Source organism: Helianthus annuus, chromosome 15 (assembly GCF_002127325.2).
Source record: "Helianthus annuus cultivar XRQ/B chromosome 15, HanXRQr2.0-SUNRISE, whole genome shotgun sequence".
Lineage (NCBI taxonomy): Eukaryota > Viridiplantae > Streptophyta > Magnoliopsida > Asterales > Asteraceae > Helianthus > Helianthus annuus.
In genome coordinates, this window is record NC_035447.2 from 110,979,884 (window position 1) to 111,104,482 (window position 124,599).

General features: G+C 38.2%; 8 protein-coding genes, 1 long non-coding RNA gene and 1 pseudogene across 11 annotated transcripts; 7 read left to right on the forward strand and 3 right to left on the reverse strand.

The window, feature by feature from the left end:
* The first annotated feature begins 39,365 nt into the window (after positions 1 to 39,365).
* Positions 39,366 to 40,697, forward strand: LOC110912201 (nudix hydrolase 18, mitochondrial). The gene is made up of 4 exons (XM_022156875.2): positions 39,366 to 39,580; positions 39,726 to 39,834; positions 40,027 to 40,110; positions 40,311 to 40,697. The coding sequence occupies exons 1-4, from the start codon at positions 39,510 to 39,512 to the stop codon at positions 40,542 to 40,544; spliced, it is 498 nt and encodes a 165-aa protein (XP_022012567.1). The 5' UTR covers positions 39,366 to 39,509; the 3' UTR covers positions 40,545 to 40,697.
* Positions 40,698 to 41,967: 1,270 nt separating this feature from the next.
* On the forward strand, positions 41,968 to 44,926 carry LOC110912200. The gene is made up of 3 exons (XR_002577769.2): positions 41,968 to 42,257; positions 42,495 to 42,718; positions 44,584 to 44,926. It is a non-coding gene; the product is annotated as an uncharacterized LOC110912200 (long non-coding RNA).
* A 23,378-nt stretch (positions 44,927 to 68,304) lies between these two features.
* LOC110914052 lies at positions 68,305 to 69,213 on the forward strand. The gene has a single exon (XM_022158867.1). It carries the CDS (start codon positions 68,305 to 68,307, stop codon positions 69,211 to 69,213), a length of 909 nt encoding a protein of 302 aa, XP_022014559.1.
* Positions 69,214 to 71,399: 2,186 nt separating this feature from the next.
* Positions 71,400 to 72,827, forward strand: LOC110912199 (nudix hydrolase 18, mitochondrial). The gene is made up of 4 exons (XM_022156874.2): positions 71,400 to 71,542; positions 71,758 to 71,866; positions 72,056 to 72,139; positions 72,343 to 72,827. The coding sequence occupies exons 1-4, from the start codon at positions 71,472 to 71,474 to the stop codon at positions 72,574 to 72,576; spliced, it is 498 nt and encodes a 165-aa protein (XP_022012566.1). The 5' UTR covers positions 71,400 to 71,471; the 3' UTR covers positions 72,577 to 72,827.
* A 6,182-nt stretch (positions 72,828 to 79,009) lies between these two features.
* LOC110914051 lies at positions 79,010 to 79,938 on the reverse strand (annotated as a pseudogene).
* Positions 79,939 to 81,099: 1,161 nt separating this feature from the next.
* LOC110914050 (MATH and LRR domain-containing protein PFE0570w-like) lies at positions 81,100 to 95,418 on the forward strand. The gene is made up of 3 exons (XM_022158866.1): positions 81,100 to 81,254; positions 84,495 to 84,969; positions 95,092 to 95,418. The coding sequence occupies exons 1-3, from the start codon at positions 81,100 to 81,102 to the stop codon at positions 95,416 to 95,418; spliced, it is 957 nt and encodes a 318-aa protein (XP_022014558.1).
* A 7,357-nt stretch (positions 95,419 to 102,775) lies between these two features.
* On the forward strand, positions 102,776 to 109,831 carry LOC110912198 (translation initiation factor eIF-2B subunit delta). 3 transcript variants are annotated; one of them, XM_022156873.2, is made up of 7 exons: positions 102,776 to 103,418; positions 105,556 to 105,693; positions 106,244 to 106,575; positions 108,043 to 108,787; positions 109,194 to 109,290; positions 109,377 to 109,431; positions 109,503 to 109,831. In XM_022156873.2, the coding sequence occupies exons 3-7, from the start codon at positions 106,264 to 106,266 to the stop codon at positions 109,566 to 109,568; spliced, it is 1,275 nt and encodes a 424-aa protein (XP_022012565.1). In that variant the 5' UTR covers positions 102,776 to 103,418; positions 105,556 to 105,693; positions 106,244 to 106,263; the 3' UTR covers positions 109,569 to 109,831. The 3 variants fall into 3 exon arrangements, with proteins under 3 accessions (XP_022012565.1, XP_022012563.1, XP_022012564.2); XM_022156871.2 differs by having other exon boundaries at positions 102,793 to 103,405; XM_022156872.2 differs by lacking the exon at positions 102,776 to 103,418 and adding an exon at positions 103,600 to 105,221.
* A 614-nt stretch (positions 109,832 to 110,445) lies between these two features.
* Positions 110,446 to 110,886, reverse strand: LOC110914049 (egg cell-secreted protein 1.3). The gene has a single exon (XM_022158864.1). The coding sequence runs from the start codon at positions 110,884 to 110,886 to the stop codon at positions 110,446 to 110,448; it is 441 nt and encodes a 146-aa protein (XP_022014556.1).
* Positions 110,887 to 112,755: 1,869 nt separating this feature from the next.
* Positions 112,756 to 115,039, forward strand: LOC110912197 (coatomer subunit beta'-2). Its single transcript, XM_022156870.2, has 9 exons — positions 112,756 to 112,827; positions 113,265 to 113,285; positions 113,387 to 113,448; positions 113,535 to 113,589; positions 113,736 to 113,772; positions 113,853 to 114,178; positions 114,283 to 114,412; positions 114,530 to 114,750; positions 114,830 to 115,039. The coding sequence occupies exons 1-7, from the start codon at positions 112,825 to 112,827 to the stop codon at positions 114,397 to 114,399; spliced, it is 621 nt and encodes a 206-aa protein (XP_022012562.1). The 5' UTR covers positions 112,756 to 112,824; the 3' UTR covers positions 114,400 to 114,412; positions 114,530 to 114,750; positions 114,830 to 115,039.
* A 500-nt stretch (positions 115,040 to 115,539) lies between these two features.
* LOC110912196 (light-inducible protein CPRF2) lies at positions 115,540 to 120,779 on the reverse strand. Its single transcript, XM_022156869.2, has 6 exons — positions 120,377 to 120,779; positions 119,517 to 119,604; positions 117,729 to 117,927; positions 117,514 to 117,589; positions 117,296 to 117,421; positions 115,540 to 116,015 (listed from the first exon to the last, which is right to left on the reverse strand). The coding sequence occupies exons 1-6, from the start codon at positions 120,725 to 120,727 to the stop codon at positions 115,701 to 115,703; spliced, it is 1,155 nt and encodes a 384-aa protein (XP_022012561.1). The 5' UTR covers positions 120,728 to 120,779; the 3' UTR covers positions 115,540 to 115,700.
* Between the last annotated feature and the right edge of the window lie 3,820 nt (positions 120,780 to 124,599).

Consider the following 124,599-nt stretch of genomic DNA (forward strand, 5'->3'; position numbering starts at 1 on the left):
ATGACCAAAATGCCCTTATGAGGCGTAAATTGAGTTTAAATACATTCGGGGCATAATAGGACATAACTTTCTGATATTATATCATATTTAAAGCATATTATCTCAGGGAACTTGCATATGACTCTTTTGGTTACCCGTAACGCCCTTTTGCGTTCGGTTCGGTTTACGTAACTAGTTTGCGTAAATTGACCGAAACGGGTCAAACGTTATCATTTTTATCTCAAAATCCAGAATGTATTTAGTATACCCATATTATACAAGTATTCAAACTTGTCGGGTCTAAATCACATTCTATCCGGTCTTTCGCTTAATCGTGCGCTTGTACCGTATCGTCCTTAAAACTAACCGGTCTAAGCTAAAGCTTAAATAAAGACCCGTTAGGAATCTAATAGGTTATTATAAACCTTTGTTCCGGAATAGGAGGCCCAGTAAAAGCTATCTACACTTACCAATTGTGATTCATACTTACTCAGGTAAATACATTTTGACTTATTTTCCCTATACGGGCTTGGGGTACGGTATATAGAATACCGCTTGATCGAGCGTTCAAATCTTGCACCCTTGGGTATGCAATTGGAATAGTTTGTCCGGCTCGTTTAAACAGTTTTGTTTTACTTTAAGCATTTGGGGGGTTATTGACCGTGTCCCGGATATCCTTGGTATTATCTTACGAGATGGCCACGACCAGAGCACGGGGTGTAGGCGTACACCCGTCGTGTATAACTCTTTAATGTGGTGTGTCATTTAATCTTTAACCCGGACAAGATCCCGGGCTACCGAACGTACGAGTAGCATGTAATTCGTTCACAAGTTTATATTGCATAATTATCCCAAGTTAATAAAAATATTTATGCCATGTGCATTTAAATCAATTTTCAATCTTTTTCAAAATGAGTCAGTTAATTTGTATTTACCAGTGTAAACTGACGTATTTTCCCAAAAGGTTAAGTGCAGGTACTATACGTACTAGGCTGGATGTTTCCTAAAGAGCGTCCACAATAGTCTCGCAAGCTCGGACGACAATAAACTGTTGAACAATATATCTTATTTTATTTGATCCGCCTGTGGATCCGTTTCAACTACTTGTGATATTTATTATTACATTTTAATTAAGGTTGAAATGAATCTATTTCTACTTCCGCTGTGCATTATTATATTGTGTTGTTTGTCTATGACGATGCCAACCACGTCACTGTACCCCACACCGGGCCCACCGGTGACACGTGGAGATCGGGGTGTGACAGGTTGGTATCAGAGCCAACGCTGAGTGAATTAAACACCAGTCTTTTGTGTTTAATCTCAGTTACACAATTGCACATTCCTCGATTTTCGAGTCTAGACAAAGAATTTAGGAAATGTTCAAATTCCTTTTATTTCTTTTTTTTCTAACTTTGTCTCATATATATTTTTGTTGCGCAACTTGTTTGATTTTTGACAGGTTCAAGATGCCGCCACGTGTACGAGGAAGGGGACGAGGAGCATTCGCCACCTCACATGACCATGAGGCAGGGCCTTCGCATAGGCGAACCCCATCAGCATCCCATAACGCGAATGCCCGTAACCTTTGGAGATCGTTCGCTGAACCCGCCAGGCACTCACTGAGTACCTCACCTTCCCTACCACACTCTTTTGGGCCTCATTCTGAAAATGAGCCCCACAACTCCCATGGATCCTTCATTCCTCTACACCAGTCACCAGTTGATTACCCAGCACCCGTCTATCAGGGCCTGTACAACCCTGATGCCTATGTGGAAGAACCAGTGGGTTATAACCCACTCGGACCTGAAGACCACTTCTCGGGTGGCAATGAGATGGAGGTCGATGAGGATACCGATCCTTCCATGCCACCGTCCGGCACACCTAACCACCCCATTGAGATATCTGATGGGTCACCGTTCAGGGGATCACCTTACAATGGTCCCGATAGTTTCGAGGAGAGATTCAAGCAGCACAACTGGGTTTTTACCCCTAGCTACCATAACTCTCCCATGCACCAGTCCTACCACAGCTCTCCTGTGCACTCACAGCATCACTCCCAGCAGTAGCTTCAGCAGCAGCCGCAGCAGCAGGATCCTTCTGAGGGATTCTGGCGCGACGTGGTCACTCCGCCGCCGCCACTACCGCCGGTTTTGCCTCCTCCGCCTCAGAGGCCAAGGAGGAACGCCCGTATGTCTACGCGAGGAGGGATACGCATTGGCACCCCTCGACATTCAGGTAGCAGCCGCTACTCGCCGCTTCACGAGGAGTCAGAGATGGGAGAATCTCAGCATCCCGTCTCAGAGGTTACTTCTGCGCCTATTGCGCCACTGCCGCCGCAGAAATTTGGAGAGCCAATCCCTGCATATGCTAGCGCAGCACAGTTCAACCCTTTCGAGCCGGCTTTTCCCCCAGGGTATGACTATACAGGGGATCCCTATTGGTTAGCTTCAGGCTACAACCCTCTCAATCAGGAGAGTGCTTTTGGAGGTCCCTGGGCTACGGGACAATCAGCTTTTGGATACCCACCGCATGGATACCAGCAGCCGCAGCCTCCTCAACCACCGCAGTATCAGCCACCGCCGCCGGCGCCAATGATGTCGCCACCGCAAGTCCAGGAAATCCTGCAAGGGATAAACGATGTGCGGCGTGAGTTGCGACAGGAAATGCGGGAAGATCGCCGTCATAACCGCGGAATGTTTAAGAAGATGGTTGACTTGATCAAGGGTAAGGGTAAGAAGGATTATTAAATCCTTTGTTTGTTAGCTCATTTACTCATGTCCCTGCGAGGACATTTATTCCTGTACTCTACCCCTGCGTGGGTATATTTCTCTTGTTCTACCCCTGCGTGGGTATGTTGTTTCTGTTTAACCCCTGCGTGGGTTTGTTTTGTTTGTTTGTTTTGTTTTGTCTGTTTGTTGTTTTGTTGTGTTGTTATTTGGTTTAGCCCCTGCATGGGCATGTTATTTGAGTTAAAAGTCCCGATTAGGGCAAAGTTGTACTAGTTTACTTTATTTAAAATGGTTAATTTAAGCTTTTCATTTTATCTATATGCATGAACATAATATACAATAAATGAAAAATATCAATCATTATCTTAATTTACCATTTTAATAAGAATCTTAAAAAGGTAAAACCTAGCTTGAATGTCTTATTAAAAGGCCTGGCCAATATGGTAAAACCTGGTTAAAAAGATTCAAATCCCTGTTAACATCTGTAAACATGTTAACATTCTTGGCTAAGCGTGATCCGTAAAATCACACAAGCCACCTTTTTAATAAATTATCTACAGATTGTATCTGTATACAAGTCTGATTATGACTTGATGCCTACGGGTTATGACTATGTCATATAAAACAAAAAGGCAGTTGTGGTTTATAACTCCCTGCCAAGCAAAGGATTACTTGTTTAATTATACAATTCTAATCCTATAAAGTTCTAAATTTAAAATTTAGAAGTTGTCCGAAGTGACTAGGCCTATGGTGCCAATATATATATATATTTCATTCTATGATATAGTTGCTAATAAAAGTACCGAATGAAATTAAATAAATTAACTATTATGGTTATTAATACCATGGTTAATAAATCGTCAAGAACGATAATACTGTTAGGTTTCTAAATAGACCTTGTCTTTACTTTATTGTAGCTCTTAAAGCTACATGGCAAAATCGGAAGAAACAAACAGTCGTTCTGAGGGACACCCAGATAATGCTAAGATTCATGTAACTGGTGCGGAACTGCAAGCACTAGTTGAAAACGCTGTTGCCAAAGCTATGGATAGGCAATTCAGAGAATCGAGCGGGACCCGAAGTAGGACCCGGACCGCATCGCACGCCAAGCCTAAGACTCATTCAGAGGCTCAGAGCAAGCCGCCTTCTAAGAAAAGTGAGTCGAGGAAAGATGAGGAGGATAATCACTCCTCCAACCACAGCAGTGTACCGAAACAAGAAATCAAGCAGAAGCATGATACGCACAGCAAGTCCTGTACGTACAAATATTTCGTTTCATGCAAACCCAGAGATTTTACTGGGGAAAAAGGAGCAGTCGATTGCATGACGTGGTTAGATGAGATGGATACGGTCGTTGATATCAGCGGGTGTGCTGATAGGGATGTTGTGAAGTACGTGTCCCAGTCGTTCAAAGGAGATGCGCTAGCATGGTGGAAATCACTCCTACAAGCTGCCGGTAAGGCCACCCTCTACAATATGACATGGGATCAGTTTGTAGCCCTGATCAAAGAAAATTTCTGCCCACAACACGAAGTCGAGAGGATCGAATCAGATTTCGTATCTCTAGTGATGAAGAACCTCGACTGTCAGGCATATCTCACCACCTTTAACACTTTATCTCGATTAGTGCCATATTTGGTGACCCCAGAGCCGCGAAGGATCGCCCGTTTTATTGGGGGTTTGGCACCAGAGATCAAGGCGAGCGTTAAGGCATCAAGGCCTACGACATTCAGATCAGTAGCTGATCTATCCCTCTCCCTCACTCAAGATGTAGTCAGATTGAGAGCCCTTAAGAGCTCGGAGGAAAACAAGAGGAAACGTGAGGACGACACCTCACGAAGATCGGAGAAAAGACACCGAGGGAACAACGACCATAGGAAAGGGTCGGGATTCAAGAAGGGAGATCATCAGTCGGGTGAGAAACCCAGGTGCAAGGTTTGTAGGAAGCATCATTTTGGGAGATGCAGACAGGAGTCTAGATCTCAATCTCAGCAGAAATTATGTGGGATTTGTAAGTCCCCGGATCATAAGGCATTAGATTGCAAGAGGCTTAAGGACGCAACTTGTTTTGGTTGCAATGAGAAGGGGCACATCCGACCTAATTGCCCAAAGAATGCTAAAAAAGCCGATGATGGAAAGAAGACCAATGCGAGAGTCTTCAAAATGGACGCTAAGGAAGCAGTTCAGGACGACAACGTCATTACAGGTACTTTTCTTGTAAATGATGTTTTTGCTAGAGTTATATTTGATTCAGGAGCAGATAGGTCATTTGTAGATGATAAGTTCTGTAAATTGTTAAACCTACCTGTTAAAACCTTAAGAGTGAAGTATGAGGTGGAATTAGCCGATGGAACCATAGAAACCGCCTCGACTGTTCTAGATGGATGTGTTATATCCATTAGGAATCATTCCTTCCCATTATCCTTGCTTCCCTTTAAGCTAGCTGGATTCGATATAGTGATAGGCATGGATTGGTTATCGCATAACCAAGCCCAGATTCTGTGCAACAGAAAGCAAGTGGTAGTTAAGACTCCGTCTGGTGAGTCACTTACTATCCAAGGGGATACCCAGCATGGATTGCCTGAGCAGGTGTCCACGCTCAAAGCATCCAGATGCCTGCAGAAGGGTTATGTCATTTATATGGCACAAGTTACTATTGATGAGCCAAAGCCGAAGATTGAAGATATCCCTGTTATCTCAGAATACCCTGAAGTATTTCCTGAAGAACTCCCCGGTTTGCCACCGGATAGGCAAGTGGAGTTTCGAATAGACATCATTCCGGGTGCAGCGCCTGTAGCGAGAGCACCATATAGGTTGGCACCAACGGAGATGAAGGAGTTGAGAACACAGTTAGATGATCTGTTAGCTAAAGGTTTCATTAGACCTAGCTCGTCTCCTTGGGGAGCGCCAATCTTGTTCGTTAAGAAGAAGGATGGATCGATGCGTATGTGCATCGATTACCGTGAACTTAATAAGGTCACTGTCAAGAATAGATATCCGTTACCCAGGATCGACGATCTGTTCGATCAGTTGCAAGGAGCAAGCTATTTTTCAAAGATCGACCTAAGGTCAGGTTATCATCAGTTGAAGGTCAAGGATGAAGACGTGCACAAGACAGCGTTTAGGACTCGTTACGGACATTACGAGTTCCTAGTGATGCCTTTTGGGCTCACTAACGCACCGGCCGCATTCATGGATCTCATGAATCGTGTCTACAAGCCTTATCTAGATAAATTCGTCATCGTCTTTATTGACGACATCCTTATCTACTCGAAGAACCAAGCTGACCATGAGAAACACCTTCGTTGTATTCTCAAACTTCTGCATCAGGAGAAACTTTATGCCAAATTTTCGAAGTGTGAATTTTGGCTTCGGGAAGTCCAATTCCTTGGACATGTAGTAAGCGAGCGTGGTATCCAAGTAGATCCCGCAAAGGTGGAAGCAGTCATGAATTGGCAGGAGCCAAAGACTCCTACCGAGATTCGCAGTTTCCTAGGATTAGCAGGATACTATAGGCGATTCATCGAGAACTTTTCGAGGATTGCTGCGCCCCTAACTTCGTTGACTCGTAAGAAGATTAAGTTCGATTGGGGCCCTAAGCAGCAGGAATCCTTTGACATTCTGAAGAAGAAGTTGAGCAATGCACCAGTGCTGACATTGCCTGATGGTATAGAAGATTTTGTGGTGTACTGTGATGCGTCACATACTGGTATGGGCTGTGTACTCATGCAGAGAGGTAAAGTCATTGCCTACGATTCTCGACAGTTAAAGGTGCACGAGAAGAACTACACCACCCACGACTTGGAACTGGGTGCCGCTGTATTTGCATTGAAGTTATGGAGACATTACTTGTATGGAACCAAGTGTATAATTTATTCGGATCACAAGAGTCTTCAACACTTGTTCAATCAGAAGGAATTGAACATGCGACAAAGGCGATGGATGGAAACTCTAAATGATTACGACTGTGAGATAAGATACCATCCAGGCAAGGCCAATGTAGTTGCCGACGCCTTAAGCAGAAAGGAAAGGGTGAAACCGATCAGAATCAATGCCAAGCGCATTGAGATAAGGAATAATTCGAATGAAAGGGTGTTAGCTGCACAGAAGGAAGCTGTGTTGGAAGCTAACTATCCTGAAGAGAAATTAGGAGTAACTGAGGAGCAGTTATCCTACGACAAAGATGGAATGCTAAGACTAAACGGACGAATATGGGTTCCAGTTTATGGAGGACTTCGGGATGTTATCCTTCAGGAAGCCCACAGCTCCAAATATTCCGTTCATCCTGGAGCTGATAAGATGTACCATGATCTAAAAGCAAACTACTGGTGGATTGGTTTGAAGAAGTCCGTAGCAGAGCATGTAGCTAAATGTTTGACTTGTGCTCAAGTCAAGGCCGAGCATCAGAAGCCGTCAGGTTTGCTTCAACAACCTGAAATTCCCAAATGGAAATGGGAAATGGTGACAATGGATTTTATCACCAAGTTGCCCAAGATGAGAAAAGGAAATGATACCATATGGGTTACAGTAGATAGACTGACGAAGTCAGCTCATTTTCTACCCATCAAGGAGACGTATAGCTCCGATATGTTAGCTCAATTATACGTTGATAAGATTGTAGCGCTACATGGTATACCTGTATCTATTACCTCGGATAGAGATACTAGATATACGTCACATTTTTGGAAGAGCTTCCAACAATCATTGGGCACTCGTTTGAATTTTAGTACGGCTTATCACCCTCAGACCGATGGTCAGAGTGAGCGTACTATTCAAACTTAGGAAGACATGCTGCGTGCATGTGCGATCGACTTGGGTGGTAGTTGGGATAAGAACCTACCACTGATTGAATTCTCCTACAACAATAGCTACCATTCCAGCATAAAAGCTGCGCCTTTTGAGGCCTTATACGGTAGAAAGTGTAGATCGCCCATCTGTTGGGCAGAAGTTGGAGATGTCCAATTGTCAGGACCAGATATCGTTTTCGAGACGACGGACAAGATCGTGCAGATTCGCGATCGTTTGAAAGCTGCCAGGGATAGGCAGAAAAGTTATGCGGATCCTAAGCGCAAAGACTTTCACTTCGATGTAGGTGATAAAGTGTTGCTTAAAGTATCGCCCTGGAAAGGGGTGAGGCGATTTGGTAAGTAAGGCAAGCTAAGCCCAAGATACATGATGGGTTGATAAAATTCCTTAGCTTAATGGTTTTAATTTCGGTTAATTACACGAAGTTACTTTCTAGAATACACTACTTTGATATGGTTTGTGTTTTGCAGGCATTGACGGGTTTAAGGTGTATTTTGGAGAATTACCGAAGCTTTGGGTGGATGCTAGAGAGAACATAATTGAAGAAAATGCAAAAAGAGGCAAAACTGAGCTGAACTCTGCGCCAGAAACAGTCCAAACTTCATTTTGGCTTATCCCGAGCTAGAAAATGAGTTTCGGGGCTTATAATATATGCATTTGGGGTAGCTCGACGAGACGAATCAAAATATAAGGTTTTTAAAGGCCAGAAATTATCGCATTATCTGCTGCACACTGGCTGATTGGTAAAAACGGGATTTTTTAGAGAAATAGTCAAAATTGGAAAAGGGGGAGTTACACTTTGTTATTCCTTCAACTCCCATTCATTGAAAAAAAAACCACTTCATCTTCATCCATTCTCCACCATCCAAACCCTAACCCCTAACCCTCAACTCTCCTTCAAGACTCAAGATTGTGGTTCGGTGCTCGTATTCATCCTCCGGTGATCGTGCCTCTTCGACCATGAACGGCTAGCCTCTTCGGTTTCACCCCGGTGTAGATTATTGTAAGAATTCTAGGGTTTATGCATTCGTATTTGATTTGATTTTGTGACAAATTGTTTAGTATTTGAAACCTTCGATAATTGTCTTGCATTTGTTTCGAATTCGTGAATTGTCGAACGATGTTAAAAGTTATGACTTTGCGAAATGGTTATGTGCACTTATGCCTTATCGTAGGTTAGGATTTACATGTCCGAGGTAACGAAGTGCATTACGGTCCGTTGTCTATGACGTCGATAGCAATTGGCACCTAAGCTTCGTGATAGTAATCCGTTAATCACTATATGCAATTGAATCAAGTTAAAACATGTAGGAACCCTAGGTCTTGAAATAATCGAACCGGGTGTGGAACTTGTCTCTAATTTCTTGTTTTGGTCATTTAGTAATTTAGTTGCAATTTTAGTTAATCACAAGTGTTTTAGATAATACCAATTGTCGGGTCACTCTGATTTATTTTCCAACCAAATAAACTTATAAAAAAAATAGCAATCTTCATAATCACTTTGTACATTATTTGTAAATAGTCTAACTAATCGAACAGGTCGTGCGATACTGACCACATGCTCTTCGTGGATACGATACCCGACTTACCCTAGCTACCTAGGTTAATTGGGTTTTTGACTGATCGGGACGACACGGTCACGTCAAAATGGCGCCGCTGCCGGGGAGCTAGTGCGCTTAGTATTTCATTGCTTGTTCGATTTTAGTTTAGTTTTTTTTTCTCTTGTATTTTTTTTTGTGATTTTACTTTGGGTGGTCGAGCTTGTTTGTGCAGGTACATGTTTTGCAGGTAACATCTTTCAATATGAATTGGGTAGATGATGATCCATGTGAGTGTTGTGGAAGCGGAGAGCACTATTTAGAGGATTGCTCTGTTTTCTACGAAAAAGTTCAAGCTAACAAGGAACGGGAAGACTACCTCAGCGGATTGTTTGATTATAGAAGGGCGGATCATAAAGATTTCAATGGTCCATCCTCACATTATCCATACACTAGACCACCTCTACCACCAAAGCAAGAAAGCGGATGTCCTTGTTGTGGAAAAATTCATATACATGAAGATTGTCCAGTGTTTTGGAAAGATCCGGTGTTTTGGAAAGGAAAAATAAAGTCTGGTTACAAGCCACCACCACATTATCAAGAATACTACTATGAACCCAAATCACCATATTTCTCAAGTTACCGGGAGGAGGAGTATGATGATTATTATAATGAATACCCTCAACCGGTATACGAGAACCCACAAGATTCGATGCATTCTAAGCTTGATGCTCTCATGGACATGATGAAAGAATATCACCAGGATATCAAAGATATGAAGAAAGCGAATGAAGTGAGAGATAAAGCCCATGAAGCATTGGTGGTGCAAGTGGGTCAATTAGCGGAGGAATTAGCCCAACTTAAACGAGACCAAGAGGTTTGGGCCAATGGTACAATAGTAGATGGTGATGTGGTGGAAGAGGTTATCGATCTTCCCGAGCAAGAAAATGAATGTTTGAACCGAGCGGAAGACATCCCACCACGAGACGAGTCGGATCCCAAAGATGCCCACGTTCATATCCATCCTTATCCCATATTTATCACTCCAACCAACAAAGTTGGGGATGCGGGTTCGGGTATAAGGATTCGAAGGGTGGCGTTGCAAGACATAGGCCAGTTTAGTAAGAAGCGACCCCAAAGTTGTACAATATGCATGCCGAGCAAAATAAAAAGAGAATGGATCCGGCATGCCAAATACCGAGCGTATGTTGGAAACTCGGTAGGCAAATGTGCACTTCGACCACCATGAGAGGTAAATCAGGTATAATTGTTGTAGAGTTTGTATTATTATTTGTTTTATTTTTTTTAGTAGTTAAATGAACGTTGTGGGTGTGTTCCCTATATAACCCTCACGAGACCTCTCGTCCTCCCAAGCTATTGGGGGGTTTAAAAGGGCTTGTTGCATAAGCTAAATGCAACCGTGATTCCTACGAAAGTGAGTTAGGCTTGTTATTGTTGTAAATTATTTTTCCACATAAATCAAAGTAAATTAATGTATGACTTGGTAATATTTTCATAAAAGTGGTAGAACTAGGTAGCTAATAAATTTTAATGGTTGTGAGAAGCATGCTTCTACACAAGGGTTAAGATTTGTAGGTACATTATGTTTGTGAGACGACCGCTTTGTTGAAGAGATGAAGAGCACACGAGGAATGAGCTCTAAAAATCAGGTGCATACGTTCCCTTTTTACTTTTGATTTTTTAGTTAGCAAATAAGTGGATTGTAAATTGTATATTATTTTTCCAGGGTGAAATTTTGGGGAAGTTAGTCGTGTCACATCCCTTGTGCGTTTTTAAAAAACTCTAGTTCTTACACATTGAGGACAATGTTTACCTCAAGTGTGGGGATGTGGGAGTAGTAAAAGTTTTTCGATTTTTGACCCGTTCATCTAAACACTACACATTGAGGACAATGTTTACCTCAAGTGTGGGGATGGGGGAAAAATTTCAAAAATTTTTCAAAATGTCTTTGTTTGAAGCAATCTAAAAAGCACAAGTAACTAAGTTAACGAGGGATGTCACAACTCATTTGGTCTTTTGTCATGGTCAAGTTCAAGTTAATAGCATGACGGGTATTTAGCGGGTGGTTATTTGGGAATAATTCGCCTAAGAAACTAGCACATCATGCACGTCACATACCATACCCTTTATATATGTGAGGTTTTGAGCCACTTATACATAATAGAATTACATATATATGTTTCTTTGTTTGAGTGGACCATTAGTCATGTATTGTAGAACTTGCATCTTTTGATACGTTTGAGACCATAGACCGAATACAAGCACGAGAATGATTAAGGCATTAGGTAAACCTTTTTCTTTTACACCATTTGCTTACCTTTACCCAAATAAATCCCCTAGTCGCCCACTTTGAGCCTAAACCTTTCGTTTGACCACCCTATAGCCTATAACCGTAAACCTTTTCTTTTAAACCCGTGTGATGTAAATTCGATTTTAGGATTATTTGTTTGTATAGTTGTGGTTTATATTTGCAAAAAAAAAAAAAAAAAAAAAAAGCAGAAAAATTGTGAAAAAGAAGAAAAAAAATTGTTAAGAAAAACACAAAAATATGTGTTTATAGTTTGATTTAATAAAAGGCGAAAAATTGTTGCCTTCTAGTCGATGTTTGTAGATAATTGTGTTTAGCATAGTTATTTTGTAATAAAAAGTTGAGTTTTCATCACCTTAGCCACTTAAAAAAAAAATATATCCTATTCCATACCCTTAACCTAGCCTTGTTACAACCCTCCAAAGACCTTTTGACTTGTGCTTAGTATTCATGTTCGGTGGTGGAGAATGATTGAGTTGCAAGCCTATGCGGGTACGTGTTCTAATCGGTTTTGAGTGATTACCTAGAAAGTGCTAATTCATTAACTAATTAGCCAAATTTTATAAACCGAGTGGAGAGAACATTGTGAGGGATGTGCATGACTTGTTAGTTTTACGGGCGGGTTAATCTTGGATAACCATATTATACGTGATTATTCACTTTACCGTTAGATATTTTGTAAATTGTAAAAAGTTTTGAACCGGGCATGACAATAGACCTTAACCTTAGTCTCAGGAATGGGGAGTGTGTTTTTCGTTCGACCCACGTGAAAGTGAAAAACAGATTTGCTTGAGGGCAAGCAAAAGACAAGTGTGGGGATGTGATGGGTTGATAAAATTCCTTAGCTTAATGGTTTTAATTTCGGTTAATTACACGAAGTTACTTTCTAGAATACACTACTTTGATATGGTTTGTGTTTTGCAGGCATTGACGGGTTTAAGGTGTATTTTGGAGAATTACCGAAGCTTTGGGTGGATGCTAGAGAGAACATAATTGAAGAAAATGCAAAAAGAGGCAAAACTGAGCTGAACTCTGCGCCAGAAACAGTCCAAACTTCATTTTGGCTTATCCTGAGCTAGAAAATGAGTTTCGGGGCTTACAATATATGCATTTGGGGTAGCTCGACGAGACGAATCAAAATATAAGGTTTTTAAAGGCCAGAAATTATCGCATTATCTGCTGCACACTGGCTGATTGGTAAAAACGGGATTTTTTAGAGAAATAGTCAAAATTGGAAAAGGGGGAGTTACACTTTGTTATTCCTTCAACTCCCATTCATTGAAAAAAAAAACCACTTCATCTTCATCCATTCTCCACCATCCAAACCCTAACCCCTAACCCTCAACTCTCCTTCAAGACTCAAGATTGTGGTTCGGTGCTCGTATTCATCCTCCGGTGATCGTGCCTCTTCGACCATGAACGGCTAGCCTCTTCGGTTTCACCCCGGTGTAGATTATTGTAAGAATTCTAGGGTTTATGCATTCGTATTTGATTTGATTTTGTGACAAATTGTTTAGTATTTGAAACCTTCGATAATTGTCTTGCATTTGTTTCGAATTCGTAAATTGTCGAACGATGTTAAAAGTTATGACTTTGCGAAATGGTTATGTGCACTTATGCCTTATCGTAGGTTAGGATTTACATGTCCGAGGTAACGAAGTGCATTACGGTCCGTTGTCTATGACGTCGATAGCAATTGGCACCTAAGCTTCGTGATAGTAATCCGTTAATCACTATATGCAATTGAATCAAGTTAAAACATGTAGGAACCATAGGTCTTGAAATAATCGAACCGGGTGTGGAACTTGTCTCTAATTTCTTGTTTTGGTCATTTAGTAATTTAGTTGCAATTTTAGTTAATCACAAGTGTTTTAGATAATACCAATTGTCGGGTCACTCTGATTTATTTTCCAACCAAATAAACTTATAAAAAAAAATAGCAATCTTCATAATCACTTTGTACATTATTTGTAAATAGTCTAACTAATCGAACAGGTCGTGCGATACTGACCACATGCTCTTCGTGGATACGATACCCGACTTACCCTAGCTACCTAGGTTAATTGGGTTTTTGACTGATCGGGACGACACGGTCACGTCAATACATAGGACCTTTCGAGATTGTCGAACGTGTCGGGTCAGTTGCTTACAAGTTAAACTTGCCGGAAGAACTTAGCGCTATTCATAATGTGTTTCACATCTGTAATTTGAAGAAGTGTCTCGCTGACGAAACACTGGTCATACCGCATACGGATATACACATAGATGAGAGTTTGAAGTTCGTGGAAAAACCATTGTCGATCGAGGATCGACAGGTGAAGAAGCTTCGAAGGAAGTATATACCTATTGTAAAGGTCAAATGGGATGCCCGTAGAGGTCCCGAATATACGTGGGAAGTGGAATCCACGATGAAAGAGAAATACCCTCATTTGTTTCAGTAAATCTCGAGGTCGAGATTTCTTTTAAGGGGGTGAGGATGTAACACCTCGAAAAATTACGTCCAATAATGTATTGACACGTGTCATAAGGTTCCGGTATGTGAAAACAAACTTTAGAGGGACTAAAGTTGACAAACAGTGAAAACTATGGAATGTAAGGGTCCAAAGTGTCAACAATGGATAAATAGACTCTATAATAACCCTACATAATGTTTATGACCTTAAACGGATGGATCATGGATCATACGAAGCGGAAATTGCACAAAAGTGAGGAATTTCAAACTATAGGGGCTAAAAGTGTCAACATGTTGAATTTATACCTCTGAGTGAACTTTTGGTAGACCCGAAGCTTTGTAATGCTAAAATATACTCACTAGAATATGTGGTAAAAATTTCACGAAGTTTCGTTATCGTATGAGAAAGTTATGGCCAAAACCGTACTTGAGGGGTTAAAAGCGTCAACGTCAAATTTCATGGCTTTTCGGGTGAGCGCAAAGTTATCCGAGGACATTACCATGTTGGTAAATGTCCCAAGGTTCTCAAAAACAAAGTTTGGGGGTTTACGAGTCAAAATAATTAGCCGAAACATCGCGTGCAAGGACAGGGACCAAAGCTGCCATTTTTAATCAAAGTTTGGCAGCCCCAGGTGCAGCTTTTTGCGATCAGGGGCTGTTTGGTCCGAATTTTTTAGTGCAAAACAGCTGGGATCACCTCCATTTCTCACCAATAGATGAGCATGCATGTCTTGGTCACTTGTGAGGCTCCTACAACATCTGATTTCTCCATAAATTCTGATCAAAGCTCCATTTTATTGAGTTCTTGAATTGTAAACAAGAACACCAAACTATCAAAACTTCACAAGGCTTTTCCAGGAGCAATCTGATCGGCAAGGCAGCCTCCAAGTGCTTTCTAGGCTTCATTAGGACCTATGTAAGCATTCATATCATCCTCTAATTCGTTATAGCTTTGATTATTAGCAAAAAGTCAAACCGTTGTTCATATAGTTTGACTTTTCGATTAAACGAAATTGGCTCTGTCATTTCTCAAATTGAAACCACTTATAAGTTGGTATTTATGTGGGAAACAAACCCTCAAAAGGGTATTCTCTGATTCCCATTCTAAGCATGCTACTTGTCGAGTCAAAGATGTTCTTAAAAAGTCAACAGAAATCGTTTTTGCGAAATATAGCATAAATGGTAATGTAGATGACATGCAATCAGTTTGATCATCAAAAATAAATTATAATGAATATAAGAATGTGTTTTATCATGATTAGCTCGACAATCTTTAGTATAAACTCGGATCGGAACCGAAAGTCTTATAAAACGACTTTTTCGTTGAATCTCGATTCGGATCCGTGCATGCATGTTTGAGATCTGTATTAGAGTTTATTTTTGACCATTTTTATTTATGTATAACTTTCTAGAATTTTTGCAACTTGAGTCTATGCTTAACCGATTTATATGCATGTTTCCGATTATGCTTAAAAGTTGACTATTTTGCCCTTTTTGATATAAAACGTGATTTTTGGAAAAGTGAAAGAGTAGAAATCTTTATTATTAATTTATAAACTTGCACCGAAAATTTGAGGTCAATTGGTGGTCCAGATTTTGAGTTATGGCCGATAGCGTAAAACTAGAGCTTTATGTTACATAAACGGCGCATTTAGCGTATAACCTATTTAAGACCACTTTTCGATATAAAACTTTTTACCCACTGATGTTATATAATATTCTGGGATTTTTGAAGATTTTTATTTAATTTTTGGCTGATCGGATCATACGTCGCTAAGTCGATTCGGTTAATGCCGGTTTTGACCGTTTAAGCCATAAAATGAGTTTTATACATCCTTTTGACCCCAAACCTTTTTCTACTGATTTTATTTGTTAAATAAATTATTTTAAGCATTCTGGAAATATAAAAATCTCATCTTTCTTATAAAAACCCGGAAACGGCTCTAAATCGCATTTTTAGCGTTTTTAGCGCATAGTGAGCGTTATACTCATATTAAACATATAGGATTCATACCTACTGATGTATTTAGCATATTTTCATATAATAACAGTAAGTATAAATGTTTGAACTCAGATTTCCAGTTTTGGCATTTTTAGCCCTTGTGAAATTACTAAAATACCCCTACGGTGCATAGTTTGATTTTAAATGATAAGTTTTGTATACGGGTCATACCCCACTGTTATAACATGTCAAACTAAGTATATTTACTGTATAAATCAGACCTGTAACTCAGATTTCTAATTTAACTCTTTTATAATCTTTTAAATGACCAAAATGCCCTTATGAGGCGTAAATTGAGTTTAAATACATTCGGGGCATAATAGGACATAACTTGCTGATATTATATCATATTTAAAGCATATTATCTCAGGGAACTTGCATATGACTCTTTTGGTTACCCGTAACGCCCTTTTGCGTTCGGTTCGGTTTACGTAACTAGTTTACGTAAATTGACCGAAACGGGTCAAACGTTATCATTTTTATCTCAAAATCCAGAATGTATTTAGTATACCCATATTATACAAGTATTCAAACTTGTCGGGTCTAAATCACATTCTATCCGGTCTTTCGCTTAATCGTGCGCTTGTACCGTATCGTCCTTAAAACTAACCGGTCTAAGCTAAAGCTTAAATAAAGACCCGTTAGGAATCTAATAGGTTATTATAAACCTTTGTTCTAGAATAGGAGGCCCAGTAAAATCTATCTACACTTACAAATTGTGATTCATACTTACTCAGGTAAATACATTTTGACTTATTTTCCCTATACGGGCTTGGGGTACGGTATATAGAATACCGCTTGATCGAGCGTTCAAATCTTGCACCCTTGGGTATGCAATTGGAATAGTTTGTCTGGCTTGTTTAAACAGTTTTGTTTTACTTTAAGCATTTGGGGGGTTATTGACCGTGTCCCGGATATCCTTGACATTATCTTACGAGATGGCCACGACCAGAGCACGGGGTGTAGGCGTACACCCGTCGTGTATAACTCTTTAATGTGGTGTGTCATTTAATCTTTAACCCGGACAAGATCCCGGGCTACCGAACGTACGAGTAGCATGTAATTCGTTCACAAGTTTATATTGCATAATTATCCCAAGTTAATAAAAATATTTATGCCATGTGCATTTAAATCAATTTTCAATCTTTTTCAAAATGAGTCAGTTAATTTGTATTTACCAGTGTAAACTGACGTATTTTCCCAAAAGGTTAAGTGCAGGTACTATACGTACTAGGCTGGCTGTTTCCTAAAGAGCGTCCACAATAGTCTCGCAAGCTCGGACGACAATAAACTGTTGAACAATATATCTTATTTTATTTGATCCGCCTGTGGATCCGTTTCAACTACTTGTGATATTTATTATTACATTTTAATTAAGGTTGAAATGAATCTATTTCTGCTTCCGCTGTGCATTATTATATTGTGTTGTTTGTCTATGACGATGCCAACCACGTCACTGTACCCCACACCGGGCCCACCGGTGACACGTGGAGATCGGGGCATGACAGATGTCTATATGGTTCAGCCTGAAGGTTTTGTCGATCCAAAACATCCTGACAAAGTATGCAAGTTAAAGAAATCAATCTATGGATTGAAACAAGCATCTAGAAGTTGGAATCACCGTTTTGATGAAGAAATTAAGAATTTTGGATTCATCAAGAACGGCGATGAAGCTTGTGTGTATAAGAAGGCTAGTGGGAGCATCATCACTTTCTTAGTATTGTATGTCGATGATATTCTACTATTTGGGAATGACATTCCAACCATGGAAGGTGTAAAAGCTTGGCTTGGAAGTTGTTTTTCCATTAAGGATCTTGGTGAAGTAGCCTACATTCTGGGAATAAAGGTCTATAGGGATAGATCAAGGCGCTTGATAGGTTTAAACCAAAGTGCATACATTGACAAAGTCTTGAATAGGTTCCAAATGGAGAACTCTAAGAGAGGTTTTGTACCTATTCAAAAGGGGACAATTTTGAATACATCTCAATGTCCAAGCTCAAAGGATGAGCAAGAGAAAATGAAAAGAATCCCATATGCGTCAGCTATAGGATCCATCATGTATGCAATGATATGCACCAGACCGGACGTCTCATACGCCTTGAGCATGACGAGTAGATACCAACAAAATCCAGGTAACAGTCATTGGATGGCTGTTAAAAGCATATTGAAATATCTTAGGAGGACTAAGGATATGTTCTTAATATATGGATCTGGTGAGGAGGAACTCGTTGTAAAGGGTTACACGGACGCAAGTTTCCAAACCGATCGAAGTGATTCTCGATCGCAATCGGGGTATGTCTTCATTTTAAATGGAGGAGCAGTCTCCTGGAAGAGCTCAAAACAAGACGTGGTAGCATTGTCCACTACAGAATCAGAATACATCGCCGCTTCATTGGCAGCCCAGGAAGCTGCATGGCTGAAGAAATTTATAGCCGACCTAGGGGTGGTCCCTACCATTCAAGATCCCCTAGAGATGTTTTGTGATAACGAGGGTGCGATTGCTCAAATCAAGGAACCTCGTGCGCACCAAAAGACTAGACATATCGAGCGGAGATTCAACTACATAAGGGATGAAGTTGAAAAAGGAAAGATATGTATCCGCCAAGTTCACACCGATCAAAACATTGCGGATCCACTCACGAAGCTCCTTGACAGAGGAAAACATGAGGGTCACACATGTTCCTTAGGACTTCGATATTCTAGTGATTGGATTTGATCAAATTTTGTATTTGGGTATTGAAACAATTGTTATTTTAACTCATTTATGGTATTTTGAGTTACGTTTCATATTAGCATGTTTAAATCCGTGAATAACTTAATTATTCTAAATGTCCGTAGTCAATCATAATTGTGGGAACAAATATGAATGTAAGACTATTATGAACTTGGATTGGTGGATATTCATTTAGAATGAATATAGAGCAAAGTGTTGCTGCCAAAGTTCATAGATATTTGTGGGATACAAATATTGGACTGACTCGCTCTCAAATATTACTGCATGGAATCATTTGTGATTGATCATAAGTAAATTTTGAGTTAAGGCGAATATCATAGTATCCTCTGACCTGAGATACATATTGCGTCTTGATATTCACCAAATATTATGCCTTGACTTATTTCTTCGCTGTCAGTAATATGACAGTACATAAGGCTGAGGTCAGGTGTGGTACAAGGTGGTTGTGAGAGACGTATGTAGTCAAGAAGGGATTTGTTCCTCTTATTCGTTGAGAGTAAGATGTCTAAGGCCTGATAAAGTTAAATCAACAGAGAGTGATCACTCTATGTCTCTGGATTTAACATGACATCTGTAACGAAAGGATAAATGATAGATTCACCTAAATCATGTTCAAGTAAGGGACTTGAAAGGGATGATGTTATTGAATGGCAAATATAGTCATACGTATTGGGGGTAGTAAACCGTAGTTAGGCGTCATTTACTGCTTGCATCAATCTTCTATGTATCTTGTGCAAGTGGGAGATTGTTGGACTCTGTATGCCCAAGACGCATATTAAATTGATGTGGCTAATGCGTTATGATCCAAGTCGAGTCATACCCAATAACAAGCTAGACAAACACTTATATTATTTATTTGTGATATGATCAAACAAATAAATATTAACACTTACAATATTTAGAAATTGGTTTTCTAAATAATTACACTTGAGAAACCAATAAATTATGTGGATAATTTATTATGAGAGAATATTTTATTTTGTTATTTAACAAGTTAAATAACAATTTTAAAAGAGGTGCATAAAGTCTTGAAAACATATAGTGTTTATTTTATAAAAGTTATAAAAATAAACAAGACTTTATTTAACAAAATAAATTTGATTTTTTTTTTTAAAAAACACCCACCTAGGGCCGGCCCCCCTTTCTCTCTATCCAAAGAATTTGGTCCAATATCTTTTCATGCTTTTGCATGTGGAAGAAGCCTCTTGATTGGGCAAAAAGGAGGTGGCTCTTCTCTCAACATTTATATATTTTTTATGACAAAATATATAGAGATTATTAGAGATAATCAAAGGTGGTAGAGCTGAATTTTTGCTCTCTAATTTTCGGCCATAAGAGGGTTCTTTCAAGTGTTCCAACTTTGATCTTTAAGTGTTAAATCCTAGCTAAACTTGTGGTGTTTGTTGGAAGCTTGGGGTATACAAGCTTGAGGTCTTCTACTCTTGAAGACAACCATTTTAAGAAGCATCATCCGTTTCATAATCCTTGTACTTCAAGAAGGTAGTTTTCTAAACATCCTATGGTTGTGTTTGATAGTATACATCTCATATATGGATCCGGGTTTTGGGATTTTGCATATAAATGGTTTTATGTCTTATAAAAGTAACATGTTTTAAACATTATTACCGCTGCGTTTTTATTTCATATGGATGAAATTGCTTTGATAAACATGTTAAAATCCCATCAGTACCAACCCTTATACATATAAACTAGTTTTGATATATACTATGTCGTAAAAATGCCTAAAAAGGCGATTTGGAGCCATTTCCGGGTTTTGTATAGAAAGCTGATATTTTTATAATTCCAGAAGGCTCAAAATAATTTATTTAACATAAAAAATCAGTAGAAAAAGGTTTGAGGTCAAAAGGATTTATAGAACTCATTTTATAGCCTAAAAGGGCAAAACCGGCAATAACCGAAATAAGCTTAAAACTCTAAGTTATGCTCAGCCTAAAAATAAATAAAAATCTTTAAAATCCCAAAATATTATTATATATCAGTGGGTATAAAGTTTGATATAAAATTTTGGGTTTAGGTAGGCTATATGCTAATTAATTACTAAGAATGCTTCTAATTACGCTAATGAGCATAACTCTAAATCTAGACCTCAAACTGATGTCAAATTTTGGGTACAAGTTTATAATTCAGAAACTAAGATGTCTACTCTTTTACATTTTCAAAAAATCACATTTTAAGGTCATTTGGGCATAATGGTCAACATATGAGCATTTAACGGAAACTTGCATAATAATTAGACAACTAGTGAACCAAGTCGTATAATCACAAAGGGTTATACTAACATGTACCTAGGTCCAAAAGAAGCTCTAAGGAAATCCTAAAATTGGCTTAAACGGGTCAGAACTGAAAGTCAAAGCGAAAGTCAAACTATGCGACTTTCGGTTCCAAACCGAGCCTAAACTGAAAATTGTCGAGTTAAACATGTTTAGACATGTTCTTACATTAATTACCAAGTTATATTAATGATCAAACAGATTGCATATATCCTACATTGCTAATTATGCATTAATATTGAATAAAGCGTTCTGTTGACTTTTTAAAGTAAGCTTTGACTCGACAATTAACATAGTTAGTGTGGGAATATGGAAATACCCTTTTAAGGGCTTATTACCCACATAATTACCTACTTATAGGTCTTTTTAATTCGAGATTTGACTGAGTAATTATTGTTTAATCTCGAAGTCGAACCTTAAATACGATGGTTTGACTTTTAGCTAATTAACTAAGCTAAACTGAATTAAGGGAGGTCAAGGATACTTACAAGAGTCCTAAGTATGCTTAGGGACCTAAGGGAAGATGGTTGCTAATCAGAGGAGCTCCAGAGAAGTGTCTTGAGTGAAAGTGAAATGAGTAAGTCCAATGTCCACAACTTCAACTCCTTATATAGTGAACTAAATGTCACAAGATCTTACCAAGGTAGTCTACATGTGTTGTGTGAGATGATCCCAGGTGCCCCTATGTGGCTAAATACTGCCTATCAAGTTCCTGGATTCGAATACCACCTTAATAAGGTGGTGGAACCGGCTGAACAGGCAGCTGTCCAAAACTTGCTGCCAGCGACAGGCTTACGGACCGTAAGCCAAGTCCCTTGAGGTCCGTGTGCTTATCTTGCGGACCGTATGCTTATACGGTTACGGTCCGTAACCGACCCTGGTCAGATACGCCCAGATATGCTCCTTGCGGACCATAAGCCTAGGGCCATACGGTCCGTATCCGCTGACCAGAAACCAAAAATTTTACAAACTTCCAAATTTTGACCATGCAACTTTGAAACTCCGAATTTCATGCCATCGTTTTCAGTTGAGGGTCCCTTTGCTCAGCCTTTGAATGCTTTTCATGCCCTTACATGTTTTGGATCTTGTGGGAGGTTTGAAATGACGGAAGTATCAAGAATTCACCATGGACTTGAATAATTTTAATTCTTTTAAATCAAGAATCTAACTTCCTGGTTATTGTAGTAACATTCTAAACAATCAAATTTTCATATAAAAATGGAATTTTATTTATTTAGAAACAATCCGGCTAATATATCAGATGTTTATCAGAACGATTTAAGGATCTTGGGATTTATGATTTGGGTCGCTCAGAGGTGTTTGAATAACATGTCGCCCTTGGGTCGTTCAGAGGTATTTTAATAATATGACGCCCTTTTTAAATCCTACCATACATCTTTATTTGATCCGGGTTCCTGACACGTTTTTCTCACATGACACGTGTCTTTATTTTATTGGACATGAATTTTCGAGGTGTTACATCCTCACCCCCTTAAAAGAAATCTCGACCTCGAGATTTACTGAAACAATTGAGGGTATTTTTCTTTCATCGTGGACTCTAACTCCCACGTATATTCGGGACCTCTACGGGCATCCCACGTATATTCGGGACCTCTGTGCAGCTAACAACCTTTCATTCAGACTGTTCTTGATCTCAATGCTCTTGGCATTAATCCTTATCGGCTTTACTCTTTCCTTTCTGCTCAAGGCGTCTGCGACTACGTTGGCCTTCCCTGGATGGGTATCTTATCTCACAATCATAATCATTCAAAGTTTCCATCCAACGTCGCTGCCTCATATTTAGATCCTTCTGATTGAACAGATGTTGAAGGCTTTTGTGATCAGAATAGATCACACACTTGGTTCCATACAAGTAGTGCCTTCATAGTTATAGCGTGAATACAGCGGCACCCAACTCCAAATCATGGGTGGTGTAATTCTTTTCATGCACTTTTAACTGGCGTGATGCGTAGGCAATGACTTTGCCTTTCTGCATAAGCACACATCCCATACCGGTGTGTGATGCATCATAATAAACCACAAACTCATCAATTCCTTCAGGTAACGTCAACACTGGTGCGTTACTTAGCTTCTGCTTCAAAATATCAAATGACTCTTGCTACTTAGGCCCCCAATTGAACTTACTATTCTTGCGAGTCAGCAAAGTCAGGGGTGCTGCAATTCTTGAGAAGTTTTCGGTAAATCGTCTGTAGTATCTTGCCAGTCCTAGGAAACTACGAATCTCCGTAGGCGTCTTAGGCTCTTTCCAGTTCATGATAGCTTCAATCTTCGCGGGATCTACTTGGATACCACACTCACTGACTACATGTCCAAGGAATTGGACTTCTCGAAGCCAAAATTCACACTTAGAAAATTTGGCATAGAGCTTTTCTTGATGAAGCAGCTTAAGAATACATCGAAGATGCTTCTCGTGGTCAGCTTAACTTTTCGAGTAGATGAGAATGTCATCGATGAAGACAATGACAAATTTATCCAAATAAGGCTTGCAGACGCGATTCATGAGATCCATGAATGCGGCAGGTGCATTAGTGAGCCCAAAAGGCATCACTAGGAACTCGTAATGACCATAGCGAGTCCTAAATGCAGTCTTGTGCACATCTTCGTCTTTGACCTTTAACTGATGATAACCTGACCTCAGGTCAATCTTGGACAAGTAGCTTGCTCCTTGTAGTTGATCGAACAGGTCGTCGATCCTGGGCAAAGGATACCTATTCTTGATAGTGACCTTATTAAGCTCTCGGTAATCGATACATAAACGCATCAACCCATCTTTCTTGTTGACAAACAAGATCGGTGCTCCCCATGGAGACGAACTAGGTCTAATAAAACCTTTGGCTAACAATTCATCTAGCTGCGTCCTTAATTCCTTCATCTCTGTTGGTGCCAATCTATATGGTGCTCTTGCAATAGGCGCCGCTCCTGGAATGATGTCGATTCTGAACTCTACTTGTCTATCTGGTGGCAAACCAGGTAGTTCTTCGGGAAAAACTTCAGGATATTCAGAAATAACGGGGATATCTTCAATCTTGGGCTTCTGCTCATCAATGGTTACCTGTGCCATATAAATGACACAACCCTTCTTTAAACATCTGGATGCCTTTAGCATAGCCACTTGCTCAGGCAATCCATGATGAGTATCTCCCTAAATGGTAAGTGGTTCACCAGACGGAGTCTTGATCACCACTTGCTTCTTGTTGCACACAATCTGGGCTTGGTTATGCGATAACCAATCCATGCCTATCACTATATCGAAACCGGCTAGCTTAAAGGGTAATAAGGACAAAGGAAAAGAGTGGTTCCTAATGGATATGACACATCCATCTAACACAGTCGAAGCGGTTTCTATAGTTCCATCAGCTAATTCCACTTCATACTTCACACTTAAGGCTTTAACAGGCATTTTCAACAACTCACAAAACTTACTATCTACGAACGATTTATCTGCTCCAGAATCAAAAAGCACTCTTGCGTAAACATTGTCGTTCTGGATAGCCTCCTGTGCATTCATTTGAAAGACCCTGGCGTTGGTCTTTTTCCCTTCCTCAGCTTTCTTTGCCAGTTTTGGGCAGTTGGTCTTGATATGCCCTTTTCCATTGCAACTGTAACAAGTTGCAACCTTCATCTTTTTGCAATCAAGGGTCCTGTGCTCAGAGGACTTGCAAATCCCACATGCCTTCGGCTGGGATTGGGATTTCTGTTCATACCTGCACCTCCCAAAATGGTGCTTCTTGCAAATCTTGCACTTGGGTCTATCACCCGATTGTTGATCTCTTTTCTTAGATCCCGACCCCTTCTTGTGATCATGATTTCCCTGGTGCTTCTTGTTTGATTGGCGTGAATTGTCATCATTACGCTTTCTCTTCTCAGCGTCCGCGTTCCTCAGCGATCTTTGCCTGACCGCATCCAACGTAAGGGACAGGGAAATATCAGTTGCGGACCTGAAAGTAGCGGGCCGAGAGGCCTTCACGCTTGCCTTTATTTCTGGGGCCAAACCCCCAATGAAACGTGCGATTCTTTTGGGTTTCGGGGTCACAAGGTATGGAACCAACCTTGACATGGTATTAAAGCTTGTGAGATAAGCCTGGCAATCCAGGTTCTTCATGACCAGAGATAGAAAATCAGATTCTATCTTTTCAACCTCATGCTGAGGGCAGTAATTTTCTTTGATAAGAGCAACAAACTGTTCCCAAGACATGTTGTACAATGGAATTTTTCCAGTGGCTTGAATCAGTGATCTCCACCGTGCTAGGGCTTCACCTTTAAATGACTGGGATACAAACTTTACAACGTCCCTTTCAGCACAACCACTAATGTCCACTACAGTGTCCATTTCATCCAGCCAAGTCATGCAATCAACAGCGCCTTTCTCCCCAGTGAAATCTCGGGGCTTGCATGAAACAAAGTACTTGTATGTGCAACCCTTGGCACGCGGTGCATTATCGAACACTATCTTCTTGAAGGGAACACTGTTCTCATTTGAAGAATGTCGATCATCATCTTTCTTAGGTTTAGGTTGGACAGAGGGTGGTTTGCTATGAGCTTCAGAATAGGTCTTAGGCTCGGTATGCGGTGTAGATAGGGTTCTACTTCGGGTCTCAGAAGGCTCACTGTTTTACCGATCCAAAGCCCTTGTAACAGCATTATCGACTAGTGCTTGCAGCTCCACGCCAGTTAACTGTATTCTAGCGTTATCGTGGTTTTCCACCGGATGGCTATTTACTTCATCCGACCCAGCCATGTAGCTTCAATTGCTACATATAGATAATATGGGAAAGGTTTTAGTTAGAGGCCTTTACAGTACTTTATATTCTATTAACCATGGTTTTAAATTGCCATTTTAGGTTAATTTGCTATAATTATAGGATCTTTATTATTACCCTAAATTATAAATTGATAATAGCACATAAGGCCTAGTCACGTAGACAATTTAATTTAATTATAAACCAGGATTTTACAGTATTCAGGTATTTAGGTTGGAACCATGGTTCATCACCTTTTATTAACAGGGAGTCGTAAGCTACCACTGTCTTTAGTCCCAGAGGACATTTAATTATTGCCCGTAGGCACCTCGTCCTTAAGGGGCGGTTATATAATTAAGGGAATTTAAATCAACCCTTTTTAAAGGATGGCCTGTGTGACTTTAACGATTCACAGTTTGCCAAGAATGTTAACATACTTACAGATGGTAACATGGATTGGAATCCTTTAGGTAGGTTTTACCGTCTTGGCCATGTTTGCGGGGACATATAGGCTAGGTTTTACCTTTAGGATTCTTCTAATAATTAACGCAAAACAACCCTAATTTGAGAGGTTAAATTGGATCTGAATCAATTTATGGAACTACCATCTTGGCCTTGTCTCGAGATGACATATGGCTAGGTCTTGTCCTTTTTAAATTTTTACTATTTTAATATAATTGTAGATCTTTTAATTATTTTTATTTTATGTCTTATGCACATAATTAATAATAAATAAAATGAAATTTTAAATTAAACATCTCATAAATAATTTTCAAACAATTACAACTTTTGCCTTAAACGGGACTTCTACAAAATAACATGCCCATGCAGGGGCGAAATAAACAACAAACCCACGCAGGGGTTAACAAAAGACATGCCCACGCAGGGGCATAGTACAAAAGACAAGCCCACGCAGGGGCTGAGTACTGCAACAAAAAGTCCACGCAGGGACTTGATTACAACTAAATAAATAACAAAAGGTCTTCAATGACCCCTTCTCTTGGACTTCCCTTTGATCAGGTCTGACAACCCCTTGAAGAAGCCTCGATTGTTACTACGCTCTGTTTGAATTTTCTGTTCACATCGGTCCAATCTTTCAAGGACCTCTTGTTGGCGCTCCGACGGAATCAGTTGCGGCTGCGGCGGCTGATACAAAGGTTGAGGAGGTGGCGGACGCTGGTACCCATAAGTTGGGTAACCAGTGGTCCAAAGCCCACCATATGGTCCCTTTGGGTGGCGAGCATTGCAGTCCCATACCTCCTGGTATGGGTCCATATTGGCATAATCGTAATGGGTATGAGCCGGCTGCTCAAAAGGGTTATACGCCGCTGAACCGGCGTATGCAGGGATTGGGTTGTCAAAACCCAGTGGTGGCGCCATAGGCGCAGAGTTGATCTCTGGGACGGGGTTTGATGCCCCCTCCCATCTGAGGTTCTTCTTCTTGGAGTGACGGATAGTGGCTGTCACTCGAGGGCTGAGGAGTGCTGATGCGGACTCCTCCTCGCACGGACATCCGCGCGTTTGACCTTCTCCGCCTCGGTGGCTCCGGAGGCGGTTGCTGTTCCATTGGTGGTGGTGGTGGCGGAGTAACTGCCACAAATCGGGGATCCTCGGAAGGATCCTGTTGTTGTTGCTGTTGCTGCTGCTGGTAGGGAGATGAGTGTTCAGAGGGTGTAAAGTACCACTCGTATTGGGCGAACCTCGCCTGGTTGCTGTCAGGACCACGGTAAGGTGATCCATGAAATGATGACCCATCGGAGATTTCGATGGGATGGTTCGGGGTCCCGGTTGCAGGATCCATGGGATCCGTGTCTTCGTCCATGTCATCATTACCAGAAATGTGATCCTCTGGTCCAAGTGGGTTAACACCCACGGGTTCTTGGATGAAATTAGCCGGGTTGAACCGACTCTGGAAAGCAGGGGTTGGGTCACCAAAAGAATGGTGCGAGTTTGACCGCTGCAAGGGTATGAAAGAAGGCGGATAGTTATTGGGCTCGTTCTCGGATTGGGGCCCAAAAGAATTTAGATAGGAAGGTGAGGAACTTAGGGAGACTGACCGCCTCCCGGGTTCAACGTAAACCCTCCATGGCTCCTAAGGGCTAGTGCTCATTGTGATCGAAGGCGTTCGCCGGTGTGAAGGCCCGACTTCATGATCATTGCCCATAACTTGGCCCTTGCCTCTTCCTCTCCAAAACCTTGGTGGCATTTTTGACCTGCAAACATGATTAAGATAACAACAAGAAATATAAAATAAAAGACAACGCAAAATAAAACAAAAACAGAATTTGTCCTATGTTCTTTGTCTAGACTCAGAACTCGAGGAATGTGCAATATGTGCACTAAGATTAAACACAAAGGCAAGTGTTTAATTCACTCAGTGTTGGCTCTGATACCAACCTGTCACACCCCTATTTTCCACGTGTCACCGGTGGGGGAGTATCGTGACGTAGTGATATCATCATAGTCAAACAACACAAATTATAAATGCACAGCGGAAGAAAAAGATAGATTTATTTCAACCAAACAAATTGTAATATCCAATTATCACAAGTAGTTGAAACAGATCCACAGGCGGATCAAAATAAAATGGAGAATTGTTCAACAGATTTATTGCAACCAAGCTTGCGAGACTCTAAACGATGCTAAGGAGAGGCCAACCTATTACGTGTAGTACCTGCACTTAATCTTTTTGGGGAAAATATGTCAGTTTACATTGGTAAATATAATTTAACTGACTTATTTTGAAAATGTTTTAAAAATTGATTTGAATGTACATGGCACAAAACTTTTTATAACTTGGGATAATTAATCAAGTTTAAACTTGTAAAAGAATTACATGTTTGTTATGCGTTTAGTCACCCGGTTCGTGTCGGGTTTAAGGTTAATAGACACGCCACATAGTATAGTTCCGCGATGGGAAACCAACGGGTATACCTTAATAAATATGGACACACTGTCGGATGTACGCCTACACCCGCGTGTCAAGGTCGTGGCCATTTCATGAATGATGCCAAGGATATCCGGGACATGGTCATTAAACTCCCAAAGGCATAAAACAAACAAAACAATTTTCAAACAGGTTATCTTGATAATACTTAACCACTAATCGATTAAGGTCAAATGCCCGACCAAGCGGTATTTTATATACCGTACCCCAAGCCCGTATAAGGGAAAATAAGTTAAAAGTATTTACCTTTGCAAATATAATTCACAATAAGCAAGTGCACGTATCTTTTACTGCATCTCCTATTCTGGAACGAAGGTTTATAATAACCTATTAGAATCCTAACGGGCCTTTAATTTAGCCTAAGCTTAGACCGGTTAGTTTTAAAGAACGAATATGGTTTAATCGCACAACTTAGCGAAGACCGGTTTAGAATGTCTTTTGACCCGAAAAGCTTGCATGCTTGTTTAATATGGGTAACTTAAACACATTCTGGATTTTGAGACAACAATGATATGGTTTGACCCGTTTCGGCTAAAATGTGTAAACTAGTTACATAAGCCGATCCGAACGCGAAGGGTGCATAACAAGTAACCATAAAGTCATATACAAGTTCCCTGAGTTAATATGCACTAAATATGTTGTGATATCAGTAAGATATGTTCTATTATGCCCAAAGTGATTTTTAACTCAAACTATGCCCCGAAAGGCATTTTAGTCATTTTAAAGGGTATAAAAGAGTTTAATTTGAAACCTGAGTTACAGGTCTGATTCATTTAGTAAATATACCTAATTCATATAAGTTATAACAGTAGGGTATCATATCTATGTGAATTTTATTAGTTATAACCATCCTATGCACCGAAGGGGCATTTTGGTAATTTCACATAAGCCTAAAAGGTCAAAACTGAAAACCTGAGTTTAAAACTTTTGCTTACTGTTATAATATACAATTTACTGAATATATCAGTAGGTACCAACCCTTATACATATAAACTAGTTTTGATATATACTATGTCGTAAAAATGCCTAAAAAGGCGATTTGGAGCCATTTCCGGGTTTTGTATAGAAAGCTGATACTTTTATAATTCCAGAAGGCTCAAAATAATTTATTTAACATAATAAATCAGTAGAAAAAGGTTTGAGGTCAAAAGGATTTATAAAACTCATTTTATAGCCTAAAAGGGCAAAACCGGCAATAACCGAAATAAGCTTAAAACTCTAAGTTATGCTCAGCCTAAAAATAAATAAAAATCTTTAAAATCCCAAAATATTATTATATATCAGTGGGTATAAAGTTTGATATAAAATTTTGGGTTTAGGTAGGCTATATGCTAATTAATTACTAAGAATGCTTCTAATTACGCTAATGAGCATAACTCTAAATCTAGACCTCAAACTGATGTCAAATTTTGGGTACAAGTTTATAATTCAGAAACTAAGATTTCTACTCTTTTACATTTTCAAAAAATCACATTTTAAGGTCATTTGGGCATAATGGTCAACATATGAGCATTTAACGGAAACTTGCATAATAATTAGACAACTAATGAACCAAGTCGTATAATCACAAAGGGTTATACTAACATGTACCTAGGTCCAAAAGAAGCTCTAAGGAAATCCTAAACTTGGCTTAAACGGGTCAGAACTGAAAGTCAAAGCGAAAGTCAAACTATGCGACTTTCGGTTCCAAACCAAGCCTAAACTGAAAATTGTCGAGTTAAACATGTTTAGACATGTTCTTACATTAATTACCAAGTTATATTAATGATCAAACAGATTGCATATATCCTACATTGCTAATTATGCATTAATATTGAATAAAGCGTTCTGTTGACTTTTTAAAGTAAGCTTTGACTCGACAATTAACATAGTTAGTGTGGGAATATAGAAATACCCTTTTAAGGGCTTATTACCCACATAATTACCTACTTATAGGTATTTTTAATTCAAGATTTGACTGAGTAATTATTGTTTAATCTCGAAGTCGAACCTTAATTACGATGGTTTGACTTTTAGCTAATTAACTAAGCTAAACTGAATTAAGGGAGGTTAAGGATACTTACAAGAGTCCTAAGTATGCTTAGGGACCTAAGGGAAGATGGTTGCTGATCAGAGGAGCTCCAGAGAAGTGTCTTGAGTGAAAGTGAAATGAGCAAGTCCAATGTCCACAACTTCAACTCCTTATATAGTGAACTAAATGTCACAAGATCTTGCCAAGGTAGTCTACATGTGTTGTGAGATGATCCCAGGTGCCCCTATGTGGCTAAATACTGCCTATCAAGTCCCTGGATTCGAATACCACCTTAATAAGGCGGTGGAACCGGCTGAATAGGCAGCTGTCCAAAACTTGTTGCCAGCGACAGGCTTACGGACCGTAAGCCAAGTCCCTTGCGGTCCGTATGCTTCTCTTGCGGACCGTATGCTTATACGGTTACGGTCCGTAACCGACCCTGGTCAGATACGCTCAAATATGCTCCTTGCGGACCGTAAGCCTAGGGCCATACGGTCCGTATCCGCTGACCAGAAACCAAAAATTTTACAAACTTCCAAATTTTGACCATGCAACTTTGAAACTCTGAATTTCATGCCATCGTTTTCAGTTGAGGGTCCCTTTGCTCAGCCTTTGCATGCTTTGCATGCCCTTACAAGTTTTGGATCTTGTGGGAGGTTTGAAATGACGGAAGTATCAAGAATTCACCATGGACTTGAATAATTTTAATTCTTTTAAATCAAGAATCTAACTTCCTGGTTATTGTAGTAACATTCTAAAGAATCAAATTTTCATATAAGGATATTGGGATTTATGATTTGGGTCGCTCAGAGGTGTTTTAATAACATGTCGCCCTTAGGTCGTTTAGAGGTATTTTAATAATATGACGCCCTTTTTAAATCCTACCATACATCTTTATTTGATCCGGGTTCCTGACACGTTTGTCTCACATGACACGTGTCTTTATTTTATTGGACATGAATTTTCGAGGTGTTACACTCTCAATTTTTCTGCAATTTTCTTTTGAACTTTAGATCAAATAGGACTGCCCTGTTTTTGTGTTACCAGTCTTTCTTTGTCCTTATCTCCCCCTAAGACTGGGAACATTGTTTCATCAAAATGTAGCATTTTTGGAAAGAATCCAAGGGGATATTTGTGGGCCTATCCATCCTCCGTGTGGACCATTCCGCTATTTCTTGGTCTTAATAGACGCATCCTCTAGGTGGTCACATGTGAGCCTTTTAGCTACTCGAAATGTAGCATTTGCCCGACTTTTAGCTCAAATCATACAATTGAGAGCAAATTTCCCCGATAATCAAATTAGAAACATCCGGATGGATAATGCGGGAGAGTTCACATCTCAAGCTTTTAATGACTATTGTATGTCAATCGGGATCAATGTTGAACATTCAGTACCTCATGTTCACACACAAAACGGTTTAGCTGAATCTCTGATCAAACGATTACAAATAATCGCTAGACCACTCTTAATGAGATGTAAACTACCATCTTCTGCATGGGGTCATGCTATTTTGCATGCCGCTGCACTGATTAGATTGAGACCAACTGCTGATCACGAATACTCCCCATTGCAACTGGTCTCCGGACGAGAACCAAGTTTATCCCACCTTAGAATTTTTGGTTGTGCGGTATATGTACCAATACCGCCACCACAACGTACTACAATGGGACCCCAAAAAAGACTGGGTATCTATATTGTTTTTAACTCCCCGTCCATAATTAAATATTTAGAACCAATGACGGGAGACATGTTTACAGCACGGTATGCTGACTGTCATTTTGATGAAACAATGTTCCCATTCTTAGGGGGAGATAAGGACAAAGAAAGACTGGTAACACAAGAAATAATGTGGAATGCATCATCGCTATCAAATCTCGACCCCCGAAGTGATCAATGTGAATATGAAGTCCAAAAGATCATACATTTGCAAAGGATAGCGAATGAATTACCAGATGCATTCACAGACACGAATAGAGTGACAAAGTCACATGTACCAGCATCAAATGCACCTGCTCGAATTGAAGTAATCTCAGAAGCGATTACTATACAACGAAAGCGTGGGAGACCAATCGGTTCCAAAGACAAAAACCCACGGAAACGAAAAGAGCAAAGTAACGCAGTTGGTGAAAACTCACAAAAGATTATAAGTGAAACCCCGGTAGAGGTAAAGGTCCCAGAAGAGACAACTATGAATCCAGAGGAAAATGAAGTTTCAAAAGAAACACCGGTACCGAACGAAAATGAGATCTCTATTAATTATGTACAAGATAGTACAATGTGGAACCAGAATAAAACACGTGTTGATGATATATTCGCATATGCTATAGCAACGGATGTAATCAATGAAAATGATTACGTACCTAAAACTTTAGAAGAGTGCATGCACAGAAATGATTGGCCAAGATGGCAAGAAGCCATAAATGCCGAATTAAATTCGCTAGAAAAGCGACATGTTTTCGGACCTGTAGTCCGAACGCCCATAGACGTCAAACCAGTAGGTTATAAATGGGTGTTTGCAATAAAAAGAAATGAAAAGAATGAGATTGTACGATATAAGGCTCGACTTGTAGCACAAGGGTTTTCCCAAATCCCAGGAGTTGATTATGAGGAAACGTATTCCCCTGTAGTGGATGCGATAACCATTAGGTTCCTAATCAGCCTCACAATCTCTGAAGGACTTCATATGAGACTAATGGATGTCGTCATCGCATACTTATACGGGACACTTGAAAATGAAATCTACATGAAAATCCCTAAAGGATTAAAATATCCTGAAGCATTAAAATCAACACCTCGAGATATGTGTTCTATAAAGCTCCAGAGATCTTTATATGGTCTCAAACAATCTGGTCGTATGTGGTACAATCGACTTAGTGAATATCTCGAAAAAGAAGGATACAACTCTGATGTAATCAGTCCATGTGTTTTTATAAAAAGAACACTCTCAAATTTCACTATAATAGCAGTCTATGTTGATGATATCAACATCATCGGATCTCCTAAAGAGATAGAGAAAGCTGCTCAATTGTTAAGGAAGGAATTTGAAATGAAAGATCTTGGTATGACAAAATTATGCATCAGACTACAATTTGGGTATCTGTGTAATGGCACATTTGTCCATCAATCAAACTACATCCAGAAGATGTTAATACGTTTCAATATGGATAAAGCACATCCGTTTAGCGTACCTATGGTTGTCCGACCGCTAGATCCACACAAGGATCCTTATCGCCCCCAAGAAGAAGGCGAAGATGTACTTGGTCCAGAAGTACCGTACTTAAGTGCGATCGGTGCCCTTATGTATCTCGCAAATAACACAATACCTGACATTGCATTTGCAGTACATGTACTAGCGAGATACAGTTCGAATCTAACACATAGACACTGTAATGGTGTAAAACATATATTCTGGTATATTTGCGGGACACAAGATTTAGGTCTTTTCTATCAGAAAGATCAAAAGTCCCAGCTTGTTGGGTATGCTGATGCCGGATATCTATCAGATCCTCACAAAGAAAAATCTCAGACAGGTTATGTATTCACATACGGTGGCACAGCAATTTCTTGGAAGTCAACTAAGCAAACACTTACAGCAACGTCATCAAATCATGTCAAATTGATAGCACTATATGATGTTGGTCGAGAATGCGTGTGGTTGAGATCAATGATTAATCACATACAAGAAGCATACAGATTAGAACAAATCAAGAAGGAGCCAACAATTATTTATGAAGACAATGCTGCTTGCATAGCTCAGATCAGAGAAGGTTACATCAAGGGTGATCGAACAAAGCACATCTCACCAAAGTTCTTCTCAACATATGACTTGCAGAAAGAAGGGGAAATCGATGTTCGTCAGATCAAGTCAAGTGAAAATTTAGCTGACCTGTTCACAAAATCTTTACCAAGAAGCAGTTTCGAGCAACTATCACACAAGATCGGTCTGCGCAGATTGAAAGATGTTTGTTGAATTCAGGGGGAGAATTATACACACTGTACTCTTTTTCCCTTAACTAAGTTTTGTCTCAATGGGTTTTCTTAGTAAGGTTTTTAATGAGGCAGTACAACTGATCCAGTAGTATCAGTTTATTTATTCAGGTCCTGAAGTACCTATTTAACATCATCCTGAAGTATGTTGTTAAACTATGTATAATTCTAAATGTCTGAGGGGGAGTGTTATAAACCAGACATTTTAGGCCCAACCCATTACCTATGGGCTTTAGGGTTTATAGTTAGGTTTATCTATATATTGTAATGTTGAATAGAATAAAGGGTATGAATTCAGTTTATCTTTATTTCTCTTTGGTTTTTAACAATATTAATATAAAACTAATTATATGCACAATTCCGTTCTAAAAAATTAAATACACAGTTGAAAAGTTTACTCGATACATGTTAGTTGAATCCAAAATTGAAAACGAGTAAGGTTTATATTATTTAAAACTAACAACTTTATACATGTCTATTTTTTAATTTACATGAAAGATATTTATTATTATCTATCATATCTATCCAAAATTGAAACGAGTAAGGTTTACATTATTTAAAATGAGTAAGATATTTAATTTACATAAAACTATATACCTAGTAGATTTTATTTAAAAAAATACTGGTGTAACTAGTAGATTTTATGTTAAATAAGAAATTTAATAAAAAGATGAAAATAAAAAAAAAATAAATAGATTTTATGTTAATTAAGAGATATAATAAAAAGATGAAAATAAAAAAATAAATAGATTTTGTAAAACTGATTTAAATTTAAATAAAATTAGGTGTTAGTAACCAAATGTGTTACATTGATAAAACTAAAAAAACAGAAGAGTATTTTAGCCATTATATTGATAAAATTAACTAATTTTGATGTTAGTACCCAAAGGTGTTATAAAAGTTAGTACCTAAATGTGAAACTAGCTATAAACCATAGGATCCATCTGTGTAATTAACTCTAAACATAAATAAAACAATACAATACAATTTTATGCAAGTCAACACGCATCTATAATAATATCTGCAATGGTGCAATAATATATAAAATATGTTCATACAACAACAATCTATCTATCTAGCTACAAAGAGGGAATGATGCAGGGATATCAGATATTATTTTATATTTATTTGAATTTTAATTTCCTAATATTTTGTTATTTAGTTTCCTATTTGAATTGTAATGCCCAACTATAAAATGGGATATAGGGTTTATTGTTTACTCAGTTTTTGATTGAATTTAATAGAAAAGAACGTTGTTCTTGAACCTTACGGTTCGCTTATCGTCTTTGATTAATCGATTGTTCTTTGAGCCATTTGAGTACGCTTCCGATCCGTATCATTTGGTATCAGAGCTTTTGGTTTTCAAATGGCTCTACGTGGAAAAGAAGAAACTTTCGTTCGTAGATTCGCCGCCGGAGGCAACGACGGAGTTCCTTTTAATCCGCGAGGATATGGTGATCATTCTCGTAGATTCGCCGCCCGAGGCAACGAGATTGTGGACCATGAAAACTTTCGTGAATCATGTGATGGTGATTATCCCCGTAGATTCGCCGCCCGAGGCAACGAGGATCCTGACCTTATCTATGATTCTTCTCCCGTATTTGATGAGTATGAGGATGATGTGTGGTATGCTTGGGCAACCGGTGGTTTATATCGTTGTGGTTTCGATGAAGCCGTGAGATTGAATGAGAATTCCTTGAGTCTGAAGATCGCAGCGGTAGAAAACGGTGGTGTTGCTGTGACTCCCGTTGGCGAGGTGATGGCTAATGATGGTGTTAATAAGATCGATGGCGGTGGTCGTGCGATTTCCTTGGCTGACCCACAAATTTCGAAGGTTAGCTTGGTTAATTTAAATATTACTAATTCAAATAAGTTATCTCGTAATAATGTGAATGCTTTGGATCATTCCTATGGTGATGAATTTGCGGAGGGTTCTCATGCAAAGTCTTCGGAATATACCAAATATTATGGAGACTTGAAATTTTTGAAACACCAATCCAAGGAAAATATTGTTGTTGAGAGTTACCATAATTAGGATGAGTTTTCGTGTGAAGCAAACATATTAGAAATTCTAAATGAAAGTGATATTAGTCAAGTACCAAACATCGAGGTTGAAAATAGTGGGAAAAAGGTTGTTAAACTCATTGGCCATGTTATGAAAGAATTCAACGAGTTCTATGGTTTACAACCATATGAGTTTCTAGTTCGGGTTGAGATAATTGAGCAAGTCAAGCCTACCGTAAACAAGAGACGGTTGAATGACCCAGGTGGTACAAATTTAAACTCGAGCGAGATGGTTCGTGAGGTTGAAATTTTTATGTGGGTCGTGATAATAAAAAAATGGAATCGGGTTGATGTTCCTTTTGACCCAGGTGGGTTTGGTTCGAAGGCAAAACTCGAGGACGAGTTTTTTTCGAAGAGGGGGAGTATGATGCAGGGATATCAGATATTATTTTATATTTATTTGAATTTTAATTTCCTAATATTTTGTTATTTAGTTTCCTATTTGAATTGTAATGCCCAACTATAAAATGGGATATAGGGTTTATTGTTTACTCAGTTTTTGATTGAATTTAATAGAAAAGAACGTTGTTCTTGAACCTTACGGTTCGCTTATCGTCTTTGATTAATCGATTGTTCTTTGAGCCATTTGAGTACGCTTCCGATCCGTATCAGGGAAATATGGGGTGGTATCTAGACTAGGGGTAGGGGAGAAGAAACCCCAACCATAACTGAACTAAACTGAAAACTGATAACTGGCTGCTATGGATAAGGTTTGGGATTAACCAATAAAACGATTTTGTGTTGGTTAAGGGTAAAACCGAACCGAATCGCTATTTGCACATCCCTACTCTAGACTTGTAATGATGTTGTGTTCCATTGTTTTGCAGATACGAGACGTGAAGGTGAAGATGAGGTGTGGTCATGTTCATCTTCATCATCGCTGGAGTGCATACCCGTTCTGTATTTGCTTCTTTAGTCATCATCAGCGACAAATGAAGCATCTAAGCCTCATGACTGAACTGGCTTCCTACATCCAAGGACCGACTTGAATATTAATTCCACGAGTTGAATCCTTTGCTTCTTCGTTGCTCGGACTCCCAAGAAACCGAGCGGAGTGCTAGAAATCTCTACTAAATTGCTAACTATATCTTTTTTTATCGTCTCATGTTTTATTAAAGTTGTGACCCTACGAGGGGCTGCTCCCCCTTCTTGGAAAAAGACTCTCAAAACTATCGACACCAAGCTTTGATACCGGTTATTGGAAAATAAAGCCCTTGATAGAACACACAAACATAACAAACTCCGCTAACTCTTTTTAAAATAAAACTAAAGCACACCGATTACAACAATTATAAACATATATTTATACTATGCCTGCAATATTCCTTATCCAAGTCAAACTTTATTTCAATAATCAAAACCCAACTAGATAAACATATCTGTTAAACCGGTAACTCAAAACGGTACAGCTCGATACGGCACGGTTCGATACGGCACGGTTCGCGTCAAAACGGTACAGCTCGAAACGGTTCGGTTCGAAACGGTTCAGCTCGAAACGGTTCGGTTCGAAACGGCACTGTTCGGTTCGAAACGGTACGGCTTGAAACGGTACGGGTCGAAACGGTTCGGTTCGAAACGGTTCAGCTCGAAACGGTTCGGCTTCGAAACGGTACGGGTCAAAACGGTTCGGCTCGAAACGGTACGGGTCGAAACGGTTCGCGTTGAAAAGGTTCAGCTCGAAACGGTTCGGGTCGAAACGGTTCGGTCGAAACGGTACGGACGGTTCAGCTCGAAACGGTTCGGGTCGAAACAGTTCGCGCCGAAACGGATTTTTTGGATTTTTTAGAATTTTTATGATTTTTTAGAATTTTTATTATTTTTTAGAATTTTTTGGAATTTGTTTGGTTTTTTGGAATTTTTTTGATTTTTTGGAATTTACTATTTTTTTGTTTTAATGTTTTAGAGTTTACACTTAAGTCCCTGTGTTTCTAAAACTGACGCAAACCGTCCCTGAATTAGTTAGTTAACTCAAAGTTAACAAAATAAATGGATGGAGTTAAGTTAGTGGACTGAAATGGTTACGAAAATGAAACTAATGGACTGAAATCGCAATTTTTAAACTAATGGACTGAAACCGTTATTTTTGACAAACCTCAGGGACGAAAACAGTAATTAACTCAACAAATAAACTAAACCATTTTTATCTTGAACTCACTTGATTTATCAATGATTCATTTAACCGTTCTAGATTATTCTTCAAATCAAAATTATCCTTTCTTGTAGAGACCAAGATACCTTTGGAGAATGACCTCAGCTTTATTTATACTAGAAATTGTTAGAAGTTGGTAGTTTTTTCTTTACTTTGAGGAATCCAACCGATGTCGTTCGACGCCGTGACGAACCGAACCAATCCTGACCCAATGACATCATTATTATCCTAATCGGTATTATTTTTATGACTTTCAATTGATGTAAAACACGTGTCGATATCCAGTTGGGCACAACTCTTTTGGTAGCTATACCAAATGCCAGTATTGAGTATTGTACGTGACTATAATTAACTGAACCGATACCGATCTAAAACGCGATGAATCCCACTGGACAAATTGAACTTTTCATATACTTTTATTTTATTATTTATAAGTTGAATACATGATGAAATCATGTTGGGATAGGTGGGTTGACTTAAAACAGTTGACCTTTTGTATTTATCAACAAGTAGCCACAGAAGAGTTGATCGTTGAAAATACAGCGTGGACTTAAAAGTTGGAACACATCCGCGCAATTCCCCCGTGCGCATCCGCGCTTTTTTTCTTCTTCATTCTTCAGCACCCCCTATTTTAACCCTTCATAAATCAGACAATCACCATCTTCTTCATATCATCACTCACATAACATCACTTGCTTCTTCTTCTTCTTCTTCCATCTATCCTAACAATATGGTATCCATGGTTTCTCGCAGCGGCCGCCAATTGCAGCGTTACAATCAGAACCAACGCCAACTCGTCGGGTCAGTCTCTCTTTTATCTATATCTTTTATACGTTTTCGACTTAAAGAAAACAGGTTATTAGTTTTGTATAATCTATGATGTTTGCTGAGAACTGTATGATGTGGGTGAAATTTGTTTATTGATAGGGTTTTGAATTTGATGCAGATGTATACCTTACAGAATTAAAGATGGATCTGACAGGAAGTCAGAGGATGCATTAGAAGTACTTGTCATTAGTGCACAAAGGAAAGGCAAAGGAATGTTGTTCCCTAAGGTATATATATAGTATATACATTTCGCATTTTTACTTCTCAACCTGTGAACACGACCTGTTTGCAGTTTGCGCCTATGTGTTAGAAAACTTTATTAATAGAAAATATTGTAGGTTGTATGGTTCTGCCATTGTATCCACTCTCGTCTTAAAAAAAGTTATGGTAAACTGACGCATGGTTTTTAACGTTTACAGGGTGGATGGGAATCCGATGAATCTATCAAAGAGGCCGCGCTAAGAGAGTCGATGGAGGAAGCCGGAGTGCTTGGAATAGTTGAGGTTGGTTCCTCATTCTATGAAAGCTAGTGTTAGGGACATCAACAAGTTGAGCCCGGGCCTGACTGAGCTTGGGCTCAGCTTGTTTGACCTAAAAGTGCTCAAGCTCGTTTATTTAAGAAGTGTCACCATCAAAATGGGCAAATGTCGCTCTTTTTATTATTCTAACAATGGATTAACATATGTTTCTTCAACTTTTGTAGCGGGTGTTGGGTAAATGGTGCTTTAAAAGCAAAGGCAATGATGCATACTATGAGGGGTGCATGTTTCCGTTACTTGTTAAGGAGGAACTCGACGTATGGCCCGAGAAAGACATTCGTCAACGAGTTTGGATGAGCGTATCAAAGGCTAAAGAAGTTTGTCAATATACTTGGATGAAGGAAGCGTTGGACTTATTAGCAAAGAGACTCGAGTCTGCTCCTAAAAGTAGTTTATGAACAAACGTTTTTTATTTTGTAAATACGACGTGTTATTGCAAGGTTACGAGCGACCAAGAAGATCAACAACAACATCTTGAAAGGTTACATGACAAGATCAAAAGCAAGATCTTTGTTTTTGAAATCTTGAATATAAACAATGGTTCATGTTCATGTTGCATTGGTTATTTCTACCCATTGATGATTGATCGATCATAAACCTTAATCCTAAAGGGTTGTGATTAGTTCAGGTCGCCAATAATTACGAGAATGACAATTATTTTACTGTTGTTGTAATGATCAAGATTCGAAAATATCTTGAAGTGAAATGAAATAATAAGTATAATAATAATGAGAAGTTTAGAAATTGTATATTATAGTGTGATAAACAACTTTTGTGACTATGTGATATAAATTTCGATTACAGCTTTATAATAAATTTATATAAATAGATGTAGAATATCTGTATCTGTACCTTATAATAAAGCAAAACCATCTTAGGCCACATGGCATGTACTTAGGCTGCTTGATGCCACGTGGCATGTAATGGTCTCCTCTTTTTTTCCTTTGAGCGCCAATACCATTCCTCCTTTCTACGCTTTTTTTGTTTTTGAAACCGCCTAAATTTTGGAAACCTAATCAATTGAAATCATTCTCCACTTAAACCCTAAATCATTCTTTTAGCCGTTTCTCTTCTCTCTGGCTTCACTCTACATTCTCTTCAAATCAACCTTGGATCAATGGATTATTTTCAATGAAGAATCTAACTGATGTTGGTAATCATATTCAAAGATTTTCTTTTTCTTCTTCATCTAATTGTCGCAAGCCCTAATTGCGATCTTTTGATTCGTACATCAACAATGTATATATTGAGTAGATTGGTTGCGACCGAAGCGCGATACTGGTAGTGAATAATGATTTTGTTTGGTTAGGTGAGATTTTTGTTCAGATTTAGTGGCTGATTGTGTCTATTGGTGATGTTGGCTGTTCTATTTAGGGCCATTCACTATGATGCGGGCCCAAGCGTAGAAGAGCGGGCCATCCGGTACTTGGAGGCCCAAGATCGCGTCACAAAAGGGGCTTCGCTGAAATGGCTCTAACTTGGGCTACGGAGGTCCGTTTGGGGCGTGTGACCAGTCAAAACGAACGGGAGAACGAGCTCTATCTTGCTGCAAACTGCCTACGGCGGTTTGGGTCATCGTCCGTGCCGAAAAAACGCTTATTTCTATTAGTTTTTTCCATTTTTATGTTTTTTCAAGTATTTTGGACATTTTGTTTTTGGGCTTGTGTTTGGCCCGTTGTCTTTTTTAGGCCCGTTTCGAATTTCTGTCTCTATTTATGTATTGCCCTAGTGAAATGAAAGATCAGAATTGAATTTTGAGAAAAACAGTTTTCACTTCAAATTCCGAGCCCTTTGGGTTGAATTTTGGGGTTGGGGAAGAACGACACGGGCATTCACAGAATCAACGTGTTTGATCTTCATTATCGTACTACTCACTACATCACACTATCTTCTAATTCCTTTTTTTTTATTTCCAAGCTTTTGGTACAAATAAATAACTGCATTATCTTTTGAATAATCCACAATTGAGATTTGTTAATGCATTACCGATCTTTCTGTTGTGATTTAGACCTGGGGGCTTGGGAAAATTTTCGATCTAAGTGGAAATCGCAGATTTTGCTTAATTTTATCTGAAGTGGAGAAGTGAATGTCACCACTCTAACTCCTAAGAGGTTTGTGAACAGTTCTTTTATAGGATATGATTTCAATATTTATGTATGTTTCTAAGGTCACCCACCAAGTGTTCGATATATTGTCTGAATGAATAGACTTTAACTAATGGTATCTGCATTTGGTGAAGGAGATCTGAACATTGGCCAATGACCCAGTTGATGGATCTACTACAGTGTTTCAGACTATATGAAGCTTTCATGTTAAATTTATAATAATATCGTGCCATTCGTTGATAGGATTATTGACAATGAGATAGAAGACCCCCTACATTTTATAAAAGAAAAAGTCTTAAGAAGGAATTGGATATGTTGTTGTTGCCGATCTCAAACATATTTTGACCAGCATTGGGGAGAAGCTTGAGCCTTCCGAGTTTGATGAGTGGATTAAGGAGATTGATGTTGGATCTGATGGCAAGATTAAGTATGAGGATTTTATTGCCAGGATGGTTGCCAAATGATTCGTAAGTTACCTTTTTTATATAATTCGTTGCTTTTGTGATCTGTTTGTTTATAATATTATGTGTTTATGGCAAATTTAGGTTGTAAGTTTAGGTGTTAATTGAATTTTGAATTTTATTAGTTTTTGGTATTTTAGGAACTCCTAATTGGCTAATTGTTGTGTTTTGTTTTATATGGTCATATTTGAAAATTGAAGTTTATTGGTAATAAAGTTATAAAACTTGAAATTGGTGTAAGAAAACAAGATTTTTTTTTTTTTGTTTTTAATGCTGCATCTTTGCGTTTGATTTAAGTTGAAGTAACTATTCAGACTTCAGAGTGCTGTTTGATGGACCGGTCCATTCTTTAGATTTAGGCATATTGGATTTTAATTATCCAAACTTTGACTGATTGGTCGATAATAATGGCACTTCACTTTTGTTTTCAAGGACGTCCGTCCCTATATTTCAATAATGTCATTTCAAAACATTTTACACCAACATTCTGATTGGGATAATAATCAAACAGTTGTTTGTTTTGGGACAAACAGACGGAGTTACTTTTCCATAAGAATGGGATTGTTTTTGGCAATGAACGTGAAAATTAGGAGTGCCATTGGTAGTTTGAAATGTTAGCGGCCAACGGGTCATACTTTGGATTGTTAAAATCCAATCTGCCTTTGATTATTAACCTTATCACTGGTAAAAGGGAGAGTGCATAGGGGCTGGGGGTACTGGGAAATGATATCCACTAGCTTTAAGCTTTTACCTTTTGAAATCATCATCTTTGATATACATTATTTACTAATCTTGATTTATTCATGGCTAATCTTTTGTGATTAATTATGTATTTTTTGTGGAAAAAATCTAAAATTTTACGTTAATTAGTGAAAATTTGGAAGGGAGGATTATATCTTATATGATATAATAATCTGGCTACTTTAGTTTAGATGTTTGAGAATGTAATAAAGATCAACATTTTGCATTATCTTTTACACCGAACACACGCGACACACTAACATGTTACTCTGGTTATGATGATTGTTGTCTATGTGATACTTCAGGTATAGGACTATTGAAGCGTTGCATGATTTGTGGAATTGTAAACTGTAATTATGTATAAAGATGTTAGGATCTCTTGAAGGCATTAATAATTTGAAAGCACTAGCAGAGCTGTTATAAACTATGATTGTGGCAATGATTTCCCATTTAGAAACAAAACCGGAAGCGGTAATTACATAAGGGGAAAAAGAGCTTTTGACCTATATTAGTATGATAAGGGGAAAAGGAGCATCCCATGGGTGATCACATTAGCTAATTACTTCAGCTATTTTGTATCGTAAAATTTAGTGTGTCCAGTTTGATATAAAACAAGCATTTGATGGATCTTATTTCCAAGTCACCTTCATTGTAGTTTGACCCGTGTGAAAAGGATTGTAAGTCACCCTTAGTATAGTTTGTAATTAGTACTTTTGACCCATTTAGTTATGTTTGAGTTGATTTAGGTTATGTTTTATCCCAAACAAACAGATCAACTAAAACAGTTTGTCTAATTAGGGAACGGGTCACACAGATTTAAAGTCACCCTGATTGTAGTTTTATTCAACATGCACCTACTTAGATCGTTATCATGAAAGTTTTAGATTATTACTTTAATAATATAGTTTCTTTAATCATATTTTACACATTAAGTTTTATAAAATGTTTAAAGAAAATGTGTGAAAAGTGTGTTTGTGAGTAGGGTCGACCCGTAACAGTTTTGACCCTTATCTACCATCATCAATTAGTTTATTTTGTCAAGTTGAATAATCTATAGAAGCTGGTTTAGACCTCAACATGACTGACCTATCCTCCACCATTTTGGCCCGTTATGAAATGATTTATTGCAGGGCGCTGTTTCCAGGCTTATTAGAGGGCTTGCTGCTAGCGAAGAAGATTTGCAGAAGGCAGATTCTACAGCCAGGGAAGTGCTATAAATGGGTCAGGTCGTTCGATTGATTCAGTAATTTGGTCGGTTTAGTTTATCATCGTGTAAGGTCTGAGTTTATAGGGTGGAGGGTGATTGGGATTACCGTTTTGGGTGAGTGTGTTTGAGGATAATGTCTATACCGTAACGAGGCTGCGTGTGTTCGGGTATATCAAGTGTGCAATAACTTAAGAGTTACGTAAAGCACTTCGATTTGTATGGGGCATATATTCGTTTCGGCTATAATATTTCTTTCATAAGGCTTCCATTAGAGTTTATATCTATAGAGTGGGATGAATATGAGGCATCATCAGTTGACTTGGTTCAGCAACTTGAACGTTTATTTCTTTCAAAGGCTTATTTCAACAATTTTAAGTTATATATTTGTGTGTTAGTCCACCCGCGAAATTCGCGGGATCTCAGACTAGTTAGTTACTTAATCAAATAAGAGTTAGAATTAATAATTAAACTAATAAATAAATTCAAGAGTTAAATGCCCGGATAGTCCCAGTGGTTTTGCTTTTTTTTCACCTTTAGTCCCTAACTTTCTAAAATTACAGCTATAGTCCCCAACTTTTTCAATTTCATTCCCGGATGGTCCCTGACGCGGATGGAGGTTAGTCTTTTCAGTTAAGTGGGTGTGAAATGGACTAAATACCCTTACTATTGAAAAGTAAACTTTAAATCAATAACCACCTTCAATCCAAACACACCTCTTCTTTCTCATATTTAGATTCATCTTCAATCCAAACACACCTCTTCTTCCTAATTCTTCACCACCACCATCTCCACCTCTCACCACCACCACCATCCACCTTTCACCACCGTACCCCACACTTCACTCCGAATTGCCGCTACCCCGTTATTCTGGCGACCACTTAATGAAACTGAAACGAAAAGAATGTTAAGGTAAATGCATTTAATTTGATGCAACTGAATTTGATGTTGCAGCTATGACAAGTGAGCTTGAGCAAGATTCGAGTTCTACAATCGTAAACACTAGGTTAGTGGCGGGCAAGAGTTCAAATAACAATATTTCTCTAAAAACGGGCGAGGAATTTTCCCTTGAGTTTCTTCAGGATCTTGGTACGAGAAGAATTCCAAATGGACACGATATGGACCCGAACCACGGGCTGATAGTTGGATCAAAAAGTGATGTCAAAACGAAATTAGCGGTGTGATCGGGTTGGAAAGGAGAGATTTTGTAAGTAATTCAAATACACCTGAGATTATTTCAATGGCAAGTGCACCAGTAATCGGTTCAACTCCATCTACACCCCACCGAGTGTCAAACGATTCTCAACGAGAAAAGATAAAGTTTCTTTGCAGTTCCGATGGTAAAATTTTGCCGAGACCTGGTGACGAGAAACTGAGATATGTCGGAGATGAGACACATATATTTTCGATACAGAAAAATATGTCGTTTGATGAATTTTTGAAGCAAGTGAGTGAATATTGCAATCAGCCTCACACGATTAAGTACCAGCTTCATGGAGAAGATCTTGACGCTCTTATATCTGTGGCGTCTAATTAGGATTTTCAGAATATGATTGAAGAATATAACGGGGGTAGCGGCAATTCAGAGTGAAAGGTGGGGTACGGTGGTAAAAGGTGGATGGTGGTGGTGATGAAAGCTGGAGATGGTGGTGGTGAAGAATTAGGAAGAAGAGGTGTGTTTGGATTGAAGATGAATCTGAATATGAGGAAGAAGAGGTGTGTTTGGATTGAAGGTGATTATGATTTAAAATTTATTTTTTAATAGTAATGGTATTTAGGTCATTTCAGACCCACTTAACTGAAAAGACTAACCTCCATCCGCGCCAGGGACCATTCGGGAACGAAAATAAAAAGTTGGTGACTATAACTGTAATTTTAGAAAGTTAAGGACTAAAGGTGAAAATGGACGAAACCACATGAACTATCTGGACATTTAACTCTAAATTCATATAATAAAGATCAAATAATAAAAACTTTGGAATTTATAGGAGTTAAAATAAATAATTAAACAAATAAACAAATTCAAATAATAAATATTAAGTAATAATAACTTTGGAATTAAAATCTAACAAAAACAAAATTTAATGAAAAGTCAAATTTTTGTTTTAATAAAAAGTTTTTATTTAAATGAACGCCCATAAAAATATAGTAAAAATCGCCAACTTGTTATATATATATATATATATATATATATATAATTGAGATTCCAGGATCCGGCAGGTTTGATGGAGTTTTGGCCCCGAGATAACCGGTTTTGTAGAATATTATTGAGAAGAAAGGAGTAGAAGAAGAATCGACATCGAACAGTTCAGTTTAAACTGGTTTCTATTCAATGATTTGAAGTTACATACCCGCGAAACCAATTGAACAGCATCTCCCCTCTGGGAACCACAGTTTGTCCAAATGAGGAGACCACAACCCTATTTATAAGCATAGTCCATTCGCAAGGATCAACATGTGCGAATGGACTTTATCACGAATGCACCTGGGACGGATCTACTCATTCGTGCGGATCTACCTATGTAGATCCGTGCAGATCTGTCATGATGTCCATTCGTACGGATTGACTCCATCCGCACGAATGTACATTTACAATACAAAACCTTATTCGTTTTCATACTAATCTATACAATATTCAACACACGCTCTATCTAGCCTATTCACACAGTGGTGAACATATAAAATATGCACCAACAGGGTGGGGCTCTAGAGTGAACACTAGTGTATTTGTGAACTTAGTGAACAAATCTTGGCCATTGATTTACATTATCAAATCGTAAAATACACTAGTGTATTTTCATCATTAATGGCCATTGATTTACACTTGTGTATACACGTGTGTATTGATAATCAAAGGCTGGATTAGTTCACTAGTGTTCACTATTAAGGGGATCGTTCAGAAATGAACCTAGCCATATATATATATATATATATATATATATATATATATATATATATATATATATATAGGGTGGGGTTCCTCTACAAAGTGTGTTTTTCCTACAAAGTGTAGGAAGTGATCTTGATCATTGGATAGGTGTTTTTTATGGTTGAGATCATTTTGGTGGCATTTTAGTAATATATGTTTCTTAAAAATAGGCTAATCTAATTGAATGAGGGTAGATGTGTCATTTAACTTGTTTTAAATAAGGAAATAACTGTCAATCATAAACCACCTCCATAATTGTCGCGATTTTCTCTCCCTCCTTCCCTCTCTCCAATCACTCACATTCGAAAACACCAAATCATACAAAAAATAACGATAAATAAGATCTAGATGTGTTTATAGTACTGTGTTTTATTGATAAAACACAATGTGATAAAACCAGTTACAATTACGGACTGCTAAAACACAACATGTTGAACAGTTACTGGCTGCTAAAACACAATGTGACGAATCAGTTACCGGATGCTAAAAAAGAACGTAGATGTGTTCATAGAAGTGTGTTTTAGTGATAAAACACAATGTGACGAACTAGATGAAATACGAATTGAATGTGAATATGTTGAAGCGATTGTATTATAATCATTGATTCACATTTGAAATCAAAAAGTTATTTAGTTTCCTTAAAATTCTCATTACTTAGTTTAGTATATAATAAATTCCATAATTAAAATAATTATCAAATTACTATCATGCCCTTTTGATAAAAATATCTAATTGCCACATGTCATAAGGATATGGCTTCCTACACTTTGTAGGAAAAGTTGGCTTTGTAGCCAACTCCTACCATATATATATATATATATATATATATATATATATATATATATATATAGGGAGGGGTTAACGTACATTAAGTGTTATCGTACATCACATACGCGAAGCAGGGAACCGTCGGATCCGGCCCTAATCACGCATGGGACACAAAAATAACGCATGGGATCATTTTTGTAAGATAATCACGCATTGGACCCTAATTACGCTAGTTCATTTTATGAAACCTTGTTGATAATCACGCATGGACTCTAATTACGCTAGTTGTCGTACGTTAATGTAGGTTAATGGTTTTTGTACATTATACTTTCTCTCTCTCTCTATATATATATATAGGAAAAGGATCCGTTAGGAACCACCCTTTATTACGAGAACCGTGAGAACCAATGTGAACACAACCAAAAATACCTAAAAATAGCTAAAAACACATAATTTTTTTTTAATAATTTTTATAAAAAAATCGCTACTTTTAGTAGCCAAAAAAAAATTTAATTTAAAAAAAGAAAAATTGGCTACTAAAAGTAGCGATTTAACTTAAAGAATATTAAAAAAAAATAATTTTTGTGTGTTTTTTTATTTTTTTTGATTTTTTTTATTGTTTTAGGTTTTTTGGGGTTTAATTTTTAACATTTTAGCATGGGGGGGGGTGGGGGAGGGGGTTAGGTTTTTTGGGGTTTTAGTTTTTAGCATTTAGCTTGGGGGGAGGGGGTTTAGTTTTTTTTTTTTTTGGGGGGGGGGGGGGGTGGGGGTTAGGTTTTTTTAGCTATTTTAGGTTATGTTCACATTGGTTCTCGCGGTTCTAGCAATAAAGGTGGTTCTCGCATGAACCTTACCCTATATATATATATATATATATATATATATATATATATATAGAGAGAGAGAGAGAGAAACGGGATCAGGAGAAAACGCTCAAAAGTGTGAGAACGGTGAGAACGCTTCCTGGCCCAACATGTGTCACGCCGCTTAGAAAAGGGCGAAGGGGCTTTTTTGTCCATTCATCTTCTGCTTTTCCAGTTCCGCTTTTCCCAATATTGTTTTAATTTTTGGTTTTTAAGATTTTTGGCATTAACCAAATTCAATAATTAATGGTGTTTTAATGGTTTCCTTGTATCAACATTTTGGCATTTATGGCGTTTATTCAAATCGTATGCCATTGGAACCCAGGGGGCAGGAAATCTATTTGAATGGCGTTTTTCAAGGGGTTTTAAACAAGATGGCCCATTGTTCTATTATTTTTTATAAATATTTTGGCGTTTGTGGTATCTTGGCGTTTTACTATTGTTAAATTATATTTCAACCACAGGAAAAAAATACAAGTGAAGAAAATAAATTAAAAATCCTAATCGGATCTCTTTTCATAATCTTCACTGTCATCAGTCTCTCTCTTCTTTAATAGTACAAGAACTGTCCCTAAATATATGGCGTTTTATGTCAAACTTAAAAAACCCATCGGTTTAATTTTTTTTTCTGCTCGTCTGTTGAACTGGCTTTTTTGTGGATGTTTGGGGACATAGATCTATGAGGTGTGAGTGGGTTTTTCACTTTTTCTTTATTTGGATCTTCATCTTTATAATCAACCCACTCTTCATTGTCATCGATGTCTTCTCCTCATCCAAACCTTCTTCAAGAACAAAAAATACAAAATGCCATATGACTTGCATTAGTATCTTTCTCTTGAATTTTTGTCCATCTCATACAGCAAAATCTTTCTGAGTTACTCCCCTCTGATAACAATTCATTCAGTGAAACTTTACGAGGAACAATACTGAATATCAAAGAAAGCATATTAGCCATCTTTGATTTTTTTTATTTTTTGACGTTTTACAGTGAGTGGTATTTAGTAGTATTGGCGTTTGTTTTTTTGGTTTGATCAAATGAAAGTTGCTGAGACGTATCATTTTATAAGATGTCTTTTTGGCGCCTAAATTAGGCAGTGCATTATTATAATAAAGTATTCGTCTTTTCAGTTACTCTTTTGTAATTATTGTTTTTGATAAGCTTTATATCTGAAGTCTGTAACACGTCCCATCTTTCAAGTTTGGCGTTTTAGATTCTAATATAATGAATTTTCCCTATCTTCAGTATTACTGATTTGTATTTACAGTTTCTAGTTACATTTTCAAGTTTGCTTTTTATTTTTTATTTTTTTTGGGTTTTTTATAATAATTTTTCAAAGTAATTTTATTATAGTTTGAGAGTTTTTTTTGGGGCGTTTAACAGGATGATATCGTTTAAACAAGCATTTTGGCTGTTTTGGCGTTTTTATTATATATGACGTTTTTATTATATAACAATTAATTGAAAAGGAAAATAAAAAAAATACATAAACAATTGATCTTCCAAATCTTCACTGTCACCGGTCTCTTTCTTCTTTTTTGAATCATGTTAACTGGCTGGTTCGACTTTCGTATGATTCATTTTGTTTTTTTTTTCAAGTAGTTTTTTGTGTGGCTGTTTGGAAGCACACAGTCTGACATTAGCATCTTTTTCTTGAAGATTTGTCCATCTCATGCAGCAAAATGTTATTGAGTTTAGACCCTTCAGCCAACAATCTTGAATTTTTACAATCGATGATGTTTGATTTTTTAACTTTTTTGGCGTTTTACCGATAAAAAGTACGCCACGAAATAAGAGCACCTTAAACCTCAAATTTTGATCATGCTAAAATCAATAATGTTTTGCTGTATGAGATGGACAACATTGTTAATCCTCGGTTAAGAAAGATAACTGACAATGTTGTCAACCCCATACAGCTAAACTTTATTGACAACAAACCTCAATAATGTTTTTGTATGTTTTGGCGTTATAAATTGGATGGAAGTTGAGGATAAGTCAATAAGATTTTACTCAATGAAATGGACATTATCCTCACTTAAGGATTTTGTCTATTTCATTGAGCGAAGTCTTACTGACAACCAAACTGAATTTCAAAAAAAAAACGTTTTGGGTTAGAAAATATTTGATGTTTGGGTTTTTTGGCGTTTCTAAGGTGAATTGGATATATCAAATATGGCGTTTGGGTTTTTGTGTGTGTTTTTAATTGAAGGTCTGAGATGTTGTATATATAGGATTTTTGGCGGTTTTTTTAGGCGAGATTTTACTATAATTAAGCTTGGTGTTTTATATCTAATGGCGTTTTACTTAGAATGGTGTGTGATTTTTGTTTTTGGCGTTTTATTTCATGAGATGGCGTTTTGTGTGGAGAAGTCAAAAAGTCCTTTTACCCTTAATGAAGCGCGTCCACGTAATAAAATTGATGTTATTTACGAAAACGCCACTGCGCCAATCTAGTCCATAGATTGTTTTGATCGGACGATCGATAAGCGTTCTCACCATTCTCACCGTTCTCACACTTTCTACCGTTTTCTCTAAATCCCGACCCTATATATATATATATATTATACACAGATACACGGATGAAAATATTTAGTAGAAGAGAGTAAAACGAGGTTAATGAGAGGTTAGAGAAGCAACAAACAACTTTATAATGTAAAGGTTTAAAGATAAGCTGCACTAAAATCGGACAACTTTACTATAACTTTAGTAGTGCAAACCATGAAGAGGGCACCCAAATCAGTATTGAAGACCTAGTTTTTTTGTGTAACCAAGTCTAGTATTTATGATTATTTGACCAAAATGGACATTGTCACACCCCAACCGATGGCGGAATCATCGGGGCATGGCACTGAGCGAAACAGATTGTCCAGAAGTTTCCATAACAATTATTATCACTATTCAATTTATATAATACGTCTCATACCGTGCCTCAAATAGCAAACAAATTATTACCGATAACATCAAGTCAAATATTCTGTTCCGACAACTCAGATTTTAAATATAAAAATTGTTCGAATGCTTCTAGAGACTCGATCTGCAAGATCTACAGACAACTATGCTCTAGACGCTTATTCTAGGCTCGCCTTCCTAGCAGATGAGCATCCTAATTGCCTGTCACATACGTTAAAATAAAGTCAATACATAAAATGTAAAGGTGAGCATACAAGTTTGATATAGCATATAGAGTTCGAAATAGTTTACGCATAACCAACACGTACACAGAGGAAAACGAAGCATGTTAATTATCGACATGGATCTATCGATACCACTGACTGCGGGTTGACAGCCCGAGGCAGTTCGCAATACATGATTATCACCGTAATCCATGCAAGTAATTGTCCTTAACAACCCCCGTGTGAACGGGTGCTGAGTCCAAACTATAGTACTACGTCGTTAAGGCAGGTAGACAGCATTCCACGTGTAAACATAACAACACGCATTCATTTAGTCACGTAATACATGCAGAACGGTTAGCGTTTAAATAATTGAGTAGTGTGTTCGATTGTGGTTTTAGATAAGTAACGTATGTAACACCCAAAAGTGCTAAAGCAAAAAGGGTTCGAGTATACTCAGAGCGATTGATTGATAGATTGAAGGGAGCGCTTGAGAGTAGGGTTAGCCTGAATAGTTCGATAGCATAATGATGAGTAACGCGTAAAATGGAAACAAGTGATGATGGGTCGAACAACCTGGTCGATCGAACGGGTTGTTCGTTCAGTTGGACAGTCCGTTCGAACAGCCTGTTCGATCGGCCGGTAGGCTCGATCGGGTGGACTGTTCGAGTGGATTGTTTCTTCCTTTGAGTAGGATGTGTTTGTGTATGATGGCTTGTCCTTTTGAAGTTTTCGTTGTAGTATTTGAGAACATTGAAGTGTTCTTACCTTTCAGGTCGATCGATCGAACGGGCCGTTCGATCGGCCGGCTAAACCGATCGGTTAGACACTTCTGTAGTAGACCTCAGCAGGATGTCACCTGATCGAACAGCATGTTCGATCGGGTGGTACTCCAATACTTCGAACGAGTTGAAAAATCGATTAAGGGTTGAAGCATAGTATCTCATGATCCGAAGAGTAATTCAACCCAAACCGTAGTTCGATCGAACATCACTTCACTCAATACTATACTTCATGAAATTGTTGAAGAGTGGGGCCATGTGCTAGCCGGTCGGCTGGCCCGGTCGATCGGCCAGCATTCTGACATGGTCGGCCTGTTCGTCTAACAATTGGCTGTTCGGATTGTTTGACGTTATATCGAGGTATTTTGACAACAAGCTGAACCATGGCACCTTCGTTCTTACTTGTTTCCCCTGCTTGGATAGGAATCACCCAAGTCCGGCCGGTGAACGATTCGGAACGGAGTTTATAGTTTAACCCGAAATCGGTGAACCTCGTAGATAGAATCCGAATCTTGAACCACACAACCATTAGAATGATTAGTGAGTTGGCTCAAGCTCCGTTTCTACCGGTTTGAAGGCATTGAGTGTAAAAGAGTTGAAAGAAAGTTGGAAATCATTCTTTCAATCCTTCACACCATGTAAATGTTCAGATCTGTGATAGATCTTAGTTCGTTTATGTGGAAATCGGCTAGATCCAAGTGATTCTTGGTGGATTGAGACCAAAACATGAAGTTATTGAAGAACACCATGATGACATCATCCTATAATACTTAGATCTTGATGATTTCATGGTTAGAAATCAAGATTTGAAAGATAGAAAGGTGTAGGAGTGTGCATAGATCGAAAACGTACAAGATTTAGGATGAAATCTTACCGGGATTGAGAGAAATCTGAGAAATAGTGAAGAACACGAGCTGGTCGGTCAGAGGGTTTCCAAAAGTGGAAAGAATGACAATGACAGGCCTATTTATAGGCTTCCAAAAGGGGAAAGAGCTAGCCGATCGGCCAGGCATCCCGATCAGACAGCCTGCTCGATCGGACAGTCCGTCCGATCGGCTGGGCTGTTCGATCGGCTAGGAGCTTGATCGATCATCAGCCTGTGTTGAGCGTTCGGTGCGACGACTTCCGATATTTCGATTTCGATTGAAGACGATACGAGTACGATAGAGTTTCCTATTCAAATTACTTTTAATCCCAACCACTATATCTACATACCAACATCTATATTTCACACTATCCTTTCGCTACCATTCATCATAATTCGATTTCGATTGAGTTTCGAGTTTCGATTGATCACCACACATAACATAAAGTAAGCACGCACAGGTAACACGTAAGGCACACACACACTTATAATAACACCAAATTCGCATAATTCGAGTTTCGAGTTCGGTTGATGATTCGAGTAGCTTGATTATTGATTGATTAACTTTATCGCATTGTTACTTCCTACTATTCACAGTCGTAAAGCGTTTTGCGTCGATTAAACATTCGATTACTTCGATTCCTTTGATTAACAACACTTACTCCACATAATACAAATTATAAAACATAAAATAGACTAATTACAGTCAAAGAAGTCAAAATTGACTTTGACTTTGACTTTGACTTTGACTTTGACTTTGACTTTGACTTTGACATTTGAAAACATGGGGTGTTACAGCCTCCCCTTGTTTAGGGAATTTCGTCCCGAAATTAGGCTGAAAGCTGCACAGCACCGTGAATGATCTTACCAATTTCTCGCTTCAGATCTTCATTTAAACAACCGCGGGTACTTAGCCTTCATGTCACTTTCGAGTTCCCAGGTAAACTCCGCGCCTCGTTTGCCTTCCCATCGGACTTTCACGATAGGGATGCGCGAGCGTCTGAGTTGCTTGGTTTGGCGATCCATAATTTCGACAGGCTTTTCTATGAAATGCAGCGTTTTATTGACTTGAAGGTCGTCGAGAGGTACAATCAGATCATGATCAGCTAGGCATTTTCGGAGGTTTGACACATGGAAAGTCGGGTGGACGTTACTAAGTTCCTCCGGTAGTTCAAGTCTGTAGGCGACTTTGCCGATCCTTTCCAGAATCTTAAAAGGTCCAACATATCGAGGCGCTAGTTTCCCTTTCTTGCCGAATCTGACCACACCCTTCCAAGGTGATACCTTTAGGAGTACGTAGTCGCCAACGTCAAATTCAAGGGGTTTGCGTCTTCTATCGGCGTAACTTTTCTGTCTATCCCTGGCTTTCGACAAGTTGTCTCGAATCTGGAGGATCTTGTCAGTCGTTTCTTGTAGTAGCTCGGGACCGGTTAATTGCGAGTGACCGATCTCGTGCCACACAATAGGCGAACGACATCTTCTTCCAAATAAGGCCTCGAATGGTGCTATTTGTATGCTGGCATGATAGCTGTTGTTGTACGAGAATACAACTAACGGTAGGTATTTGTTCCAACTACCACCGAAGTCTATGACACACACACGGAGCATGTCTTCAAGAGTACGGATTGTTCTTTCAGTCTGTCCGTCGGTTTGAGGATGGAATGCGGTACTCAGGTTAAGCGTCGTACCAAGAGCTGCTTGAAACATTTCCCACAATCGCGAGGTAAACCGAGCATCACAGTCTGAAATGATGTCACGAGGCGTACCATGATTACAAATGATCTCGTCGGTGTAGATTCGGGCTAGTCGTTCTACCTTGTAGTCTTCCCGTATTGGCAAAAAGTGGGCTGATTTGGTCAGACGATCAACTATAACCCAAATGTTGTCGTGACCTGATGGCGTGGGCGGAAGTTTGGTTATGAAATCCATAGCTATACTCTCCCACTTCCATATAGGGATTGGAGGTTGTTCGAGTAAGCCAGAAGGTCGTTGATGTTCAGCCTTAACTCTTGCACAAGTCAGGCAACTTCCAACATAAAGAGCGATATCCTGTTTCATACACGGCCACCAGTACTTGTAACAAAGGTCCTGGTACATTTTATCGGCACCGGGATGAATAGAATATCGGGATTTGTGGGCTTCGTCCATTATAATCTTTCGCAAATCGGTCTGCTTAGGGATCTAAATTCGGTCCAGATAATAGAAAATCCCATTTTCTTTGCTTACCAGCTGAGCTCCATCGTGATAAATCCTCTCTTTCTTCAAAGTGCGTTCGTTAAAACAAGCATGCTGGGCTTCGCGGATGAGGGTTTCGAGATCATGCTGGGCTTGGGTATTGCGAATACTGAGCAAATAACTCCGTCTGCTGAGCGCGTCGGCAACAACATTTGCTTTGCCTGGGTGATAACGGATCTCACAGTCGTAATCGTTGAGAAGTTCTACCCATTGGCGTTGACGCATGTTAAGTTCTTTCTGATTACAGATGTGTTGTAAACTCCTGTGATCGGTGAAGATCGTACACTTGGTACCATACAGGTAGTGTCGCCAAATCTTCAAAGCAAAAACAACTGCGCCTAGCTCGAGATCATGGGTTGTATAGTTCTTCTCGTAGATTTTGAGCTGACGAGATGCGTAAGCTATAACCTTGTCCCGTTGCATGAGAACACAGCCAAGACCAAGGTTGGAAGCATCACAATAGACAATGAAATCGTTGTTTCCGTCGGGCAACGTGAGAACAGGAGCATTGCAAAGCATATGCTTGAGGGTTTGAAAAGCAGACTCTTGTTCAGTTCCCCAAACAAAAGGCTTGTCTTTATGAGTAAGGGCGGTAAGCGGCACTGCGATCTTAGAGAATCCTTCGATAAATCGTCGATAATAGCCCGCTAGTCCGAGAAAGGAACGAACTTCGGACGGGTTCTTAGGCGTAATCTAGCTCTTAACTGCTTCAATCTTCGCGGGATCGACATGAATACCTTGACTATTAACGATGTGACCCAGAAACTGAACCTCCTCCAGCCAGAATTCGCACTTGGAGAACTTGGAGTAGAGTTGATTCCCCTGGAGTAGCTCGAGAACCAAACGTAGATGTTGCGCGTGTTCGGTTTTCGACTTAGAATAGATCAAGACATCGTCGATGAACACGATGACGAAACGGTCTAGAAATGGCTTACACACGCGATTCATCAGATCCATGAAAACCGCGGGTGCGTTAGTTAAACCAAAAGGCATAACAACGAATTCGTAATGGCCGTAACGGGTTCGAAAAGCGGTTTTAGGGATGTCTTCCTCTTGAATCCGCAATTGATGATAGCCTGAACGTAGATCGATCTTCGAGAAACACTTAGCACCTTGCAGCTGATCAAATAAGTCATTGATTCGAGGCAGAGGGTAACGATTCTTGATGGTTAACTTATTTAACTCCCGATAGTCGATGCACATCCTAAACGACCCATCCTTCTTTTTAACGAAAAGGACTGGCGCGCCCCAAGGAGAGGTGCTCGGGCGAATAAAGCCTTTTTCGAGTAATTCCTGAAGTTGGTTCGAAAGTTCCCGCATTTCGGATGGCGCGAGTCGATAAGGGGCTTTGGCAACAGGGTTAGCTCCAGGAATAAGGTCGATACGAAAGTCGATATCACGACTTGGCGGTAGTCCAGGAAGATCATCAGGGAACACCTGAGGAAATTCACGGACCACTGGAACGTCTTTGACTTCGGCCTTCCTTTTCTTTTCCTTCTCTGCTACTACACTGTTGGCCAAGAAAGCTTTGTATTCCTTGCGGAGATACTTGCTAGCTTGGATGCATGACATGAGCTTGAGACCTTTTGAAGCTGTTTCGCCGTATACACATAATAGATCACCATTCGCGAGCGAGAATCGAATCATTTTATCAAAACACGCAACTTCAGCATGGTTTTCGCGAAGAAAGTCCATGCCTACTATGATGTCGAAACTTCTGAGCTACATCGGAATAAGGTCGATTGGAAAGATGTGATTATTGAGCTCGAGAGTACAATCACGGAGAACAGAGTTAACGGCGACAGTTCTTCCTGTAGCGACTTCAACTTCGAATGACGAGGGGAGATAAGAACACTTACGACTAAGGAGCTTCTCGAATTCAAACGACACAAAGCAGTTATCGGCTCCAGTATCAAACAAACACGATGCATAAATACCATTCACAAGGAACGTACCATTAACCACGTTGTTGTCAGCCTGAGCTTGACGGGCGTTGATGTTGAAGGTTCTGGCACGGGCTGTTTGTTGCTGCTGCTGAGGTTGCTGCTGCTGCTGCTGGGGCTCTTGTTTCACAACCCTGTTTGGGCACATATTTGCAAAATGTTTAGGGTCACCACATGCAAAGTAGACTCGAGCATTGACCGCGGGTGCTTGAGCTGCGGGTTGGCCTTGAGGGGCTGGGAGTAGAGCTTGATGACCGGCGGCAGGAGCAGCGGTGTTACGGGGACCATAGCGACAGTTCGCAGTGAAATGACCGTAGAGATTGCAGTGAGCACAGAAACGATAGGCGATTCCCACCGGATGATGATATGAGCATGTCAGGCAGAGCGGGTGGGGACCTGTGTAAGCACGCTTTGCTGGCGGTACGTTGGTCACTGGAGCTGGTCGGTGATGAGACTGCTGCTGAGCCTGTACGGCTTGCAGAGGGGCAGCAGTTGTTGTGACGGCACAGTTCTTGTTGCTGGAGCTGCTGTTGTTGTGCTTCTTCTTGCGACGTGATGACTTGGATGGTTGAGCAGTGGTGGTGTCGGCGGTTGGTGCAGTAGTAGCTTGATGCAGAGACTTGGATGGCTTATCCCAGAAACCAGACTTTACCCGCTTGTCATTGATCTCGGTGGCAAGCAAGTAGGTCTCCTCAATTGATGATGTCTTGGCGGCGTGAACAAAGTCGGCAACACAATCAGGTAGAGCTCGAATATACTTCTTGACGGCCATGTCCGGCGTCTTGACTTGATCGGGACAGAAAATGCTAAGCTGCTTGAAGCAAGCAGTTAAAGCAGCGTTGTCTCCATCCTTCTGCTTGATGTTCCAAAACTCGTCCTCCAGCTTTTGGCGTTCATGGGGAGGGCAGAATTCGTCCATCATGATGGCCTTCAGCTCTTCCCAAGTCAGCTCACAAGTTGCATCATTCCCGCTTTTGTTTCGTTCGGCCGTCCACCAGTCTAAAGCTCGGGACTGGAAGACACCGGTCGCATTGAGGGTACGGAGATTTTCAGGACAGCCGCTTTGGCGCAGAGTGACTTCAACCGAATCAAACCATTGAAACATGGCGGTAGGGCCATCTTCTCCGGTAAACTCTTTTGGTCCACATGCTTTGAACTATTTGAAGCTGAAAACAGTCTTGTTAGCATCTTTAGGAGCATCGGTTCGCGATTCCTCAGACGATTTGCTGACGTTTTCATACACCTCGCTTACAAATTTTGCCAATTGCTTGGCGATGATAGCAGCGAAACGCTTGTCTCTCTTTTCTTGGCGGGTAAGAGGGGTTCGGTGTCCAAATGATGACATGGTCTGCAACAGACATCGTCATAGGTCTCAGATACAACAAATCTAATCTCATCTCACATGTCTACTACTTACTAAAGCTCAGGAACACGATAAGGCATGAATCACATCAACACATAAGCACCAAATCACATAGTCACAGAAGCACATAAGCACGTAGGGCACAGAAGCACATAAGCACGTAGGGCACAGAATCACAGAAGCACATAAGCACATAGGCATTTAATCACAGAGGTAGTCAAAATACAGAAACCTATCATTCAAAGCTCGCGTGTCGTTCGTATAGTATATCGAGTAGTATCGTATAATCGTATAGCATGTCGAGTATAACATGAGCGTATAGATAGCTTAGTGTCGCCTTGAATTGCAGCGACTTGTTAGCGTATTGAGATAGAATAGCAATACGAGTCGTGTGTGTCGATCGAAGTGATAGCAAAAATCGAATAATTGTCCAAAAATTTAAACACATAAACGGATATGTACACATAAAACATATAAAATCGACGAACGATCAGAGTAGGCAATTGCGGGCTCAGAATCGAAACACATAAAATCGAGAGGTAGATTGTCTGCGGCTATTAGACGTCGACTACGCAAAGCGATTCGACTATTCACAACAGACTTGTCGTCACATTTCGACTTTCAGGTTCGTGTTCTGCCTCGATTCTTGGGCATTCAACACGCATTCCCTAGGTCATACTCATGAGTTCAGGTCGTTGGAGTCCGTCGAGGCTTTGGTGAGATAAATAAAAATCCGGAACAAGTTATCAAGGTTAGGGTTTCACCCCCAGCTTAGCAACTTCTTCCATGTTTTAGTAAAATTTGAGGAGATTATTCATCAAAATATGGATTTCACTCCTGATTTGGTATAATTCTCCTTGTTTGTTAGAGAAAATCATTGATAAATTAGTAAAATCAGCATTGATCAAACAACTTAGTCAAGAGTCTGCGGTTTTCACACCTAATATCGACTAAATCGCTTGACTCTATTTGTGAATTCGAGTGCAGTGATAGCGAAGAGTAACAGGATATAGCACATAAACTTGGTATGTTGGTTCCTAACTATAGTCTAGGTCGCTAAGACAGCGACCGGACTAGGTCGTGTCTTGCCTAATTCCCTATAGTTATGGCTCTGATACCAATCTGTCACACCCCAACCGATGGCGGAATCATCGGGGCATGGCACTGAGCGAAACAGATTGTCCAGAAGTTTCCATAACAATTATTATCACTATTCAATTTATATAATACGTCCCATACCGTACCTCAAATAGCAAACAAATTATTACCGATAATATCAAGTCAAATATTCTGTTCCGACAACTCAGATTTTAAATATAAAAATTGTTCGAATGCTTCTAAAGACTCGATCTGCAAGATCTACAGACAACTATGCTCTAGACGCTTATTCTAGGCTCGCCTTCCTAGCAGATGAGCATCCTAATTGCCTATCACATACGTTAAAATAAAGTCAATACATAAAATGTAAAGGTGAGCATACAAGTTTGATATAGCATATAGAGTTCGAAATTGTTTACGCATAACCAGCACGTACACAGAGGAAAACGAAGCATGTTAAGTATCGACATGGATCTATCGATACCAATGACTGCGGGTTGACTGCCCGAGGCAGTTCGCAATACATGATTATCATTGTAATCCATGCAAGTAATTGTCCTTAACAACCCCCGTGTGAACGGGTGTTGAGTCCAAACTATAGTACTACGTCGTTAAGGCAGGTAGACAGCATTCCACGTGTAAACATAACAATACGCATTCATTTAGTCACGTAATACATGCAGAACGGTTAGCGTTTAAATAATTGAGTAGTGTGTTCGATTGTGATTTTAGATAAGTAACGTATGTAACACCCAAAAGTGCTAAAGCAAAAAGGGTTCGAGTATACTCACAGCGATTGATTGATGGATTGAAGGGAGCGCTTGAGAGTAGGGTTAGCCTGAATAGTTCGATAGCATAATGATGAGTAACGCGTAAAATGGAAACAAGTGATGATGGGTCGAACAGCCTGGTCGATCGAACTGTAGATTCGATCGAACTGGTTGTTCGTTCGGTTGGACAGTCCGTTCGGACAGCCTGTTCGATCGGTCGGTAAGCTCGATCGGGTGGACTGTTCGAGTGGATTGTTTCTTCCTTTGAGTAGGATGTGTTTGTGTATGATGGCTTGTCCTTTTGAATTTTTCGTTGTAGTATTTGAGAACATTGAAGTGTTCTTACCTTTCAGGTCGATCGATCGAACGGGCCGTTCGATCGGCCGGCTTAACCGATCGGTTAGACACTTCAGTAGTAGTCCTCAGCAGGATATCACCTGATCGAACAACATGTTCGATCGGGTGGCACTCCAATACTTCGAACGAGTTGAAAAATCGATTAAGGGTTGAAGCATAGTATCTCATGATCCGAAGAGTAATTCAACCCAAACCGTAGTTCGATCGAACATCACTTCGTTCAATACTATACTTCATGAAATTGTTGAAGAGTGGGGCCATGTGCTAGCCGATCGGCTGGCCCGGTCGATCGGCTGGCATGTCCGATCGGTTGGGTTGTTCGTTCGAACAGTCTGTTCGATCGGCCAGCATTCTGACCTGGTCGGCCTGTTCGTCTAACACTTGGTTGTTCGGATTGTTTGACGTTATATCGAGGTATTTTGACAACGAGCTAAACCATGGCACCTTCGTTCTTACTTGTTTCCCCTGCTCGGATAGGAATCACCCAAGTCCGGCCGGTGAACGGTTCGGAATGGAGTTTATAGTTTAACCCGAAATCGGTGAACCTCGTAGATAGAATCCGAATCTTGAACCACACAACCATTAGAATGATTAGTGAGTTGGCTCAAGCTCCATTTCTACAGGTTTGAAGGCATTGAGTGTAAAAGAGTTGAAAGAAAGTTGGAAATCATTCTTTCAATCCTTCACACCATGTAAATGTTCAGATCTGTGATAGATCTTAGTTCGTTTATGTGGAAATCGGCTAGATCCAAGTGATTCTTGGTGGATTGAGGCCAAAACATGAAGTTCTTGAAGAACACCATGATGACATCATCCTATAATACTTAGATCTTGATGATTTCATGGTTAGAAATCAAGATTTGAAAGATAGAAAGGTGTAGGAGTGTGCATAGATCGAAAACGTACAAGATTTAGGATGAAATCTTACCGGGATTGAGAGAAATCTGAGAAAAAGTGAAGAACACGAGCTGGTCGGTCAGAGGGTTTCCAAAAGTGGAAAGAATGACAATGACAGGCCTATTTATAGGCTTCCAAAAGGGGAAAGAGCTAGCCGATCGGCCAGGAATCCCGATCGGACAGCCTGCTCGATCGGACAGTCCGTCCGATCGGCTGGGCTGTTCGATCGGCTAGGAGCCTGATCGATCATCAGCCTGCGTTGAGCGTTCGGTGCGACGACTTCCGATATTTCGATTTTGATTGAAGATGATACGAGTACGATAGAGTTTCCTATTCAAATTACTTTTAATCCCAACCACTATATCTACATACCAGCATCTATATTTCACACTATCCTTTCGCTACGATTCATCATAATTCGATTTCGATTGAGTTCGATTGAGTTTCGAGTTTCGATTCGATTGATCACCACACATAACATAAAGTAAGCACGCACAGGTAACACGTAAGGCACACACACACTTATAATAACACCAAATTCGCATAATTCGAGTTTCGAGTTCGGTTGATGATTCGAGTAGCTTGATTATTGATTGATTAACTTTATCGCATTTTTACTTCCTACTATTCACAGTCGTAAAGCGTTTTGCGTCGATTAAACATTCGATTACTTCGATTCCTTTGATTAATGTAACACCTCGAATTTTTGTGTCCAATAATGTGGTAACACGTGTCATTTGTTTACACGTGGCATTGATAATAAATAAAGGACTAATTTTGACAAACCTTGAAAGTATATAAATTCGAGGGTTATAAATGTCAACAAGGGTAAATATACTGTATAGTAACCCTAAATAATGCTTGTACCTTCAAACGAATAAATCGTAGATCGTACGGAAGCGAAACACGGAAGAAAGTGAGAGATTACGAACTACAGGGGTTAACTGTGTCAACATGTTTAATTATACCTCTGAGTGACCCTTTAACGTTCCCAAGGCTTCGTAACAGTATTATACACTCACTGGAATATAATGTATAAATTCCGCGAAGTTCCGTCTTAAAACGAGAAAGTTATACTCGGATTCGTATGGGAAGGGTTAAAAGCGTCGACAGTGAAAGTTAAGGCTTTCCAAATAATTAATAAACTAACCGGGGACTTAATAATGCGGGTAAATAACACGAGGCCCCTATCGGTAAATAACCGAGGGCCAAACCGCAAAGTTACCCCTTCAAACCCGAAAGGTCAGGTAAATCATTACGAAAGATTTCGTTATTAATTACCAGGATTTCGTAATCATTTCAAAAGATTTTAAAAATCTGAAAAACAGGCCTCTCGCGACCCGCGTGAAGGTTAAGCTTAAGTGTAGGCGGGCCGCGAGCCTCCTAAATTACACGCCTGATATTTGAATATTAGGCGACCCGCGTTAAAGGTACATGGGACTCCCATGCGGGTCGCGTAAAGTGCCCAGATGCAGAAACTTTGTAGTTTCTTGCCTTTTGAGCATTGTGAACGATCAAACCTCAATAAATGAGGCATGGGCACCCTACACTTGACCCATACACCTTAGGGACACCTGCCCATGATCCATGATCAAATGTAGGCTGAGTTGTGATGATCTTGAGGGCTTAGTTTCACTATAAATAGCCAAGTTTGGCTCATAACATTCACACAACACAAAACACACTATCTGATCATTCTAAGAAGCTCTCAAGCATCCCTCTGAGTTCTTAAGTCTTCACTCAACTTCTGTAAGTGATCTAACCCTTTGTGGTTTCACATTTCCTTAGTAAATGGCTAAAACCCAAACCGTCGTAAATACGGTTTGACTTTAAAATAACTCAGTGATGGTTCAGTCTTATGACGAATCAAAAGTGGTTATGAGTTGGTATTTATGTGGGTAATAAACCTCTAATAAGGTTCCCCCTGATCACCACTCTAACTATGTCAAATATCGAGTCAAACGTGCGGTTAAAAAGTCAACAGAAAGCTATTTTAGCGATTTATGCATAATCTGTAATGTACATGTTATGAAACCTGTTTTGACACTTATAAAACATGATATTAAGTATATAAACTTGTTTGCGCTCGTTTGAATCGACCATTTGCTATATTAAACCGGTTCGGAGCCGAATGTCGCAAAAGTTTGACTTTTGCTTTGACTTCAGTTCTGACCCGTTTTAGTGAGGTATAGATATGCCTTAGGACTCTATTAGGACCAGGTCACATGTTGGTATAAACCTCTGTGATCGGTTCATGAGTTATCCGAGTCTTTTGCGCATTTCCGTCATTCGCCTAAAAGTTGACCGTAACGGCCTTTTGAAATTAAAACGAGTAATTCGGACGCGTGAACGGACCAGAACCTTGCTTATTAAATTATAAGCATGTCCTTAAAGTTTCACGTCAATCCGAGGTCTAGAATGAGAGTTATGCTAAATGGCGCATTTAAAGTAAACTTTAGTAATAAACGGCGCAATTAGCATAACACCTATCTAAACCAAGATTTCGTCACCAAAACTTTTACCCACTGTATTAAAATAATATTTTGGGAATTTTAAAGATTTTTAATAATTTTTACCTCGCTCATAACCTGCGGTTATGGCTACGGTTCGGTAAATACCGAATATGCCCTTTTCGGCCAAAACATGAGTTCTACAAGGTCTTTTGACCCGATTCCAGTTGCTACTGATTTTAAATAATAAATAAAGTATTTTAGACTTTATAAACTGTTCGGGAAACTCAGATTTCCTGTAGAACTCGAAAAGCTCTTTAAAAGTCTTTAAAATGACCGAAAAGCCCCTATGGGGCATAATATTAACTTAAACTCGTTACGGGCGTCACGGAAGGTATCCTACTGATACCACAACCCATTTAAGGCATATTGACTTAGGAAATAAACGTACGACTCTCATGGTTAACCGTTTCGCCTATTGCGCGCACGGTTCGGCTTATGAAACTAGTTTTCATAAATTAGCCGATACGGGTCAAATTATATTATTTGGACCCCAAAATCCAGAGTGTGAACCATAAACCCATATAAAACAAGTCTCTAAACTTGTTGGGTCAGAATCGCACTCCATTCTTGGTTTTCGCCTTTTCACGCGATTAAACCATATCTATATATATCGGAACCGACCGGTTTAGGCTACGGCCATTATAACGACTCGTTAGGATTCTAAGAGGTTAATTAAAACCTTCGTTCCAGATTAGGAGCCCCCGGTAAAAGCTATCGGTGATTTAATCCAAATTAAGGAAATATACTTGCAAAGGTAAATACTTTAACTTATTTCCCCTATATGGGCTTGGGTTACGGTATATTAATACCGCTTGATTGAGCATTATATTTTTCCATCGCTTAGGTGGTTAATTAAATAATATGATCGGCTCATTTAAACAGTTTTGTTTCTTAAAAGCCTTTGGGGGGTTTAATGACCGTTGTCCCGGATATCCTTGGCATCATTTTACGAAATGGCCACGACCATCGACATCCCGGTGTAGGCGTACACCCGGTATAAAGTGTCGACATTAAATTAAAAGACGTAGCCGTTGGTTTTTATACTACGGTTTTACGCAATGTGGTGTGTCTATAAATCTTTAACCCGGCACGACCCGGGCTACTGAACGCATAAAAGAACATGTAAAACGTTCACAAGATTTTATTATAATTTTCCCAAGTTATAAAAGAGTTTGTGCCTTGTGCATTCAAATCAATTTTAATAAACATTTTCAAATGTGTCAGTTGAATGTATTTACCAGTGTAAACTGACGTATTTTCCCCAAAAAGATTAAATGCAGGTACTATACGTAATGGGCTGGTATAGGCGTCCTAAGCATCGTACATAGTCTCGCAAACTCGATGCTGCATCTGAATGAACAATATTTATTACTTTTTGATCCGCTGTGGATATATTCAACTTCTGTAATACATTTGATATTACAACCAGAGGTTGAAGTTTATATATTTATCTTAAGCTTCCGCTGTGCATTATATAATTGTGTGGTTTGACTATATTGCTGCCAACATCGTCACGGAAATCCCCCACCGGGCCCACCGGTGAGACACGTGGAAATCGGGGTGTGACAATTAACAACACTTACTCCACATAATACAAATTATAAAACATAAAATAGACTAATTACAGTCAAAGAAGTCAAACTTGACTTGGACTTTGACTTTGACATTTGAAAACACAGGGTGTTACAGACATTGATGTAGTCCATTACCTCCAAATAGGTTGGTGCAAGTGGAGAGCAACCACACAAGTATTGTGTGGCAACTGACAAGTGGTTCCCGGTATGATTAAATGAGAAATTTTATAGGGTGTTAGTTTGACAGCTTTTGTTGTCCGGAACCAATTGTTAGGGCATCAAGAAGACCCTGGCGCGAAAGCTAGATTTGGCATATATGAGGATACTAAGATGGATGTGTAGACATACAAGAATGAATCGAATAATAAATGAAGTATTTTCGTAAGAAATTAGGAATTACATGTATCACATATAAGATGATGGAATAAAGATTGAGATGGCTTGGGCGTGTAAATAAGAGACAAATGGTGTCTCTTGTAGGAACCATGGAAGCCCTCATTGTTGGGGGAGGGGGTGAGGATATGAGTTATTGTAGATGTCGTATTAGGGTTACCAATGTCAAATTAAAAATAGTTTGATAGATCTCAACATGAACAGGACACATTTAATTAAAAAACACTGTATGTTTCAATAAAGACATTAACCCGAACATGATTTGTTTATTAACTAAGAACGTGATTATTTTTGTGTCATTTTTCAAGTCAGGACCAATAACTTTTCATTTTATAAGTAGTGGTACATTCAGAAATTTACGTTAGTGAGGCCAAAATGGGTTAAACTTGGGTCGGCTCAACACGGTTAAGATGTTAACTTCAAGTTATGAAGAGAGTACGTGGGTCAGTGGGCGAATATAATATAATAATGCTTTATAGATTCTCTTTCAATTTTAAATAGAGATTCTAAGTCATATTTTAATTTATTAACGCTTTATAGATTCTCTTTCAATTTTGAATAGAGATTCTATAAGTCATAGGAGGATTCTCCAGATCTTCCACATGTGCTAGGGATTAAAAATTAACCTGTCTAAGTCTAATTTATATGGCTTGGGGGTGGAAGGAAGGGAGGTTGAGGAAAAAGCTTCTAGTGTCGGGTGTAGAGGGGATAAACTCCCATTCCGGTACTTGGGATTAACGGTTGGAGCTAATATGAGTAATATAAATAATTGGAAACCGGTGTACGACATTTTAGAAGCGAGACTCTCGAAATGGAAGGTGGATTCTCTATCCATTGGAGGCAGGTTAGTTCTCGTAAAATCCGTTCTTGAAAGCCTTCCAACCTACTATTTCTCTCTGTACAAAGCTCCTTGCAAAGTGATAAATGATCTGGAAAGAATGATAAAAAGGTTTCTATGGGGGGATTCTAAGGAAGAGCATAAATTCCATTGGGTGGCTTGGGATAGTGTTTCGGTTCCTAACGATTGTGGCGGGCTTGGTCTCTGTAAGCTTAAAGATAGTAATTTGGCTCTCCTTTCAAAATTGCGTTGGCGGTATAAGACAGACGAAAATAATTTATGGAGAAAGATTATCACTGCTATCCATAGCGGGGCTCGGAATTGGGACTTCTTGCTGGCGAAAAAAATATGGGAGGCCCTTGGAACAAAATCGTTAAGTTGATAGCCAGATCCAAGGTGGAGGAGACCCCGCTGAGAAGTTTCTTCAAAGGGATTCCGGGTAAGGGAGATAGTATAGCCTTTTGTTTAGACCCTTGGGTCACGTGTGAATCGTTGAAAGACATATATCCTAGATTGTTCCAGATTGAAGCCAATAGAAGATGTAAAATTAGTGACCGTGTTTCCAGCGGAATCGGACAGGAAAGGTTCGAATGGCAGTGGAAAAGACCGCTGGATCCTGGGCCAAAATCGGAGGATTTGATCCAACTTATTTCTCTGTTGGATTCGTTTTCGGTCTCCGATAGCAAGGATAAGTGGGTTTGGCTCGGGGAAGGGTCGGAGGAATATAGCGTCGGAGCCGTTAAAAAATCTTTAGTGAAAGGCCGTGGATCGAACAACATCTACATCTCGAGGTTTAAATGGTGCAAGTGGGTTCCGACTAAGTGCAATATTTTTGCTTGGCGGGCGGGATTAGGCAGAATCCCCACGGTAGAGGCTCTTCGAAGAAGAAACATCAACATCCAAGATTTGAGTTGCGGGTTTTGTAACGAGGGAGAGGATGTTGTGGGTCACCTTTTCACGGAATGCCTTGCTGCTAATGTAGTCTGGAACTCGATCAGTAATTGGTGTCGGGTTCCGCAGATCTTTGCGTTCTCGTTCCAAGATTCGATGGAGGTGCACTCGTTTTGTGGTTTAAAGGATCCGGAGAAAACTATTTTTCAAGGTTTGATTATCATTGCTTGTTGGAGCCTATGGAAGGCAAGGAATGAAGCGAGATTCATGAATAAAAGATTCAAAATAGAGAAGGTTATTAGCGAGGTGAAGTTTTTTGGGTTTCTATGGGTTAGGAATAGAACGAAGTTCAAGAATTTGACTTAGGAAAATTAGTGTAAATTTGTAATTATGTAGTTTCCGTTGTGTTGTTTTGCCTTCTGGGTTTCGGATTGGTGATTTTCTAATGAAGTTTACGTTTCAAAAAAAAAAAAAAAGTTAAGAAGATATGGTGAGTGAGGGCTTTTTCCTCCACCAAATATAAGATGGATACACTCAAGAGATCATAGATTAGCAAGAAAGTGGGTTTAATTTTTATGTTATAAAATTGTTTCCAACACTCATGTAATGATGAGAAAATACACCTACTAAATATTTTGGTGATTCTTACCAAAATAGTAACTCAATGGATAGACCATGTAAGTTATAACTTTTTTTTTTCAGAATTATGACATTTAACACCTTTTGTCAGGAGAGGGAAAGTTAATATGTTATACTTCTTTCTTCGTTTACGTAGATGTAAAGTTACACTTTTTCTTCAACAAAAAATTTGTAGGTCTTAGGAAGTGTAACTTTTTCAAACTTAAAATTTACGAGTTTTCAATGTGTAGTGCATGTAAAAAACATCTTACATGTTTTTATATAAAAAACTTAGTGTAACAGACAAGCCTGTTACATGTCAGTGTGTCAGACAGAAAAGTGAAAAAGCAAAAAGTTGTTACACGTACTTTTGTCAGTCTCTAACATGTTTCTAAAAAGTTACTTTATGTAACATCCAATCTCAACCATTGGATTTCTAGATGGATGGTGGGGATTGAGTTTTTTGAACTCATAAGTGTGTTCTTATATAATTGCTAGTGTATTCATCAGTATAAGAGGATCTCCAACGGGTAAAACACAAGCGACGACATGACACCTAGGTGGCGTTCGCTTTCAAACATCACCATTGGGGTAACCATTCGGAGATGGACATTTGTGAGGGCATCCAGATTTCCAATCACATAGAAATGGGTGATTGTGTTATTAATTTATTTTAAAATAGGTGGTGTTCCATATTTGAAAGTGTACATAGCATTGGAGAAAAAATGAGCGTGTTTGAAATATCTGTATGATTCTGATGTAGTAACAGACGTGATGCAACGTGTGATAGTTAATCCATTAAAGATACTCTTACCACATCCGAATTCGTTAGAAATTTTACTGTATATATAAAACACAACCGGTGAACAATTGTGTTTCGCAAACTTTGTCTATATATATGTATAGATTTCATGTGTATATTGTTTTTCTTTTTATTTTCAATTTTTAGTTTCATCCTTTATACTATATGCGGGTGAGGTTCCTGTAAATGTAAAAATGGTCTTTTTTGTAAGAAATGTGAGATGACATAGGAACTGACATTTAGACGTTATGTTTTGGACTTAGTGATGATATTTTGGGTTGTTTTGACAAGAAAAACACCAAACATAACAATTTAAAACACAATATGCAACGTATTATAGGCATGAAATTTTAAACACGCTACTTAACACTTAAAACACACTACTTGACATTCTTAGCATGGGTTTTAAGTTTTAAGCCTAAAATTCATTGCATTGTATCTTAAGTTGTTATGTTTTGTGTTTTTCTTGCCAAAACATCATGCCTAAGTCCAAAATATAATGCCTACATGTCAATTCCTATGTCTTCTCACACTTCTCGCGAAAAATGTCTTTCTTACAGGAACCTAAGACATATGTAATATACGATTTTAACCTATTTAATTTTCTATTAATTTGATTTTTATCCAACGATTTCCATTTGTTAACTTCAAAAAAACAAATATGTCGTTTTGCTTGATTTCTTTTGTTGACATTTTGATATAAATCTTGTTGAAAAAGTTGTATTTGAAATCAATTAAGCATTTTTTTTATCGTAAGTTATACTGAGTAATGCTACTGTACCGTACCAGACTGTAATGTACTGTAATGAATTGAACTGATACCGATCAAATATCCGTCGAACGTGCGGGAGATCCCATGAGTTGCCTACAAGGTCAACTCAGAATTTTATATATCTTTTTATTTTTTAATTGACGTTGAATACATGATGAAATCATGTTAGGATATGTGGGTTGACTTAAAAACAATTGACCATTTTATGTTTATCAACAAGTAGGAGTAGATATAGTTGAAAATGCAGCGTGGACTTGGAAGTTGAAACACATCCGCGCAATTCCCCCGTGCGCATCCGCGCTTTTTTTTTTTCAACACCCTCTCACTCAGTGACCCCCTATATTAGCACTTCATCAATCTCCATCTTCCTCAAATCATCACTCACATCACATCACTATCTTTGCTTCTTCTTCCTTCATTTATCAAAACAATATGGTGTCCATGATTGCTCGCAGCGGCCGCCAATTGCAGCGTTACAATCAGAACCAACGCCAACTCGTTGGGTCAGTCTCTCTTTATGTAAAAAATTCTATACGTTTTTTATTTGAAGAAAACTGGTGATTAGGATTGTATAACCTTTGATACGTTTTCGAATATCAATGCGTTTGAAATACATTTTTTGCTGAAATTTTTGGAAGCAGAATGATGAGAACTGAGAAGTGTGTAAATTTGAGTGAAGTTTGTTTATTGATATTGAGGGTTTTTGAATTTGATGCAGATGTATACCCTACAGAATTAAAGGTGGGTCTGACAGGGAGTCAGAGGATGCATTAGAAGTTCTTGTCATTAGTGCACAAAGGAAAGGCAAAGGAATGTTATTCCCTAAGGTATATATAATATATACATATATTTTACGTTTTTACACGTTAACCTGTGAACATGATCCGTTTACACATCTATGTTTGATACACTTATCAATAGAAAATACAGTGGTCTGGACTGTTCCACCATTGTATTTGTATCCACTCGTCTTAAAAAGTTATGATAAACTGATGTATGTTTTTTAACGTCAACAGGGTGGATGGGAATCTGATGAATCTATCAAAGAGGCCGCGCTAAGAGAGTCGATGGAGGAAGCCGGAGTGCTTGGAACAGTGGAGGTTAGTTCCTCATTTTAGAAAAGCTGGAGTGTTAGGGGCATAAACAAGCTGAGCCCGGGCGAGACGGAGCTTGGGCTCAGCTTGTTTGACCTAAAGGAGCTCAAGCTCGTTTATTAATTAAGAAGAGTCACAATCAAAATGTGCAAATGTTGCTTTTTTATTATTCTAACAATGGATTAACATGTTTTCTTCAACTTTTGTAGGGGGTGCTGGGCAAATGGTGCTTCAAAAGCAAAGGCAATGATGCATACTATGAGGGGTGCATGTTTCCGTTACTTGTTAAGGAGGAACTTGATGTATGGCCCGAGAAAGACATTCGTCAACGAGTTTGGATGAGCGTGTCAAAGGCCAAAGAAGTTTGTCAATATACTTGGATGAAGGAAGCGTTGGATTTATTAGTGAGGAGACTTGAGTCTGCTCCTAAAATTAATTTATGAACATATGTTTATTTGTAAATATGACGAGATTTTGAAAGGTAATTACCTGCGACCAAGAAGAAGAAGAACGACATCTTGAAAGGTTACATGACAAGATCAAAAGCAAAATCTTTGTATACGCAATGTTTCATATTCATCTTGCATTGGTTTTGTTTCTACACGTTGCCCATAAACCATAATCCTAAAGGGCTGTGATTAGTTTGGATAGCTAATAGTTACTATAATGACAATTGTTTTTACTGTTGTAATAATCAAGATTTAAAAAATCATGAAGTGAAATGAAACAAAAAGTTTCATATGAATGAGAAGTTTAGAAATTGTATTTAAGGATGTTATAGTGTGATAAACAACTTTTGTGATTATGTGATTAAATCTCGATTCTGGTTTTAAATCAAGTTTATATAAATAGATGTAGAATATTAATTACTTAATTAAAAAAGAGTTAGAACTAATAATTAAACTAATAAACAAATTCAAATAATAATAATAACAACAATGAGAAGTAATAATAACTTTGAAACTAAAATCCAACTAAAAAAGAAATTTTATAAAAAGTCCAATTTTTTTACTTAATAAAAGAAATGAGATTAAATTATAAAGATTTAAATATTAAAAATCAGTAACCCGATATGCATACCTATACACACACATACATGACTAAAAATATTGTATCAGTACCGGAGAGGCCAGAGAACCAACGAGCAGTCTTGTAGCACAAAGGTTTAAAGATAAACGCACAAAAACTGGGAACCTTACTATAGCTTTCGTGGTGCAAACAATATAGAGAGCATCCAAATCAATATTTTAGGTTGTTCCGTTACAACCAAGTTCAAGTATTTATGATCGTTTGTCCAAAGTGGCAAGAACATACACTGATGTAGTCCACTACCTCCTCGCAGGTTGGTCCAAGTGGAAAGCAACCACACAAGTATTGTGTGGCGATGACAAGAGGTTCCCGGCATGATTAAATGGGAAATTAGATAAGGTGTTCGTTTGACATACTATGTTGTCTGAAACAAGTTGTTAGGGCATCAAGAAGACACAAGTGCAAAGGCTAGAAATGCCAGATATGAGGATACTAAGGTGGATATATGGACATACAAGAATGAATCCAATAAGAAATGACGTTTTTCGTAAGAAATTATGGATGACATGTATCACATATAAGAGAATGGAATAGAGATCGAGATGGCTTTTACGTGTGAATAAAAGACAAATGATGTCTCTAGTAGGAACCAGTGTTTTAAAAACCGGTAAATACCGGCCGGTTATACCGGTATTACCGGTACCGGATGCAAATCCGGTACGAAACACCCCGGTAAATAAGTGAAACGGTATAAGATTCGTACCGGCGGTAAAATCCGGTATACCGGTTTGAACCGTCATACCGGTACCGGCCCATAGTCATTTTGGTTTGGGTTTTTAGTATTCTAGAGTTTCATCAGATACATATACCATCGATCATCATTTAAACTCATCATCACTTATTGTTCATCACATCATCCACAAGATTGAGCCCCATCTTTATCGGTTCATCACTCCATCTTCATCATGCTTCTAGTTCCATCTTCATCGGTAGTTTTACTTATTTCAGTAAAATAATATGAGAGTAAATAGATCCACAAGTGGGTCAAAAAGTGAAAGACTTTAAGCAATTCTATGTATCTTTCTCTCTCCATATACATATGTATGTATGTCTATATGGGTAAAGCAATGTTATGTGAAAGATTGTATTTTGAAACTTAAAAAGAAAAGAGGACATGATAATAGTTATATTATAATGTATTATGTTAGTGAAAAAAACTAAAACTGATAAGTTATGTTAATATAATCCATGTACGTATGTATCTCTATGAAATTATAGAGTTAACTAGTTCATCCTGTTGAACCACCCGGTACAACTCGGTTCTACCGGTTGAACCATTTTTAAGGCCATCCCGGTATGATTTAAAAACCGGTTTTTAAAACATTGGTAGGAACCGTGGAAGCCCTCACTATAGAAGGGATAAGGAGGAGAGGCAAACCTAGATGAACAAGATAAGTAGAATGCATTAGATTTGTACCTCTCCAATAAGATGACCACATTAATTAAATAGATGTAGAATTTTGATTATTAATTAAATAAGAGTTGAAACTAATAAACAAATTCAAATGATAATGATGAGCATGTAATAAAACTTTGAAATTAAAATCTAACTAAAAAGAAATTTAATAAAAAGTCTAATTTGATTTAATTAAATGTTTTAATTTAAAAGAAACTAGGTTTTTTAGCCGTCGAACGTTGCGGCGGCGGCGTACGCGATGTGATAAATTATAGAATGCAATTAACCCGACTTATCTTCGAACAAAATTTACATTGAACGTAGAGTAATCCGAATTTATACCGTTGAATGAAAATGTATTATATTTGACATAATTTGTTTTTAACAAAATTTACGTCAAAATGTAGTTCAGCCCAAAACATACATAAAAATAAAACATTATATAATCAACTCAAATCGTTTTCAAACAAAATTTACGTTAAAGCATAGACAAACTCGAACTTATACCGACAAATACAAAAAAAAATAAGAAAATATAAGAAAATAGTTTTAGGGTAAACTCGAAACTTTAAAATTTTGGGGGAGTCAAAGTGACATTTACAAAGTTAAAGAGTTATTTTGACATTATCACAAAATTTAGGGGTAAGAACGATTAAAAACAAAGATATTTGTTTTTAAATAAATACAAAAATTAGATTATACATATCTAATTGGTCTGCGTGTTTGAACTTTTGAAGAAACAAAGGTATGGAGGTGGGACCCATAAGGTTAGAGAAGTTGTGCATCACATGACAAATTCTAACAAATGCAAAATGATATGATCTTTTAATTTGTACCTAAGCTTTAGGAAGTTGTAAAAAAATGAATAGTGTATGCTACTCACAAAAGAAAGTTATTAAATAATATAGGAGAAATGGAAGAAATTTAATAAAAAGTCCAATTTGATTTAATTAAATGTTTTAATTTAAAAGAAATGGGATTAAATAAAAAAAAATACTAACCTGATATGTATACACTATACACATACATCATGACTAACGATATTTTATTAGTACCGGAGAGGGTAGAGAACCAATGAGCAGTCTTAGAGCATAAAGGTTTAAAGACGAACCACACTAAAACGGGGAACCTTTACTCTATTAGCTTTAGTGGTGCTAACGATGAAGAAGGCATCTAAATTAGTATTGAGAACATGACCTATTGTTTTAGTGGTATGGTGTCCCCCTTATAAACGTGACTAGCCTAAGATCCCGCGAGTTTCGCGGGTGGCTTAAAACAAACATATAATATATACTGGCAATGAGATGAATTTTGTAATGAAAGAACGTTTTCAATATAAACGTATAAAAATATGATTTTTCTCACTTAGATAAATATGTTTTGATTCATTTTTATAGGTATTGAGATGTTATTGTACAAATGATTTTATAGCAATTTTTAGAACCCGGATAGATTTCATTTTTTTAATTATTTTTTTATAACTTTGGTTATTTGATATATATTTTCTTAAGAGTAAATTACAAGTTTTGTCCTTTATGTTTACATCAAATTTCAGGCGCTGTCCTTTAAACCAAAACTTGGCAGGCGGTGTCCTTTATGTTTTCAAAATCTTGCACGTTTTGTCCTTTAGGCCAAACCCAGTTAGATTTTTTTGGTTAAATCTGGTCATGTGCCTTGCACATGAGGGTATTATTGTCATTTTACCTTTTCAGGGACTGTTATATAAAACAACTAGTGGTTTAGGGACTACTTTGCAATAAAATGAAAAATAAAATAAATATAATCTATCTTCCTCTCTCAAACTGAAAGTCCCTCTCTCTCTCTAAACTTACGATTCATCTCTCTCTCTCTCTAACACAATCTGAAGTTGCGAGGACAATGAAGGTCCCTCTCTCTCTTCTCTTCTCTTTCTCTCTAAAATAATCTGAATGGATGACGGCCGTGAAGGGTGGTTATGGTGGTGGGTTAGGGGCGGCGGTGGGTGATTTGGTGGTAGGTGAAGGTGTGGGGGTGGTTGTGGGTTAGGTGCGGTGACGGTGATGGTCGTGATGATGGATGAAGGTGAAGGGGTAGATGTGGTGGTGGGTTAGTTCGACGATGGTGATGGTGGTGATCCGATGTGACAGTGATGGTGGTGATCCAGCGGATGGATGGCAGTCACACCTTCAGGTAATAGAACCCTAGCCCCTTTATCATTTCCTCTCTCTTTCCCTCTCTAAAACCAGTCACCGAAGATGAAATTCCGGCGACGTGGTGACGATGATAATGTTGACTGAGATGATGATGACGATGGAGAATGGCAGTGGTCGAGGTGGGAAGACGGTGACAGCAGGTGGAGATTTGGTTGAGACGGTGGTGGGAACTTCGGTTCACGGTCATAACAGTGGCTTTTATGTGTTTGATGATATTCTTGTAACAAGCTGTTTGATTAGATCTGGACATTCGTCTGTTGATTTATTAGAATTGGGATTTTTGATTTAAGTCATGGTGGTGATTTGGGGGTTTTGTTTATGAACAATGGTTGAATTTGGGGGTTTTGTTTATAAACGAGATAAACTGGTGGTGGTGGTGGTGGTGGTGGCGGTGGTGGAGGGTGGTGGTGATGGTGATAAAGGGTGGGGGTGATGGTGGTCAGTAATTTACTCTATATAATAATAATAATAATAATAATAATAATAATTTAATTTTTTTGTTTTATTTTTAGATAATATTAAATAAATGGGGTAAAAAGACTAAAATGCCCTTGAGTGACCAGATTTAACCAAAAAATCTAACTGGGTTTGGCCTAAAGGACAAAACGTGCAAGATTTTGAAAACATAAAGGACACCGCCTGTCAAGTTTTGGTTTAAAGGACAGCGCCTGAAATTTTGATGTAAACATAAAGGACAAAACTTGTAATTTACTCTTTTCTTAAATAAAGCATTTTTAACCAGTTTTGACCTTAACGTATATTGAGCAGAACACATATTGACATGAACCTATTTTGAGCAAAACCCGTTTTGACAGACCCGAACCTATTTTGACCTTAACATATATTGAGTAGAACACATATAATCAATAATCAATGAAATAAATCATAGTAAAGCTATTTATGATTAACACATAATGAAATCATACAAAAAGTAATTTATTCGGTACACATGCTAATTGACAAATACTCTTTGCTACAAAGTAATCACCGGTAAGATTGAGTGGTGGAGTTCTTTGCCCGAGATGAAAAAAAAACTACATATTAAAGCACGCACACAATCGTATATTTGTATTCTTTTTCAGATGTGGCAAGATTGTCGTGCAAACAAGCTGGGCAATGAAAACACTTTTTACTTATAAAAAACATTAAAATAACTTATGTGCTAGTTATGATTAAAGAAAGCAGTAGTACTATAATCATAATGTAAATCTAAATATATAACTAATAAAAACAAATGAAGGTTGTATGCGTTAAAAACAAACTTTAGGCATCCCCATTGGTTAGTACTTGTAATTCGTATGTAGAGGTCGTCTTCCAATGCGTGCTTCTGTAATGGAGCGTCTTCAACAAAATTCTGAGTTACTTCACGCCGCGTATGATCTACAAGCCAACAACAGTAATGGTAACAATATATATAAAACTAATTTGGTTATAGAGGGCGACAACTAATGATATTGATAAAGCATTGATAAAGGAACATACAATTGACCATGAGAGAAGACGGGTTGTTTCAAGTACAAACCAACTCTAGAAAGTGATTGGCCTTAACTTTTGTTGATTGTCATTGCAGAACATACAGCCAGTGGAAATTGTCTCATTTGAAAAGCAAAAGGAATCTTCTTATCAGAAGGGATCAAATTAATTCTAGGTATATATGTGATACTACCAATATTTGCACCAGATATTATCTCCGCTTCTATTACACGGTTGTACAACTTTCTTACTTGTAGCCTTGTACCGTTGCACAAACCATTCCGCTTGTCAATGTTCCGTTATAGAATTACTGGAACACCAACTTCAAGCGTGAACCTATGATTTGGTAAGCCTAATATTTTGAGACCGTTGAGCACATCCGGATAGTACATCTCGCTCATCTCTTTTACATATTAACTTTTTGTCAACTAAACACTTCATGATCTTTTCATGCCTTTTGGTCATATATAACACGCTAATACTTTTTCAAATGAAAAGATAAAAGTATTTGCAGACTGACTCGACCCAACTTGTTTTGACTCACGCTAATAGTTACATGTTTATGTTTTGACACATTACCCGGCCCATTGGTATTACCACTATATATAAGATGTTCAGAACAGCACATATTCAATAATTTGAATTTTTTGATTTGACGATATTGGTACAAAGGTTCTATATATAAAGAGTTTGATATTACAATTAAGTACCATATAAATATATATACTAATTGTTTATGAACACAATCGCGGTCTTGTCATCGTGTAAAGTTGTCACCCGGTAACCTGCTTTTTCCAACGTTTTCGACACAAAATCAGCAGACTTTTTAGTGTTTATGAACACAATCGCGGTCTTGTCTACCAGATCATCCAACAGCTTCTGTAACCTAGGCATTTGTTCACATTCTTTAACCATGATAACGTGTTGCGTAATGAGATCAGTCTCTTTTCCCGCAGTTCTGATAGTCATCACAACAGGGTTTCTCAAGTACTTTCTAGCTAGCCTCTCAACAGCTAGAGGCATAGTTGCACTAAACATATAAGTTGTTCTATATATCCTCTTCTCGTCAAGCTCCTCATCTTCATTTTCGGGTTTAAAGTTGCTCGACGGCATCGCATCAAGAACACCCACAACTTGTGGTTCAAAACCCATATCAATCATACGATCCGCTTCATGAAGAACAACATAGTTACACTGGTTTAAAACCGCATAACGTCTTTCTAAACAATCGATCAGACATCCAGGTGTCGCAATAACAACCTCACACCCTTTTCTAATCTTAAACCCCTGCTCTTCAATCGACTGCCCACCAAGAATCGAAACAACTTTGATACCCAAATAATGCGCAAACTTAACCGTTTCTTCCTCAATCTGTTGTGCAAGTTCTCTAGTAGGTGCTATAACAATCGATTAAGGCCCCTCCGCCTCATTTTCCTAGCTATCGGAGGAAGTCTAGTTATGTAAAACAACATAGGAAGTACAAAAGCAGCCGTTTAACCTGACCCCGTTTCCGCAACACCAATCACATCTCGCTGTTGGAGACCAAGCGGGATCGCAGCCATTTGAATCGGCGATGGCGTCTTGTAGCCCGCTCTATCCACCACTTTCAAAAGTTCCAAGCTCAATTTACTCTCGGCCCAACTCCTCATTGGCCTGGGAATTCTCCAACCCAAACAACAAACAATTACAACAACCAAATAAAAAACAGTAAAAACAAATTAAAGAAGGTACCTCAAGCACCATGACTGATGATTGTAGTGAATCGTAAGAACGATTAAAGAGCCAGATATTCCAAATGCAGACAAAAACAATTAAAAGTGTAAAGTTACAAATCTGAAACAAAAATCATGTTTTTTTAAAAGCCTAAAAGTTGAACAAATGAACGAACGATTCTTTTAAAACCCTAAAGCATACCTTGGATGATCAAACATGAGTGGAAGAAGATGGAATGAAGCAGAATCACGTTTACAGATTTATGGAAAGAATGATTTCCTCACAAATCACCTTGGATTGACGAATTAACCTGATCAATCACACAACATATACTTAGCGAGATGAACAAATTAACCTGATCGACCATCTTGGGCTTCAGATGAACAACATTCACAGGTCTCTATGTTCTATGCAAATTAACGATCGTTTGGACACAATATGCCCTACACGAAAACAAAAACCTTAATTTTAGTAGAGGAATAAATCGGAACACATCATTACGAAAACCATATGAGCGACAGTTGTGTGTCGGAGCAGCAAACAGATCCAATACGAAGAAACCCTGGCCAAAAACGTTTGAAAATCAAAATCAAATGATAATGAGAACATATATCAACAGATAAGAATGATAAAATCACTATCTTTAATCGGAACTATTGTTAATCTAACCATGATTCGAATTGATGGAATGAAGATCTTAGAATATCCGTAAAGAGGCCTTAATTGGGACCTTAGGATTAGAAACACAAATGGAGAATGGGAATGCTGAACGCCAATTAGGGTTTCACAGAATCATCGATCGATGGATAAGATCAAGGGAAATATATATGGCAGATCCTCTAGCATCAACAAAAAATCGATCTAGGGTTTGTAAATCGAACAAAAAACAATAAAATTCTAAACAACTTTGAAAAAAAAAACCCGTAAAAGTTGAAAAAACATACCTATAATAAGAAATTGGAAGCAAGAATCGATGATTAACACGGATTATGTTGATTCTTGATGATTGTTGATGCAATTCTGTGGTTATCAAGTCTTGATTCCTTGTGAAATGGAGTGAACGACCAGAATAATGGATATAAATATTCAGATCGAAGATTGTCATGGTGGAAAGAGGTATGCAGCCATGGTTGAATTTAGGGTTTTGGAAAGGGAAAAGGAAAATTGATGAGAAATGGAAAAAGAGAACGGTGAAGGCAAAGCAAAATTCTAAGCGCCATTTTCCAAAGCCAACAGCGTTAAGAGATGACAGGTGGCAGTAAGTGTTTTAAGTGGATGCCATGTGACATAAGTTGGTTTTGCTTTATTAGAAGTAGTAGATGTGGTTTAAAATCCTTGCAAGTGCATTGTAAAGGTGGAATTATGGTGTTAAACATATGTCGTTCTAAAAAATTTGTCCATAGTGCAAGAAACATAAGCTTTGATGTAGTCCGTTGCGTCCAGAAGGTTAGTCCAAGTGCAAAGGCAACCACACAAGTATTGTGTGACACCTCACAAGAGGTTCACAATAAGATTAAAGATAAAATTTTATAGGGTTTGAGTTATCGATTATGTTGTTCGGAACTAATTGTTGGAACATTAAAAAGACATAAACACAAAAGTTCGAGGTGGTAGATATGAGGATGCTGAGGTAGATGTGCGGGCATACAATAATATTGGACCGAATAAGAAACAAAGTTTCAGAAGAAATTTGGGGTGAGATACATAAGATAAGGGAATAAAGATTGGGATAGTCTAGGGGCGTAATTAGACATAAGTAAACTTTTGAGACAAATGAGACTATAAATATATATTATTGCCTTAGACAAAATAATGGACTATTATATATTTTTGTCATTAAATTTAGTTTCATATATATTAAAATATTTATTTGATTAAAATAAATATTTTTCGTCATGTTTTAGCAAATATTATATTTTTGACACTAAATAGATAAATTATAAAGTATACTTGTAGCCGAAACCCATTTTTATGAAAAAAGAAACTATAAATCTATATTTTTTATCATCATAGACTTTTATACATGATTCAAATCAATAGATATACGTTTAAATTAATTTGTTGTTTGTAGGTATTCTTAACCAATCTTGAAATATATATATATATATATATATATATATAAAGTATATCGTACATTACGTCTTAACGTACTTCACGTACGACAACGTGCGTGATTTGTTCTATAACATGTGTGATTGATGTTTTCAATTTGCGTGATTATTGTGTTTCAACATGCGTGATTTTGGATTTTTGGGTTATAACGTGCGTGATTTTAAAATGAACGTGCTTAATTACCTGTCGTACGTAATGTACGTTAAGCCGTAATGTACGCTAACCTTCCTATATATATATATATATATATATAATGAAAAGTTTATAACTCTTCTTATAGCGAAGACATTAATATGTCATACTTTTTGTTTGATTTTAATTATGTATTAATCATAAACAGTTTTTAATATAAGTAACTTTCTCGAGCCCGGGAAGCAATCCTGGGTGATAACCTAGTGTGTGTGTGTGTGTGTGTGTGTGTGTATAAGAGACAGTTTAAATGAGAACGCTAAATATTGTGAGTGCCGTGAGAATGAATGAAAAAACCGCGAGAACTTGGTAAAAAACAATTCAAATTCAAAAAAAAAATTACACTTATCATTGTTATTTAAATACAATGTTAGAAATTTAATTTACACGTTTAAGTTTACGTAAATTCGTAAATAAAGAAAATTTACACATGCGTAAAAAATCTAATAAGAGTGTATTAAAAAAATGGTTTTGATTGGTTTTTTCATTTGTTCTCACGGTTCTCACAATATTTAGTGTTCTTAAGATAACCCTCCTATCTCTCTGTATATATATATACACACACACACACATATATATAGGGGCATGATTTAGGGAAAATGGTGAGAAGTGTGAAAACAGTGAGAACGCTTCTGATCCGTCCGATCAAAACAATCTATGGCTAGATTGGCAAGATGGCGTTTTCGTATATAACATAAACTTTTTAAAGTGGACGCGCTTTAATAAGGGCAAAAAGGTAAATGTGCATCTACAAAACACATCAAACGAGACCGAAACATATATACTTCCCAGAGAAACCTCCCCAATTCCTATGGAAAACACGAAAACCCTAGAAAACGCGAAACCACAAATATTATGGCGTCTAAAGATTAAACAAGATCCAAAGGCGAAAAACAGAGTGAGTTAAATTCGATTTAAATTATGCTAGTTTTATTATGTTTTTGGCGTTCTAATTTTATCAATAAATGTGTAGTTTCTATGGGTGTGGAAGAGGAATGGTCATCTGCTCCAAAACTCCAAAGAACCACCGAGCAAAGAAAGAAGACAACAATAAAACATGGTACAGATGGTTACTTTTTATGATGTTTGTTTGTAAAACTCCATATATCATGTAATATACTTTGATAGTTTGTTACTAAACACCAAAACATGTATCGTTTGTATAATATTGTTTAACTGTATGAGAACGCCATTTTACATATATCATTTGTGTTATTAAACGCCATGTATCATCTGTGATTGTCTTATTGAACAACATATATCATTTGTGTGTGTTATTAAACGCCATGTATCATTTGTGTTATTAAACGCCATGAAAAACTAAAACACCATGGAAATTAATCATGTTTTATAAGCGAAGAGGGGTTGAGAGTAAGAATAAATGTACACGTCGGCAAGGCCCAAAACGCCAATAAAAGGAAGGCCTTAAGTCGGGATGTTGAGGTTGAGGAAGAACCATTTTATGAGTTCAGTGAGGCTAGGGTTTTGTCAAGAGTAAAACCTACAAACTTGACTGCTTGGTTTATAACTCTAAATCAAAATCAAAGACATGCAGCAGAAAACATGGGGTTTGGTGCTGCACTAAGGATGAAAATAGACAGTATACCAACAATGCTTGGGTACTAGTTGGTTGAAAATTACAATGAAAGAACAAACAACCTAAATGTTGGCAACCATACAATACATATCAATGAAGAATTGATAAACTCTTTAACGGGTATACCGAATGGAGAGGTGGTTGTGCAAGGGAAGAGAAGATCAATAACTAATGACCAAGTAGTGGCTGAGTATATAGCATAGTTCAAAGGGACTGCCTGGATTAGCAGACCAAGTGTGAAGCTCTACTTTGATGACATCTTGCCTGAGATGGATAACTTTGGGAGAAATTTCTGCTAAATTTTCTTGTAGCATTCTTCACTATAATTGGGCATGCAAGTGATAATGCGGTCGTCAACCAACAATTCTTGCACAACGTTAAACAAACCGTTCAAATAAACCAACTGAACTGGTGTGGTTAACTCATCTAATGCTTGCAACACGCCAAAACCGCATGGTCTCCAAAAAAATTTCACAGGGCCCTTTATCATACTTGCGGTAAGAAAAAATTTCCCTATATAATAGTTTGCACAAAATAACAATTTAAAAATTAAAAATGTCTTGTGTTACAACTTGCCTTGGTGAATGATTCTTGCAATAGAAAAAGATTGGAACGAAAAGAAGGATACCCGATTGAGCGGGTTACAACGAGAACTCTTGACATGTTTGAGGGTGCACTAGCAAAACGCCATGATGGCAAAGAAGTTAAAAAGAAAACTGTTAAGAAGGCTAAGGAAGCCACACCCAATACAGCAGAAAAAATGCAGGTTGTTAATGAAGAAGATGCTGATGGTGATGATGTTGAGAATGAAGATGAAGATGATGTTGGCAAAGTTGAAGAGCATGCTGATAATGATTATGATGAGGTTGATGATGATGGTTTTGATCATGATGATCATTATGATTATGCTGAACTCGACCCTGAAGTGCAAAACACCATGCACATCAATGATGAGAATGAGAATGATGGGAATGAGAATGAGGATAAAGAGGCTTTGATTCAAAGGATTGTGGATAAAGATATAGAAAGCCAGAACATGATGTTTAAAGTTTCTGCATCAGGGAACCATGCTCTGGTCAGAGCACTAACACAGTATGAAGGCCATGTTGTGACAACTCGAACTTTAGACTTACTTTGATGTAACGTTACGTGCTTATGAGAACTAGATTATATGATTTAATGAATGTTTTGTTTTATGTGTATTATGTGTACATGTATGTATTGAACCGCACAACACTAGACAACCCGAATCGCACAACACCTTTCGGACCGCACAAGCCTTTTGGGCTCTACATTTTGCATTCGGATTAGTAAGCACCGAGTTGGGCTCGGCCCACTCCCCTTTCACGTGAACAAACAAACTGTAAGGGGTTTTGTTTCTCATTTATTACCAAAACACACAATACACACAAGAACCCTAGGCTTTCTCTCTCTCTCTTTCGGCTTGCTTAGAACCCGACGGCACACACACCTTTCAAACCGAAGATTCATACTACACGGATCCCTTTTGTTACCTCCTAATCGGTTAGTGTTTGTATTGTTTTGTTTATTGAATGATTACATGATTTCATTGTTTAGACTAGAATGATCTTGTATTGTATGATGAACATGATATTTAAGCAAGAGATGTTAATCGGCCACCATGTTATATACTCGGATTATTGTATGATAATGTTAGATTGGATGTTGCCAATTGATGATGTATAAGTGTTCATGTAATCGGATGATGTTGAACTCGAATGATATACTTAGATGATATGATGGATCCGTATGAATGTCATGATTGTTGTTCATGAAGATTTAGATTAGGGGTCATACAATTTCATGTTGTTATTGCCCTGTTTGATCTATAGTTGGTTAACCGAATTGTAGGAATTGTGTTAATTGATAGAATGTTGATTTTTGGAAACTGTTTAAGATTGTAACTGATAAGCATGATTATGGGAATGATTTCCGGAATTTAAAACCAATCGCACAACTAGGCTGAATCACACAAGCCCACTCGCACAAACTGGTCCGATCACACAAGCTGATCCAGTCGCACAAGGCATTACCCAGTCGCACAAGGGGAATGTCGTTTAACGGTTGGGCCTTAGAAGCCCAGGACCCAAACGCACAAGCCCAAACCGCCTGATCGCACAAGATACATGTTTTATTTAACTGTTGGGCTTAGATTGATCGCACATGTGTCATTCATATGTTATCTTTGGGCCGCATGTTGTTTGTTAGGTATTTGGGCCAAGTATGTTAGTGTGCAAGTTATTAAACTGTTGGGCCACACACTTATGTTGGATATTGTTAAGACTGTTGGGCTGGGCAGCCCAAATGTTCAGTCGCACAAGCCCACATTCCAACCGCACAACCCAGCTGGATCGTACAAGACCAGCTGGATCGCACAATGTTATTCGTATGTTAATTATTTGGGCCGTGAATGTTTAAACTGTTTATGTGTATGATGGGCCGGGTATAGATTGGGCTTAGTCATGTAATCGCACAAGATGGTTGGGCTCGCACAAGCTCTTTGGCCCAACCATCCGAATCGCACAAGTGGTGTATTTAATGTGTTGACTGTTTACGTGCATACGTGTTTGTTATGATGTACACGTGCATTACTTGAACCGAACCTGACTTGTATGGTAACCCTGTTAGGACGTGGTTGACCACTGTTAGTTCAAGAGTCTTTTAATTGTGTATCTGCCGAGCAAACCAAGGTGAGTTCACACAGCCAAGGCATGGGATTCCCGGGTTGGGAGTTGGGTTGGAATGTTGATATAGACCGATTACTCGTACTTACGCAATCACTAGACTATAGACCATCGTCCTCGGGATAGTCAGGACACTTACGTAAAACCTACGTAAACTAGTATCTACCATTGTCTCCCGGGTCAGGAGGACACTTACGTAAATCCTACGTAACCTAATACCCACTACTGTCTTCCGGGTCGGAAGGACACTTACGTAAATCCTACGTAAACCCCACGCGTACCACTGTCCTCGGGGAAGGGCACTCACGTAAATCCTGCGTGACCTAGTACGTATTCCTGTTCTCGGATCAAGAAGAACACATGGTTGCAAATAGTCTAGTAAGTACCATAATGGGAAGCCCCCATTAGTAAAGATAAACGTGGGAATCCCCCACTAGTAATTTATATACAAGGCATGGGAAACCCCCACCATTAGTACATACATGCATGGGAAGCCCCCAACTAGATGAACATACTCAATACTATTACGAACTTATTTTCTGTGAACTCGCTCAACTAGTTGTTGATTATCTGCTGCATGCCTTGCAGGACCTTAGGTACTTTATGGAGCTTGCACAAGGAGGAGCGGGTCGTTGTGGACAAGGATTCGTGAATGCTTACTAAACACTTATGATATTTCATACGTTAACACTTATGTTTGGGTTTTACTTTAATGCTTCCGCTACACTTAATTATGTTGGTTTGATAAACACCTTTCGTATTGATGGATTATTATTACTACTTATTACATGCTCAATATGATCGGTGGCTTGATCCTGGTCAGTCACGCTCCCAAGCGGTGCTACTCCACAGGTGGATTTTGGGGGTGTGACAGATTGGTATCAGAGCCATTGGTTATAGAGAACTAGGTTTTAATATGGGAAAACGTTTTTATTAAAACCAGACTATAACCAGAACAGTGCTCTCAACGATCCACAACGACGCTTCGCTCCACGTGCAAGACTCGACATCCTAGGTAATAAGGTTTATGTTTATTACCTGCTTGCTAGAATCGTATAGAACTTTGCTCGTAGTACACTTAGATACACAAGACTTTATTACATGAGAACACCTACGTGCTTACACTTTTCTGTCATCGCCCTACTCGCGAACCACTCTCATTTACGTTACTTTTACTATGAAGATCATGTCTGGACGAATCAACATGACTCAAGCCCAGCTAGAGGCTCTCGTTCAAGCTCAAGTTGCTGCGGCACTTGCAGCTGCTCAAGCAGGTAGTATATCCTGTAGTCATAACTTACGCTAGGATCTTTAGATCCTACATTCCTAAGCTAGCCTTTGTATTTAAACTTTGCCCTATTCGTACACAATAGGTCAACCAGCGCAGCAGCAAGTTTGCACCTTTAAGAACTTCATGGACTGTCGTCCAAGTACCTTCAGCGGCACAGAGGGGGCAGTGGGACTCCTCCACTGGTTTGAGAAGCTCGAGTCTGTGTTCGAGATGTGTGAATGCCCTGAGGCTCGCAGGGTGAAATACGCCACTGGCACGCTAGAAGGAATAGCACTAACTTGGTGGAACGCCCAAGTTCATATTTTAGGGTTGGCAGCTGCTAACGCCACACCCTGGAATGATTTCAAAGAACTTATCAAACGTGAGTACTGCACAAGGGATGATATCCACAAGTTGGAGAATGAGTTTTATCACTTGAAGATGACGGGGTCAGAGATAGAAGCTTATACGAAGCGATCGAACGAACTGGCTATTTTGTGTCCTACCATGGTAGACCCTCCTATCAAACGTATCGAGTTGTACCTCAAGGGTCTAGCCTCAGAAATTCAGAGCCACGTTACGTCGGCTAACCTCGATAACATCCAAGACATCCAGCGTCTTGCTCACCGCCTCACGGATCAGGCGGTGGATCAGAACAAGTTGCCCAAACGCATCAGTGCTACCACTTCAGCCGCTACTTCCACTACACCCAGTGACAACAAAAGAAAGTGGGATGGGGATTCAAGCAAAGGTTCAGCAACAGTTCAATCCCAAGCTCAGCAGCAAAAGACTGACCACTACCAGAGTCCTAGTCAGCAATCCTCTGGTGGTCATAGACAGAGAAGGTATCAAGGGTTTCACCCCAAGTGTCACAACTGCAACAGACATCACAGCGGCCAGTGCAACAAGGGTCGTTGTCAAAGATGTCTCAAGATGGGTCACGAGGCCAAAGACTGTAGGAGCCCACGGCCTGCAAATCAGAACCAGCAACCACAACAAGCAGCTCCACAGAACCCACAACAGCAGCAGCAGCCACAGCGTGGAAACCGGGGATGTTTCCAGTGTGGGGCTGAAGGTCATTTCAAACGCGATTGTCCTCAGTTGAACCAAAATTGCAACAACAACAACCAGGGCAACGGGAACAACAACGGTGGGAACCACAACAATAATGGCAACGAGGCTAGGGGATGCGCTTTTGTGCTAGGTCGAGGTGACGCAGTGAACGATCCCAATGTGGTTATGGGTAAGTTTCTCCTCGACAATATTTACGTTACTGTTTTGTTTGATTCGGGTGCGGATACAAGCTATATGTCTGTGAAAATGTGTCAACTGCTAAAACGTACACCAACACTTTTACCCACCAAACATGTAGTAGAGTTAGCTAACGGTAAAAGTCTAGAAGCCACGCACGTAGTTCAGGGTTGTAATCTTATCCTAGCTGGTCAAGCTTTCTCTATCGATCTCATTCCCATAGTTTTGGGTAGCTTCGACGTCGTGATCGGGATGGATTGGCTATCCCAACACCAGGCAGAGATCTTATGCAGTGAGAAGATCATTCGTATTCCACGTTCTGGTCAAGAACCTCTCGAAGTCCAAGGCGACAAGAGTGGTGCAGTGGTTGGCATCATCTCTTTCTTGAAGGCTCAGAAGTGCCTGCGGAAGGGTCACACCGCAATCTTGGCACTCGTTACAGACGCATCAGCAAAAGAAAAGAAATTGGAGGATATTCCAATTGTACGCGATTGCCCTCAGGTGTTTCCTGAAGACTTACCTGACTTACCGCCTCATCGTCAGGTCGAATTTCAAATCGAGCTCGCTCCAGGAGCAGCACCCATAGCTCGCGCACCATATCGTCTAGCTCCATCAGAATTGGAGGAACTGTCAAAGCAGCTACAAGAGCTCTTGGAAAAGGGCTTCATTCGTCCAAGATCTTCGCCATGGGGAGCTCCAGTACTATTTGTGAAAAAGAAAGACGGTACGTTCAAAATGTGCATAGACTACAGGGAACTGAACAAGGTGACGGTGAAGAACCGTTATCCTCTTCCACGCATAGATGATTTATTCGACCAGTTGCAAGGGTCGTGCTACTATTCGAAGATAGACTTGAGGTCTGGTTATCATCAGCTGAGAGTCCGGGATGAGGACGTCTCCAAGACAGCATTCAGAACTCGCTACGGCCACTACGAGTTTCTTGTCATGCCGTTCGGGTTAACGAACGCGCCTGCCGTATTTATGGATCTTATGAACAGGGTGTGCAAACCCTATCTTGACAAGTTCGTCATTGTTTTCATCGACGACATTCTGATCTACTCCAAGAGTCAGGAGGAACACGAGCGGCACCTACGCCTTATTTTGGAACTCCTTCGGAAGGAACAGCTGTACGCTAAGTTCTCAAAATGCGACTTCTGGCTTCGTGAAGTCCACTTTCTAGGCCACGTAGTGAACAAGGATGGGATCCATGTCGATCCATCCAAGGTAGACTCAATCAGAAACTGGCCTGCACCACGTACGCCAACGGAAATACGCCAATTCTTGGGTTTGGCGGGTTACTACAGACGGTTTATTAAAGACTTTTCGAAGATTGCTCAGCCGCTTACGTTACTGACACAAAAGGGTGTCACCTACCGTTGGGGAGACCCCCAGGAAACTGCTTTTCAGCACCTAAAGGATAGACTTTGCAGTGCACCTATCCTCTCTTTGCCAGAGGGCACGGACGATTTTGTAGTATACTGCGATGCATCCATTCGGGGACTTGGATGTGTGTTAATGCAGCGCGACAAGGTTATTGCTTACGCCTCACATCAACTCAAGATTCACGAACGGAACTACACGACGCACGATTTAGAGCTGGGAGCTGTTGTTTTCGCGCTTAAGATATGGCGACACTACCTGTACGGTACCAGGTGCACGATTTACACCGATCACAGGAGTCTCGAGCATATCCTTAAGCAAAAGGATTTGAACATGCGTCAACGACGATGGGTTGAACTACTGAACGATTATGAATGCGCTATCAAGTACCATCCAGGCAAAGCCAACGTTGTGGTTGACGCCCTCAGTCGGAAAGACACTCTACCACGGCGCGTGCGAGCGCTACAGCTTACGATTCAGTCTAGCCTTCCTGCACAGATACGAGATGCTCAGGTAGAAGCATTGAAACCCGAAAACGTCAAGGCTGAAGCCTTACGCGGCTCACGACAACGAATGGAACAGAAGGCAGACGGCGCCTACTATGTAACGGGGCGTATTTGGGTCCCACTTTATGGCGGTCTACGCGAACTTGTGATGGACGAAGCTCACAAGTCCCGTTACTCGGTACATCCAGGGTCGGATAAGATGTACCACGACATCAGAACAACATACTGGTGGCCAAGCATGAAGGCCCACATCGCTACGTACGTTGGAAAATGCTTGACCTGTGCGAGAGTCAAGATTGAATACCAGAAACCAGCGGGCCTACTTCAGCAGCCTAAGATACCTCAATGGAAATGGGAAGAAATTTCCATGGATTTCGTTACAGGCCTACCTAGATCCCAGCGTGGGAATGATACCATATGGGTGATCGTGGATCGACTCACCAAGTCTGCACACTTCCTAGCTATAAAGGAAACGGATAAGTTCTCCACTCTTGCAGACGTTTATCTTAAAGAAGTTGTTTCGAGGCACGGAGTGCCCACCTCCATCATTTCGGATCGCGATGCACGATTCACGTCAGAACTATGGCAAGCGATGCACAAATCTTTCGGCTCACGATTAGACATGAGCACAGCATATCATCCTCAGACGGATGGGCAGTCTGAGCGAACGATCCAAACTCTAGAAGACATGCTTCGGGCATGCGTCATCGATTTCGGCAACGGCTGGGAAAAGCACCTCCCTTTGGTGGAGTTTTCATATAATAATAGTTATCACACCAGCATCCAAGCCGCTCCATTCGAGGCATTGTACGGGCGTAAATGTCGGTCACCTCTCTGTTGGGCAGAGGTGGGGATAGTCAGATTACGGGTCCAGAGATTGTAGTGGACGCCACAAAAAAGATTGCACAGATACGACAACGCATGGCGGCAGCACGCGACCGTCAGAAAGCCTACGCGGACAAGCGTAGAAAGCCCTTGGAATTTCAGGTCGGGGACCGGGTTTTACTAAAAGTCTCACCCTGGAAGGGTGTAGTTCGTTTTGGCAAACGGGGCAAACTGAATCCGCGATACGTCGGACCATTCGAAATCATAGAAAAGATTGGCAGGGTAGCCTACAGATTGAACCTACCAGCTGAACTCGGGGCAGTTCACAATGTATTTCATGTGTCGAACCTAAAGAAGTGCCTATCAGATGAAACCCTCATCATTCCTTTTAGGGAACTCACTATCGACGAGCGGTTGCAGTACGTCGAGGAGCCAGTAGAAATCACGGACCGGGATGTGAAGGTCCTCAAAAACAAGAGAATCCCTCTTGTTCGAGTACGTTGGAACTCCAAATGTGGCCCAGAGTACACCTGGGAACGCGAAGATAGGATGACAGAAAAGTACCCCCAGTTATTCGGAACCAATGCAACCACTACTGAGGCTGAAGCTACTACTTCGGAATTTCGGGACGAAATTCCAGATCAACGGGGGGAGGATGTGACACCCCAGGAAAACCAGTGAACGATTGAACTTACCTAGCTTCCTCAGTGAGTGCGTACCAAATTTCGGGACGAAATTTCCAATTAGTTGGGGATAATGTGACAACTCGAACTTTAGACTTACTTTGATGTAACGTTACGTGCTTATGAGAACTAGATTATATGATTTAATGAATGTTTTGTTTTATGTGTATTATGTGTACATGTATGTATTGAACCGCACAACACTAGACAACCCGAATCGCACAACACCTTTCGGACCGCACAAGCCTTTTGGGCTCTACATTTTGCATTCGGATTAGTAAGCACCGAGTTGGGCTCGGCCCACTCCCCTTTCACGTGAACAAACAAACTGTAAGGGGTTTTGTTTCTCATTTATTACCAAAACACACAATACACACAAGAACCCTAGGCTTTCTCTCTCTCTCTTTCGGCTTGCTTAGAACCCGACGGCACACACACCTTTCAAACCGAAGATTCATACTACACGGATCCCTTTTGTTACCTCCTAATCGGTTAGTGTTTGTATTGTTTTGTTTATTGAATGATTACATGATTTCATTGTTTAGACTAGAATGATCTTGTATTGTATGATGAACATGATATTTAAGCAAGAGATGTTAATCGGCCACCATGTTATATACTCGGATTATTGTATGATAATGTTAGATTGGATGTTGCCAATTGATGATGTATAAGTGTTCATGTAATCGGATGATGTTGAACTCGAATGATATACTTAGATGATATGATGGATCCGTATGAATGTCATGATTGTTGTTCATGAAGATTTAGATTAGGGGTCATACAATTTCATGTTGTTATTGCCCTGTTTGATCTATAGTTGGTTAACCGAATTGTAGGAATTGTGTTAATTGATAGAATGTTGATTTTTGGAAACTGTTTAAGATTGTAACTGATAAGCATGATTATGGGAATGATTTCCGGAATTTAAAACCAATCGCACAACTAGGCTGAATCACACAAGCCCACTCGCACAAACTGGTCCGATCACACAAGCTGATCCAGTCGCACAAGGCATTACCCAGTCGCACAAGGGGAATGTCGTTTAACGGTTGGGCCTTAGAAGCCCAGGACCCAAACGCACAAGCCCAAACCGCCTGATCGCACAAGATACATGTTTTATTTAACTGTTGGGCTTAGATTGATCGCACATGTGTCATTCATATGTTATCTTTGGGCCGCATGTTGTTTGTTAGGTATTTGGGCCAAGTATGTTAGTGTGCAAGTTATTAAACTGTTGGGCCACACACTTATGTTGGATATTGTTAAGACTGTTGGGCTGGGCAGCCCAAATGTTCAGTCGCACAAGCCCACATTCCAACCGCACAACCCAGCTGGATCGTACAAGATGGTTGGGCTTAGTCATGTAATCGCACAAGATGGTTGGGCTCGCACAAGCTCTTTGGCCCAACCATCCGAATCGCACAAGTGGTGTATTTAATGTGTTGACTGTTTACGTGCATACGTGTTTGTTATGATGTACACGTGCATTACTTGAACCGAACCTGACTTGTATGGTAACCCTGTTAGGACGTGGTTGACCACTGTTAGTTCAAGAGTCTTTTAATTGTGTATCTGCCGAGCAAACCAAGGTGAGTTCACACAGCCAAGGCATGGGATTCCCGGGTTGGGAGTTGGGTTGGAATGTTGATATAGACCGATTACTCGTACTTACGCAATCACTAGACTATAGACCATCGTCCTCAGGATAGTCAGGACACTTACGTAAAACCTACGTAAACTAGTATCTACCATTGTCTCTCCCGGGTCGGGAGGACACTTACGTAAATCCTACGTAACCTAATACCCACTACTGTCTTCCGGGTCGGAAGGACACTTACGTAAATCCTACGTAAACCCCACGCGTACCACTGTCCTCGGGGAAGGGCACTCACGTAAATCCTGCGTGACCTAGTACGTATTCCTGTTCTCGGATCAAGAAGAACACATGGTTGCAAATAGTCTAGTAAGTACCATAATGGGAAGCCCCCATTAGTAAAGATAAACGTGGGAATCCCCCACTAGTAATTTATATACAAGGCATGGGAAACCCCCACCATTAGTACATACATGCATGGGAAGCCCCCAACTAGATGAACATACTCAATACTATTACGAACTTATTTTCTGTGAACTCGCTCAACTAGTTGTTGATTATCTGCTGCATGCCTTGCAGGACCTTAGGTACTTTATGGAGCTTGCACAAGGAGGAGCGGGTCGTTGTGGACAAGGATTCGTGAATGCTTACTAAACACTTATGATATTTCATACGTTAACACTTATGTTTGGGTTTTACTTTAATGCTTCCGCTACACTTAATTATGTTGGTTCGATAAACACCTTTCGTATTGATGGATTATTATTACTACTTATTACATGCTCAATATGATCGGTGGCTTGATCCTGGTCAGTCACGCTCCCAAGCGGTGCTACTCCACAGGTGGATTTTGGGGGTGTGACACATGTTGCTGATAAAGAACTAAACAATGAAACTGAGGAGGTTTGTTGTTCGAATAATAAGTTTAATAAAAAAACACAAAACTACATACTTAATAAATTCATTTTTTTATTTAACAGGCAATGGCTGATAAGTTGGATGGGGCATACAAAGAATTGGAAGACTATTACAATAAAATGAGCACCTCGTTAAAACAGTCAAAGATTGAACATCCAAACAACCACCTGGTACACATTAAATACTCACAATGTCTGACATTGTTGGAGAACATGTCAAAATTTGTTGATGAAAACACCAAGGAAGTGGCAACTGAGAGAGAAGAAGGTGAAAATGAAGGTGACGTTGAAAAAGAAGTTGAAGGTGAAAAGGAAGTGGAAGTAGGAGGTGAAAATGAAGGAGAATGGGAGGAGGAGATGGCTGGAAAACAAAACGACATAAAAGTGTAAACAGTTGATGAAAACGCCAATGAAGTTGAAAAAGAAAGAGAAGGGGAAGGGGGAGGATAAGGGGAAGGGGAGATGGCTGGAGACCAAAACGCCAAACCCTCAACTGCTACACCAACCCCCATAGATGATGATGCAAATCATGAAGATCAAAGGGATACTGAGGGTGGTGATGAGAATACTATATTCTCAGATGATGATATAAACGAAAATGATATTGAAAGTTGGGATTGTGATTTCAAGACAGTTGAATATCACATTTCCAGATATATTGGGGAAAAATAATTAAAAGGAGTATTGATGAGGTTTTGGAACTGTCGGGACAAGAACTAAAACAAATGATTGAATTAAAAGAAGGTTTAGATTGTCCAAAGATGGTGGATCAAATGATTAAAGCTATAAAAAACCACCTGCACCCTACTAAAGAGACCCTAAAAATGCCTGTATTTAATACAACACCAAACATCCCCCAATAGAAACACAATACAGTCAGGGGGTTCATGGCTGAACTAGAAAAAACTGAAGGGGAGATGGTGACTAAAAGTGTTGACCAGCAAGGTGTAGTGGTTGATAAAACGCCATGTCAGGAGCCACCCATCTGCAGGTGGGAAGAACCTCTTGCAAACTTTTGAAGAAGAAGAGACACCCCAGAAACCCCAAGATGAAAACGCCACCGACACATCACCAACCAAAACGCCAAGCATGGCAGATATGCAGGAGAAGGGTGATGAGGACAAAACGCCAGACATCACAAAGTTGATGCAAGATAACACAATTTTAAACCCTGAAAAGCTACTAGGTAATGAAGAAGATGATGAAAATAAAAAGGAAAAGACTATGGAAGAAAAAGGAGAAGAGAGAAACAAAAAAAGAGTTTGGCATGTTTGTCACCTTATGTAAGGAGGCAAGTATAAATGCACCAAGGGTGACCCAAGAAACCAACGTTGCCACATACATATTCACCAGATGTGGTGAATGGTTGTATGTATACTTCTCTCACCAAAAAAAAAAGCCAAACTTTGCATTTGTTACATTAAAAGTATACACGCATATGCATGTAAACACCCAAAACACCATGTCTTATATTAGAATGAGTTTGGATAACTAAAACGTCATATGCTGTTTTTTTTTTCAAGACTATTGTGTTCAAGATGGAAGGAGTGTTAGAACTCTCAAGGGTGATTTGTAAGAGCATGAGACCAGGATTCTATGCACACGTCGCCATTGTTCAATGTTGGGTGAATATCCTGAACTATGAAGAAAGATACAAGGCTCCAGAATCACCCTCAAGATTATTTTGCACAGAAATATTGCTGGTAACTCTTTTGCTATATATAATTGATGAAATTATATTATGACTTTGTTTTGTTGTTAAAAGTGTGGTTCCTCAAAATTACAGAATACTCCCTCGTATGAAAATAAAAAAAAAGTTATCGATACAAAGAATTCAACAACATCGCAAGGGTTTTGAAAAACGGCCGTTTCAAAGCAGACCGGAAAGATAGAAACATAAATGAATATGAACTGGTCTTCGTGCCAATAATATGGGCAAGACATTTCTATGTTGTCTGCTTCAATCTAAAACACAACAGAGTTGATGTATTGGATAACAACGCTAAAGAGGATAAACTCAGCATCGAAGACAGGTATCGTAGATGGGTGGGAATGTTGGTAAGTATCTTAAAAACTTTGTAAGTAGAAACTATGTTGACAAAACGCCATACTAATATATGCAAAAATATGAAACTGCAGCATGATGCTTTTGCAAACTACTTGCATATTAAAAAAACACCCAATGGCTAGGATAATGAAGTCGGCGCCTGTTATCAGACAACCGATGGATTGGAGGACAACGTCTAACGTGATCGACTGTGGGATTTTTGTAATGAGGCATTTGAAAACGTATATGGGGCATATGGCTGGTTGGGCATGTGGTCTAGCAAAAGAAGATGCCCTAAATCAACTACAACAAAGACAACTAAATGACCTAAGGATGAAATACATTGCAAAAATCCTGCTGCATAGTGAAAATGAAAACAGAAGACAATTGGTTAAATCTGTAAGAAAATTTTTGGATTTAGGGGGAGAAAAAATAAATGAATTGTATAAAACAAGACACAAGAGAATAGAAGAAATGATGGAGCTATATGTAGATTAGCTTAAATGCCATGAATTGCTTACATTTTATAATTTTCATGTTGACTAATGTATTTTGCATTTTAGACTATTGCATCTACTTGTTTTGTTATAGACTTTTCGATAATATTTGTGCCTAGATGTGAGAAATCCATGAAAACGCCATGATGAGTAATCCATAATGAAAAAGCCATTAGTTGAATAATAAATAATAAGAACTGATGATACAGTCTTCATAAAACATGTTAATGAAAACGCCATGATTTGCATAATTAGCAAATAGTAACTAGGTGTAAAACGCCATTGATCATAAACAATAAGCATATATTAGAACCCAAAGGACAATTAACATTAATATTTAAAACGCCAAATATTGAATATAGGAAGAACGTCGTTGAAACATAAACGACATTTCAAAAAAAACGATGAAAAAAAAACGCCATTGAAACAAGTAAAAAAAGAACAAAACGCCATATCTGTTAAATATAGGTAGAACATCATTGAAACATAAACGTCATTTAAAAAAATCACTTTGAAAAAAAAAAACATCATTGAAACAAGCATAAATAACAAAACGTCATTTCTACTGAAATTTTGTTTGAAATGGAATCATAACGCCATTATTAAGGGGAACGTGGACAATGACAATCGTGTCCCTGCATATCATTTAGCGCCTCCTGCCACGTGTTCGACCAGGATCCGTTCTCACCGTTTTCACACTTCCAATCGTTTTCTCCTGATTCCGTTTCTATATATATAAGATTAGGATCAAGGGAAAACTCTTACGAGTTGTGAGAACTTAGAGAATTCGGCCTTCTCGTGTGAGTTTTACCCCCATTTTTTTCACACTCCTAGATTAAAAGGTAACAAAGACGGCCGCAGAAAACTCGAAGAGGTGTTTTCGGCCCCTTACAGCAGCCGTAAAAATGAATTACATAAGCATGACATCACATTTTTACAGCATTTGCGGCTGCTGTAAATTAAAAAAAAAAACGATTTATTTTTTGGAAAAGTTGATTTTTTAGAATTTTTGATAAAAAAAAACTTTTGAAAATATCTTTCGTAAGGCCGAGTTCTCTAAGTTCTCACAACTCGTATGAGTTTTCATTTTACCTTAACCCTATATATATATATATATATATATATATCAAAAAATATATTATATTATGAAATCAAAAATGTGAATGTTATATACTAGTAAGATTACTCGCGCTACGCAACGGGGTTTCGGTCGATATCTATTTTGGTTTCATATAGAAACAGAAAGAAATATGCTTCAAAAAATATAAAACATGTTTTACATCAACCGAAAACCATAAAAATAAATTTAAATTGGACATCGAGACAGATTGATTTTAAATTAATTGTCAATGGAAATGCAAATTATATCTTAAATATAACTTTAATGAAAAAGGAACCTTAAACTAAAACACTAAATATAAAGAAAAGTAAAAAAAAAATCAAGAAAAAAACAAAAAAGCAAATAGGATGAAAACACTATTCACACAACTTTCTAATTGTAATTTATATCAAAACGTAGACCAACTTGAATTTATACTAACACGTGCATAAAAATAAGCACATAAGAAAACATTTACGACGCGTTGCATCGGTGGAACGTAAAGTGACCCGAATTTATACCGTCTAGTGAAAACATATTATATTTGCCCCAACCCGTTTCCGAACAAAATTTACGTCAAAACGTAGACAACTGAAAACTTACATAAAAAATAAGCAAGTAAATGTATTATATTTGACCCGACTCATTTTCAGAAAAAAAAATTGCGTCAAAACGTAGAACAACTGAAAAACGTATATAATAATAAGTATAAAAACATATTATATTTGACATAACTCATTTATGAGAAAAATTTACGTCTAAACGTAAATGAATTTGAATTTATACCAACACATAAATAAAAATAAATACGTAAAACTTGATTAGAAAGTTCTTAGAAAATTAACGGATTGTAGGTGTTAACACTGAAAACTGAAAGGTATAAGTATACAAAAATATATAAAAATAAAAAAAGACATAAAAGTGAAAAAAAACAAAACAAAAAAAGACAAACAAAAAAAACCAAAATGAAAGTTACTATAGAAGTAGTATGTAAATATACGATATAGAATACATTTTTTTGAGAAAATTATATATAATATCATTTTAGTTGAAAGCGTACAACTTTATCATATTTTATTATTATATTATATATAAGTACAAATTGTATTATTTATACTCTTATATTTTAGACATTTAAATCGATTTATCATTTAAACTAGAAAATCTCCAAATCGTGCGAACTTATAAATCATCGTCTCATCGTATTTGTTTGATTCATTTATTTATATTTGTTTTCATATAATATGTTGTTAGGATAATTTTTGAAATATATTTCCAAAACTCTACAACTTATCTCAGGTTGTATTTTGACTATCTTCACAACATGTAAGTATTCGTAACCCTTTTTCATTTTATGTTGTTGGTGTATCATGTTTTCAAATTCAAATACTTTTATCTAGCCATGCGAATTCAGTCATGCCTATGTGTCAGATATGCTGTATGTTAGACGTATTCAACCATTTGTGCTTTAACCATTGTTTCATGTTTGATCATTAACAACACTAAGCCTAAGGGAGTAGATAATAACACTATTGGATTAACCACTCACCGAAAGGCATTTGGGTATTGAAACCGATTATTGTGTGATAGCTTTAATCAATGCAACATTCGTTTATCATTTATGCTTAACTTACATATTGGACTTATGATTCGCTATTTTATTTCATGTGTGTCAAAACCTATGTTTACTTACCAACTTTTTAGTTGACCCTTTTATTTTAAACATTATACATGTGATGCAGTTTAAGACACTTTCAAGCATGATGAAACTTAGGATGTATTTGACTTAGTCTCAGTTAATAAAGACTTTACTTTATGTTATACACCAGATAATTTGTTTTTTGTACTTGAATATTTAATATGGTATAATTAAATGAATGTCACATTTTAATTAGTGTTATAAATTATGAACGATCTATACGTCCCAACATATTTCGTCGTCGATTGGGGTGTTACGCCCCCCCTATATGACAAGTATAGTACGACTCGTATAGGTCTATACTTGTCGTATAGGTTAACCTTAAGCAACATAGACTGACAATGCCAGTCTGTGTCTAGCGGCTAGTCGTATACCACCCGTATAGAGCTATACGAGTCATATACGACCCAAATGAATTTTTGGAGTTCAAAGATGGGTGTTTTGGGTGCTTATTGTTGTTTTTTTTTTAATATTGATGTTATATGTTTTGTTTTGTTTTTTATCGTGACATATCATATAGTGAAGTATGGTATCGTGCGTTGTCATATCGTATCGTATAGTGACATATCGTATTGTGCAGTACATATAGTATCGTATTTTTACGTATCCTATATTTTTTCAACACTACTTGTAAACATTTTATCTATACGTATTATATTGTATCATTACGTGTCGTATCGTATTGTATCATATCGTGTCGTATATTATTATACATTGTATGTAATCAACCAATAAATCAAACATTGTAAATAAACATCACATTTATAAATGAACTTTGAGGCCATAATCTTCTAGCGAAAGTTGTGCATGTCTTTCGGAACAAACTTGTTATGGGGTTATGTTTGATTATGGATTTTCAGATTTTATGCGTCTCCATGTCTTGTGCTGACAGCTCCTCCACCAATCTGAACTCATAATGAGAGAGTCCCCTTGCATACGCGTAACCCTTCAGATGTTGAGCATGGTCGTGGTTATGATTCGGGTTCTACACATCTATCAGGTAGGCGTGACGCGTTACGTCGAGAAACCCTATCACCATGAAAGGGCAACCACCTTTTTTGCTGCCGGTTCTCCAAATCATGATCGTACTCTTATGCTCGCTACTACGGTTGCATGAAAGCCATGTCCTCGTGGCCTTATCATCCTATTTCTTCGACCGTCTAGTAACAATGGCGTAACCGTTATCAAGTCCCTTTATTTTTACCCAATTTTGCAACTCATCATGGGACATAAAACCTAAAAGGACATAAAATTTATTATAATATTTTATAAAAGTATATAACATTTATAATACATTTTAACATAATATATAACAATTTATTTTATATATTTTAACAAAATATATTACAATTTGATTTATATTTTCAACAAAATATATAACAATTTAATTTATATATTTTAACAAATATATAACATTCATACCTGCTTAATTTCGTACGAAACTTGCGAGTAAGCGGGTTGCTCGTCAACCAATGACTCTTGGGCGTAAGAAGGCTCACCATCGTCTTTGTTGTTGCTATACTTTTGTTGTCTGTACGAGGCCTGACACCCGTGTTCGTAACCCGGATACCCGTAATTGTTTTCATCGCTAGGCACATCAAACCAAAAAACATCAATGGGTAAAAGATGACGGTAAATCTAACGCCTAATTCAAATAAGCAAATAAATGTTTATATCGTTCAGGTCTGTCAACAACGGTTCCTTGGGATAAGGACGAAAGTCGGGCACAACCTCCTTCGTGTGATCATCATTTACTCACCCCTTGTAAGAATTAGGGATGGCAGATCCCTCCTAAACAACAGTGGTAAGTGTTTCATAAACAAACAACCAAAACAACTAAATAAATATAGTATACCGGACTGCTTTCCGAAATAAACGTACTAGTGTTGCCTGACGATTCGCCAAAAACATAATTAAGGTCAAATCAAGACATCAAAATATCAAATATTTGAATTGTTTGAATCGAAAGAATGAAACGAGAAAGAATGATGATTCACCAGATCTATATACGACTCGTGTAGCTCTATACATGCTGATACATTATCACTTCCATCACCTTTTTGTCACTGTTGAAAGACATCGTACGACCTCGTACTTAATACGATTCGTATAGTTCTATACGACTCGTATAAGGTTCACATGTGACAACTGTAGCAGGCTTTGTCTGACTTTGAAAATTGTAATCACTCTATACGAATCATATAGAGCTATATTAAGGGTCAATTTTAGAAGTTTGGAAGTCCAACTTTTTTATAAATCAACAAACATGTACTAATCTATACATCTTTTTTATAAATCAACAAACATCTTTACATCTTTTCAACTTAAAATTAAAAAATAATAATAATAATAATAATAATAATAATTTTTAGCTAAATTTTTTCATAGTTTATCCACTTATTATCATTTTTGGAAAGAGTCCAAAACCTCTTCTCTCACTACCCAAACACACACTCCAAATGTCCACTCACTCCACCTCCCTCCCCCACCTTCTTCTCCACCCTAAACCCTAGCCCCACCACGACCACCAATGGACCACCGCCGTGCACCGCGCACCGTCATCGACCCCAAAGTCCGCCACGTCGGCTTCTTCACCCCACCCGACCGCTCTCAATCCGTCCCCTTACCACCGTCCTCCACCTCATCTCCTCCCTTATCCGACCTCTCTCCCTCCGGCACCTCACTCTCTCCAGTCATGATTCCTCCGCCGCGTCACACCTCCGATCTAATAACCGTTCCAGACGGATTCGCACCTACTCGGTTATTATCGCCGCTGCAGCGATTCTCCGGCGAGTCGGTGATTCCGGTCGGCAGTTACAATCCGTCGGAGTTTGCGTCTCCGTCTGTCGGAGATTTTTTCGAGGAGAAGAATCCGCGGTCGCCGGGGCCGCGCCGGAGCCGTGGAGGTGGCGGTGGTGGTTCCGGTAAGGTTGCGTCGTCGTTGCCGGCCGGTGGTTTTGAGATGCCGGTGGAGGTGAAACCGAAGAGTTTGACTACTGTTTCGGTTGTTAGCAGTTTGAGACCTAATGTGACTGGTATGCAATGTTGGTGAGCTTATTGTTTATTATTGGATGTTTGGATTGTAGTTTATGCATGTATATGTGTTGATTTGATATTGAGCTAATAGAATTAGTTGATTAGTTGTAATGAAGTTTGGTGAGTAAGATGAGAAAATATTTGGATGTGCTTTTGTTAATTGAAGTTGTAAAGTTGTAATGGTTACTTTTGATTGTTTCTTAGTGTTTGGAAGAGACTGATTATGTAAGGAAGCAATAGATATTTGCCGATAGTTATTAAGTAGTTGTTCGGATAATTTGATTCCTAAATTACTTGTTCACCATGAGTAGATCTGTCCAAACACGATGAAATCATTATCAGAGTTTGAAAATGTACGTTGAAACACCTCTTTTGCGCAGTATATAACATTGGAGATCATAACCTGTTTTGGACAAATATGTGTATAAAGTAAATTGGCAATGTAAATCTGATGTAGGGGAGATTATTGAAATCATTGTGCTTATTTTTATTGTGTTCTTGTGTAAGATGCATGGGATCTTGGTGCATATCTGCTTAGAAATGATAGTATCTAAATTTTTTACCTTTTTATTGGGTGCGTACGTATACTAATAGACGTTAAACATTTAAATTATAAAATGACTCAATAATTTCTGCATTTGCATCATTGTATGGTTGGCTCTACAAGGTAAAATACAGGGATAATGACAACAATATTCAGGTTAAATTTCACAAACACCGTTTATGGTTTTACTGTTTTGTCAATCTGATTCATTCGCTATAGTCTTGCTGCTTGCGAAAGCTGTTTTGTCAATAAATTCACTATATTCTTGTGAAAGCTGTTTTGTCAATCTGATTCATTCACTATATTCTTGCGGAAGCTGTTTTGTATGGCCTTCTGCTACGATCATTTGGAGCAAACACAACTGTTTTTGTCAATCAAATACCCAATTAACATTAGCTATTTCAGATGCCAAACATGTGTTCTCTCAGATTCATACCTCAGTTAAATCTGTTTGCATGTATTGAACCTTGATTTACCTTTCGTTTGTCGGCTTTTTAGGCTGACCAGTATGATAGGTCAACTTTTTTCTGGTTTTGACTGTCAACAGTAGATGATGTTGTGGCTACGGCTTTTTAGGATGACCAGTATGATAGGTCAACTTTTATCTGGTTTTGACAGTCACAGTAGATGATGTTGTGGTTAGTTTGAAGATTTGTCTGGAAGCTGTCGTGGCGTCGCCGCCATTGATTTAACTTTGTTTAGAATAAATTGTCGTCATCGTTTGACCAGTGTTGACCTACTCGTTTCTCTCTCGTGTATCATGTTGACTAGCATTAATTATATATCTTTACACATTAAATGATTTGAATCGCGGCGCGGGTTAAGCATCGTCCAATACAAAAAAAAAGAGAATTAAATTTATCTTCGACCCTGTTTTCACCGCTGTAATGTTTTTATCGTTTTCACATAAATACCCCCAAAGCTTATGTCCTCGTGCTCAAATCCCTCTAAACCCTAGACCATTGTATCTGCTATGGAATCGCGTCCGCCGCGTAATGCCGCTTTTGTCCCGAAAGTTCGGCAGGTTGGGTTCTTTGCCTCTTCTGATCGTTGTCATTTGGACAAAACTTCTTCTTCGTCTCTGTTATCTCGCTCTCCTGTCATGATCTACCCTACCCGCCATGTCCCCTGCTCTTTTGGTCCCATTGATTTTGAATCTTTTGTTTTGAATGAGGGTCCATTACTCGGAGTTAAAACAAAAAATGTTTCCTCGAAACCTTGTGTTGGATTTGACTTTGAGACGATGAAGCCTTCTGTAACAATGATCAACGGTATGAAGATCTGTGTATTTGTACATTTTATAAATTGTTTAAACTTTAAAAGGTAATATGCTGATTATCAGATCCATTGAGATTGGCAACGTGAGTGTAGCAAGTTGATATAGGATCTATCATAGAATTTGATAAATAAGAACATGCAGTTATGGTATTTTTTGTAGGAAATCCAAGTGAGAAGTGTGATTTGTGATATTTTATGTTTTTAAAGAGAGAGAGATGAGTTTGTTTTATGCATTTGATTGACTTTGAAAATGTAATATGCGATCTTTTAGGCTTCTACAACATATGTCATATCTTGTCACTCTTCTGAATATTTGAATATTCTCAGATAAGGTTGGGGAACAGTCCATTGAATCGCAAGACGGAAGTGGTGCCAACTCAAAGCAGCCATTGAAAGAGAAGACATCAAAGGCTGAAAGGCGTGCTCTTCAGGAAGCTCAACGAGCTGCGAAAGCTGCTGCAAAAGGCGAGTCCTGTTTTACTACTTTCATTACTTTTTGTCTAATTTAGCTTTTGAAGGATCAAGTTCTGTTACCTCCATGAAATCTGTTGGCTCTTCTTTACATGTCTTGTTCTTCCATTTGTACTTTACAGTAATCAGTTTAGACTGCGCGAGAAAAAGATTAATTGGGATTCTGATCATATAGTGTCGAAATAATCTCTTATTTGGTGGATGTAAAAAGTCTCTAAAAGAAAACTGACTTGATGAGAGCATTTTTATTATTTTGGAATTTAAACTTTATTAGAGAAGGAAATTAGTTCAACCATTTATACTAGCTCAATCATAAGTTCAACTTGTTTTTGTGTGTTTACTTATCTCTGTTTTTCTTTTTCTTCTCCCTGTACTGAACTTTTTATTCTTTATTATACATTTTTGTTCCTATCTCTTTGTATGCGAGGACCAAGATTACTTATCTTAGAGCCTAATCCGTAACATATGTTATTCTATCAGAAGCAGTAAACCGTATACGAGAAATGGGTATGTGCATATGTTTATATATTTTTTTGTCTAGCAGGAGCAAATGGCGTAGTCAACATGAAAACAGGAAAGGTCAACAATGTTCAAAAGAAAGATAATGCATCCGTTGCAGCAACTTCTGAGAAAAGGGTAGTTGATCATAAGGATAAAGATAGAAAGAAAGACGTCCCTCATCCACGAATGCAGTTTGATGATGCAACCCGTGTGGAGAAAGCTAAAAAGCGTGCAATTGTAAAACAAACCGAGGTCAGAAATAGAGTCGAGCTTTTTAGGCATCTACCTCAATACGAGCATGGAACAAAGCTTCCTCATCTTGAATATAAGTTTTTCCATCTCAATTCCAATTCTGTTCACCCTGCAGTTTACAAGGTACTTTCTTCCACCTTCACAGTGTAACAACTAAATGGATGAGATTTTCGCATTCTTTCGTTAAGAAAACGAACGTGTTCGTTTATGTTTGTTCGTTGTTAGTATAAACGAACGTAACTGAATATAGATGAACGGACATAACTGAGTTAACACCAACTAAAAGTAAAATTAAATAACAATGTCTTGGCCCTAATAAGACTAGTATAAATTGTAACGGGCCTAACAATCTTAAAGGAATATTTTATAAATCAACATAATATAACCTAATGGACACAAACAAAAGAATGTTCACGAACATAAATGAACGAATAAGACGCGTTCATGTTCGTTCGTTACCTAATTTAACTTAATCAAAAGGTTTGTTCATCTTCATTCATTTATTAAATAAACATAAACAAACTTCTTGTCATACGCTTCACTGAACGGTCGGTTCGTTTACAAGCCTAAAGGCTACAAAGGAGTCAAGTTTTAATCTGGAGTTTTTAGTCTCAAACTTCACTGGTTTGATTTTCATAACAAATTTGAGCTCATAAGAACCTCAACTTAGTTTCTTATCGAATTTGAGTTCATAAGAATCTCAACTTAGTTTGTTATCTAATCATTTTATTCACCCGTGAATACACTTTATGTATTATATTTATAACCATTAAAATACTTGTATTCACCGGTGAATAAATGGTTCCTAATGGTTCTCAAATATTTTGTGGTCAGTTGTGAGTAAAATGGTTCTTACGTATTTAGCTGTTCTCGTTTAAACCCACTACTAGGTATATAGGGTAAGGATCCTAAGAGAAACACATGCTAATTGAGAATTGTGAGAACGATTATAGACCACACATTTTCTCTAAGCCAATTTTTTTTACTTCTAATTGCATGTTTTTAAGAGGTTTTTTATATATACATATGTGTACATTGTCAATTTTTAGTTACACACATGTGTATATTGTCAGTTTTTAAACTATGCATATGTGTATATTAGGAAACATATATCTACGATACTTTTTTTTCAACTTTAAACACGTATGTACATGTACACTAGAAAAAACATGTTTAGAATCATAGTCTTCCTTTATAGACATATATGTACAATCATTTATACACATCTGTTATATGTACATTATCAATCATAGATGTGCACTAACTATGTTTCAATTTTAATCACGTATATACATATATGTATTGTTAAAGATTGACAATATACACGTGTATATATCCAAAAAAACCTAAAAGAAAAGGCTGCAATCTTTCCCAAAAAAAAAAATATTTTTGCATATTTGCTTATAAAAAAATGTGTGGTCCATAATTGTTCTCAATTACTCTAGTGATTCTCACATGATCCTAACCTTGGTATATATATGTATATATGTACACGTATTCACCAAGGAATACACCATTATATTTTAGTGGTTCTACATGTAGTGTATTTACACGTATTAAAGACTAATCTGATTGGTTTAATTTCATCAGGTTGGATTAAGATATTTGGCTGGTGATATATCAGGCGGAAACGCTCGTTGTATTGCAATGCTTCAAGCATTTCAAGAATCCATTATGGAGTACTCAGCACCACCAGAGAAAGCTCTTAACAGGGATCTAACCGCAAAAATAAACAGCTACGTCTCATTTTTGATCGAATGCCGCCCCCTTTCAATCAGCATGGGTAACGCAATCAAGTTCGTTAAAACCCGCATAGCCAACCTTCCAGTAACTCTATCCGAGTCAGAAGCAAAAGCAAATCTCTTGTCGGAAATCAATAATTTCATAAACGAAAAGATAATTCTAGCAGACAAGGTGATAGTACGACACGCTGTGACAAAAGTCAGGGACGGTGACGTCCTTCTTACGTATGGGTCGTCTTCTGCGGTTGAGATGATATTTCTGCACGCGCACGAGCTCGGCAAACATTTCCGTGTTGTCATAGTAGATTCACGTCCTAAACTCGAAGGTCGGTTATTACTTCGAAGGCTTGTCGGAAGGGGTATCAGCTGCACGTACGTCCATATAAACGCCACTTCATATATCATGCATGAAGTTACTCGCGTCTTCCTTGGTGCTTCATCTGTGTTGGCGAATGGAACAGTTTACTCCAGAGTCGGGACCGCGTGTGTTGCTATGGTTGCTAATGCTTGTGGTGTTCCCGTTATAGTATGTTGTGAAGCCTATAAGTTTCATGAACGAGTTCAGCTTGATTCGATTTGCTGTAACGAACTTGGTATGCCTCTTAGAATTGTTTTTGGAGTAGAGTACACGGATGGTCCCCGTGGTTTACCAAAATTATGGATTTGGTCCCTAGCTTTCTAAAAGTACACAAATTCTCCCTATGGTTTGCATTTTGTAACGCATTTAGTCCCCAGATTTTCCCAAAAGTACATGGATGGTCATTGTGGTTTGCACTTTGTAACACATTTAGTCTTCAAGTTGGACCTGCTGAAACCTTTAGATTTGTTGGTTAGGGACTAAATGCGTTACAAAGTGCAAACCACAGGGACCATTCGTGTACTTTTAAAAAATTAGGGACCTAATCCAAAATTTTAGTAAACCACATGGACCACCCGTCTACTTTACTTTTGTTTGTGCCATAAAATGTTATTGCTTAGGTATTCGTATATTAACCGCAGGGGACCCGGATGCCATTTCGAAAGTTCGTGGGAGGGATGAGGTTAACCATTTGAAGGACATTGCGGATAACGAAAACCTGCAACTTCTTAATTTAACGTAAGCCAATGCTTTAGTTAAACTCAAATTTTCCTCTAATATGTCAAGTTGTTGATGATGCTTATGATTTTGTCCCATTGAAACAGGTATGATGTAACGCCTTCAGATTATGTTTCAATGATTATAACAGATTATGGCATGGTGAGTTTTCTTAATTAAGGCTTTGGTATTTATTTGTTTCTGTGATTGATGTTGAAGTTGATGTTTTTTAGATACCTCCGACAAGTGTGCCTGTGATTGTACGAGAATTCCGCAAAGAACAAATATGGAGCAGTTGAGATTCGAGATTTAGAGTTATGAAGATGTTTTTCATGTTTTGGTTTTAGCTGTTGAGAGAAACCGACTCCGTGAAGAGCGCGATATTCTGCCTCTCCGAGCTTTTTGGTGTTTTTGAGTCTCTTGAACAGTTCCTTTCGACTCTTGGGGATTTGAAACTTCTTTTGGATTTAAGGTGTTGTACCTCATTTTTGTTGTGGTTGGGATTTTGGTGGAGTGTTAAGTGCAAACCCTTTCTGGTTTATGTTATGTTTACTTTGGATCATAATCTGCATCATTTTACATGTTCTGATAAGGGCAGGGCACACATGTGCGAGAGTACACATGTACAAAACAATTTCACATATGCATAATCGTGCACATGTGTGTATAATATGGTGGATACCCGAAACAACAATTTCATACTAAAGTATAAGTATGATAAGAGCGGGGCGTTGCATTTTACATGTAGTTTTGACAAGGGCGGGGCGTTTAACATATGCACATGTGTGTATAATATGGCGGATACCCAAAACAACAATTTCACACTACGTGCGAGTTGGCCAGTTGGGTAACGTGTTGGATAGATGGTTATGTGCGAGTTGGCCAGTTGGGTAACGTGTTGGATAGATGGTTATGTGGGTTATACCGTAAATGACAAAAATACGATGGCTGTACGTGTGTATATATGTTTGGATTAATAACAGGCTAAACCTAATAGATGTGTGTATGCGTGTGCATGTGTGTGAAGATACTGGTCGATGTATGAAAATAAAAACCAACCAATCTAGCTACTGAGTACTGAAACATCAAGATCTTAACCATCTTTCGGATTTATTATTATCTTTTTACCAATATCCAAACCGTGAGCTCAGATCAAACCAACCACATTACAATTAACTAGACTGTGGTTCCATTGCTAATATTAACAGAAGTTGGCTCTGAAAGAACCTGACACGACACAGGATCAGTAACCGGAGTTGAAGAAGAATTAACATCACAATAACCACGGAGGACATTACTTTCCTTGACCGGGATACCAACAACGTTCAATAGGTTTATCCAACAATCATGCGTTATAGTCTTTATCGCTTGGCAGCAAGACCCCCCGATATCCATGGTGCCATTCTTGATGTAGGAAGTAATTTCGTTGCGACATGATTTGACTTCATATAGAGCAGTCCAACAGTCGCTATTATTCTGCGTACCATTAACAACAGTGTTGTTTGTTCCACTATTGACGACGAGTGGAACGAAAATGTCCCTTGATGAACCAGTGTATGCCAAGATTATGCATGTGGTGAAGGTGATCAAGGGTGTTAAGTGGTGGTGGGATGCCATTGTCATGAATTAAACCTGTTTACAAAGTTTGAGGAATGGTGAAGCTTTATATATATATTGTGGGGGTCGTTTGGAAATTAATAACGGTAGAATAACTGATGAAGATGAAGGGTTGATTTTATGTCTACATTTACATCAATCAGTTGTCAATTTATGGTTTGGTTCAAGTGTGTAGCATGGGTTGTACCTTGTGTTTAAAATGTAGTACAATAACTTATTGCCATTTTTATCCTAATAAAATATTACATTAATTAATTATTAAACTATTACAAAACACAAGTTCTTAAACATATTCTAAGTAATTTAATGTTTGGAGATACGAAGAGATGAGAAGGTTTAAAGCCTCTTATTATAGCTTGATTAATACCTAATGGCGTTTTTTTTAAATTATTAGTAAACCTTAAAATACCAAATTTAATATACGGTATATTAACTTCCTGTCGTAAGAAACGATTAATGTGGTGTCAATCATGTCGGATGGCGTGTTAATGGCTTGTTCAACCCGGATACATACAATATTTTATTCGTTTAAAAACATCAATCTTAACCCACATACACTACTTTTATTGTTTTCTAGCTAACTATAATCATATAGTATCATAATTTACACCCCCTTATACTTTAATCACATTTTATGTTTTTGTTTATTTTTAAATAATCACTCTACCTCTAAACTTTAATAAAGTAATCATGCAGCTCCTGACTTTAATAATATTGTCGGTATAGATTAAATGTCATCTGCGTTTCATGTCCCGGTTTTTGTCATCGTTCAGTTAGCACCGTCTTACGCCCCTCACACCCACAAACGATGGTTGTACGGTTTCATGCCCTCGCTTAGACTAGTTATTATTAATTTTTTAGTTTTATGAACTTTATTAGGGAGGGAGCGCCATGTGGATAAGGGGTGCGTAGTTACCCTAAGCGGGTAAACCGCCGTCACCCCCTAGGGTACTTTGCGAGGGTAGAGTTCATGGGTATAGTAACCCGAAGAAAAGAGAAATATATGTATTAATGATTGGTTACTAGAGTAAAAAGGGAGGGGTCCATCGTTCTAGAGTAGTTGAAAATAGTGTTGTCGATGTTTTTATGATTTCCATCGTTCTAGCATCGCCACTTACACCCCTCAGATTTCTAAAAACTTTGTAAAATGTCATTTTGACTCCCTCGAGTTTTACATGCTTATTTATGTACATGGGTCAAATATAAGATGTTTTCGTGCTTTTTTTTATGTACTTTTTTTGTTGGTCTATGCATTGTTCGGAAACAACTTGGGTCAAATATAATACGTTTTCACTAGACGGTATAAATTTGAGTTACTCTACGTTTCAACCCCGCCATCACGCGTGGTATCATTTATTAACATAAAAAACACTCTTTTCTTACGTGCTTATTTTTAAGTACATTTTGTTATAAATCCAAGTTGGTTTACTTTTTGAAGTAAATTTTCTTGGTAATGATTCAAGTCAAATGTAATACATTTTTGTGCTTATTTTCATGTACGTTTTTAGTTGATCAACATTTTGACGTAATTTTTGCTCAAAAATGAATCCAGTCAAATATTTGACGGTATAAGAGTTTTTTAAAATTTTGACGTGGCCGCAACACCTTACGGGTCAAAATGAATATAACCAATCCTCAATTCCTCACCGTAGCTTCCCCGAACCCTCACTTTTTTATTTGCAAATGAATATAACCAATCCTCAATTCCTCACCGTTAAGATTATAAATATTTTTTATCAACGGTTGAAAAAGCATCGAGTGACAACATGGTTACATGAGTCAAATTTGACAACTCTTCCGTGCTAATTAAGGTTCCTACCTTATATAACATGTTACCTTAAAGGCTTAAACCATCCCATTGCTACAAGCCTCCAACGTTCATTCATTATCTCCCTTTTATTTTATAACTTCATACTTCATCCTACTTTCTACCAAAGAATGGTTAGTTATTCTAATATTTCTATTAATATTTAGTTAAGGGTGTTCTAAACTCAGTTTAATTTTTTTCCGAACAATAACCGGATCCTATCGCACTTGCACTACGGTCCGATCCGTGTACTAAAATGTAAGGTTTTCGGTTAACTATATTTCGGGTTCTACTCCAAGTTTTGTGTTTCTCTATAATGAAAGAACAACGTGTTTAAATACATATCCTACAAATTAGAGTTCTTTCATCAACAGATCATCGATAGTTTGCAATAAAAAAATATTTTTTACTTATAACAAGGACTTTGTTCGATTGGTTAACTAATAAAGTTATTTGGTAAAGGGTTTTTTTTAGTACCGCAATTCTTACTAAATAATTGAATGTCACTAATTATTAAGTATTTGTTTTTTTGTATGTTCTTTGGGATGCAATCATGCAATGTACAATATAGGTTTCTACATTTGATATCAAGGTAAAATATAAGCTTCTTCATGTGTTCTTGTGAATGGAACTTGTAGTAACTGGTAAGTCATGTTTTAGTAACCCTTTGTTATGGTTCGATTTCGGTTTCAGAAAATATTTGAACTAAGATCCGAAAGAGTGAAATCAATTGACTTGCATCCAACCGCGCCATGGTAAGCGCCTTCACTTTTTGGCTAGTTGTGATCTAAAAGCATTAAACAAATTCAAGCATGCTATATGACTTTTTTTTCTTCTAAAGGGTTTTATTAGGATTGCATTCGGGGAATGTTTGTATTTGGAATCATCAGTCTCAAGTAAGTTATCATCTTTCTAGTGGTTTCATTCATATAACACTTCCTATTCCTAACAAAGACCACCAATCTTGCAATGTGAGGTGGCGAGATTTCCTTCAGTCTTGTAAAATTTATTACGTACTTACACAGTGGCGTATTCTATGCAGGTAACAGAGAAGATGTTTGAAATCGCCAATTCACGTGGTACTTTAATATTTTTTAAATCCACATAGTAGGTCATATAATATATGTATATTGAATGTGTATTATACATGTGCTTGTAGTAAGAAGCGCAAGATTTGTTGCACGCAAAGAATGGATTGTCATTGGAGCCGACGATGGTTTTATTCGCGTGTACAACTATAACACAATGGAAAATATTATCGAGTTCAAGGCACATTCAGACTTCATTAGGTCCTTGATTGTGCACCCATCTCAGTCGTACTTACTTTCCGCATCTGACGACAAACATATTAAGTTATGGGATTGGGAGAAAGGTTGGGAATGCACTAAAACGTTTGAGGGACATGAACATTATGTTATGCAATTAGCATTTAACCCAAGGGACGCCAACGTGTTTGCAAGTGCATCACTTGATTGTATGATAAAGGTATCATTAGCTTTCATTGTACAATCTAACAATGCATGCACTTGCATAAATTAAATTTATTAACAATATGTGTTTCTAAACTTTGTATTTGTTTGTCTTACAAGTTTTGGGACCTTGGATCTTTGGATCTACGTTCTTCAATCAACGGCCATACTGAAGGATTGAATTCCGTTGAATTTTTTGAAGATGACGGAAAACTCTACATTAACAGGATCCGATGATCATACTTCTAAAGTATGTGTCTAAATATCGTGATTTCACCTTCTAAATTGATTTTATTCATGTTGTTGATTTGTCTAGACGAAAGGTAAACTAACAATTTATGTATTCCGTGATACGAACACTAATTAGGTTTGGGACTACGAATCTATGACTTGTGTCCAAACTCTTGAAGGCCACACACACAATGTTACTTCATTTCAGTGTGTTAAACTCGATGCTAGTTTTATCATTACCGGATCTGAAGACCAAACCGTACGTGTTTGGAATGCGAAAACTTACAACTTAGACCATGTCTTCACCTCCGAACTCGGTAGGGTTTGGACCATTGGATTTATAGAAGACTCATCCAAGTAAGCCCCTTACATTTTACACTCAAAATATGATTTATTTTATAAAAAAAATAAACTTATATTTATTTTATGTATGCAGGATTATCCTTGGTTGTGATGAAGGGATGCTTGTTGGTCAACTTATCTCTATTGGTTATTGAGCAAGTTTTAGATCTTGTATGTGTGTGTATGTGCAAAAATATATATCAATAAAATTTGCTTTGTTTACTATAATATTATTTCAAGATTATGATGTATTTGTCTATTGTATAATGTTTGAAAATATATAATAAAATTAAATAAATATATATGATGTCACTCAAGTAAAGCTTTAATCTAGTTAGTCTATTTATCATCAAATGTTTCACCTTTTGATTTAATTTAAGCATTCATTAAACATACTTAAAACAATAAATTCTTAAAATTCAATTTTAGGCTATTTTTAACCTATTAGGCCAGTTTTAACAACATGCATATAGTAATTTATATTCTAAAACCATACAATTAAGAGCACCCACAACGCAAGTTTGTGCACTCACATGTCGCCTAGCAGTCGTTGAGGTGGCATCAGAGCTTCAAAAACGCCGCACGATCCAAAGAAGAAAGTCCTTCACGAACCATCCGTAGAGAAGGGGAGATGATAGTGTGAGAGGGTGAATCCATTTCATGAGGGCTTTCGGTTCTACATACTTTTTACCAACCCCCCCCCCCCCCCCCCCCCGCGCGGATCTGGGCATAATTTAAAAAAAAATTCTAAATCTCTAATCATCATGCAGCTATGTAAACTATTTCACATCATCACACGCTAAGTAAACGAAAATCACATATTTCATATCCATATACTTTGATTTGTATTAATAGACCTGCAAATTAGGCTACCTGATCAAGCCACTGCACATGAAAACGATACAGATACTGGCTATTGTCGATGTAGCACTTTTAAATTAGAATATAATTCCCAAGTACTACTACTAGCGGTCTCCACTGCGTTGGGTGGTCCCACGAGACGAGCCAACATGTTGCATAGGATTCGGTTGTTGATCATTCTCGACTGGCGGGAGATTCCCCATGGTGTGTTGAGTCACTCGTGAGACAGAAGAAGGTTGGCCCTGGTAGAAGTGTTGTTGTTTCATGCCATCTTGCACAGGAACAACAGTGTCTGTGGATGCATCAGATGGGCTACAAGTATAGAAAGGCATGGGATCCATCGTCGATAAATTGAACACGGGTTGAACCATTGGGTTAAAGCCGGTAACTCTTTTCACACTTTCTTCAGCCATCTTCACCTGCATATATGTTTGATAAATTATCTGGATTCTTGTGCAAAGATAGATAAATTCGAGTCATATTGCAACGAGATTGTTTTTGTGACCCAAACGAGCCAAGTTGCGCGTTAGCTACTCGAGATCGGCTCGCTATAAGATCAAATCGAGCTTAAACGAGCTCGAGCTCAGACCTATAGTGGGGTTCATTTAATAAATAAGCTCAAGCCAGAGCTTCATAGTTCATACACCGAGCCTAATTATGCTCGCGAACCTATTATTCATATAAATCTAATGTTACATGTATAATTACATAATAAACATTATTATATACACAGGTAGAGGATCCTGTAAAAAGTGCTCAGAGTGTGAGAAGTGTATTATAACACTATATATAATACTATATAACACCATATAAACACCGTATAACAATATGTAACAACATATAATACCATATAACACTATGTAACACTATATATCATTATATAACAAATATAACACTATAGGTTGTCTGATAGCATGTCTATGATAGATGTATAGTGTTATATTTGTTATATAATGTTATATAGTGTTACATAGTGTTATATGGTATTATATGGTGTTACATATTGTTATACGGTGTTTATATGGTGTTATATAGTATTATATATAGTGTTATAATACACTTCTCACACTTTGAGCACTTTAGGCCCTTTTTACACTATCCTTACCCTATATACACAACCATAACAACTAATAATATATGTAATGTTATATACAGTGGTGTAAACGAGACCTACTCGAGATGGGCTCGCAATAGGTTAAAACGGGCATGACTTGGCTTGCCTGTCTAAACGAGCAGGTTATTTATAAATATACATTATTATATATAAAATCATGATAAAAATAATTGCATAACATATATTTCATTATATCTTCAAATCTGAAATTACAAAAAAAAAAATATATATATATATATAAATCATTATATCTCTACATATATAAACAAACTAAATAAATCATTAATAACAAATAAATGAGCTCGAGCTCTCTTAATTTAAACAAGTTGAACTCGAGCTTAGGCGAGCTAGAGCTTGGTTCGTTTACACCCCTAGTTATATATATAAGTATATAACTATAATTATAACCTTGTATAAAAAAATAATTAAATAAATATATAAAAATCAATAAACGAGCCAAGCTCAAGCTTGAAACTTATTCAAGAGACGAGCTTGAGCTTCTAATAGCTTGAAACAAATCTCGGGAACAAAAATAAGTGGGTTTGGGGTTACAAATCAAAAAGTGAGACATGAAGCACTACTAACCTTTGCTCGCATAGTTTCAACATCGGCTTTCAGCACTCTATTATCAACAGCAGCTTCAGTGTTCTTTTGGCTTATGTCACTAAGACGCTTCAATAATGAAGAATTTTCGACCCTCAATTGAGAAACCTAGAAACAAGTATACAAGACATGAATATGTGATCTCATTTGGTGTTTTGTCTCTCTTTATTTTTATAAAAATAGACATCTAAGAAGTAGACCTGTGTCTCAAGTTCAGTCATATGGGCCTGCTTTCTTCCTCTTGAACGTCTAGCAGATTCTCTGTTCGATATCATTCTAAGAAAAATAAAATAATAAATTATATTAGTGTTGGTGGGTCAAACCGGCCCGTTTGACCCGCACCCAGTCTGCTTGGCCCGCTCATATACTAACAAAGATCAGAGAGAAGTAGGGAACAAGAACCCATTCGACTTACCTTCTAACACGTTTTACATCTGTAGGGTCCGCATTCTGAGTTGTTTCCGTATCTCCATCAAGCTCGTCATCATCTGATAGGTCTCGTGATGATCCACTTGTCACTGGAATTGCTGTGTTCTTTTGTATAACAGGCAAGGAAGGGATTCCGACAGTCCCGCCACCATCTTTACCTGCTCCCTTGGGATCAAGACCTGACACTACCAACCCAATACAAACAAATTAACACTTTCAGCCCATAAACTCAACAAAAAACAATAAGGAAATTACACAAATAAGTTGTATGGAAAAAGTGAAACAGATGATGCATAATCTTGTATGACTGGATTTTGTGGTCAACTGTAATTGTGTGTATTCTTTGTTTCCATGTTTGATGTTTCTATTGCAAATGTGAAATTGTTATCATATAATCTTGTATGATGATGAATCATTAAATGATATAAAAGACACAAAATGAGATATAAGCAAGATAACCTGATAAAGTTTCCTATTTTTTTCCACCGACTAACTCACACACCTCTATCCAAAATCTACACCTTTGTCCACTATGGGACTTGAAAGTTCAACCTCATGTTCAGCACCCGTTAAGACATGTTAATATTTTTTTATAAAAAAAATAGGACAAGAGGTTGGGGCTTTGGTATACGCAGCCTGAACAAAGGAAAAACATAACCCTACTTTTGAAACATCAAACATCGCAGCTAGCAGCCGCATCTCTTTCTCAACTCCACGTCTCTACGGTTGGCTTCCACACTCTGGCCCTCCAGGGCGTGTTCGTGTCTTAACAGGTCGGGTTCGTGTAACCTGTTTATTATCAGGTTCGTGTTTGGAAAAACTGACACGATGAGATTTCATGTTTATCCGTTACATGTCTGTGTCTTATCGTGTTCATGTTATAACAGGTCGGGTTCGTGTAACCTGTTTATTATCAGGTTCGTGTTTGGAAAAACAAACTGACACGATGAGATTTCGTGTTTATCTATTCCATGTCTGTGTCTTATCGTGTTCATGTTATAACAGGTCATGTCTGACACGATATGCCAAGCCCTAGGTGAGCCCTTTGTGCCTTGAGCCTTTGACTACCTACCGTATACCATTGAAACTGCATGTGGCATGAAGTCTATGTGCGAGAGTCGACACAAATCTGATATAATGTAAAGAAGACCCAAATAAATTATCATTTCTTGATTCCATCATGTTCACCCTTGTACAATTGTGAGCTGTGCAGTTAATATCGGTGATATATTGTTGATATATCGGTTATATCGGTCATATCGGTCCCTTAGTAAAATATCGGTGTCAAATATTGGTCAAAATATCGGTACCGATATTTCAGCGATGTATCACCGATATTTGACTGATATAACCGATATATCACCGATATTTGACCGATATAACCAATATATCACCGATATTTGACTGATATAACCGATATATCACTGATATATCACTGAATTATTGGTGTTAAATTGCTATATATATAAATTCTGCATTATAGTAAAATTACCGATATCTCACCGGGATAACCTATACTTCAAATATCGGTCCTTGACCGATATCCGATATTTTACCGCATTAACTGCATAGATTGTGAGAGTAGGCAACTAATTTGATTGTGTGGCACACACTCTACAAAATCAGCATTTACATGAATTTCTCAAACAAGCCAACGGTAACTAAATGATGCTCAACCAACCCAACTACGTCATCAATCAATCCACAGTCATATGACAAAGTTGTTATGTATAAAGAACATGATATACTGAACTTGGAAATTAAAATCACAAACCTTTAGAAGAAATCAACTGTGAGGTGTAGGAGGCCTGTGATCCATTGTCCTGTACAGCAGCTGAATCTTGAATTTTTACAGGAGATGCCTAAGGGAAAGAGTAAACTAAACAAGTTATAATAAAGTGCCTTGAAACAGATCTTAAATGAAGGTTAAATTATCACCCACTTCGAAATATGGCCAATTCCACAAACCAACAATGTATTATTAATGTAAACATAGTAAAATGTGAACCTTCCGAAGTAGCTTGATACACACAGATAACTAACTATGTTGTTATAGCCCAACTACATAATGTGAGTGAGGGTATCACAATCCAACAAGTTTATTTGCAAACTAGTGATGTCAAGACAATCACACGTCTGTTTCACAAACTAACAGGTAAAAATACGATCATACGAGCAAGTACTTCACTGCACAGAGCTCATCCAAATAAACCCTTTTTCCTTCACGCCCAACACCAATCCAACAGTAACAAACATCAACAAGCCATGAACTAGATCAAACCAAACAGGTTCCAGGCAAGCCATTAACAAAAGCATTTCAGAATCAATATAATCCATAGTATTTCAGAAACATAAGATAGACGCATAATATTGATGGTACGAGAAGCTGGATGTTAAATTAAGGGATATAACATAGATATATAGGTATTCACTTTTCGTGTTATGAATTTACATCGAGATAGTTGGTAAACGGGCAACAAGCTGCGCCCCTACCCTTTAGTGTTATGAATTTACATCGAGATAGTTGGTAAAAGGATAGTAATCAAGTTGTAAACGGCCATAAATAATAATGTTTCAGTTTTTAGTACAATCCAAAACCTAAATATTTGAAAAAAAAATGTATAAAAATCATACCCTGGTCAACGCAACAGCTGCACAAGCAAGATCAAGACGACTTTTAAGGTACGCCTGATACTCCTCCGAATCAACGGAGGCAGCATACGATGTCGTAGCAGGAGCAGGAGCAGCAGCAGTTGTAATGTTAGTGGTTGCAACTGAGTGATCGTGATCCTTGATCTGGACGACGACGTCGTTTGATGAAGATTGTTGGAGGAAGCTTTGAAAGTGCCACTCGGACATGCTCCGGTTGATGACTGGCGGCGTTGGCTTGTTGTTGATGGATGATGAAGACGATGATTCATCGTCGTCGTCGGATGGTGACCAAAAGTGGGCCGCGATATCCTCCACTGAAAACATCTTGTTCATTTCTCTCTCCTCTCCTCCAGGTTTCAACCTCCTTTTTTTCAAAGGCTAATGAATTTAGGTTTCGACTTAATCTAAAAAAATATATTTATACAAAGAGTTAATTGCGGTGGATTGTCATATTTTCATCTTTACTCCTCATGTTTCTAAAATTACATATATATTTTCTGTAGTTTGATCGCTTGTTTCTCTCTCATAGTTCCCTGAATGGATAACCGTTAGATTACTCTGTTAAATTGATATGAAATTACTAAATTACCCTTACTAATAATAAAAACAACTAAAAAGGAAAAAGATATAATTAATCTTTAAGAATTTATGTAAGGCCCACTTTTTTACCTTAAACATAAACCCTCACCCCACCCCACCCCTCCCATCTTCAACTTCATCCTCTTCTCCACCGTGGGTTTATCTCTAATGCCAACCACCGTACCTGGACCACCACCCACTAACACAACATCATCACCACCAGTCACTTATGCCCCACCGCCACCCACTAACACAACTTTTCTGCAGCCGGTAAATCCATTGGATCTGTCAGCTTCATCCACAAATTTGGCTGATGGATTTTACTATCGTTCAGACTCCACCCGAACACCACCATCTTTTTCCGGTAGCACCTGCATCACCCCAGTACCACCTTATTTTACCACCATTCATCTTTCTGTACTTTTCGACCCTCAGGCGCGAGACTTTGTTTTTAATAGATTAGGGTTTTCTATGAAAATGATGGCGGCGCAGTTTGTTGCTCGTCTACCTGCTATCCTTATGTGATTGGGATGAAATTTTAAATCTGGAAAAATAAAAAATAAATAAAAAAATATTATAAAGTAAAAAAAATTACCATTTGTTTATCACCATTTACAAATACGTCCTAATAAAAACTTCATTGAGAATTTTAGAATTTTATAATGCTATTCACCTTGAGAAATGGAAATAATTCCATTGCTTTGTTTCTCAATATTCTAAATACAGCCATGGGCGTAGCTTAGAGGGGACCGGGAGGGGCGCCCGATCCCCTGAACTTTTCGCTTAGTAGTTTTATATATGTAGCTTTTGTATAAATTTTTTTGGGTATATACGTTTTCGACTCCGTCGGAATTTTCAAGCTTCGCCACTGGCAACATCAATAGTAACTGTGATTGGGAATTAAACCAGCTTTGACTGCATTGTGTTCAGATTCATTGTACACAAAATATCTGAACAAACTTTTTCTATTTGTCAAGTTATTGACAAATAACAAGTTTTGATTTTCCAGAAATAGTTTTTCTTTAGAACTAATGTGATTTTGATTTTCCGCCAATAGTTATGGACAGAATTACAGAAGGTGAGTAGTGTTCGCGTTGGTTGGAGACGTGGCTTGGACGCCGGAGACCGGTGCAGTGGTTCGGACGGCGGAGCACACTGCCGGGAGGATTTTGTTTTGTGTTTGTTAATTTTGTATTTAAATATAATATAATGACGAGGCCCACTTGAAATTTATATTATTTGATATAATGTTTTATTTGTTATGAATCAGTAAGGGCAATTTAGTAATTTCACATTAACTTAACTGAGTAAATTAATTGTCATCAAGTTAGGGGACTATCCAAGTAACAATCAAACAAATCATAGGAAACATACTTGTAACTTTAAAAAGTTGAAAACTAAAGGTGAAAAAATAAAAAAACCACATGAACCATCCAGGTAATTAACTCTTATATAAATATTTATTTTAGAAAAGTCACTCAATAAATATTTAAACTTACCATGTTTTGTTAGAGCACCCACGGATCAAATCACCCCTTTGGCCACCTTGTTTAGCATGTTTTGTTAGAGCACCCACGGATCAAATCACTCCTTCGGCAACATTGTGGCACCTGTTTGGTTCGTTTTAAGTCCAAAGGGTCGGACCTCTCACGGATTTTTTATGGGTCCCACTCTTCTCTCTCTCTCTCTCTCTCTCTCGCACACACACACACATGTATATAATTTTTAATGGGGTTTGTACATTGCAAAAAAAATAAGAGTTTTCCAGAGAAGTTTGTATATCTGATATGATGTTGAGGTGGTGGTTTGTACATTGTGAGTGTTATTAGTTCTATTGACATAGTAACATTAAGAACTATAGACATGATGTCGTGAAAACCAAGACTTTTTTTACCCTAAACATTTTTTAACGGTACATCCTAAATTAGACCAAATTAATCATAATCTATTATTGCATACCACTCAGCTTTGCCATATAGACTAGCCCCACAATGGCTTTTACTGTAAACTTACGGTGATCTATCATAAGACTATCATACTTTTGAGTTGAAGAGAGTTGAAGTTGAAGTTCAAATGTAGATTAAAACTCAGAGTCATGTCATAACTCATCAATTTCTCTTGTGTAATCACTAGCTAACATGATATTGAATTTGTTCGACTTATGAACATATAATACCTTCTAAACTCATTAATTTATGTAATAACAATTAAGAATTTAATAATGTGCATAATTTTAAATAAATTAATTCTACCAAATTACTTAGTAACGCTAGTTTATGATTGTAAAGTATGTGTTTACGTTAGTAATTAATTGTGTGAATCATGGTCTAACACTAATAGGAATGGCAAAAAAGCCCAAGCTCGACGGGTATACCCGAAACCCGAAACATACGGGCCAGGTATACCCGAAGCCCGATGGGTATGGGCCGGGTATGGGCTTAAAAATGGAAAAAAATCGGGTACGGGTATGGGTATGGGATTTAGTGATACCCGCCCGATACCCGGCCCATTTACCCGAATAATACCCGAAATAAATATATTATAAATTTCCATACATATAACTATATTAGTATCCAGAAAAATATATTTTTCTTTTCATCTTACCCTATTCTACTTATAAAGCAAGAACACAAAAAGTCAACTAGCAACAACACCATTATCAGATCAAGATCTTGTTCTTGTAGTGAAGGTAATTTTTTTCATGTCTACCAAGTGCTCAACCAAATGCTAAATAAATAAACTGACTTTATGTGTTGTATATGTTTTGAGTTATTGTTTTCAAGTGTTGGAATTGAAGATGATAAACATGTTTTTTATTGATCCTTGTAGTGCTACACAAAGTATGTGAGAACAGAGAACATATACGCCCAGTGGAATAAGTCCATATGTATTTGGCAACTGCTTAGTGACCAAATAACTTATTTTTGAGCATGTATATTCGAAATGGAAGTAATTAATCGTTTTGATTTAGTTTGGTATATGTGGTATGAATATGATATGGAAGTATTTAATCATATTTTCATTTCTTATAGTTATTAAAATTGTAAACTATATAAAAATCAAAGTATAAATTGCACATTTGTCCCAACGGGTATTTTTAAGAAATTAACGGGTATACCCGATACCCGCGGGTATGCCTGATACCCGACGGGTAATTACCCGACAAATACCCGACGGGTAACGGACCGGGTATGGGACAAAAAATTACAACTGGGTACGGGCTTGGGATTACCAATACCCGGCCCAAAACCGGCCCATTGCCATTCCTAAACACTAAGATACTTGCAATTCATGCCATAACTTAACACACAATCTCTTAATCGTATACAATCCAGAACGAAAAATCCCTTAACATAGATTAGGCACACACTATAAAGCTAATTATTTGTTGGCATTGTACATAAGACCATCTGTAACTAGGCGTTTGTGAGCCCACAAAAGCTGACATGGCTCTCTCATAGCCGTTATGGCTTAATAATGACATTAATTTCAATAGCAAAAGTCTGTGGTTACGAACACAAAGGAAGGGCGTGGAGAAACTATGAAATGAAGGGAGAAAAGAGGAATGAAATGTCCATGTAGTGGGCAATGTGGCTTAGTTTGTGAGCCCATTCGATAACATATTG

What these genes read in the sequence shown, in the direction of transcription:
- LOC110912201 (XM_022156875.2), top strand. Translation starts at nt 39,510, where the DNA reads ATGGTATCCATGGTTTCTCGCAGCGGCCGCCAATTGCAGCGTTACAAT. An exon ending in AACCAACGCCAACTCGTCGG is followed by an intron (nt 39,581 to 39,725) that starts GTCAGTCTCTCT and finishes AATTTGATGCAG; the next exon opens with ATGTATACCTTACAGAATTA. An exon ending in GAGTGCTTGGAATAGTTGAG is followed by an intron (nt 40,111 to 40,310) that starts GTTGGTTCCTCA and finishes CAACTTTTGTAG; the next exon opens with CGGGTGTTGGGTAAATGGTG.
- LOC110914052 (XM_022158867.1), top strand. Translation starts at nt 68,305, where the DNA reads ATGGGAGGCCCTTGGAACAAAATCGTTAAGTTGATAGCCAGATCCAAG.
- LOC110912199 (XM_022156874.2), top strand. Translation starts at nt 71,472, where the DNA reads ATGGTGTCCATGATTGCTCGCAGCGGCCGCCAATTGCAGCGTTACAAT. An exon ending in AACCAACGCCAACTCGTTGG is followed by an intron (nt 71,543 to 71,757) that starts GTCAGTCTCTCT and finishes AATTTGATGCAG; the next exon opens with ATGTATACCCTACAGAATTA. An exon ending in GAGTGCTTGGAACAGTGGAG is followed by an intron (nt 72,140 to 72,342) that starts GTTAGTTCCTCA and finishes CAACTTTTGTAG; the next exon opens with GGGGTGCTGGGCAAATGGTG.
- LOC110914050 (XM_022158866.1), top strand. Translation starts at nt 81,100, where the DNA reads ATGGTGGAAAGAGGTATGCAGCCATGGTTGAATTTAGGGTTTTGGAAA. An exon ending in TTAAGAGATGACAGGTGGCA is followed by an intron (nt 81,255 to 84,494) that starts GTAAGTGTTTTA and finishes TTCTTGCAATAG; the next exon opens with AAAAAGATTGGAACGAAAAG. An exon ending in CATCAGGGAACCATGCTCTG is followed by an intron (nt 84,970 to 95,091) that starts GTCAGAGCACTA and finishes TTTATTTAACAG; the next exon opens with GCAATGGCTGATAAGTTGGA.
- LOC110912198 (XM_022156871.2), top strand. Translation starts at nt 102,901, where the DNA reads ATGGACCACCGCCGTGCACCGCGCACCGTCATCGACCCCAAAGTCCGC. An exon ending in TTTGAGACCTAATGTGACTG is followed by an intron (nt 103,406 to 105,555) that starts GTATGCAATGTT and finishes GAATATTCTCAG; the next exon opens with ATAAGGTTGGGGAACAGTCC. An exon ending in TTCACCCTGCAGTTTACAAG is followed by an intron (nt 106,576 to 108,042) that starts GTACTTTCTTCC and finishes TAATTTCATCAG; the next exon opens with GTTGGATTAAGATATTTGGC.
- LOC110914049 (XM_022158864.1), bottom strand. Translation starts at nt 110,886, where the DNA reads ATGGCATCCCACCACCACTTAACACCCTTGATCACCTTCACCACATGC.
- LOC110912197 (XM_022156870.2), top strand. An exon ending in TTTGGAATCATCAGTCTCAA is followed by an intron (nt 113,590 to 113,735) that starts GTAAGTTATCAT and finishes TATTCTATGCAG; the next exon opens with GTAACAGAGAAGATGTTTGA. An exon ending in TGAAATCGCCAATTCACGTG is followed by an intron (nt 113,773 to 113,852) that starts GTACTTTAATAT and finishes ATGTGCTTGTAG; the next exon opens with TAAGAAGCGCAAGATTTGTT.
- LOC110912196 (XM_022156869.2), bottom strand. Translation starts at nt 120,727, where the DNA reads ATGAACAAGATGTTTTCAGTGGAGGATATCGCGGCCCACTTTTGGTCA. An exon ending in ACAGTTGATTTCTTCTAAAG is followed by an intron (nt 117,928 to 119,516) that starts GTTTGTGATTTT and finishes TTGGGTTGGTAG; the next exon opens with TGTCAGGTCTTGATCCCAAG. An exon ending in GATGTAAAACGTGTTAGAAG is followed by an intron (nt 117,590 to 117,728) that starts GTAAGTCGAATG and finishes TATTTTTCTTAG; the next exon opens with AATGATATCGAACAGAGAAT.